Below are 144179 nucleotides of genomic sequence, written 5' to 3'. Positions count from 1 at the left end.
CAGAGATAGAGAGAGAGAGAGTGAGATATTAGTTGTGTTTGTAAGCCTACGACAGATAATGGACAGAGGCCATTAGATTAGAAGATCAGGCCAAGGAGAGACAGAGAGGCTCATTTTGTAATTTTTTGTTGATATACATATACACAGAGGTTCAATTTCCTATTGGCATAAGTGTGTGATCGAATATTAAATAGGTGAAAGAATGAATTAATATACTCTGCGCAATACAGAGTTGCAGGTGGAGTTCGTCGATTACACAGAGGAAGACACGAAGAGGAGGACCATAATGGAGTATTGAATCCATTACAATGATCAAATTCAAGCTTAGGAGGGAGTGTGCAGTTAAAAACATTGAGAGACCAGAGCTTTGAAGAAAGCCGGAACCCACAGGAACGTTAAAGAATGGAGCAATTCATAAGAAAACATAATAGCAGAGAATTGAAGTAATGATGCACAGTAGCCATCAAATCTTGGAGATCAATGGCCAAGATTGAATCATGTTGGTGAACCAGTCAGGATCGCATTGCAACTTTTCATGCAATATGTAGCCAGACACGAAAACTTATCAAAGATAATGCAGAACCCTATCAAGTCTGTAAGCAATATCAAATCGAAACTTTTAAGTGGTAGAGTTAAATACAATGGTCCAGCGATTGTGATCATGCGATTAATCGTCAACTGTCGGATGATGAACTTGATCGACGGTCATGATTAAATTGACCATCGCATATCAGGGAGGCAGAGATCGAAGATTATAGAGGGAAGGCTCAAGGAACTAGACCCGATGAAGTTACAGATGTGGGTATATATATTTTGAGATCCATCTGTGTGGTTTGGAGCGGACTTTTGACATATTTCCTTTATATTTCGATACATTCTTGTGCTGAGAGGTTTAATGCAAAGGGTGTGATTTAACGTTTCGATAGTCAAATATCAGAGTTGGGAGGGGTGATGGAGCATACATGCGGTATGACCACTGTAACAGTGATGAGCTGATGGTGATAAAGGTGATTCTCGATAACTGTGACAATGGCCGAGAATCAGCGGAAAAAGGTATGTTTGTGCATGTTTTGCATGTATTCTCTTATAAGGGAATTATAATGGGTTTAAGCGCCGATAGAAGAGTTTTTAAGCTTATAATCCAAAGATATAAGTTGGTTTTATATGTATGTGACCATAAGGATTTATAGAGGTTTGTAAGGGTTAACCAGTCCTAATAATGAAGGTTTAGACTTTGGTTAGTCTATTTATGTGTTTCTGCATGAGTTCTAAAGAAAGGGACCTTAACCATCACTATGGATGAGGTTTTGACCTGGTAGGTCATATCTATTCCTGGGAAAATGTTTTATGGATAGGTCAAAAATGCATACTATGGGTTAAGCAGGGGTAACCCTGTGTCAGAAGTGCAGGAATCCCATAATTAATTCTTAAAATCTGAATGACTAGTTGGGGATCCTGGATCACTAATGGCCTCCTCTGCCTCCATGGAAGAATAGTCCTCATTTAATAAAGCATTGCACTAGTCCACCTCTTTTTTGGATCTCTTCGAAATCATTTTTCTAGGAAATCTCTGATTTGAGTTGAAATCCATGTAGGTATCTTAGGCAGCTCCTCCGTGCATCCATGATCTCAAGCTCTTGATAGTTATTATTAAATGAATAACTGTCCATCTGGGTAAACTATGTAACCTTTGTCAATTAAACCTGAGAAACGAATCAAATTTGGATGAATAATATGGTATTCATACCGAATTCAAGAATTTTCATATTTTTTTGCGTGATTCGGGCGAATTTGGTAACTATGTTTCAAACCATAAAATTTAAATGGGTAGGTGGGAGAGCTATTCCATGGATAGTTGAACAATATTAAAACAGAATAAGAAAATTTGAATTCCAAGGCCGAGATGTCGAGTAGATCTGTGATTGTAGAATCGAGAAGGGAGTTGAATTCACTATTATCAAGCCGAAATGTGGTCTAGGTTTCTGTGATTGTAGAATCGAGAAGGGAGTTGAATTCACTATTCTCAAGCCGAATGTGGTTTGGTTTCTGTGATTGTAGAATTAAGAAGGGAGTTGAATTCACTATTCTCAAGCCGAATGTAGTTTGGGTTTGCTTTAGCTTTTCATGTAGTTTGTCGATCGCCTTAATCCACGGATTTACAATCTCTTCAACCAAGCCTTATTTTTGCATGTAGCCCCCAAGTGGAAGGGCCCCACTTTACCCATGGTTGTAGTTTTATGATAAGACATTTTCTAGGAGTAGTTTAAAGAAACTAAAGATTAGTTTCAATAATAATAGAAGTTTTGGTAAGATTATGTGGTAGAAATTATTGAAAATTTAGGGTACGACTGTCAAATTTAATATTTTAGATGCTCATGTTTTTTTTGGTGTTGAATAAAAAAAAATTCAAACACTCCAATATTTTTATTTTTTAAATTTTTGACCGGATTCTACAAAAAATCAACCATCCAGAATAAGTTCTTCACGTGGCCTTGGTAGTCAATGCCCTTTTATTATTAAACACGAATAACTGGAGGTTGCAATGCCTAGGGATTCTCCTGATTTAAAAAATAAAAAATTGGAGGCTGCAATCTACGTGTCACATGCCCTGCTTCTAATCCTTTATCTCTTTGTCTTATAGCTTAAAGGAAAAGGAAGTGTGTGTATATATATATATATATATATCTATATATATGTATATATATATATATATATATATATATATATATATATATATATATATATATATATATATATATATATATATATATAGTGCAATTATATCTACCCACTTTGGCCTAGTTATGTCATGGCTAAGCATCCAATTCTATTTCTATGTTTCTGTGATGATATTCCTAAGACCAAACCTATGGTCATGTAATGCTCTTACGCATAATAAGAAATACTCCTCTTGTTGAATACCATCATTGTGTGCTCCATAAACCTGAGGCTCACTCATTGGGCGATCTTTAAGAATAAAGTCAGGCCTAGATCCATTATACCAATTGGCCCCTTACCTTAGGGGGTCTCCTAACCGCTCAAAGTTCGATTCCCTAATTTGTGCTAACATTTTATGCTAAATTAATATATGGGTTTTATTTCTTAGTTTAATTTTTTCACACTACCCCACTTGGCTTGGTACATTGATCATGTCACTCCCATGTGACTGTCGCTTCAATAGCTAAGGTTTGAATGATACCACGCCCTTTCCATTTTCTAGGCACATGTCGGCTTAGGTCAAAATGAATGGCAGCGATCTATGGCACAAAATGTATGGCGATGCCTCAAACATGTAAGCCCTAAGATGGTTTACCTTTCCATCTTCGAGATTCTTGTCATTTTTTCTCATAGGAAGCATGACTGCCACTGCCATGGTCTTGCGCCTTTGCGCGTGGCAACCTGCTCTTTTCGTGAATGACGGTTTCATTCTAAGCCAAGCTCATGCATTTTACCATTGGTTCGACTACAAGAATATCAACCAAGGAAGATATACGCAGATTTGGAAACTCTGTGAGATGGAAAGGCCTATATTCAGCTAAATATATTATTTAATTCCTTCTTTGTAGCCAGGAATTGCAATAAGCATTAAGACACAGTTTGCATTTAAAGTTTAAATCGATTTTAATTCTCCAGGTATTGTTCTCGATGCCATGCGTATGGCTTCTGGTTGAGAGATGAATGTGTTTGATGGTTTTTCTCCAACTTTTCGCGTAAAATATTCCCTACGAGACTTTGTCATTTCCTCCCAATCGACATTCCTAATTCCGTAGTGTTTTGTAGTTACATTTCTTTACCTCTTTTCTTACATATTTAGACGCAACCCTTTACACCCTAAGTACCTCCAGGGAAGATTGGCATTACATCCTCACCTAATTTTTCGTCATCCCTATGCATGTCGGTGTCTTCCTCCAATGCATTGCCAGATCAAAGAAGTGTTTCTTTCATAGATGTATTATGTATGAAGTCTGAATTGCTAGAAATTATACTTAAAGTTTATCGGTAATGTGTTCATTGTAATAGCTATGCTCAGTCGATAGTATAAGAATAGTGTTACCTTTATAAGGATTATTATTACTGCATTCACTATTGGACTTCTCCTTTACGTTTTGAGTCTTAATTAAGACAATTAATTCTCCAAAATCCCTAATTGAACTAGAAGTATTGCGGCTTCAAGGAAGGAGCCTATAAAATTTTGTTATTCCGATCTTGTAACCTTAACGATACTTCTAGTTCTTTTGTTATCGTTATTTACTATTAATTTTTTGGGGTTTGAGACAGCACCGTTGCTCTCATCTATATTCAAATGTTTCCATTTAAATTACACTGGTATTATTGATTATAATTGTTTACATTGAATTGGACGTCCATCTGCTACAATACTGATTCCACTTCTTGGATTTCACTTATCATCTTTCTACTTTCTGTGTGTATTATGTTTTCTCGGTTGTTTAAACAAAAAAAATATACCCCTTAATGAGTCGCTGCCTCCTCCTTTAATAAGTTGATCCTAGGTACTCCCTTTTGTTTTTCTCTGTGGTTAGTTAATCACAATGTTATTTGGTTGTACAATATTTTACCACCAAACTCCATCCACGCATAAACGTTTTGTTGGAAATAATACTGAGAGGGGGGGGGGGGGGTGAATCAGTATTAACAAATCAATAATCTTTTCATTTCCATTATTAGATTTATATACGCTACTTCAGTTAAGGAAACCCGCGTGTATACGTAATTGTGTTTAATGCAACTAGCGTATATCTAGTAAACTTATGATTCAGTTAGTTGATCTTTAATGAGTGCGTCAAAACATTATTAACCATATAACCAGTAAACAGGTGCAGTAAAACAGAACAGATCATCACACATAAGAAGCACACATGAACACCATGATATAAGGTGGAAACCCAATGTGGGTGAAAAGCACCTGCTGCAATTCGTCTTTATCTTCTTTTAATAAGAAACTTCTTTTTATAATATTTCTGTACTGGTGCAGTCTTATACCAGTACATAGGCTTCTACCTGCAGAAGGCTACAACCTTCTTTGGTTCTCCAGCTTCTACTGGAAGGGAGCTACAAACCCCTAGCTCTTGTACTAGCTGATGAACTAGTATGTAGGTGCTGACCTAGGGAAGGCTACAACCTTCTCTTTTCTTCCAGGGACCACGTTTCATAAATTTTCAGACTGGATCCATCAGTACAAAACAATCACTACTTCAATATAACCATCAACTCTGAATCACCTTACAACTGAATCATTGAAACCCTATCGTCAAAACATAGTCACCATAACACAGAGCAGAGCACAGAACTCTACAACAACCACTAGAACCAACAACAACCTCAAATATCAAATATCATAGAGTATATGCTACTTGACTGTGTCAGACCAGTGTGTATACACTCTTTCACCAAAGGGAACCTATGTACAGATCTGAAAATAATTACTTATACCTTCGTTGCAATTTTCAACTTTAGATATACCCAGAACATAAGATATAAAGGACAAGACATGCGTCAGTATTCAGATCTATTCATGATCATACCATATAAATAATGCATCTTAGTCTTCATGATCCCGATCCATCAACCTTCATCAACCACATAGGTACACCTTAGTTCAGATCAAGCAAAGCATCACAAACCCATAACCAACATACTAGGTCTCACACTTCATCAGATATTCATTCCTTGAATACTTGCACATTGGCCTAATGATCTTCTTCTCCTTATATAGGTTTAGGCCTCTCTCAATACCATGGTCCAAAACCACGTAGGACCAATACCTAGGGTCGATTCCTCGGTCCAAATACCATGGACCAAATACCATAGACCAAAACTTAGTTTTCCAACATGTACACACCTTTCCTTTTGTGAAAGTACATGTGTACGTTATACGTGCCTTTGTATATAGTGAACATGCGTGTATACACTACTTGGTATATAGTGAACTTGTGTATATACGTGACTTGGTATATAGTGAACCTGCGTGTGTACATGACTTGGTATATAAGCTGCGTCTGTACACTACTTGGTATATAGTGAAGCTGCGCATACCTTTCTTTCTTCATTCTACAAGTCTGAACTGTGATCTGTCATCTGAGTGAGTTGCCATCAAGGACAACACTTGAGTCATACCTGTATCATAATGCCAACAATATCCCCCTTTGGACTTGATGGCAACAACCAAACCAAGTCACTCTTCCCCTTTGACATCAAGGGCAAAGGGAGGACAACAATATTTTCTCCCTTGATATACATTTTGTTGTCTATACTCCCCCTGAGTACATGCTAAAATCTCTGATTGAGCTCCCCCTTTATATATGCTAAGATGTATCAATCCGTCCATGCTCCCCCTGAACACATGCCGAGTCTAAACAAGACCATGATAGTCATCAACAACTATCATACACCATATGATCTGCACTATAAGCATCTCTCATCAACATCAGCAACTTATAACCTGCAATATCATGCTCTTGACCAACCAACAGCAAGTAGCAAGTTGATTCATTTAGCCACATAAGCATTATCACCAAATTCTTCTAACCACAATGCCAACAATGCCAACAATTATTCGAAGCATATTCTCCCCCTGAACTTGTGCCAACCAACACATACCATGACTAAACCATATCAGACTTCTTTCCCTGAGTTTGTCATGTTGCTTTTTCTTCAGAGCTCCATATACGCGACTCTGTCGCCTCTAAGTCACGTATATACACGATTTCTCTTTATAATATATGTGTATGTAAATTGGAATACCGAAGGTCTAGATTTTCAGTTTCCTCTGTGTCTGTTATGTCTACAAACTCAGTTATGCCACATCTTTCTGATTCTAATTCTGTCTTCTTCAATACCTGGAATTGCGACGATGTATGATCGTTTTTCTTTGGTGTCCAAATTTTGCTCCTGCATTCCTTTACTTTATGTCCAAACATGTTACATGCATATCATATTACATGTTTCATATTCCTTTTATTGCAATCAATAGCTTTGTGACCAAACATATTGCAAGAAAAACAATATCCCTTAAAGTACCTGGAACGTGATGATATTTCTGTGTGATGGTCTTGAACCATTCTTCTTCTACATCTGGCTGCAATATGTCCAAAATTATGACATACATAACATTCAACATTATTCATTTGAGGAAATAACCAACTATCACTTCCATAGTTAGGAGCAAAAGATCTTCTTTGAAGAATTTCTTTCCTTGGTTGTTGCTGGGGTTGACCACTTATCTCTTTGTTGATCATTTCAGATTTTGCATTAGAATTCCTTTCCTCACCCTGTGAGCTAGATTCACCTTCGACAGTTTCATAAAAGCCAATACCAGTTTTGATAGTAGGGGATCTTTGACTACTAAGAATATCATCCAAAATCTTAGTACTGTCTTGAAATCGTAACAATTTATCCTTTTCTTCTAATTTACCTTTTAAGATATTTACCTCAACCTGATGTTGTTCTTCCTTTTCCAGATATTGCTTCTTTATGTTTTCTTTAGCTTTTCTTCCTTCTTCCACTTGTTGCCTTAATTCGAGCACTTCATGTTCTTGTTCTTCAAGAGCTTCTTTATTCTGCTTCTTTGATTCTTTAAGATCTTCTTTTAGAGAGAGGATCTTAGATTCAAGTCTCTGAATTGTTATGCTCTGATCTTTTACTACATCCTGCAGCTGCTCCCTTACTCTGGTTACTGTCTCCAGCTAATCTTTTAATCTGGTAACTTCTTCTATTTCTACATCCTTATTTTCATATGCCATGAGAAGTCTAATGTCTTCATCACTATTGGATGAGTCATTACTTTTATCATGAGTATAATAACTTCTATTACCTTCTTCAGACATCTTTCCTTTGTTATGAGGGCATCTAGCAGCGTAGTGACCAACTCTACCACAAGAAAAACATTTGAAAGGTAGCTTACCTTCAAACCTTCTAGATCCCCATTGAAGATTCTTGACAAAATTTACCTCATATTCTTCTTCTGAAATGTATCTTGATTCACTGAGTTTTTATTTTCCCTTTGCTGATACTTTAAATGCGGCTTCTCTCATATCTGATGGTCCTCCTTTTCTCATTTCAAAAGTAGTTAGGATTCCGTGAAGCTGCATCATAGTGATTTTTTGCAGATCCTCCTTTTCTTCTATGGCAGACACTTTGGATTCAAATTTAGCAGACAAGGATCTCAAAACTTTCTCAACTAAGACAACTTCCTTAATTTCTTCACCCAGATTCTTCATATAATTGACAATCTCATCTATCAGTAGGAAGCAATTAGCTATGCTTTCATTACTATGCATCTTAAGAGTTTCATACCATATTCTGATAGTTTGAAGCTTAGCACATTTAACCTGATCATCTCCGTCATAGCTTAGAATGATTTTGTCCCATATTTCTTTGGCTGATTTGAGCTACATGACCTTGACAAACTCTGATTTTGACAAACTTCCGAATAAGATAGTAAGAACTTTCGCATTGAGTTTATATTGCTTTCTATCTGCCATATCTGTAGGAATTGTTGATGGATATGTATATCCTCTTTCCACGATTCCCTGAACATCTGTTCCAAGCGATTGTAGATATGTTGTGGTTCTTATCTTCCAGTAGACAAAATTGCTCCCATCGAAGATTGGTGGTCTGATGGATCCCTCTCTTTCTTGATTACTCATCCTGATGGATCTTCCTTCAAGTGATCAAGCTTCTTCTGAAGGACTTGCTCTAATACCAATTGTTGGAAATAATACTGAGAGGGGGGGGTGAATCAGTATTAGCAAATAAGTAATCTTTTCATTTCCATTATCAGATTCATATACGCTACTTCAGTTAAGGAAACCCACGTGTATACGCAACTGTGTTTAATGCAACTAGCATATATCCAGTAAACATATGATTCAGCTAGTTGATCTTTAATGAGTGCATCAGAAAATTATTAACCATATAAATAGTAAATAGGTGCAGTAAAACAAAATAGATCATCACACATAAGAAGCACACATGAACACCATGATATAAGGTGGAAACCCAATGTGGGTGTAAACCACCTGCTGCAATTTGTCTTTATCTTCTTTTAATAAGAAACTTCTTTTTATAACATTTATGTACTAGTGCAGTCTTATACTAGTACGCATGCTTCTACCTGCAGAAGGCTACAACCTTCTCTCGTTCTCCAGCTTCTACTGGAAGGGAGCTACAATCCCCTAGCTCATGTACTAGTTGATGTACTAGTACGTAGGCGCTGACCTAGAGAAGGCTACAACCTTCTCTTTTCTTCCATCGACCACATTTCATAAATTTTCAGACTAGATCCATAAATACAAAACAATCACTACTGCAATATAACCATCAACTCTGAATCACCCAACTGAATCACTGAAACCCTGTCATCAAAACGCAGTCACCATAACACAAAGCAGAGCACAGAACTCTGCAACAACCACTAGAACCAATAGTAACCTCAAATATCAAATCTTATAAAGTATACGCTACTTGACTGTGTCGGACCAGTGTGTATACACTCTTTCACCAAAGGGAACCCGCGTACAGATCTGAAAATAATTACTTATACCTTCGCTTCAATTTTTAACTTCAGATATACCTAGAACATAAGATATAAAGGATAAGACATGCGTCAGTATTTAGATCTATTCATGATCATACCATATAATGATAATGCATCTTAGTCTTCATGATCCCTGTCCATCAACCTTCATCAACCGCATAGGTGCACCCTTGGTTCAGATCAAGCAAAGCATCACAAACCCATAACCAACATACTAGATCTCACACTTCATCAAATATTCATTCCTTGAATAGTTGCACATTGGCCTAATGATCTTCTTCTCCTTATATAGGTTTAGGCCTCTCTCAATACCATGGTCCAAAACCACGTAGGACCAATACCTTGGACCCAATACCTGGGGTCAATACCTTGGTCCAAATACCACGGACCAAAACTTAGTTTTCAGACATGTACACACCTTTCCTTCCGTGAAAGTGCGTGTGTACATTATACGTGCCTTTGTATATAGTGAACATGCATGTATACACTACTTGGTATATAGTGAAACTACGTATATATGTGACTTGATATATAGTGAACCTGTGTGTGTACATGACTTGGTATATAGTGAACCTGTGTGTGTACACTACTTGGTATATACTGAACCTGCATATACCTTTCTTTCTTCATTCTATGAGTCTAAACTGTGATCTGTCATCTGAGTGAGTTGCCATCAAGGAAAACATTTGAGTCATACCTGTATCATAATGTCAATACATTCCACATGCACAAAAGGCTCGATGATTCTGATAGATGGAGATTATGGATTCCTAGAGATGAATTAAGGCCTTAAAGTAATGTAACATATAACACGAAACTTGTAATACGGCCCCTCACCTTGCCAGGGGGATTGTCCAGTTTCTCTTATCCGCAACGGTATCAGGCGTAGCATATGTCGCGTCAATTGATTATGGAAAGATGATCCTTTTCCGAACTATCAAATGCTTGTTCTATAGTATGCGGGTGAAGATAGGACACTATCTTCTTACACCCAACTATGATCTCTTCCTTTGCTTCGTTACCGAATACAATGGAAAATACCATGATTTTGACTCTACATTTTCTAGGCTTTCTTTGCCTAGGGTAATTCATGAGTTGTTTCATGGAGACCAACCCATAGCCAGGTAAATCCCTACTTGTTTAATCCCCAAATATGAGAATTGAACTCATTGTATTTACATCTATTTAGAGTGATAGTAGTTATCGCACGACCATCTCCAACTTTCAACTAGAGCGTAGCTGTGTAGCGAATGCTTCCCCGTTTATCATTTAATGTTTTTTTTTCTTAAACGCCCTCTGTAATAGAATCTAACAGTATATATATATTGTATCTAGTTCATCTATGTTGAATACATATAACAACAACTCAATTGGTAACTCGTACATATCGGTGCCATTTTCCTCCCATATGCAGATGCAGATTTTTCGATCTAGATTCCCCATTCATGTTTTATAAATCACACTTCGTTGATGCTCTAATTTATGCTACCCATACCTATGTCCCTTGTTACTTAATTTCTAGCCTCTGATGATCTTTATAATAAATTCACGAGTATATGGCATCAAATTATCATCACCTTGGACAATAACCTATAACCCATGGAACACCATTGAAAATGAAAAAATGATTTTTATTCTTAAGTTACTAAATAATCTTTAACGGTTCTCAGTGTAGCTTACTGAGCTATCTATATCTTTCTTACCTTGTCTCCCCATCTCGGTATAGACATGATTCCTCTATTCGGCTGGCAATGATTTGTTAATTCACTCAATCTGTTAACTACTCTTAAGTTTGTATCAATCACCATTTACTTTTAAACATGCATATCTTGGTTCCTACAAAGATTTGCTATGATGGTTTTTCCTTTAGTGGATCTCCTCCTTTCAATGGTCGACCATCCTCGAGCCTAGGGTCTCTTTTATTTTAGTATTCCTTTTAAATTGTCTTTTTTGTAGTTTTGGTGAATAAATAAATAAATATATAGATACATACGTGCATGATTATTACTGATTTTTTTTTTCTTTTCGACATTATATAGAGCTTTTACCATCATTACCTGATCAGGTTTACCCCAAATCTTTAACCTTTTCTTTTTTTTTAACATAATTTTATTATATAATTCAATTATTTTTCAGCTTGATTTTATTATATAATTCAATTTTTTTTATCATATTAGGTCCTTTACCCAAGAATATTATATTTTGTTCCTGGACATTAGTATTATTTGAATTGATTAATTCATTGATTTTTTTAATATTATTACCTTAAAAATAATAATAGTAATAATAAAAATTAACCAATATTATTTTATAAATTATTTTTTCATTATAACGGCTAGTTTTCCTCCCCGTAGGCCATACCTGACCATTGACATTTATTAATTTAATAATACTATTAATATTATTATTTACTTTATCATAGTAATGACTAGTTTTCTTCCTTTTTCACATTGTCTAGGTCTACCCTAGATTATTATAATATTTTTCTTAGATTATATTATTTTTTAAAATTAATTTATCTTGACAATTGCGATAATAAATAAATAATTATTACATAATGGCTAGTTTCTGACTAAATACTAGCTAATCTCGCCTAAATAATTTTACTTCACCAACGACTAATTCTGAAGAGCTAACAGTAAACATTGATGCATCCATACTATTTATTCTCTCAGATCGTCTGACTTCTCCCCTTGTCCTGAGGATGAACCACATTAGTTGGTTCAAAACGCCGACCCAATCCTTACAGTGTGATTAATCCGAAAGACTGTTGTCTAAATTATGGATCACAAAAGTCTTAGATCTAACAGAATTAATACACCTAAAATATTCTAGATTATACAGAATTATCAGAACTAAACCCCTATTTTATACCTACCATACAATTTTAGAAATTCAAAATCTCAAACTATTTTTAGACTATATTTTAGAAATGATCATGCACAAATGATCTAACTAGGATCGTTGAGGTCAGATAGTACTTAATAAACACACTCACCACCCGACCATGAACTGTGATTCGTGTTCTCCCCAAGGCGAGACTACTTTCTTAGAAATCAACAACCTCTTGTTGATCCCTTCAATGGGTATTTAATTCTGTTCTTTCATGATAAGGTTTCCTTTAGCGGCATCCCACTTTCGTGGATCTTTTCATTCACTTGCCTAGGATTTTCCCATAAAATCATGTATTTCTCTTCCGCGATGCTTTTATGTTTTTTTTTCCAAGCTTAGCATCTTTCTCCAGCTAAGCATCCTAATGGATTTTTCTCTTCCATCCATCAAGCTTATCTAGAATTCTATCATGAAAGAATTTTCCAATCTCATTTACAACTGAAATTTTGTTTTTTTTTCTTTGACAAGTATCTCGTATTCGAGTGTTTCTTCCCAAGTACTTCCGATCCCCTCTGCTTATTTATTAATTCAAATTATGTATTTACATAAACATATCCATGTTTTTCATGACCTTTTCCACTATGCCTACTAGTACAATTTAAAATTAAAAAGAAAACAATCACTTCAATGGAGGGGTATTGCATTCTTCCCCCCTTTAATTTACACCCTCCTTGCTGTGCATTTCCTGGTCACTTCTCTCATACTTAGTGTGGGGGACACATTTTGTAATTTACCTTCTCATTCCAAGGTAACCACTTCGATAGTACAATGTTTCCAAATCTAGGATACAAAGGAGTTCTGCCAGCAACTCTCCTTGGACAGCTAAATTTGTTCCAATCAATTATGTGAGAGCGATTACATACATATTTATGAAAAGCATTATGAAGTTTTAGTATAATGGGATAGTGTTAGTTAACAACCTACGGGTTCAAGTTTTTCCTCAATGGGTCCATGTTTCCCCCACCTAAATTTTCTTGCTTTGCTAGTAACAGAAAATAAAATGCTTCCTTTTCTAGTATGTATGTATGTATGCCAAGCACTTTGTCCCTATAGTTCTCGTGTAACCATACTTTTATCCACATGCATTCAAATAATGTTAGTAACTTTAATATAGTCTCACAATGCTGCCATGAAATCTTTTCTTTTTGTTCTTTGTTATTTATAGCGATATCCAATGTCACGAATATGATCTATTATGGAATTGAGATTATAAATTTCCAACCTTCACTTTCATAGTATTTACATAGAAGTGTAGTAATTACTAGTCTATTTTCAATAGTTCATTTTATGTTGTGGGTTTAATACCTTTGTCTCCACCCGCATATATTATGTGGATTCCATTGTAAGACAACTTACTTTCACCAGTACTATTCTCAAAATGGACTCAACCAACTTCATTGTAGTTATTTTGTTGCATATCTCCATACCATTCTATATCACGATGAAGCTATAAGGACACTATTAACCGAGATACTTAATGGGTATCTGGATATACTTAATCTTCATGGTTAATTATAACAATTATTTTCTTTTTTTATGACCATGAAACTTCCGCTTTTTCGAAGTACATTCACACCATTGTTGTTATCAATTCCAACCATCATCATTCTTATTAATTCTTATGTATATATATATTTTCATTCACCAACGAAAGTTATGTTTAAAATTTTCCTACCATTACTGGGACGTACCATTTTGCCTAGTTGAATAGGCTACTCCAGTGCTTCCCTATCCACTTTCGTCATTCATCATTACATTTAATCACTTCGTAGTCTTTTTTTTTTTTAATTTCACAATCTTTGTTTAGTCAATTTAGTGTACTAAATTGCTCTACATAAATTATCAATCCGGGTATCGTAAACTGATGAAGTGTGGTGCAATATATGTGCTTAGTTAACCTTTCTCTTACTTCGTTGTTTTATAGTTTATGTTGTTTTTGGGGGTTTTGTTTCTCATGCTTAAGGAAATTAGTCTAAGAAAGAAAAGTTATGCTTCTAGATTAAAATCTCTAAATGTTAATGGACAACTAAATCTAATGACTTTTAATGTTAAAATATAATTTCTAATGAAGGGAGAAAAGGAAATGAACATTAGATAAAAACAAATCAAATCTTTGAATAGCTAGATTAATATAAGCCGGAAAAATGTCTATGAAATGAAAGCAAAAATGATAATAGCTAAATGAAGTGTTTTATCACTTTGCTATACAATTTTGGGAGAGCTACCTCCTTGTGATACAATTTTGAGGGACTCCATACTTCATTGTTGTAAAACTCAAAATGAAATTCAAATGAAAGACTAAAACTGAAAGTGAAATTGCAACTAATCTACTATAACAGCTAAATGAAGTGTTTTATCACTGCTATACAATTTTGGGAGAACTACCTCCTTGTGATAGCATTTTGAGGGACTCCATATTTCATTGTTCTAAAACTGAAAATGAAATTTAAATGAAAGACTATGACTGAAAGTGAAAGTGCAACTAATCTACTATAACAGCTAAATGAAGTGTTTTATCAATGCTATACAATTTTGGGAGAACTACCTCCTTGTGATAGCATTTGGAGGGATTCAATACTTCATTGTTCTAAAATTGAAAATGAAATTGCAACAAAATTAAATACAAAACATGTAAAGGAAAACTAATCTACTCTATGCTCTAATGCTCCAAGCACCAATTGGAAATTTAATACTTTCTTGGACTATTTTGCTAAGCATAGATTACAAAGTTAGATAAATCTACAATCAACCGGTTGAACACACTTGCATGAATGGAAAATCTAAACTTGAAAGCTTGAAAACAATAAAAAGACATACTTGAATGAAATCAAAGCAAAGCTACAAAATAAAATCTATTCTACCTTACATTCTAATATGCTCCATGACATCTACTTCACATCTCCTTTCATGTTGGGAACATCAAAGCTTTATTCAAATTCTTCAAAATTACTAATTGCAAAAAGATTGAGCTAACAAAAGCCTACAAAGCTCTCCAAAAGCTTTCAAAAAACTACTAAATGAAGGAGAGAGATCTCCTATTTATACAAAAAGATGAGAAGTCATCTCATTAATGAGAGTCCATGAATCTCTCCCTATACCTCTAGAGTTCTAATCAATATAGGAAATGATAAGACACGTCTTCTTAGAGTTTCAATACAAATAGGAAATGTGACACATATCCTCATGATCCCATGATCCTCTACACTCAAATTCGAATTTGGCCTTAGTATGCCACATAAAGGTCATCTAGAAGCTTCCTTTTGACCTACACATGCCAACAATCTCATCCGACTCGTTAGGTATAAGCATATGCACATTATTTTCTAATTTTTAACTACAAATTCACTTAAAAATGCTAAGAATTAATAAAGTTTGGAAAAACATAAATGTGACCCAATGATAATGAAAGTGAGATGAATGTAGTGACATGGTACTGAAATGAAGGTGAAATGGAGGTGATATATCAGACATAATAGTGCATGTGTAATGGAAATGAATGACAATTTCAAGACCCAACAATCTTCGAATCCTCGAAGTTTGAAATGGATTCCCAATAATGAGTTTTAATCCCACAAAATTTTTGTGGCCAGTTTCCTAAATTTGACTTCCAAACGAGGATTCTTTCATAATTTGTGCGTTGGTAAATTTTTTCGAATATTTGGTTTATAATTTATGTATTTCTTCCATATTATTTCCCAGTATTTTCATACTTTCTTAGTTTCTTTGGTATCAGTATTACAATTTTAGCATATATATTGTGTATCCATTAAGTGTTTCACATATGTCATCATTCACATTACTCAATCCATTTTCATGGTTATCATATTTCATATACACTTCTTGAAGGAAAACATTTTTCCACAATCCTTTATTAGATAACTTAGATCCCAACCTCTATTACTTACGACTCTTTTTACTACTCTTTTTGAATACAAACTGAAAATGACTATTGCTTAATAAACCATGACCTTCCTAGTTGTATATTTTACAGTTTTTTGAAGGAAATTCAATTTGGTATTTTAGCTATCAGACAAGATTAAACCTGAATGAATCCCTCCTTAATCCTTAGTCATGTATCCAACTCTATTTTCCATCTGTGATCCTTCCTTATTAAAGCTTGTCTGCCGGTGTGTTAAGTACCAAAGAACATATGTTCCATGCATTTCATCTATTTTAGACTAAGGTGTAGGTATATGTTTCATATCCCTTTTATCTACCTAAAATAGATCTCCCTTCTAATCAAAATCATAATCATTTTACAACAATAACAAGATGGGGACTACATGGGCACAACAATAACAATAAGGGGGCTACACTAATAAAAATGAGGGAATACACTAGTATTATAGGGACCTAACATGCTCCTCTCCTTCAAAAAAGTGTTGTCCTGAGCACGTGAGTAGTTTCTAATGCTTTTGTATAAAATTCTCATCCATCCATGCGGAATGTTTTGTGGGTAAGCTCTTATATTTGATGAGATACTATGAAATTGATCAATTTCGTAGTTGTCAAGTCCTTGTTTCCGTGACTTCTTTAGGTTCCAATATGATTTTTCGTTCATCGTCAAATTTTGGAAATATTGTTTGAACTGGGAGCTTGTCACCTATAACCTTCTTTAAACATGAATCATAGAAAATTGGGTGCACTCGGGAAGATGTAGGAAGCTCCAATTTGTATGACATAGTACCAATCTTTTGAAAGACCTTGTAAGGACCATAATACTTTGGTGATAGTTTATTATCCTTCTTAGCTTGCTTGAGGGACATTTGTTTGTATGGTTGTAGTCGTAAAATATAGAGTCACCTACATCAAAACTTCTTTCGATGCGATGTTGATTTTCCTGTTGTTTCATTCTATTCTCCGCCAAAGTGAGGTTATCCTTTAAGAGTTGGAGAACTTGTTGTTGATGCTCGATGTGATCTTCCACTACTTGAACCCTAAAATTTTCTCTTAAACACGATATGATGGATGGTGGATGATATTCATAAAGTTCCATAAATGGGATCATTTTTGCTGCAGTATGGAAGGAAGTATTATACAACCATTCTCCCAGAGGTAATCACTTGACCCATTGTGTATGTTTATCAGATACAAAGCAATATCCTTCCAAAATTTTTTCCCCTATATCAGTTTGCCTATCTGATTGAGGATGATAAGGTGAGCTATGAGCTAATTGAGTACCCAGAGAAGAAAATAATTCTATCCAAAAATTTCTAGTGAAAATAGGATCTCTGTCACTTACAATAATCTCTAGGTTTCCATGTAGATTTTGAACTCTTTCCATAAATGCAGTAGCAACTATACTGGATTTAAATGGATGAGATAATGCACAAAGTGTGCATACTTGGTAAGTCTATTAACTACCACCATGATGACACTCTTTCCTTCAGACTTGGGTAAACCTATGATAAAATCCATTGAAACCTCCTAGCAACATTGACTTGGAATGGATAAACAATGTAACAAGCCCGGGGTATTAACTGTCTCAAATTTATTTTGTTGGAAAACAAAACATTCCGCCACAAACATTTGAATATAAGATTTAAGGCCATCCCAAAAAATTACTTCTTAACCATGTGGTAAGCTTTTAAAAATCATGAGTGCCCTCCTAAGGGAGAGGTGTGCAATTCCAGAAGAATGTTTTGTTTGAGTTGGGCATTATTACAAAGGTATAAGTAATCTTTGTACCATAATGAATCATTATTCCAGTTAAATGTATCAAATGTATTAGGACCTTGCTACGACTTTTGAATGAGTGCCCACACTTCTTCGTCATTCATCCCTTGCTTTGGTTATCCAATATGGTTGGATAATAGAAATGGCACAAAGTGATGCTTGCACATCCTCATCCTTTCTTGAGAGTGCATCTGCAATAACATTTTGTTTCCCTTTTTTTAGATGATTTCAAATTCATAACCCAACATCTTTGTGACTAATATTTGCTACCCTTCTGAAGATAATCTTTGTTCTAAAAAGTATTTTAGGCTATCATGATCTATTTTTCACTTGAAGTGCCTTCCCATTATGTAAGGTTTCCATTTATTAAGTGCACGTAGTATTGACAACATTTTTTTCTCATAAATAGCTTTGTGTAAATAGTTTCCTTTCATTGGACAACTTTCAAAAGAAATGGTTCTTCCTTCTTGCATTAAAACAACACCAATTCCATTTCCTGAGGCATCACATTCCACAATAAAGGTTTTTGTTAAGTCTAGTGTTGCTAAGACTAGTGCTTGGCACATTGCGTCTTTAATATCCTCAAAGGATTTACTTGCTTCTGGAGTCCCAGAAAATGCATCTCTTTTCAGTAATGTTGTTAGAAGTGTTGTTATTGTCCCATAATTCTTAACAAACTTGCGATAATACCCCATCAACCCAAGAAATCCTTGCAGATGCTCTATGGATGTGCGGATTTTCCATTCCTTAACGAATTTTATTTTGTTAGGGTCTACCTTAACACCCTCATGAGATACAATATGACCAAGGTATTCCACCTCCTATACTCTATATAAACATTCGAAGGTTTTTGTATATAGTTGTTTCTTGCCCAATAGCTTGAGCACCCTGTCAACATGTTGAACATGATCCTTCTAAGACTTTGTGTAGATCAGTATATCATCCAAACGGGAAGATTATCTGCACTTGGTAGAATTTTCCTATAACAATGACTATCATACATCTTTTCAAATGAGCCTGTTTGAAGTTCTATATGGATGCAAGTGTCAAACTCCTTCCAGTTGGGGAGGACCAAAAGATAAATTGATGATGAGACTTGAGATGCTAAAATAAATGGAGGAAATGGTCAAGAAGGTTCACTCCAATTTAAAATCCACTCAATATCATGGGGGCTTCATTCAATGAACCTCTAACCTATCATGTGTGTTCATGGCATATTAAACAATACCATTAGTTTGACTACATATTGGAAAATACCCCTAAAAATCAAATTATTTAACCCCCTACCAATATAAATCCAATACACCTTCCCAATTTTAAAAACCCCTACTTCCACTAGATATTATAGGTATCCATTTTTTTGTTACCATATTCTATACCCCTTTATATTTTTTCATTAACTTTGAGCTCCATTTTTTACACCTGCCAATATAAAAACCCTTTTCCCCCGGTATATCCCCTAATATATTATGCCATTTTTTCCTTAATATATATCCCCCAATATGAACCCACATGGTATGGTATTGCTCCCCCAGTGAAGCCCCCGTGCTCAAGATTGACAAAAGAACTTTGTTGATCGAAAGAGGAGCTTCATGGAATTCCAAATTGGAGATCACGTCTATGTAAGGGTACCAGTGGCCTACCAGCTTGCCTTACCCAGCTATATTCACATGCATAACATCTTTCATGTTTTGGTTTTAGAAAAATATGTTTATGATCCTAAACATATAACTAATTGGCAAGACATACAGCTAAGTGATTTTACAATCTGCCAAAAATAAAATATTAATAGCTAAAGGAACTGACTAACATATTTCCTTTTTGTAGGTCGAATTGGAAGGCGACTTCCTGTTCGAACCTCTAGTTATTCTCGATCAGAGAGAAGTAATGTTGCAGAAACGAGTTATCACCCAGGTTAAAGTGCAATGGTAGCACTTTAGGCCGGAAGAGGCCACCTAGGAAGATGAGCAGGTCATGAGGGAAGCTTTTCTGGGTCTGTTTGCAATAGGACAACATCGGGATGATGTTTGATTTCAGGAGGGGGAGATGTTATGTCCCCAGAAAAACTGTAATAATTTTATTTACTTCAAAGTAAACACAAAATACTAGATTTTATTATTTTATAACATTTGAATTATTTATCAAATTTTGTTAATTGAGAATGAAAATTCATTGGGAGTGTTGACAAATCTTGTAACTCTCTTTGATATAAAGAAGTTGGGGAATAGGTAGTTACCTAACCCTAACTACTTTCTTAATTATGAATTCTCCAAGAAATAATCAAGAGGGTAATGTGAATGTACTTGAGAGAACAACAAATTGGAGAGGAAAAGGAGATTCAGCCGTGCTTGAAGGACAGACGGAAAGGGAGCTAAGTCTGGTGATGACCAGATAGCTTGGATGCTGTGACTGTTAAGTGTTGCAAGAAAGCATCAGTCTTGTGAGCAAGAGTTCGGGTGCAGACTTGGCCTGAAGGCAAGTCTCATGGTTGGGAGGATAAATCTGTGAAGTAAAGTAGAGACTTCCATAGCTTGCTGATTTAAGTCTGTATACAGGTAAGTACTGAGTCTTTTGTTACCTTAAGCATTTAACAATGTATATAGTAACCCTTAAATTAGAGATATTGGTATATGGGTGGGACTGGGGTAAATAGAGAAAAGAATCAATAAAAGAAAGCTAGTTGTATTCTAGTTGTTAGGAAGAGGAAACCGTAGAAGCTTTTATCCAGGAAGAAACAATACTATGAGAACTACAAAGCTAAATTGAAAAATACATTACTATGAGTTTTTACAGTAGGAAAACCTGTCGCTGTATTAAATATATCCAGCTACTGTGACAATGAATAAAGGATATAGCAATTGCTAAATATTTAATCAGTGAAAGAGTAATTTATTAAAACATACTGCAATAAGGAACTTCATATGACAAAAATAGACAGTTGTTACAATTACAGGTCAGGATTTCTGGAAAATATTAGAAAAACATGTAGTATCTTCGCTAATGAATACAACAGACGGAAAAGATTATTTAGAATCAGATTGACCAATAGCAAAAGAAAAACCCTCACGGCTAAGCCCGGGGTTACAACATTTCCAAAGCATGAAAATGACAACCAAATTATATAACTGAATTATAAAACCATTCTTGAAGGGTCGTTTCAACATTTCTGGAGGTAAAGGAATGCGGCCAAAGAATTCCTGGTAGATATCAATGAAATGGAGGTGTCGGGCAGAGATTTCCCCAAATGGCATTTCCCCTTTCGCCTCAACCCGTTTTCAAACAACCAGCAAGCTCCCAGAACACAGAGGAAGCACCACCACCTTTTCGTGGGTCAAGACCTCGTTAAACAGAGATACTCTAGTACAAAATGATATAGGCTAAATCTAATTATGAAAGTAAGAAATAAAATTTTTCCATTATGCTAGCTAAGATTTAAAAAGCAACCACTAAACCGAGAGGATTGAAACCCTCAGGGGTAACAACCCTCATCAAATAATTTACGAACAGAGCCCTTCATAAAGGCAGAAACATCAGAAGTATGAAATAAATTTAATTACAAGATTAAATATTTAACCACAAGCAACCGGACCAAACAAGTTGAAAACCAGAGATGCAGAACATAGGTATTTGCATATTTGCTCAAAATTTAAATACATATGTATAACTGCCAAAATAGAGGAAAACCCTCTACTTCAAAATTACAGTAATCTTTACATTAGAGTGGAGCCTCCACTTGGGAATCGACTTCATAAGTACACCTGAAGTCTAATAGTGTTTAATGCTCATGTAGAACCAAAATAAACTAAAACATAACCCTCTTTGGATTATAACATTTATAAAGAAATTTGACCTCTGCCAGAACCCTTAGTGTCGAAAAACAGCAAGCACATTCCTGGAACCGCTACACATAGTAGGAAATAGCACCGTGACAGTGCATCGGAGGCAGTGCTTCGCTTCATAGCCCGGAGCACCAAAAAACCCCTGAAGGCACCTGCAATCAAAACCATAAACACAATCTTTTAGAAACTATGAATAAGGATACAAAACCCAACAGTAATAGATTTCAATCAAATAACATATGGGTACCTGTCAGGGACGCACTGCGGACCAGGTTCTCTGCTAGAATCAAACCAAGGTTCACCTCCAGTTGTAAAGGAGTTGCTCCGAGAAGCCTGTAAGGGTTTCATAAGACAAGCTTGACTGCTTAAACCCACCACCAAGCAATGGCACACCAAAAATTCAACAGGCGAAATCATAAACTCACCCCCTAGCTTAACCCAAGCTGCAAAGAGGAGTTTCCACCGTCGGATGCATACAAGACAACCTGACCGTTGATGAAGCGAGGATGCCGAGAAGGAACGACCAACTAGCAAGCGGATAACAGATATATCGAAGACTGCTACACCAAGGCTTGAGAGTACCAAATAATTAAAGTTAAAATTAATGAAAGCTCTGGCAGTTTATCAATGTCAATATGTCAATATACGAAGTACCAAGATAATCAAATGTTGAATAATGTGACAGAAATGATAATTTGGACCATAATTATTAAAATTATAAGGTTTGGAATGATTTCGGGTAATTTATATATAAGTGCAATTAGATATATAACCTTTGGAATGATTTCTATTATTTTATATATAAAGCGCATTTGAATATATGTAACTATATTGGTTCCATATATTTATGGGATTTACTATATATCAGTGTAGTTAAAGTGAATTTTTTTAAGTGGATACGTGGCAAGACTAGAGTTATTGTTGTCACTTTAACACATATTGAAGAGATGCGAAATATGCATTGCTACAAGTGAGCCATTTTCTTCCTCTATACTTGTGTGACGAGGAGTAATTCAAAAACAAGTTAAAAGATGGATGTCAGTAATGAATTAATTCAATTATTTTTATTATTTCTCAACCTAAGGAAATAGTCATGGATTGGGCAAAAGTTTACGATGAAGATGAGAAGATTTATATGTTTTATTTAATTTTTAAATGAAAATAATGTTTGGTTTATTTTTCAGATTATTATAATTTAGTTGATTTAAAAGTTTAAAGAAATTTGTTATTGTGATAATTAAATAAAAGATTAACCATTTAAAAAAAAACATTTTTAACTCTCCAAAATAGTACAAGTGATAAAAGTTTTTCATTTTTTATTTAGAAAATTCACCTACCCCAATTTTACTATAGAACTTATCAAAATTAAAAACATTATATTTCAGTATAAAACTCATGAAAATTAAAATTTTTATATTATGCATTCAATGCAAAAGAGAATCGATATACCGTTGCAAATTGGTGACGGATAGTTAAGGGTTCGCATTAAAATCTCACCGGAAAATTGTAGAGTCATGATTTTGGCTATGCATGCTTTGTTACAAACTTATCCGTGGTTCACGGTCAGATCCTTAAATATTGAAGAATGCCTGTTTTCAAATGTTTATTTTAATGATTTAATCTAAAATAACATATTTGACTAATACTTAAAATTTGTCAAAATATAAAAAGCATACTTGTTTTACTGTTGAATCCCACTACTTGTACGGTAATCTATAGTATTCTACTACTGTTGCATCCCACTACTTGTATGGTAATCTATAGTATTCTATGTTTATCCATGCTCTCCTTGTCTCAACCGTTCGCGAAATCGAAATCACATCATTAAACAATAAGCGAACTTTCGCTCCAAAATTCCAAGCCACTAAACACATGGTGCAAGTAGTTATAAAATACAAAGTCACAAACACCAAAAAGTTCAACCACTATGTTTCTGTGCACTGTATTTGTGTAAGGCAAAATCTCATCATAACAACGTCACTCCCGAGAAAAGACTTTATGACATTCTATAAAATAAAATCTCCTCGCAACAATGTCCCTGCGGAATGCAATAAATTAAAGCACCAGAACTCAGGAATCATGAATATTCCCAAAGATCATGACAACATGAACAGAAAAGAAACCATTAATTTTTGGTTACTCTGATGCTACTTCTCATGTTTCATACGATCAATACAAACAGATCGCATCAATTTTGCCCACTTGGAAGTTGTTTGGGGTCAGAACCTTTATGTCTCCTGCTCGTGGTTTGCCCAGTTAGGAACTCCTTTGAAATGTATGACATGAATTTCTTCTAACTCCCACCAAAAATATATAATAACTAGAAAACGCCCCAGATGATTTTCGCCCACAGTCTCTCTTAGATTGGAGGTGGTTGCTGAGGATAAGATGGACACAAACCTAATCGTGATTTGCTTCAGAAATTTTAATTCACAGTAGTGTGGGGACTACGGGTGGTCCTTGGAAAAAGGGAATGTTTGGGTCATTTGACGCAAAGAACCTAATCTGCAGAGGAATCGGAGATGGTTCAATTCTGCATTCCTTAATTATGTCACCTTTGCAGCATTGTTGCCTTCCATATTGTCGGCAAAGTGATTTAGTCAGGACACATAACGGAGAGTGTGGCATTTCTCTTGATTAAAAATTATATTTTAAGGAGGCGGTCACCTTTGGTTTCATGAGATCGGTAGGTTGCCCTGTGTTATCATTTGTGTAAAACATATATATGTAAATCTCGCCAAGTAGAGTTAGCATATTGTACGTGATTCTGAACTCGCCGAGATCAAATCAAGCATATCTTCCTCAATCATGTCAATTAGGAAAAACACATAAATGTCTTCCACAGACTGATCATTCCAAATTTATGTTGCATTACTCTATATATATATATTTTGTTTGGTTGGTGCATTGATGCTACATCTTGTATTATGGGTTTTTTATATATGAATTTATTTTAATAATATTTACTAAATGGTAAGAAATTTAAATGTCTTTTTATCTACTGTATGAGAAGTTGATTTGCAAAATGATATATTAAAAAAAAAATTAGAATTGTTTTATAGATGTTTTTTTATAGGATATAATTTTTAATTTTATTGTAATTTTTTATTATTTAAATTATATTTTTAAATATATAATTTTTTTTGAAAACTATTTTAAAATATTTAAATTGCATAAATTATATCATTCAAATTTACATTTTCAAGTCTGTTTAGGGTAGGTCGAATCTTGTACTACCCTCCCCAGGTATTGGGTTCGAATCTTATATTACTCTCTTCAAATCATGGGTTTGAATCTTATACTACCCTCTCAAGATCTTGAATTCAAATCTTGTACTACCCTCCCCAGTTGTGGGGTGAATAATGGACATGTAAAATTTTAGCCCTACCAAACTTACAAAAAAAAAACATTTTCAAGAAATATTTATTAAATTTCAATAAAATTATCCAAATAAATATAACAAAATTAATATTAAATAAAATGTAATAACTGATCCATCAAACAAAATAATAAAATAGTTTAAATGTATGAAAGTTACATTTATATTTGTGAAATATAAAAATAAAATTGAACATAAGAATGAGCCCATAATGCATAATGATCATTATTATTTAAATTGATTTTAGGTAATGAATAAAATTTTAATAATAAAATAAATTAAAACTAAAAATAGTTATTAATATCAATTTATTTAAATTGGAAGTATAATAAGTTAAAACATATATATAATTTATATATTTAAAATCTATAAATTTTCATAGTATATGGTAATGCAATAACAAAATATTTAAAAGTCATAATTTTATGATAAATGTTAGTTATTTAATAGGATATTTAAAATGGATATCTTTGACTAAATGGAGGTGAATGATATGATTGATATATTTAATTTAATGGTTTTTAATATATATATATATATATATATATATATATATATATATGTATATATATATATATATATATATATATTCAGAAGAAAAAGCGTAATATATTCATATAAGAAGATTACATAGAGCAAATGCATAAAACAAATGCAGAAACGTGGACCGAACCACTTGCAAATCTGCACAAATCTATTAAAACAGATCCCAAATAAAGCCCCGAAGGGCTAATATTACCCCCCAGACAAGGCAACCCATCTATAAGGTGCAGAAGAGGCACAAGAAAACCAAGCAGACAAGTATCTGAAGAAAGAGCAACAAGATCTGTCCGCCCAATATGGAAGGAGAGGCACGAAATGAGGAAGAGAGCAGCAAGAGAAGCCACTCCTTCCTCGCCCCCTCAAACTCTCCACCCGAATCGGATGAGAAACAGAGGAAGAACGCTGCCACAAACATCCGCATCTGCCTGCAAAAAAGACCAACGGAGACCTCCATAGAAGCGGCATGAAATAGGGCAGAAGCATCGTTGTTCCCTCAATGCTCCAAAGGATATGTCGTGGCCAGAAAAAACCTAACTGCCGCCGAGAAGGAGAAGACCCACTGGAGCAGAGGCGTCACTGGGGGCAGAGGCAGCAAGGGGAGCCACCTCGCCCCCACTAAGAGAAAACTAAAAGACCAGAAGATGAAGCCAGAACAAAACTAACTACGCTCCTCCCCTGGTCGCCGCTCCTGCTCTCACTCCTCCCTTGCATGCCGTTGTTGTACGCCCTCCTGTCCTCAAACCCCTGCTTGCCCTCCTGCTCGTACTCTTGCTCCACCCCTTCCGCTTCTACACTCCTCCCCCGTTAGCTGCTGCTCGCCGCTCCTCTCCTACTCGCCACTGCTTGCCGCTGCTCGCCGCGAGGGTTCTCTCCACACTGCTCGCCGCTCCTCCCCTACTCGCCACTACTTGCGCGAGGGTTCACTCCATGCTGCTCTCCGCTCCTCCCCTGCTCGCCGCTACTACCCTGCTTGCCGCTACCTGTGGAGCATCAATCACCCATCTCCCCTACTCGCCGCTGCTTGTCGTTGCTCGCCGCTCCCTTCCCGGGTCTCAAATGCTATGGGCCGCTGCTAATAAGATTCACCAGCCCCGCATGGCAATATAACTTTGCTCAAAAAATGGTGGTGCTCGCCTGCGACTCTGTCATGCTTATCGACTAGAGGCAGGGCCTAAGAACGCGGTATACGCTACAGCCCTTTTGCAGGAACTCCAGATCACTCAGAGACTTCGCCTGCCCCGTTTCCTCGCACCTGACTCATATATATATATATATATATATTATATATATATATATATATATATATATATAATTTTAAAATTTAAAATTTCATTGATTAGCTTAGAAAACAAAGTACATCTAGATAATTTCTTTCATTTTTTTATTTAGGATTCTAATGTATTGCCTATTCTCTCCAAGTTATTATCTTGCTATTATTTCATTGGTAAGACATACAAAAAGATCCACACAGCAGTGACCAAAATATTTTTATTATCAAAATTATATATAAAAATCTAAAAGTGGAAAAAGAATAATGCATTATTGAGGAAATATGGGTCTTCCTCAAACACCCTAGAAAGGTCCTCAAAGTTGGTAATAACCACCGTAAAGAAATCATTAGCACTAATTTGCAACTAAACGTGGCCGTTAAGATGCCATTTACTTTTAATCCACATGAACAAGTCTTTTTCAGGAGGCTAGACTCCCTGAAATTTACAACTGAGAGTGTGACATTATAGGTGCAAACACATTTTACCTCGTAACATGGATTTTGGGCAGCTTGAGGGAGACACATATTTGGACGGTGTCATTCACTTGGCCTCCTTGGGTTGCCGATCCAGAGTGTTGAGGCCACAAAAGTTGGAAGCGCAACCACGATGTCTAGTTCAGGTATCACTGATGACTACAATGCAGCATAGAAGGGGTTTGAGACCCCTCACCCTTGAGGCAAAAGCCATGCTGAAATTAGATAACATAGTGAAAGGATGGATAAAGCTGCAAGGGGAGAAAAAATTGATCTGCAAAGCTACTAGAGATCCCGCGAAAAACCCTCACATTACTTTCCATTATTCTAACTCACCCTTTATTTTATCTATATTAAAACTAAATATATTATATTTTTTACTTTAATGATATAACTTTTAGTGAAATATTTTATTATTATTTAAAATATATATTTTTAAATATTTATGGCCTATCCATTTAATAATTTAAATATGTTATTTTCAATTATTTCGAATCAAATTTAGTATAATATTCATTAAATATATGTATATGAAAAATGGAAAAAATTAAATATTTAGATTAAGCTATCAAATGTTATAATATTTAAAAACATGTGCGTTCCTCAATTTCATAGAGAGGATCTAATCAATGATCTAAAAACCGCTTATTAAATTTACTAAATCACAAGACTCGAAGCTACTCTATTGATCCACGGAAGTTAATTTACCATATAGAAAACACATTATAGACATAAAAAGGGATACCTCACACATGCACATATATTTATCTAGTGGAAAGAAACTACTTAAAACCCCTTCCTATCTTTATTGCATTAATGAAGGAATAGAGAAGAAATACATATTCTTTCCTTGTGTCGTTCCTCTATGAAATTGGCCCCTATTATTTAGGATTTTCCCACTATTGAATTGCGCAATTCCAATTGCTTAGGTCCTTCCTCTATTTGCATGCATCACATTTACACATTGGAATATGTTACAAACGATAGTGCATTGCCTTGTAATATCCATCTCAACTTGGTAACTCGAATTCTCTGCATTCAACAATTATTTTGGGCTGATTAATCAGTTAACTAGTTGATCATTGATTGTGGTTGAAGTTCTACTCCCACAACTTGACCCCGACTAGTTCTTCTGACAATTAGAACAAGTTTAACTCACAATAACGGAAATTAACTTAAATAAACTGCTAAAAATTAGCAATCAATCACATTGAACTGAACTCAACCTCTCCAATTCGAATTAAATAATTTAATTGAGTGAAAACTGTCTTGTCACCTTAGTTAACTACCTCCAAGATTTCTGCTGAAATAGAAATTCATTTTGTTCTCTAGTTTGACCAAGGCAAAGTCAAATTAAGATTTTCTTGTTGAATTTTCAACACTCTTTCTTAGCAAGAAAGGGATTATCAACCACCCCTATCATGTATATGTGGAACTCAAACTTCCCTCTTGGTAAGGCCTTTGTCAAAATATCAGCATCTTGTTCCTCTGTTGGAATGTACTACAACAACATAATCTGCCTTTGGACACAATCTCACAGATGGAGATATTAGATATTAATATGCTTGGATTGATCATGAAAAACAATATTTTTAAAGAGTTTGATGCAACTCTGATTATCACAATAGATCATAATTGGATCCATCATCTGACTAATCTAGCCAACAAGTATCTTTCTCATCCATATCACCTCACGTGTTGCTTGAATTGCATCCATGTATTTTGCTTCTACCAAGCTGAGTGCCATAAATATTTTCTTCCTATTGTACCAAGAAATTATTGCGGACACAACACTGAAAATTCCACCTGACGTACTCTTTCAGACTCATGGACTTCCTGCCCAATCTACATTTGTGAAGCCGCAAAGCTTCACTCCCTTTGTTCATTTTTTCATTAGTCCAAACTAGGTGGTGCCTCTGAGGTACCTTAGAACATGATTAGTTACACTCAAAAATAGTTTGGCTGGCCTAACCATGGCTTGGCTCAATTGGTTGACGAAAAAACACATATCCAGTTTTGTCTTCACAAGGTACATGAGTGAACCCACCAACTGTCGTTAAATAATACCATCCAGTTCCTCACCTGAAGTGGCATCCTCTTTCCTCTTGTTGGTTGCTAGAAGAGTCTCCATGGGCTTGCACCTATCCATGCGAAACTTCTAAAGTATCTCGTTGTCATACTTGCTCTGAGAGACAAATAGTTCCCCATCACCTTGCCATACTTCCAATCTGAGGAAGTAGTGTATCTGACCCATGTCTTTCATCTCAAACTCTCTTGCAAGGTCCTCCTTGTAGGATTTGATCAACTGCTCGTCACCAATCAAAATAATGTCATCAACATATAAGATAATAATCAACAATTTACCTTCTACCAAAATATGATAAAGGTTGGCATCCGCTTCACTTTTGGTGAAGCCCAAATCGGTGAGATAGCTATCCATCTTGGTGTACCAAGCACAAAGCTCTTTCTTGAGAGCATACAATACTCGCTTGCGTCTGCATACTTTAGACTCTCGATCCAAATTCTCAAAGCCTTCTAGTTTCTCAATATACACCTCCTCCTCAATAACTCGATTGAGGGATGTTGTTTTTCACATCCATTTGGTGGATCTTCCACCCCATCTATGAAGACATAGCAAGGATTCATCTGATGAATGATTACCTTGCTACATGAGAGAAGGTATTCTCATAGTCAACCCCTCCACCTAAGAGTACGCCTTTTGACTAAAAAACACATATCCAGTTTTGTCTTCACAAGGTACATGAGTGAACCCACCAACTGTCGTTAAATAATACCATCCAGTTCCTCACCTGAAGTGGCATCCTCTTTCCTCCTGTTGGTTGCTAGAAGAGTCTCCATGGGCTTGCACCTATCCATGCGAAACTTCTAAAGTATCTCGTTGTCATACTTACTCTGAGAGACAAATAGTTCCCCGTCACCTTGTCATACTTCCAATCTGAGGAAGTAGTGTATCTGACCCATGTCTTTCATCTCAAACTCTCTTGCAAGGTCCTCCTTGTAGGGTTTGATCAACTGCTCGTCACCAATCAAAATAATGTCATCAACATATAAGATAATAATCAACAATTTACCTTCTACCAAAATATGATAAAGCTTGGCATTCGCTTCACTTTTGGTGAAGCCCAAATCGGTGAGATAGCTATCCATCTTGGTGTATCAAGCACAAAGCTCTTTCTTGAGAGCATACAATACTCGCTTGCGTCTGCATACTTTAGACTCTCGATCCAAATTCTCAAAGCCTTCTAGTTTCTCAATATACACCTCCTCCTCAATAACTCCATTGAGGGATGTTGTTTTTCACATCCATTTGGTGGATCTTCCACCCCATCTATGAAGACATAGCAAGGATTCATCTGATGAATGATTACCTTGCTACATGAGAGAAGGTATTCTCATAGTCAACCCCTCCACCTAAGAGTATGCCTTGGCCACAAATTTGGCCTTGTACTTTTCTATGCTTCCGTCTAATGAATGCTTCACCTTGAAGGTCCATCTTGAACCCACAACTGATTTATTTACTACTCTTGGGATCATCTTTCAAACACTATTGTTTACGATGGATTCATACTACTCCATCATTTCATCAACCCATACAGAATTCTCTAATGCTTCCTCAAAATAAGATGACTCAGTCTCTACTAGCTCAGTCATTATAGCCATGTAGTTGATGTATTGATCTGGTGACCTTCTCTACTTGCGTTGATTTGAAGGAGCACCCACATTCTCCATTGCATCCTACACAAGTATCTGAACTTCCCTAGTTCTCTTCCTCCCTTCTCTAGATTGTTCTGCTTGAGTGGTTGTCTCCACTCTCTACTCCTTCTGGCTTCTCCACAATATCTAGAGGCTCCTCCTTTGGAGCTAAAAGCTCCTCCTTTGGTGGGATATGAAGCTCCCTCTCAAGAGATCACCACATGGATTTGTCTTCATCAAATTTTAGATACCTTCATACAAATATCATTATGAGGGATGGAAAATAAACAGGGTAGTTGTGAGGAGTTTTTATGTAAGCTAAAAATATCACCAAATTGCAATTAGATGTAGCTTCTTGCTTGATTCTTTGGAGACATGGTAGTAAACATAGGCTCTAAAAATCTTGAAGTACAACGCGTCTGACTTCCTCTCTAATAAAGTCTCCTCTAGTGTAACCATGCCAAGAATCTAATAAGGACTCTTGTTCCGAAATAGACCTTTGTGTCACGTGCTTCAGCCCACAAGTGCACATGTAGGCTTTCGTGATGTAACATCACCCTCGTTGGTCACACAATGTTGCGATTATTCCTCTCAGCCAACCCATTCTACTTTGGGTTCTGAGGTGTTGTTAACTCTCATTGAACGCCTTATTTTTCACATAATTTTTTCAACTCATTTGGCACATACTCACCTCCATTACCGCTCTTTAGAGCCTTCATATTCTTTCTCATTTCTTTCTCTACCGAGAATTTGAACTCCAAGAACTTAGAGAAAGTCTCATCCTTCTTCTACATGAACAAGATCCAACACTTTTGTGAGAAGTCATCAATAAAGATGACAAAATATTTGTGCTTGGCAGTGGAGGCTATCGATAAAGGTCCAAAAAATCAAAGTGGACCCTTTCAATGACTACATGTGCTCTATTGTCCCTATCGTGGAAAGTGGCTTTTATATACTTCGCCAAGGTACACCCTTTGGATGTGTCCTATTGCCCAAGTGCTCCTTTGGGGAGGCATGTGGTTATCCATTTCATGATCTTCAAAGTGCCATGACACAAATGGCCAAGTATTTTATAACAAAATTCACTAAAATTGTGGCTCTACACCTTCTTCGCCTTTGTGCTTAATGTAGCAAAATCCTCCACATATAGCTTATAGAGGTTCTTCACGTGAACCCCTATCTTCTTCACCTATCCCCTGACTATGTGACTCAAGAATTCCTTTCCTTTGTTGAAGATCACATCCTAACCACGTTCTTCCAAAACTGAAATGAAGACAAGATTCCTCTTTAAACCCAGAACAAACATCACATCCTTGAGTCTAAGAGATGAGATCAACTCCATCTGAAAGGTTATTGTACCAATCCTGGCCTTATTATACCTTCCATCATCCCCCATCTCAATGTTCATATGAAGATATTTCTCCTCCAAATCACTAAAAGTGTCTCTATTCCCTGTCATATGGAAAGAGACACCACTATCCAGGTACCACAAACTTCCCATCACTATGTTGGCCATGAATGCAATGAGAATAAAATCAAGCTCGAATTGTGAGACCAAAGATTCACCTACCTCTCCTCCTAAGGTTTTCTTGCTCGTCTTCTTGTGTGGAAACTTTATGGCATAGTGCCCAAATTCATAATAGTGAAAGTACTTAATTCTCGATAAGTCTTTCTTCTTGCCCCCTTGACTAGATTCTATTTTGGATTGTTATTTCTTCCCTTTCCCCTTCCTTTCCTTTCCATCCAAGGCACATTTTTGCTCATCCTTTCCTTTGGATGAAGTCTTGTCTGTGGTATTCTGCTCTATTTCCTCCTATGCTAGGTCATACCATAAGTGCTACCAACTTGGTATATTCTCTCTACTATTTACTGAAACTTGATAGCTATGCAAGCTCTTGGGAAGGCCGATAAGGGCTAGAGATATGAAGTATTCTTCAGGAACATTAACACCAAACCTGCCAAGTTCATTAAACTTTCTCAGATACTGTGGAATTGTGTCATTCTTCTACATCTTGATACTTTGAAGTTTAACCTTGAGTTCTAGCTTCTTGTGGTCATTGTTATTCTCAAAAAATTATGTCAATGCTTTCCACATCAAGAACGAAGTCATTTTTCTGTAGAGATTCGAGACAGTATGATCCCCTACTCCCTCCAATATGATTATCCTCACCTTCGCCACATCTTTCTTCCACTGAGAAAGATTTTGGGCATCAGATGCTTGGGGTTTCGCAACATCTGTCTTAATGTATTATGGTAGCCCATTGTCATCCAATTCTACATCCATGTGGTCCTTCCATGCAGCAAATTCTAAGGTGACTTTCAAGACATACTGTAGCCTGAGTTCATTGAAACCCATCTTCTGAGTCTTGAAGAAAACCTGTAACATTGATCTTCAAATTCGAACCTCCTATAATGAAAACTTTGAAATATCTTCTCTACAGTGAATCCTACTAAGAAACCTTGTAAAAATGAATGTTTAGATTCAAAATTTTTCATAAAATCAAAAGACATGAAGCTACTCTATTGATATGCAGAAGTTAATATAACATATTGAACATAAATTGTAGACATGCAAAAGGAAACATCACACATGCACAAAAATCTATCTAGGGGGAAAAATAGCTCAAAATCCCTTCTTATTTGTATTTCATTAATCAGAGAATAGAGATTTTAGATATGCTTTCTCAAGCTTAAGCATACCCTACAAGTGTATAATCTATCTCTCTTCCTAACTAGTTGTCTCTGGCCAACACTTATCCAATTTTCAATCCCTCCAAGCTCCTAGTGTTGTTCCTCCAGGAAATTGGCCCCTATTATTTAGGAATTTCCCACTATTAAATTGTGCAATTTCTTAGGTCCTTCCTCTGACCACATGCACTACCTGTACACATCGAAATATGCTACAACTAACAGTACACTGCCTTGGAATATCCATCTCAACTGGGCAACTCGAATTCTATGCATGCAAAAATTATTTTGGGTTGATTGATCAGTTAATTGGTTGATCACTGAGTGTGGTTGAAGTTCCACTTCCACAACTTGACCTCAACTAGTTCTTTTGACAATTAAAACTAGATTGACTGAAAATATTCAAATTAACTAAAATAGATTACCCTAAATTAGAAAACAATCATATTGAACTAAACTCAAGCTTCCCAAAATCGAATTAACTAGCTTAACTGAGTGGCAAGTGCCATGTCACCTTAGTTAACTACCTCTAAGGTTTCTTCTGAAATAGAAATTCAAACTTTTGTCTAGTTTGACCAAGGAAAAGCCATACTAAGATTTTCTTGCTGCATTTTCAACAATAAATTGCACATTCCCTTAGTTATGGAAAGTGAAAATATAATTTTTTTAATTTAAATTACTTTATTGTTCTCTAGATATAAATTATGTTATTTGATATGGACATTGAAATAATTTACTTATGGTTGATAGTGAAATATTTTTTGTTGTTAGTATATTTTTGTTGTAAATATCACATGTAAACTGAACTTTGAACGAAGTGCACGTCATGTAATATCAGTAATACTATTTTTTATCATCTTCATATTAAGTAGTGAAGAAATTACATTTCTTCTTCATTTTTTGTATTACTTTATATCTCTATATAAAGTTATGTAAAATTAAGTTGCAAATTGAAGTATTTTAATTATGACCGACATTAGCTTCTTTTGTTATTATTATCTTTTTATTTTAAAGTACTATTTTCTATTTTTAAATGTAACATTGTGTTTTTATTTTTATTTTTTATTTTTATTTGAAGTATTATTTTTCTAGTAGAGTTTAGGCTTCTGTGATCCATATCAAGTTTACAAAAAATATTTTTTGGCGAAGATCACATGAGACATCATTTGTCGACGCGTTTCGAACCAACCAGTGTGGTTCATCGTCAGGACAAGTTGAAGAAACAGATCTAGCTTAGCATGTTAAATAGACCGAGTAGAGCCTCCAACGGCTAATTTGACCAACCGCTAATATTGACTATTGGACCAGGATCAAAACTTTTTAATAATAAAAAAAGAGATAAGTTATACACGGGACCAATCCCTTAATAAATAAATAAAATAATTTAAATTAGTGATAATAGTTAGTTAAAAGTTATTAATAAATAGTTAAAAATTATAGGTTAATTATTATTTAAAAGGAAATTAGTTGTAAAGAACCTCGCCTATGAACAAATTAAATGTGAATACAAGTTAATATATATATATATATATATATATATATATAAATAATAATAATAATAAGAATAATAAAATAAAATAAAATAAAATAAATAAAATAAAATAAATAAAATAAATAAATAATAATAATAATAATAATAATAATAATTAAAAATAAATAACAATAAAAATAAACAATAAATAGATAGATAGATAGATAAATAAATAAATAAAGAAAGAAAGAATTATTTTTATTTTTATTTTAATTAATTATTTATTTATATTGTTATTTATTTTATTATTATTATTAAAAATGAGTAAAAAATTTTAAATAAATAAATAATTAATTAAATTAAATAAATACATAAATAAATAAAATTAAATAAATAAAAAAAAAACGAGGATTAGGACGAGAGTGCTGGGACCCAACATCGACTGATTTTCCAGCCATCATCTCTATTGAGATTACTCGGTCTCTTTTCAATCTCAAGCGCCTCCCTAAATTTCCGATGATGGAAGTGCGAAACCTTAGCAATAACACTAGCTTTCTCAATACAAACATGATGATTGGCTTTCTGGGCGTGCTCAGCCAAAGCGGAAGACTTAGTACGCCTATGCTTAAGATCAGCAGCATGCTCACTAATCCTCTGGTTAATGGAGCGACCAGTTTCCCCAATGTAGGGGGTCCCACAAGAACAGGGGATCAAGTACACACCTTTCATATCTTTAGGGTTGATAGGATCCTTTGCTGATCTGAGGGACATGCGAATGGTTTTCAGGGGCCTAAAGGTCACAGGAACATCATGCGACCTGAGAATCCTACATGATAACATCTCCCATACTGGGCTCTAGATCTATTGACATATATTCAAATCAAATCAAGTTAGCAGTATTCACTAAAATCCATACAATCAATTAATTCAATCGCACTTAAACTAACACAATCCAATATTATTAACTAAAATCAATGCAATCAATTGTTTCAATCACACTAAAACTAATGCAATCCAATATTATTCCCTAAAATCAATGCACTTAAATAATTCAATCACAGTTAAACTAATGCAATCCAATAACATTCACTGAAATCAATGCAACAAATTAATTTAATCACATTTGCATGCAATAATACTCACTAAAATTAATGCAATCAATGATTTATTTTACATAATTTATAATGCATTATTTATAAGGTATAAATTAATGAGTTTAAATAGATTTATTTTTTATTATATTTTAAACATATGCTTAGTAAAGCAACTCATGTACATGAACTAAATATTGACATCCATTTCTGTGTGGTCAGTGTTTATCAAGTGTTGCATACCCAAATTATATTAATTAATATAATTTAACTTTTAATTTAAAATTTATATATTATAAAACATTTTAAATTTTCATCCAAACTCTTTTAAAAAAATATAATAGTATTTGAAATACAACAATTCAATAACTAAATATGTAGCCTACAAAATTCAATTCAGTGCATTTTTATTCGATCACACTTAAACTCATACATCCAATAGCATTCACTAAAATAAATGTAACCAATTGATGAAATCACACTTAAACTAATGCAATCCAATATTTTTCATTAAAACGAATGCAATCAATTAATTCAATCACACGCTCATGCATTAATATTCACTAAAATCAATGCAATCAATAACTTAGTTTCCATTACATTTGAAATATTTCATTTGACTAATAACCTATATGCATACCGAAAATATAATTTTTATGTGATAAGTTAATGATTAAATCTCAGATAATTAAAACTTATCCATCATTTTTTAATTTTCACAATAATTATGTAAATTGATTCCTCTATATTTATATTTTTTTTTCACAATAATTATGTAAATTGATTCCTCTAGATTTATATTTTTTAATTTTCACAATAATTTATATTGATGATGTAGTTGTACCTCTCATCTATTTTTCCCTTTGGAAACTTAAATAATGATCAAACCCACAACTCAATCCCAACGAAAAAAGAGCATGAAGTCACGTGTGAATTAATCCTTGTTGTTCACTTATTTATAAATTACCATAAAAGTTAGTGAAAAATATCTCTCGAAATGTGGTTTGAAGGTGATTGTTTTACTCTGTTGGAATGGTCGAGATGTGTAGATGTTTTGGATTGTTGAGGCAAAAAGGAAGCCCTAGTTGTAGTGAAGCCTACAAAATAGATGAAATTCGATCACTTATGTTAAAAAGGGAAAGAAATATAAAAATGAATGATATTTTTTATATTACTTTTACGTTTTCATTTTCAACATTAAGTTGGAAATTGTAATTCCGCTTAATCAAAATTACAATTTGGTTAATTTCACTTTGCAACTCAGAGAATTTTAATATACCTCAAGTCATAGAAAGTTCATTTAATTAATAACTGATATCAACTAAGTAAGCTAAATATTTCACATTAAAGTACGTTCGACGCACTTCTCAATTTTTAGACAATGCCACAAAATGACTCTTCTTCATAGGAGCCTACCAATGCTTGTAGGGTCACTACTTACACTTTTGGCACAAAGGAGTTCTCCATATTGTCAGGAATTGGAATCTACAATATTGTTAACTATTAATCCGAGTTCCAATTCATAGACTCAATGGACAATCAAATCGATTACGCTTTGTGTCCACGGATTACATGTCAATCAATAGTTAAGATGGAGAAATTTAGTTAGTAGATGAGGGATATTTCTATTCATTTAGTTTTCCTGTGTAGAGAACATCATTGTACTCACTGTATTCAACATATAGAGCTCTAATATCCATTTTTACTTATAGACAATGGAAAACTGCTTTTGATACTGATTGGTTTAATGTTCCACACCTCCTAACTTGTTATGAAGCTTTCCAACCATTATTTGGAATCTTGAACTACTAAAAACTTTATACAAATTTCTACCCAAAAGTGTATACATTTTCTATGTTTTAAATTATAACAGAATTCTCCAAAACTAAAAGTTAATGGGCTAAATGAAAAGTAAGTTGAGTTTCAAAATTGAATGGAAACCTAAAACCTAGAAACTTGGAAAAATGTAAACTTACATGGTTATTACAAAGTTTGTGCAGTTGAGTCAAAATGCACTTTGTTATCCCCACCTTCCCTTTATTTAGCGAATCTAATACCTAATATTCTTTTCGTTTGGATCAATAAGAGAATCTAATATCCAATATTATTTGATATTTTGACAATGTATACACGTGTTTTTCTTTCCATTATTAGCTGACACATATTTATTAATTTTTTTATTTAATTCTAAAGTAATGTTATGCACAACATATCCCTCATATTCATATATATATATATATATATATATATATATATATATATATATATATATATATATATATATATATATATATATATATATATATATATATATATATATATATATATATATATATATATATAATTGTTTTAATGTTACAATACATGACAACATCTTTGTCATGTACCAAGGAAAGGGTAGTTAAATGTGGACCTTCCATGGTGTCCCTACATGTTATGAAACCAGCTCACAAAAAGATAGAAAAGATATATACGACTTAAAAATTAGCCTCTTCAAGGGGACAACCTCCTTTACATTACACATGAACAATTCTTGGATGTTACAAATGACAAGACCTCCTTTCTATATATAGGAGTCTAAGGGGTCATAATATAATTAGAGATTATAATCAATTTTTGCAGGATTACAACATCATATCGGTGTCCTTCATAATCCTCAATCTGCGTTTGAGAGGTGGAGCCGCGGTTTCCTATAAAACAAAAGGTGCTGGAGGAGGCTTTGGAAGAAGTACAGCTAAAGGCACAAAATCAAAACAAGAACACATAAATGGAAGACTCTCCTACAAGAACATTTTACATGGAAAAAATGTAGCCAAAACACCTTCAGATCAAGCATGCACCTCCCCCAATCCTTACATAGTGGACCAACTGAATTACATTCCAGAATTGAAGATAGACACTCCAGAAATAGTTGGTCATTGTTCTACATATGAATCAAAAGACATTATATGCTGATTCAATAGTTTTTGGCCAAAACTAGTGGAGCTCTTTCGGATTTCTTCAAACTAGACATTACACTATGAAATACATATTTTCTCCAAAGGGTTTTTATTGTAAAATTCCCATCATTGGTGACAAGAGATTATATAGTTTAGGAAGGACCATGGTTCTGGGGATCAAAGGGCTTCTTTGTTACCCCATTATTTCAAGAATTTTATGCAAATACCATGATAGTATCCAGAATGTTGGTATGGGTTAGGCTGCATAATCTCCCTCTACATTTATGGCACAATCAAGTCCTAGAAGGTATTTGGAATATCATAGGGCAGTACATCAAAATAGATACATGAATATTGGAAGAAAGAATCTATATTCTCACGTGAATTTGTGTGGAAGTAGATCTCAGCAAAGGCTTACTGGATCGCATACAACTGATTAACAACCAGCAAAATTAAACACAACTCTTAGATTATGAGAACACAACTTTCAGAGACATAATTTGCCGGCAAACAGGACACCTACAAAACACGTTCCATGAAACCAAGAAAGACACTCAAATAAAGAAAAAGGTTGGAAAATAACCTAAAGGATGGCAATTCCCGCCAAATGAGCCTGATGAGGAAGAGGACAAAGCAGGTGTCGAACCCATAACTAATGAGAATAACCAAACTTAAAATGAATCAGAAGCATAGTGGAAAGCCTCACAAGATCCATTTGAATTAAAGAATACCTTGGTTCAGCTAGCAAAGGTACCAGAAGTAAAGGATACTAGCAGAAATAAATGTCAACATATATTAGACAACTCAGATTCAGACGAGGGCAGTGCAAGATTAGAAGTAGGAAATCAACTCATTGTTGTCTCTTCTACACCATCTCAAGGTGAATTGCCCAAGGCTGAGAAACAGAAATGGGGAAAGCCTAAATTTTCTCTCCATTTGTATTTTTAGTTGTTTTTTGTATGAGCTTATGATCATTAGTCATTGACTAGATGATGGAATTCTTTTAGGCATCTGAAACATGTAATTTTGTTTTCATTAATAAAATTATGATTTTTCCTTGGGAAAAAAATTGCATTCATGCCTATGTTGCCCTGTGCACTAAAGGGATGTGAAAATTTGAACACTAAAGGTGAGATGTGCCCCATTCTTTATTACTAAGAATTGATGTATATATTATATTTAAAGCACCACCATGTATTGTAATCATGTACATCATAATATTTTGAAATGATAAAAATAATTATACATTATATCATACACTTTAAAGTAACAATTCCTTTTCACGATATTTACAACTAGAGCACTAATATAATGAATAATAACTTATATACATTAGTAACAATGCCTTTTCACAATTTTTAGCACCAATGCACTAATATAATGAATAGGAATTGATGCACATGGATGATAAAAACGTACCAACATCTATTTTATGTTATTGTGGCACACACAGTTTAATGAATTAAGAACAAAATCAATGCATTGATATGTCTATTATTTAGTTAATTATTTATTTACAAATTACAATTAATAATTTGAAAATGAAATATTTTAAAAATATTATTTATTTTTATATTTAAATTATTGCGTTTAGATATAATAATTGCATTAATTCGTTATCCAATGGATTACACCTATGTTATTTGTTACATTGTAAATCATACATATATTAACTAATCGACATCGCAACATATAACAACAATGGACAATGCAATAAAAATAAGAAACATTTTATACCAAATCAATGTGATATCGATTGTAATACAAAATGTGACAATGTAAAGGTCTGGAATAATAAAAAAGCAACCAATATGTAAATGCTACATTTTTTAGTAACCTATCAACATCCAAATAGGACTTTATGTCCGGTACATTAAACAAAATGTTAATATGTAATCGTTGTACTTATTGGCAATACGTCCTCATGCAATTGGGACAATATGTCAAGTACATTAAATATAATCACAAATTTTCATAAATGAATATTTGAAAACATACAACTTACAATAAGCTTAAATTATATTTATTCGCATTCAACACTTAAACTATTATCATTTCTCATGTTATATCTATCATCACTTATAGGTGATATTGTACTTGTGTTATTTAACATAATGTTTTTTTGATTCATTTGTTTTTTTTAATCTCTTCAAGTTCCATCTACTAACATATAAATAGAGTGTACTAAAGTATATATAAATTTATATAGTGAAATATAAATGGTTATGCAAATAAAAAGAAATGTACAATAGTAGCAAGTGTTTTATAAATAATACACATTCTTTCAGATCCTTGTGCCATGTTGTCTCTTAAAATCTCTTTTGATGGCTCTCCTCCATAATTTGTTTCCTACAAATTTAATATTCCATGACAAAGCATATATATAAACAATATAAATGGTTGTTTTCATTCCATTAAGTATAAAATAAGGGAAGTTACGCAACATAGCTACTTACAAATTGTTCAATTAACCCTTGATACTTTAGCATATACTCACAACTCACAACTCATACTTAATCTAATATGGATAAATATTTGATTGGATCTTCCTTGTATGCTAACACCGCTTAGAAGATATCCATGGACAAGTGTAAATTGAATAATTAAATATGAATATTACAATGAATATGAAATTTATGTAAGATTGAAAACCTAAGTACTTGCAAACTTTGTGATCAACCATTTTCTTTCTATTCATTTTGTGTTATGTATTGAATGGGTTGCATTTGTATTTAATTATTGTAATAGAACACTTGAAAAATAATATTTCATTCCATAATTATATTCAATGTAGAAAAAAGAATAAATCAATGATTACATGCCTTTGATACATCAATGGGATGGATCGTCTTTTGATGCAATTATGTTCATTGGTTTTACTATCTCCCCGTGCACCTTTTTGGACATCTATTTTTGCATGACATTTATTGGTTTTCCATCCACTTTTTTATGTGGGTATGCATGACATTCTTGAAAAATGGAAAACACATTTTTTTTTTGAATGAGATGAAAGTAAATATAGCAAAAAAAATGTTCTGGTAATTTTTGAGACATATTATAGATAAAAACATGTTTATGAATAATAATTTTTAAATCATTCATATTTTGTTACTTTAAGTTTTATTATTGAAAGCCTCATAGGTCTCATTGGGCATTGCAGTGCTTCCCATAATTTATATAGAACCTAATTTTTGAAGCCATTGGATTAATTTTTGTAATGTAAGTGGAAAGTGCCTATATAAGTTCTTTCCACTATATCCCTCATAACTTTGTAGAAATCAGCGCCTCACTATCTTTTTGTTAACTTCCATCACCGCTTAAGATGAACTGATGACTAGGTCGTTATCTCTTACATCCTTCATAATTTTTATCTTCCGAAATTCTATTTCCTAGCTATCAACCCCTGCACAACATTTAAAAAATGTGAAATCAAGTGTTTAGAACTTATCATAAATTAATGTTAAGTAAATCATTTTCAGTAAGAAGTAAGAAAAAACTCCATATTGATGATTAAATTGAATATTTTATTTTCAATATTTTCGTAAATATTTTACACCTTTTGCGCTTAAATTGTGAAAAATCTTATAGAGTTTCTTGAATTTCCTATGACATTAAATAAGCATAGCACCTCATTAATCTAAACCTAAGGATAATTCAAATATATTGAATTTTTAATAAAAATGAAAGAAATCTCCTTCTGAAACTCCTAGATTCCTTCTGAAACTTAACAAACCTCCAAACTAGTAACCTTCTGAAACTTAACAAACCTCCAAACTATTAACCTTCGAGCCTCCTCCCATTTACGGATGCTCCCAGATTCCTTCGACAACTTAGTGAACCTCCAAACTATTTACTTGTTCCACTATTCCCATTTGCAGACGCTCCAGTATGGAAACATTGGTATCTTTGGAGTTGTTCAAAGAAGGTGGTTATGTGAAGTTGGAGACAATATAGGTTATTTCATTAGAGAGGTTTAGAGGAGGAGTTTATTGCATTGTAAAAAACTGTGGGAGCTATATATTTATGAAAATATTAATGGTCTAGTGGAGATTGGAGTGTTTCCAGCAACATGGCTAACTTTGAACTTGATAGGTTGTGGTGCACCGAGGAAAGTAGGAGCACTTTTGGGTCTCTCAAAAATATAAACGCTCGACATTAGCGGTTGCATGGAATTGGAGGAGATTCCAAGTGTTAAGACACTGGTATCTTTGGAGAGGTAGACGACATAAGGTTGTGTGGAGCTAGACATAATACCTGTAGATGGCTTTGGGAGGTACGTGTTGGTTACTATTATGGATTAGAAGAGGTGGAAGGTGTTCAACATTGTACGTGGTTGACACACTTTTATGCCTTTGGATGTCACAAATTACAGTTTCCAACATGGTAGATTTGGGAGATCGCAGAGATGATCTAAAGATTCATTGATCTCAATGTAGTCAAATTTTTCTTAAATATTGAAATGATTTTTTGGTGACCACTTTCACCATCAATGTGACCCATGTAATATTTTATTAAGCTTGACACAAAGATATTGAAATTCGCTCACCCTTAGTACTATTGATTGAAATATATATATATATATATATATATATATATATATATATATATATATATATATATATTAATCTTGCTTTAGTGAGATTATTCATTTTTAAGAACATAATAAAGAATTGTGTATTGATATGGTGGTCAGATCTTTGAGAAGCATTTTTTTATTTCGGTAATATATGGTGGACGTGATAACCATTGCTGCTTATTTGAGTGAGTGTTCATGTATTTTTATTTTTGCGGATGAAAAGTTGCAGTAAAATCAAATAATTATTGCTAAAAGTTTTCATTATAACAAATGTGGAATGAAGAAGGGGCATCAATCGTGGATGTGCAAAATGATATCTTGGAAATGGATGAAATGTTTAGGTTTATTTTTAATATTTTTACACTTTCACCGAGAGTGGTTTGGAGATGTAACCTGGTAAAGTGGATTTGCATTGGCTAGGGAATTAATGAAGTGAATCAACTATACATTGGATCACAAAGTAGTATTTATAGACCTCTGAATTGTATAAATTTTATCCTCATGATGTTAAAATTATCATGGTCCATTGAAAGGTTAGTCCTTTCTCTTATAATGTTTGGTATATAATATTTATATGTAATAATTGGTTTTTAATTCACTTTTTGTTTGGTTAAATGTTTTTTAAGTTTATGCAATTAATTGCATTTGACATAGACATAAAAATTTTAAAGACAAATTTTAAATTTTACCTTCATGTTGTTGAACGTATCATGTTCCATTGAAACATTTATTCATTTCTCTTATAATGCTTTGGTATATAATTGTAATCATTATGAATTGGTTTTTTTAATTTTTGTTCACTGAAATGTGTTTTAAGTTTATGTAAGTAATTTGGTTAATTTATATAATTAGAGTTATGGATAAGGATTGAAGCAACACTCTAAGGATAAAACTCTGAGAGTGTTATGGGAAAATTTAGTTTTTCTTCAAACGACTAACCCCTAGACCTAGTAGCAAGTCTAGAACAACAGTTAAAGTAATTCCATTTCTTTTCCTATAGCTAATAGATAAGAGAAAGAGGATCAAAAGAACAAATCTGTATCTCTCGCTGGATGCCTCTTCCCTTTGACCGCTTTCGCCAGTCCCTTCTGTTCTTAGCTCGGTTGAAATGTACCTGCACACAAGCCAAGACAAAAAACCATCAAAGCATGCATATCGATCTGTTAACTAAACACATTATAGAATCAAAAGTACAATATACATCACATAACACATGAATGGGAAAAAACATAGAACTCTTTATTCATAGAAGGAAAGATTACAACCCATGTAGATGCATGTTCGATTCAGTGTCATCCTTCTAGCTTCAAACCCTTCTCTCCTCATGAAACAACAATTTGACATGATAACATAACTCTCTCTACTAATGTCTTTTCCAAGAACATTTCCTTAGCTCAAGAAATTTCAACCTAGACCAACCTTTGAATGCTTGGTCCTTTTATAGTTGAATGGAGGAGGTTAATCCATTAATGGCCCTCATGAATGCTTTGCCAAAATTGGGAAGTGGTTCTATGGAGGAAGGGATAATGGATTAAGGTTCATTCATCTCCTTCCCCATCCAAAAACGAGCTCTATACTTTTAGAAACCTCCAGAATCATTCATTGTATGAGGAATCCAATGGATTCATTTCAAAAATTCGATGGATCTAGCTCATCGCAGGCAGAACAAAGGCTAGTTGTGATGCATAGCACCCAAACATTGCAGTTCTTGCAATGCATTGCAGCCTGATAAAGAGCCATCTGCGCTGATCTCTTTAGGGGCAGTTTTTGGATGAATGGTGTCATGAAACTCTTGGGAGGCAAGCATGATGTAGGTTAAATTCATTAGGGAAAGAAAACAACTAAATTAGGGGTTGATGGACCCTAGTAATACAGATCTAGAAGTCGGGGTTGATGTGCCAAATTTTCCTGTAACAGTTAACCCCTAAAGCATGAAATCGAAAATAAACATGTCGAGTGAGATTCCTTACCACATAGAGAGAAGGTTTCGAAGCGGAAGGTGACCTGCATCAGTTACAATACATAATCATGATACTTTGATTTTTTCTCATAATCTAGCTGAGGGAAGGCATACCCATGCTCAGCTTATAAACTTTCATTACATGTACAAATATAGTCATCTACAGATGTAGACCCATGAATGGATGACCATGAATGTAAGGCCATTGTACATTTGATATAGTACTCTTGAATATATCGTTACATGTACAAATATAGTCATCTACAGATGTAGACCCATGAATGGATGACCATGAATGTAAGGCCATTGTACATTTGATATAGTACTCTTGAATATATCGTAGCCCGGATGGATGAAACTAGACCTAGGGTCTTCAATCTCATCCAATCTTTCACTCGAGTACAAGTCTAACCATGTGAATAGATGATCTGAAGTCAAACATGGAGAGACATCATCTGATTACCAGCCAATGATGTAAGTCGTTAATAGATGCGAGAGGAATCATCGATAATGATAGTGACCTCAAGGTACTACAGTACATTTCGCATGGTGTGAATAAATTATTTGATGTCGAACACCAAACGAAGTCTTTCGGTCGAAGGCCAGTGATGTCAATCGATCGCCGGAAGCGAGAAACTTGCCATTGATGTATGCAAGCCTCAAGGTATTGAAGGGGTGTTTCTAAGTCAACTTCTTGGATAATAAGCTGATGTTGATAAGAAGCGACTCATAGCAGGAGGGCCTTGATGTATCCCACATCAACGACACGAAATAAGGTAAAGGATTTTTTAGATGAAACATCAACTAACGACACAAGGTTCAGGAATGGCGGGCATGAAAATAAAGGTTTGTTGTATTGTAAAGGATGAAGTTTTGAATTGAATGACTTCTCTTGAACATATCGGTGACACTGAAGTGAATTGGTAGTATTGACCCAGAACAAAGTAATCAATGTTATGATAGACCAACGGTGTGATAACCATCAAGATGAATGACCCAACCCACATAGTCAGGGTAATGAGGTGAAAGTGTCATGTTCAAGAGCGACCTGCTACCATAAAGTGTTCCCAACTTTTTCCAATTTTCCCCAGTCATTTTTAACCAGTACCTCTTTATTTTTAATCATGCTTGAGGAGGATAACATATTCTTGTTGTATAATTCCACCCTTCGGGTGAATCCATCATTATCTTATGTTTTAACGAGTCTAGCGAAGGTGAAACTTAGTCTTGTCTAGATGGACAAGTTTGTCGCTATTTAATTTTTTTAACGAGTTTAACGACAAAGATAACTTAGTCCTTTTCACATTTAGAGATTCTGAAAAGGGACTAAAAGAAAACTCCATAAGTTCTTTTTCATGCATTTGTCTCTCAAGCCCGAAAAAGCATAAAACAATACAAGAGAAAACCTATTGATCATGTTTAACCAATGAGTACCTTTTTTGTAGTTAATCTATCTCAGTCCGAAGAGGGGGTAAAACTATACTGAGTAGATATCGATTCTAATCCATCAACGAGCTAGAAATGACAAGTGCTCGGCAATATTTTCATGTTTAGAGAGTTTGAAAAGAGCTTAAAGAGGACTCCAAGGGGGTTCCTTTTTCATTTCTAACAAAGCTTGAAAAATAGATAAAAGTTTGCTTTGTGGTCAAAGATGTTCAATTTACTCGTAAGCACATCATAACTGCTTGCCAGTTGCTAATCCTACTCAAGAAACAATCAAAAGATTTAAAAAATACATGTTCATGGATAAAATAAATAAAAGCCAATGTTTACTCAATTAATGTGCAAGAAATAAACATAAAAACTGGTTCTTACCATTCATTCTCACCATCTCATTTTTACCTTTTGATCTCTAGAGCAATTTTTTCCTAAGTTCACTAGTTGATTATGGAGGATTGAAGAGATCATTCCTTGTGCTATTTGGACCATGTAGGAACTAACTCGGTTCTCTCTCATTTCATTTATGTTTTATTTTAGTCAAGAAAATTTTAGGGTTTTGAGGCCCCCTAGGGTTTCTTTCTCCAAATCAGGACTTTGAAATGGTACTCATATGGAGAGAATGAGAACATGAAGAACAAGATAGAATAGCCTTGAGTAATCAGGGAACAGTCGAGGCCCTAAGAAATTGTGGATTACTCAAGTACTTTAAACTATCCAACCTACGATAGCAAATGGATCTTCTATGGTTTCTTATTCAATCATGGGATCCAATCGATCAAACTTTTCACATTCGATACAAAGAAATCCCTTTTACCATTGATGATATCTACTTCCTAACTGGACTGTCGAGGTGAGGTGCCCCCATTTCACTGACAGGTCTTTCCCGTGGAGGTAGACAGGTGAAAGATTATGTGTGATAGTTCTGTAGGCAAGGTGCCTAGCCTAGCAGAGATGGAAAGATAGTTATCAAGGATGCTAGTGATTTACCACTAAGGACAATCCTTTTTACCATTGCCAAATTATTTGGAAGTTTTGCAGTTCATTTAACCACCAAGTATACATGCAGTATGCCTCAGAATGTTTAGAGCCAAAAGTATTCAATTGGTGCGGGGCTGTCCTTTCATCTGTGAAAGAGAAACTGACCAAGGTGAAACAAGGAAAGCTCATAAATTTCGGCTATGGATCAATCATGATCTCCTTCGCCTTGGAGAGAATACCTCTCTTGCAGCCACAACTCATTTCAATGGGTGTATCTGGACCAAGAGACCCACAGTTGCGGAGGTGGACAGATTTGATGGCTAGGCATGGTGCCTACTCTACGATTGTTTTTACCTCTACATTCATTGAATGGTTCAGTCAATAAGAGATGAATTTCACAGAATATCCATATTCAAGAATGGATTTCTGTGGTGATCCAGATTTACCACTACCAGCTGGAGCAATGTGGGGTGCTATTGGTAAACTATTTTGACCAAGTGTTTTTAATTTTTTAAAGTTTTTTCATTTTTTGTGTTTTTGATTAACTCCAAGACTTAAACAAAATCAATTTTTTATGTATACAGATATTGGACCTGTTCAACTTGTGGGAGACTCATGAGATGTAGCTGGACCAACAAAGAGATCTAGAGGGAGAGCGATTCTTCGACACTTGGATTTGGTCGAGACTTTGGCTAAATTGCAAAATCACATAGAGAGTTTAACCTTGGGTATTCCAGATATCCAGATCAAAGAGATATCTATGCAATTGCAACGCCACACCATCGGTGTGCCAGATCGTTGGATGAGACTCTTGTGCATGATAGCATACGCAGTGACCTACTATCATGAGCACCACTAGTTTACTGAGATAATTTCTGCATACATTTAGTTTTTGGGTTAGATGACCAATTTTTGTCTTGGACACAAAATGTTTGTAAAAACTTTTTACAATTATCTTTCAGGGTTTTATTATGATTGAGTGATGCAATGCTATTCAATTGATGATGTTAATTGAAAATATTTACTTTACATGTGTCGCAAATGTCTATTTAACACATAATTTTCTAGAGAATCGGTTAATGAGTTTAGACTTATGGAAATATGTTGATATTGAATAAACTCGAAATACCTTTCGAAAATACGAACTCTAAGGAACATACAATGAATTGCTGGGTTTTGGATAGTATAAACACCAGTAACTTGTAGCACAATGAGCTGCGAGTCTAGCCTAATGATAATTTAGTGAATTCCAAGTGAAATGGCATCAGAGAGAAGTTCAATCAACGTGCTATACTCAACGATATTTTTTGTTGATCAACCAATACAAATCCCTCTAAAACTCATTAACTCGCCGCTCAGAGTGAAAATGGCCCATGTTGCAGAAGATAGGTTCTGCGTACTACGACTAGCACCATCGGCGTAACCAACCCATGGTTCCGAAAAGTTCGACATCTGCAATAAATGCGAAGTGGATTACTTAACCAAATAAAAACCCTTAAAGAAACACACTCACACATGCAATCCAAGCATATATACATGAGTTTTACCATACTCAATTAAGCATAGTAACATTTTAAATACAACCCATTTCTGGGCTTAGACAATGGAACTCCATCATAATCTACTAACTCATAGGCACCTTTCGTCAAAATGCGTTTAACAATATAAGGGCCCATCCAAAGTGGTTCAAATTTTCCTGCACCAATTTTATCTGACTCCTGATCATACAGCAAGACCAGGTCACCTTCTGAGAAGACTCGAGGATTGACATTTTGATCATATTGCACCTTTACTTGTTTCTTATATGCTTCGTTAGCCAATGCAGCATCACGACGGGTTTCATCTAGATGGATTAATTCCAAGTAACGTGCTTCTTCCTCAAAAGTGTCAGGTAGTAGGTCAATTGCGAGTTTGAGTGATGAAATTTCACATTGAATCGACAAGACTACTTCCAAACCATACACCAACTAAAAGGGTGTGAATGCAATAGCATTTCTCACTAAGGTTCGATATGCCCACAAGGTCGAGTACATGATTAAGTGTCAATTTATTTTGTGAACTCCAATCATTCGTTGTAGCATGCGCTTAAGGACCTTGTTGATAGCCTCAACTTGTCCATTAGCTTGTGGATTATATGGAGTAGAACTGTCATGTGAAAGTCCTAATTTGGCAGCTAACTCAACCATCATGTGATTGTGAAATTGCGACCCATGATCTGTAATTATGGCCTATGGTACACCAAACTTGGCAACCACATGGTTGAAGAAAAATAATACAGCTGTTTCACCGTTGTTGTTTAATGTAGGCATCACCTTGGCCCATTTGGTAAAATAGTCAACATCGACTATAATATACCCATGCCCCCCGGTCGAGGTGGGGTTACATGTCATGAAATAAATGCCCCATTTAGTGAATGGTCCAACAACAACTATTGGATGCAAAGGTGCAGGTGGTAATCTAGTTTTCCGATAAAATATTTGACATGCATGACATCTTTTGAGAGCAATTATGCATTCCTTGAATATTGTTGGCCAAAAGTATCCAACACGGAGAATTCTTTGTGTTGTTTCATATCCGGATAGATTTCCACCACAAGCACTCGAATGACAATCATTCAAATATTTCTCAGCCTCCTCATGAGTGAGGCACCTACGTAAAATCATATCAATACCACGGCGATAAAGCGTATCACCAATAATCAGATAATTTTTGGCTTGGTATTTGATACGTCGCTGTTTAGAGTGAGAGGTATCGAGCCGGAAAGCTTGGGTCTGGAGATAGATCAATATATCTCCATACCACGAATCACTTGATGAGATGAGAAACAGAGGCTCATCCATGATTGATGATTCTGATGTTGAATCGTTGGAGGATGAGGGAAGATTAGAAGTAGTTCAGCAAATACGAGAGATTTCTTTGACTTAGATTTAACGAATTCCAAATCAAATTCCTACAATATAACTATCCACTTCGAATACTTTCCCCCCAGCAATTGATGTGACAAAATGCAAGTCATAGGGTTGCAATATGAGATAATTGTAGTTTTACGTAGGAGAATATAGTGACGAAACCTCTGCACAGCTTGAACGGTAGCCAAAGCTAACTTTTCCACGTAAGAATACTTTCTTTCCATATCATTGAGATTATGACTCAAATAATATATAGGATGTTCTATTCCATCTACTTATCGGACTAAAACGATTCCGATGGTTGTATCTGCAGCGACGAGATACAGGTAATAGCCATGTTGATAGGTTGGGCATACATTAATGTTGCTCTAATCAAGGAATCTTTAAGAGAAATAAAGGAAGCTTGCGCAACCTAATCCTAATGAAAGGGTACCTCTTTCTTCAACAGATGTGTAAAACCTTTATCCAACTCAACATAGTTTGGTATGAACCTCCTCAAAAAGTTTTCCTTCCCTTGAAGTTTCTGTAACTCTAATAAATTTGAAGGTGGAGGCAAGTCAAGTATTGCCTGAACCTTAGTTGGATCGAGTTGAATTCCATCTTTTGAGACTACGAATCCAAGCAATAGACTAGATCCAACACAAAACACACACTTGTGTGGATTGAGTCTTATTTTGTAGTGTCGGCACCGTAAGAATATTTCTCTAAGATGCTGCGAGTGATCAGTCCACTTTCGTGAATGAGTAGGAAAATCATCAAGATATGGTTGTACAATGTTCTTAATTTCATGGAAGGCATAATTCATTGCCCTCTATGTAGCCCTTGCATTCTTCTAACCAAAAGGTAACTTCCTATATGTGAATGTGCCCCAGGGATGAATAAATGTAGTTTTTTATTGATCCTCTGGGCAGATATTGATTTGATTGTAACCGAAAAGTCCATCCATGAATGAAAAGATTTCACATCTGCAAATTCATCAATAATCTGGTCAATAAAGGGTGTAGGATAATTGCCTTTCAGACATGCTTTATTTACATCCTGGTAATCAACACACACTTGGATTGTCCCTTGTTATTTCATCACGGGAACAATATTTGATACCCAATCAGTAAGAGGCACATGGTAAATGAAACCAGCACGCAAAAGTTTTACAACCTCTGTCTTAATGGTAGCAGCTTTCTTTGGATGTATAGGTTGAAGCCGCTAGCGTACTCATTTGACATCAGGATGTTATACTCCTATAGTAATAGGTGCCATATTTCATGATTGACTAGTTGAGCTTTGTAATATGTTCATCCTTTCGTTGCTGAAAAGGTTTCCATATTATGAAAAATAAAAATAAAAATTTAAAAATGTAAAGAGGGTATACCGTAAAACAAAAATCAAAGGGTGAAAAAATAAATGGTCAAAAAGAAAAAATGAAAAGAAATGAACCCCGAATAAAATAGACCAGGAAAGTGTGCGAGTCCAAATGCCACTACTACTTCATTTTTTGTAAAGAAAGCATTGTGTGCAACTTTTCATAATCATGCCACAATTGATGAATGGCCAAACATCTTAATCTTGGCCAGTTCATGTTTCAATTTCATGTTTTAGAGGTAGAGAATAAATTTTTTCCAAACTGTTTAATCTTGGCAGATAGGTAGATAGGTAGAGAAGTAAAGGAGCTCAACTGTTTAATCTGAGCCCTTGGAAGAAATAACTGTAGACTTGGGTAGGCTTACCAAACAAAGAAATGGAAATTGATGAGGGTTTGCTAGTCTAAGTGCACCCAAAGAAAAGAAGAAAATATGTTAGGAAAAATAGGCTGGGTAGGCAGTTTTGATGTTGCGGAATGAGACTTGTGATAAATTTTGTCTCTCAAAATGTTAATCTTACCTCTATCATAGGTACCATGGCAAATATATATCTTGGAGCAGCTCAAACGAGGCATGACTAACTCCCCTTCACTTCTCCCCAAGTCGTTTACTAATTTCCCGTAGAGGTATTGAGATTCGCTTAATATCACTAAAGCCACTCATTCCATTTCATCATCACCTAAGTAAATTCCCATTTTACTTATCAAAATAGCGATCTTTCTTATATAAACCCCTTTTCTTCCCTTTGGTCTAAGTTTTTATGTGAAAATGCCAAAAAATCATGTTAACTTAGCGCTTTCCTTTCAAGATCTCATATTAACACTAATTTGTATTAATATAAATCCCTTATAATTATTCCACTTCCCCATATTATGTATATATAATATAATCCCCAAATGCTAAATATCCCGCCCCTGGTTAATTATGTAACCATAAAACATGATTTTGGGAATTAATTGGTTGATTTGGAACCCATTAATAACCCTCCCCATGCGCATCCGGAATTAATTAACATTTGGTTAATTAATAACCTAACCCAAACCCTGCCAACCAATTGTAATAGCCCCGATGCATTATAAAACTTTAATTTATTATGTGTCAGTCCTACGCCTTAAACATCCACCATCTTTGTGCTCCGTCCACTGTCCGATCAGGACTTGTCCATCCAATGATCCACATTGATATCGCAACCTGCCTATCCACTAAAAGTTAAGTCCCGAGGAGCTGGTGGTATTTGCGCCGTACCTGGGACATGCGTCGTTATCCCATGTTGATCGTTGCTCCCTAGCCCTAAAGCGCCCAAGCCCGAAAGTAGTGCGGGGAAAACCACTTACCACCCACCCGTTGACCCTTCACTGACGTCACTGCCACGTCACCATGCCATGTCACCATCTGTACTACCATGTCACCTGCCACATCATCTATCCCATACCCCCATACTTGATGCTGATGTCACCTGTCCGAAAAATCAGATTTTCCTGCCAAAAATTATATTTGTCAATTAAAGGGGAAAAGGTCATTTTGTTGTATTTTTTTTGCGAGCAACTCTTTGGGCTTGAAATCGACCAACTCAATTCCAATGTTTCGACTGCCTGTAGACCACAAAGGCTCCATCAATGAGCACTACCATTCAACCCATTAGTTGCAGTGCAGTCTTTCTCTTTAACACAGTTTTGAAGCAAAACAAAGCGATTTCTAAGTTCGCAGAAGAGGAAAACAGAAAGAAACAGGGATATTTTGTTACTGTGGAAAGCGGAAACCTGCAGAAAAATGATTTACCAGAGAAAAATGGTGATAAGACACCTTAGCAGACAACGGTGGGTAGAAATCAAATCAGAATTGAAGAATGTCAGATTAAAGTCAAAGAGTATCAGTGGAGAAGTAAAGGCAAATCAAATCAGAAATAAAGAGCATCAGAGCCGACTAAAAGAAGCAAATGAGAAGTTTAATGCAGCAGTTATTACAAAAAGTCAGCACACATCTACTTCAGACACCTGCAAGCCAAACCATAAAAAGCCTACATCCAGCGCAACATCAGATATCTTTTTCGAGTCGTTTCTATCTTCTCTTGTAAAGTATTTTAGGTTAACCTTAGATATTGTCTCATAGCTTTGATGAGACATTCTGTTACACATATTTTTATTGTGTAAATACCCTCTTCGTCAGAGTTTGGAAGAGGTTGGGTATGTGTAGATTTCTCTAGACTTTGCTGTAACTCTGAACTTTGGAATAAAAGGTTGTTGGGATCAAACTGTTGTCTGGTTTACTTGAAGAAGAATTGATGCAGAAGACCTGTTACAGAATTCTTGAATCAACCCATGGATCAATGAGTACTTTCTACCTTGTGTTTTACAGTTTCTTATCTGTTATATCACCTATGTTTCATAATCTGAATAGTAAAGAAAAAGATTAATTCAGAATTTGCTTAGCTACACTCTGTTTTCAGTTTTTATTATTCTCTGTGTTTTCTTCAGAATTAGTATAAAAAGTGAATTCTTAATTGCTCCTGTTTCCCCTGATTCTTTCACGTTGAGTATTTGCTAAGGAATTCTTAATTGCTCCTTAACAGTAATCATCCACTTTCCCTCTTTCAATATGATGAAGGATTCTTAACTGCCCTTCACCCATTTGAGTCCATTCCATCTGATTCCAGCCTTTAATTGTTCCATTGTTTGACTACCTTGCTCTGTGATGCCATCCTCTGCTAGAAACCAAATCCAGGAAACCATCCTTCTTTGACTCCATCATGCCCAATGGACTGAACTCTTCAGTTTTACCTCACTGTTCTATTGAATCTCATCACCCAAACTCAAAACAAAACCCTTGAACTTCATAACTAGCCTAAAACCTTCCAAAACAAAGCTAAATAAAAAAGAGAGAGCCCTCTCTAGATGCAGACTGGCTAGAATCTGTATCTAAAAGATTGGTCTGTGGTTACCTCAGCTGTATTCCCTTTCTTACAACTTTTGGGAACAACCTGAGTGATAACATCATTGACTACTCCACTGTGGAACTAAATAAATTGTTTGTTACTATTGTTCGTCTCATAAGCTACAGATGGAGCCTGCAGTTAGCCAGGTACCCTTTGAAACTACTTTTGCTTTGCAACTTCAGAAGTAAATAAATGCTGCTTCAGTCTATCTCCAGTCTAGTTTATGTTTTGAACAGTTATTTCAAATTCTTGATCAGTTCCTCCTTTCAAATAAATCTTTAGGAAAGTTCAAAATTCCTACATCCAGAAAACTTCCTAGAAGAAACTGTTTAAAGTTGTATTGTCAAAAAGTATTACAAGAAAAAACAAAAAATATACCTATAAACTGGCTCCAAAAATGATTCATTACACCAGATCAAATCTTGATCCAAATCCTCCACCTTTATTTGAAAATCCTAATCTGATTTCTAGGATCCGTAGAAGCCAAGAGAGCCAAGAAAATTCTGCTAGTTCACACCTTAACAAAAATCTGCAGAATTCCATTCAATTTGAGCTTACCTCTAAAATAACACCAAACCTTTCTGTTATTGCTGCAGCTTCTTCAAGTTCCCCATCAGCGCCTCAAGCCACCCTTTCCACTCCTCCATCTGCAACTCTCATTCCCACTGCTACCCCTGCTCTTACAGCTGTTACATTTATCTCTGCAATCATGGCAAACCGATAAATGCTCCCTTGAACTTACCTGCAAATCCAGGGGTTATGCCTCAAGATTATCAAAACAAAATCACCTATTTTGATAGTACTGGCACCGACACAGCTCAACAACACACCAAGAAAATGACCGACTATTTTGAAAACTATGAGATTGATGATGATGATGTCAGAATGAAAGTGTTTGTTCAAAGTTTAACTGGAGATGTTAGAACCTGGTTTAGAGCCCTCCTTGCAAACAGTATCAATGACCCAAAATCTTTTTACCAAACCTTCTTGAACAGATGGGAAAAGAAGAAAGATCCTCTGCACATTTTATCAGACTATGAAAACCTAAGAAGAGGCACACAAGAAACTGTCCAAGACTACTATACCAGATTCAATAATGTTTACAATTCTATCCCTCAGAATGTCAGACCTCCTCCAGATTTGGCCTTGATCAAATTACCTGATGGAATTGACTCTGATATGGCATATCAACTTAAGGAAAGAGCCCCTATAAACTTAGAAGAAATGCAGAGTATAGCTGAAGTGTTGAGGCCAATCTGATATCCAAACGATCTAGAGCCAACGCTGAAAGAAGAATACCTTTCAAAGAAGAACCTTCTCCCTTTGAACAGAAATTAGATTCAATTATCAAAGGAATGGATAGACTTGGAGATAGAGTGGAAACAATTGAGAGAAAATCCCCATGGGATGGTCAACCAAGCAATACAGTGAGAAACCCAAATTTCAGGAAAAACCAAAATGATATCACTGGAAAGACAGGGCCTGACCAAAACATCAGGCCCCCATTTCAAGAAAATTATGTTGAAGCCTCAACTTCTGATGAACCAACAGAAGACACTCAAATTAATCTGATGGGACTTAACAAAGAACAAGAAGTTTTCTTGACCCAGCAGGATCAAGACGCTAACATTCTTGAGAAATTCAAAACTCAGTCAGGTGAATCATTTGACTTTAGGGAGGGATATGATACAGCCATTTATGAAGTCCACAAACTATACAATCTGAGGAGCAGAAGAATAGATCTCTCTGAAATCAGCAAACAAAAAGAAAACAAGAAGCCTAACAAAGGTAAGATCAGTAACACCCCTGTACATATTCTTTCTAAAACAAACCCTAACCCCGATAGTCCAATTTTGGAAGACATATCAGACAATCAACCACCTAACAGACAGTCTTCCATTGCTATCCTTGATGAAGAAAAAGAAGAACAACCTCTAGAACATGATTTGGAAAACATTTCAGCACATAATCCCACTCCTGGAGAAGAGAAAAACACAGAAAATTCAGCTGTCTGAAATACAAAAACTCAGACCCAGAAACTTTTTAATTTTGAGACAGAAGTAGGCAAACTAAAGATAGTTGTTCCCTTATCATAATCAGCTAAACATGATGTCTACAGAAGTCAAATCAGCAGATCACTCAGAATTTCTATCAATGAAGATTCAGTAAACGTTTTTGATGACCAACCTGAATTGATTTTTGGCCCAGAAGTAAATGGAAAAACAGTTGCGGGACAAGTTCCTCCATTTTATGTGGCTTTAAACATACATGATAAAATACTCCACAACGCCATGTTCGATTCTGGTGCTTCCCATAACTTAATGCCTAAATCTGTAATGGAAAAACGTGACCTTAACGTCACCAGGCCATATAAAGATATTTTCTCTTTTGATTCAAGTCAGGTCAAATGTTTAGGTTTAATGAAAGATTTATGTGTCTCACTTCTCCAATATCCTGCCAAAACTATCTTGATGGACATAGTAGTAGCTGATATTCCTCCAAAATATGGTATGTTATTGTCTCGATCTTGGGGTGCAAAGCTCCAAGGATCTCTGCAGTTAGACATGTCTTATGCTACCATTTCAGTGTTTGGTCAAGCCAAGAGACTATACAGAGAAACCCTTATCAAGTATGTAGTAAGTAGTCAAGAGAAACCTCAAAATTTCCCTATCTACTCAGTACATTCAAACATGGATTCTTTTATCCTGTATAATGCTGAAATTGATCCCCCACATGCAATGAAAGGTTTAACAGATGAAACAGAAAAAACAGCAAATGAAAAGTCTAGTGCCCGAATCCAAGAAATTGCTGAAAATCATGAAACATTGGATAAACCAAAACAGTCTGAAAAACCAAATCTCCCTGCTGAAAAGATCCAAGGCGAAGGCGGTCAAGATAGAACCATACCCAAAGTTCTTCAACCGCCCATTCTTCACCTTGTTCAACTGTTCTTTCATCACCAGGAGCACTATGTCGCACCAGTTGAACACCTTCGGTTGAAGGCATTCCAAGGCATACTGCATATAAGATCAGTTGGCTACATGAAGAGCCGCACCACTAGCCATCCTACCAAAAGTGAACAGAATAGTCCTAAGGGACCTGTCAGTGACATCACAGATGATGATCTTACCATATTTACTCGGCTGAGATCCCTCTCTGCAATACCGGCGAACATAATCTCTCACAGATTCACCTCCTCGGGTCGAACCTGATAAAGAGATGGGGGCACCCCGCCTCGACAAACCAGTCAAGAAATAGATGTCCACTACAGTCAAGGGGATGGATTTGCCCCTAATCTGGAACACCTGGTTGGTAGGATCCCAAGCATCGAGCAAATACTTCAGCAAGTTGATTTTTTGTCTCATGCTAGAAATGCGGAAAAACTTCAGCAATCCATAGTTCCGCAGTGCGTTTACTGTAACCGGATCATGTAAAGAAAGCATGTCCTCTTCTTCATGCTCACGTTCTCGCCATGTAATAGTCATCTTGCTCCAAAATCTTTGAAAACAAATAAGAGAAGAGTTAGATCCTAATTTTGGTGAGAAACAGGCAAAATTTCCATCAAAAACTGTGCATAAATTTCCTTCCGTGCGCCCATCGCACCTACAGTAGTGTTCTGGGTGCATTGCATGTCAGTTGGCCATTAGACAGACTAACATCCAATGCACCTTTCGATACACAAGGGGTGCGCTGAAGCCAGGGCGAGTGTTTCAAACCCCAGAGGCTCAGAAAAACCAGGAATCAAGCTCAGAATGCAAAATGGAAAGCATGAAATGAAAGAGCTCAGGTTTAGCTCCTACCTAGTCCAGACAACACCGAGAATTGTCAACGAAATCTTCCGGAATCAGCAGATGAAAATTAAGGGGGAAAAGCACCTCCAAAGCTCCAACAAACCAAAGTTCAAATGAAATGGTAAAATGAGAAGTAAAAGCACTTTTAAATTACTTTTTACGTAATTCGAGTAAAATATTAGTGTTCTAACTCATTTTTCAAGCATATATTGTTCATTTCTAACTAGTTTGATGAAGCGATTGAAAATGCAGTACAATCTTTGAAAGAACGAAGCTATTTATGGTAAACTCAAGAAATGACCATTGTATCGAGCAGTTTTAGGACATAGTTCAAGCTCGTTAAAAAATAAACATAAGTCATGAGCACATGTTCCTTCAGAGTTTAAGCTCAATAAAAAATGAACCAATTTCCGGTAAATAACCATCGTGAATGTAATACCTCAGCCTTTAAAGCCTTGCTTGTGTTCTCATCATCACTTCCACTTTGTATTGGCCGATCATTCACCTCCATTTGATTGTTTACCCCTTTTGAGGAACAACTGCGAACCGTTTCTAAAATATTCAAAACCTAAAATCGAGTGTATTAAAAAATAATAACTGTTATCGAATTTACATTAACATAAATTTAAAATTCCAACCTTCTTCGAGTGATCGAATTGTGCATTATGTTTCCTCTTACCGTCGTCGTCCCATCTTGGATGAAACGAAAAGCCCTGCATGATATCATTCAACTATTCACTGATTAGATTTGTCTATTTGATACTTGGTGTAACTATCGTTAAAGAAGCAAAACAATCCACAACGCCTGTAAAATATTATCCGGAAGAGACTTTTTCAAGCACCGTTATGATAGTATGATCGTCCTGTGTAGCACCCACATGAATTGATGTCAGCTAGCTTCTTTGCCGAAAGCATGAGAAATGGTGCACAAATAAAAAAAAGGGCTTCATCTGTGCTTGAGGGAGGCCATTCGCTTACGACAGGGACTAACTCAAATCAAAATGCAAAATATAAAATATGGTACATTTCCGTTTCACTCATTAAAATAAAATATTAATTACAAAGTAATGATAAAGAGAAGAGAGCCAAATAATATAAATCACTACAATAACATTAAGATTCAAAGTAATACAATGAAAAGACTATATAGTTTCACATTTATGTCTTGACTATGTGCTAAGAGGAAATATTAATGATGACACGTGCTATGAATTACCAAAATAGCCAATTAGTAGAAAGCAAAAGTAAGCAGTGAATTGCAAAAAAACAAATATCAAAGTAGAGATGTAGGATGCACAGGAAACCATTATAATGACACGAAAATCCAAAATATAAAATATGGTACATTTCCATTTCACTCATTAAAGTATAATATTAATTACAAAGTAATGATAAAGAGAAGAAAGCCAAATAATATAAATCACTACAATAATGTTAAGATGCAAAGTAATACAATGAAAGGACTATATAGTTTCACATTTATGTCTTGACTATGTGCTAACAGGAATGATTAACGATGACACGTGGTATGAATTACCAAAATTATTCTAAACCATATGACAATGAGAATTTAAGTTGCAAAGCCATTTTATTTATTTTGCAGACAAATTAAATTAATGAATTCTATTAACAATAAATAAATCTCATTAGCTATTTTAATGGTAAATGTGACAAAAGTATTTGAAAGGGGTGTAACACCAAATTGAAAAAAGTGACTGAAAAAGGAACTTCCAGCACAATAGCCCAGATTAAAGGATAAGGTATTTAATAAAAACTATACCATACATCTTGTGTAAGTAGGGCATCAAACATGTTGTGGAACTAGGCATCATAGATGAAAATTGACAGCAGTTTTTCACATTCTTCGAAAGCTTCGCATGTAAGCTTCACTTGTAAGTAATTCGTTGAGAAGGCAGAAAATGTCCACTGGCTTGGATTCCAGAAGTTCATGGTGAATATTTTCAAAAGCATATGTGGTAAGAGGACAGGGAACATTTCAAAGCATATGCGGTAAGAGGAAGGGGGAACGTTTACCATCATTTACCATGAAAGCAAAGGAATGGAGAACTTTTCTTCCATCAGACATCTCAATGTTTCCCAACCAACTCCAAAGGGGAAAGAAGCAGCAAAGACTAAATACCACCCCTCAATGATTACTGGATTTGTCGCCATTACAGTAATTAAATACAAACAGAAAAGTCCAGCGCCCACAAAACCACCTGCAAAGTGGATACCAGTGCTATCAAAATTGATAGTAGGAGGAGGGTACTAAGGTAAAAGTAGTTCTCAATGAGGAAAGAAGCAACAAAGACAAAAGAACATCCCCAACAATATGCCACCATTACATAAATCAAATACAAATAGTGTTATCAATATTAATGATAGAGGGACGACGATATCAATGTAACATGGGATCCCAACGAAGGATAAAATTTTCTGCCCAATAAATTTTTATCCAAAGTTTGTGTTTCCACCTCTTATTGCCGGCTGCACGGTATACTTTTCTGAAAACTTAGGATAAAGAGTTTGGAGTTGCCTGTATACTTTTCTGAAAACTTAGGCTAAAGAGTTTCGACTCGCCTGTGTACTTTTTTTAAAAGTAGGCAGTTTGGCACTATTGTCGCTACATGTACACAGCTGCCACGACTTCTTCTACCACTGCCACAGCTTATTCCAAGTGTCCTAATGCATTGAAGTTCTATTAACTATAATCTTGAGAAACAAGCAATACATATAGATCTTGCTAGCTAGTTCTAGAGTCTTGGGTCAGGGGAATTATCGTCGCCTATCCCTGGGCTATGGCCGGAATGGCATCACTGTAATGTCCTTCTTCTTTGCTGGTGATTCACTGACTTCTTACGATGCCATGAAAATATTTGAGCTCCATCGTCGTTGCTGGCCAGCGTTTCAGGCCCCTTGATTCGAACTTCAAAGCCTATGTTAAATTCTCAGAATCTTCACTTTACGAGGCTCAACATGACGGTCTCCTTGCATTTCCATTGCAATTTCTTTGATCTTTAATTTCTGGTGTAATTTTAGTGTCAGTATGTTTATAAGTTAAATATAAATGTTTGGATTTAGCTTTGTCAGTGTTTATAAGTTAAATTTAAGTGTTCGGATTTAGCTTTGTGTCTGTTTATGCTGTAATATCGTTCACAGAAGTCGCTGGTTCAATTCACTGGGATCATTTCAGGCCCTGTGTTATTTTCTTTTTTTCACTTTTGCATTCGCGTTGCTATATTTAGTCAGTTGTGTGAAAACTTAGGTGACATGATGCCTTTACCAGAAAGGATTGCATGGAAAACAATAGCTAGTCAGATGGAAGGCTACAAAACACACCTGAGTTTCATTTCTTGCGACTGGATTGAGAGCTTGCCGGACTAGTTTATCTGACTCTGAATGGCTGAAGAGTAATGTTTACAATATCTACTTACTTTAAATTTTCAATAATAATTCATTTCAAATCACATAGATGATACTGTATACTACAAATCGCCACAGAATTTAGACAATTGACAGGTCTGATAGTAGTTTGTTGTGAAATCATATTAGGAAAAACAAAAAATGCGTGTTGCTTCTTTTTGTGCCTTTTACGGGAGGGTTGTGGTTTAGTATTTGGGATTGGGTGTTGTTATGCAAAGAGCCCAAGTTTAAACCCTAGTGGCTGTAGAGTCGTTGCGTGTTGCATCTGTCACCTGACAATGACAAAGAACATTTTTCATTTTATATTGAATGAGCCAAGGATTTCATATTTCTGAATCAAACTTCAAAGTCATAAAAATAATGTAAAATATCTTGAGATCAGAGCAACAGTAGACATGCTTGCCCGCCTTAATGATGGAAGGAGGGTGCCAGTGTGACCACCCTTTTATCTTGAGATCAGGAAAATCAGTCATGCTTGCTCTCCTTGTTTATAGAGAAGAGGGGGACCAGTGTGGCAACCATTTTATCTTAAATAAAAGAGCCAAAGAAGATATACTTGCCCTTCCTCGCTTATGCGAGGCGGGGGATCTGTGTGGTCACTCACTCTTTTGATAATAATGTATTGTTCTTGAGGTATATTTTTATTATTTAATATTGAAATATCGTCTCAATTCAACGCATGCAACTCGCAACAACAATAATACAACAATACAAAATTATACAACAACAATACAAAATTGTAACTATAATTGAATTTCTGGTTTTTGAATTGTCATTACCACGTATTCTTATCTGCATGGACCACCTTTCATTTTTGCCACGGAGCTTGCATTTATCGCCAGCTGGCCCTCCTAGCCCTCCTAGCCTTGGTACTTGATCTTCATCTACGGATACTATTCTTGTTCATCATTGGACAGGTGAGGTTGTTTCAGGTTTTCTGATGTCTCCAATGCATGTCTATCTCCTCGGCATACACTATACTGGGTTATCGTTGCCCTTCATGGTGAGAATGGTTTTCTGCTCTTCAAAACCTAAAAAAAAAAATAATCACTGTTATCGAATTTACATTAACATAAGTTTAAAATTCCAACCTTCTTCGAGTGATCGACTTGTGCATTATGTTTCCTCTTACCGTCGCCATCCCATCTTGGATGAAACGAAAAGTCCTGCATGATATCATTCAACTATTCACTAATTAGATTTGTCTATTTGATACTTGGTGTAACTATCGTTAAAGAAGCAAAACAATCCACAGCGCCTGTAAAATATTATCCGGAAAAGACTTTTTCAAGCACCGTTATGATAGTATGATCGTCCTGCGCAGCACCCACATGAATTGATGTCAGCTAGCTTCTTTGCTGAAAGCACGAGAAATGGTGCACAAATCAAAAAAGGGCTTCATTTGTGCTTGAGGGAGGCCATTCGCTTACGGCAGGGACTACCGGCTGCATGCAACACTTGTTTCATTTTGTTTGTAATGGCTACATTGTGTATGGATATCTTAGTTGATGATATGCTTTTATCTTCAAATATGACTCAGTTCCTTTCCAACCATATACTCCAAGTCACTATTAAACGAAATGATTTGTGATGTGATTTATGTTGTTTTGATAGTTAGAGCGATAAACACTCAAATATTTAGATTGTTGTAGTCATATGAATTTCCTTCAATTTGAAAAATATCATCGCGCAAGCATAGGTTATAAAAAGATTATTTATAGATTTGGAATCCATTGAAAATACAATTAATATACTATGGCCTTCGAAAAAAAACCTTTTTGAAGATTGTCCTAACTAGCAACCTTATTCTGGTGGAAAAGCCGCAATAATGTCTTTTCTATAAGAGGACGTTTAAGTCTCCATAGGGTTTTTCTCCACTAAACTGAACCATTGTTTATGGCTACCAAATTCATACTCAATTACCTAAATTTTTGTATGTAATCACCATGAGGATTGGGGGACTAGATCAAATAGGGTGTCATGTGATTGTTTAAGAGCACTGATGTATCGGTCCAAAATATTTGCAAAATACCCATCCATACTCTGGCTGCACATGATAATCAATCTCGGTAATCCCTCATAGAGTTATAATATAAATGTGATTTACTGTGATGAGGCCATCACCAATTAGCTTTTGTGCTAGAGGAAGACGAAAAAAAATAGCCTTGTTGGCATTTATTATACAGATCTAACCCAATTTGAATCTAGTAACCTTTTCCATCCTTTCAGTTGAGGTAATGGCTAATAAGAGGGGAAATATTTTATGAATTCATTTGAGATGATGATCCTTAGTTGAACAACATATAATGAGATCTGCTTTGGTATAGTAAGGTAATAAGGTTTATATATTTTGGGTAGGTGACTCAAGCCTATAAGTATTTTCCCTCAATGAGTTTTTAAACCCATTTGGATATAAGAGTCTTTGAAAATTAATGGATAATTTTTAGTACCCATATTCATGGTGTTTTTTGAAATGGGAATTTTGTGCTCGGATATGAGAGAAAACATTATTTTTCCTTCCTAGCCCATATAAATGAAAAAGATAGTTGTAGAATTTTAAGAGGCTCCCAATAAGAAACCATGAAAAAGAAGCCTAGTAGAATAATATGGCTTCCACTACTCACTTAGCTAAAAATAATTGCCAACCCTAGATAGTCACTTATTTGACTAGACTCAAATTCAATTTTTATCATTTGAGGTAATGAGTGCCATGTAAATAGCTCTATCTTTACCTTTTTTACCTAATTGAAAAATCATGACTAAAATAAGAGCATGGAGGCATAGTTGGCTAAGGAAATAGAATTTCAAACTCAAAATTTAATGTAATTTTAAATATTGCAATGAACGAGTAGACAACATGGATTCATTCTGTAAAGGAGGAGGTAAGAGTGTTTGAAAGCACATGGTACAACTGAAGAGTTATTATTGAAGATGTTTATGACTCAATAAAAAAACCACTAGGAGTTATGAGATTATACTAGAGGAGTGGGGATGAGGACAGTGCCAATTCCTCTCAAAGGAGGGAGAGACTATGCAAGGATGAATAATAAAAAATAGAATATTCATCCAAAATAAAGGAGAAAATGATTTTATGAAAATGAAGGGATATAGAGGAAGTATAGACCTTTATAGTAGAAAAGGGTGATCTGTTCTTCTGCTTATTTTTCTTAATTTTTCTTTCACAATTGAATGTAAATCCTTGAATGGAGAAGACTAGTATGAATAGTGTCAAGTTTTAGAAAAAAATAATACTGGGTCAAGGAAATCATGGGAAAACCCTATGCTCTATGAAGTTTGGGTGTTATTTCCTAAGAGTTTTTCTTGAGGTGACTAGATCATGTGTTTATTCATAATAAATTAGTGGGAAGATCAGTGGATGATGAAATCACTGTGTTGCTCACTATATGATGTTTAAACCACTTGAATAGAAAAATCTCATCCATTTTACTATTTGTTGGAAGAGTGGTTAAACCACTTATAGATTGGATTACAAAACCCTGTTTTGATTTCAATAAAATTGTAGTTGTGAAGCCACCTAAGTAGGTGCTTAAACCTACTAGAACTAGATAATAGGCCATTCTGAACTTAGGCCAAGCCCTCACCAAAATTGGAGGGTAGACAAGATATTATAGTTCTAACTTCTAGAGAGAATTTTTTAAACCATCACCATAATGAACTCTACCTAGTGGGTGTTTTCAAAGATTTGGTTTCCTTTCTTTGTTATGTTAATGATTGTAAAAATGAACTTGTATACAAGAAACAATTTAAGAATGAACATTTATCTTAAAGTTTAGAATCCTTAGCTCAATCTTACATGTCTTTAATATCCAAACTATAAAAAATTTTAAAATATATTTGTAAAAATATTAAAAATTCTAATTACTTTATATAGTATCTATAAATTTTTTGTGATTTTTAAAATAAAATAATTTTATATTGTAAAATTTGGAACAACATTAAAAAAAAATGAAAATTGATAAATCTTTAAAAAAAAAAAAAAAAAAAAAAAAACCTCGAGAATTTATCCCACTTACCAATACTATCCCCTAAATTTTTTCATGCTTCTATATTCATGTGAATTCGTAAAGATCATTATTACATTCAATACTAGTTATCTTGCATGTTTATGATTTCAATGACTAGTAGAACCATCAAGTTGCTACCATGTTCATGAATTATATGTTATTTTATATGTCGAGATTTGAGTGAGTCTCTAAACACTTTGTTTCTATGATTTCGGTTGCAGTCTATTGAAACAGATAAAATTTCATGATGTTGTCAAATGAAGAATAAAACAACTTAAGAATGGGTTGCAAAATTTGATTTGGACTCAAGACATAGCTTTGTTGGAGTACATTCTCATAGAGGAGCAGGATGCAGATATTTTGAAAAATGCTTTTTCAAGATGGAAATTCGAGTTTCACAGAGGCATGATCGAGGTAGCAAATAATCCATTTCTTGCTAAGAGTGAGTGTTAAAAATAACACCCATAAATCCTAATTTAATTTGTCCTTGAATTAAATTAGGAATTAAATCTAAATTCTATTTTCATGGCAACATGTAATAGTTAAATAAATTAATTTGACTTATTTGGCTTAGGAAATTTGAGTTAGAGTTATCTCTAGAGTCATGTAGAGTGATCCCTAAATTTTAGGGGCTCAGGTTGAGTTCTTTTGAGTTGTAATTAATTAACTCAGTCTAACTGAGTTATACTTAGTTAAACTAGTTCCAATTGTTAGAGGAACTAGTAGGAGGTCTAGTAGTGGAGATGGGCACCAGTGCAGCTTCACTACTCCACTAGTTAACTCAATATTCACACATAAATAACTCAAGCATTTCAGTTCAGAGGAAGGCCCAATTGAGATTAGAGTTTAGGGACAGTGTACTGTCAGTTGTATAATTTTCCGAGTTGTACAAATGGTGCTTACAATCAATAGAAGGCTTAATGATGGATTGCGCAATTACGGGTGAGGAATTTCCCAATTAAATATGGGCTAATTCTTTGAGGAATTGCGTAAGGAAGTAGGGGATTGGAAGGCAACAAATTTGGCTAAGTGTTGGCTTGAGATGATTTGTGAAGAAGAGTGATAGATTGTACTTGTGTCATGCAATATTAAATAAAGAAACAAGAAGTGAAGGGACTTGTTCGAGAGCCCTGCACATGCTACATTTCATTCCTATCTATCATTTTGAATCTTTTGGTGTAATAAATCCAAACTCAAATGGGATAACAACATAATTTGTGCTTAGGCATGGAATATTGTTATTGATGGTCGACTATGGGCTTGCAAGCCTTTTTAGTAATTACTTATTTCTATCTCTAATATGCACTTTGGAGTTCTTATTTAGTGCAAAAGGTTTAGATGGTGTTGTGGTGCTCTATTGATGTTGTGTTATAGAATGTTGTTGTTTTTGTGATGTTTAGGGTTCTACGTGTTTTTGATATAGAGTTGGCGGTGCTACTTGATGCATGGCACTAGAATTTCATCTCTCACCCACCCTAACCCCCTTGGGGGATTTCTTATAACCTAAGATAAATGTTGCATTATGTAACTTGCAGTTTTGGGGACTTTATCATTCTCTTTTGATGGGGTATTAGTGCACCAACATAGACTATAAAGAGGCTCTAGAATTTCATAGAATGCTTCTTGGTCATGAGAATCTTATCAATAACAATAAAACAAATTTTTTTTCAATAGTTAACAAAGTTCTTGAAAATGAACATTAGTGCATGTCTCAAAATGTTTTGGTAATGAATACCTTGATTGAGTAGAAGAAACAAAAACAAATGCTGGAATAAAAATGGCCTAAGCCTAAAAACATAGTTACTAATCGTAGTAAACACTCATACGCAGTTAGAAAATACCAATCAAGTCCCCTTTGAATAAGATCAAGGAAAATGACACTATACATCAAACTATGGAAGACATGAATATGAGCAATAAAACTACCCCTTATTAATATTGAATAAAATAAAACCAACTACAAATATATTTTCCTTTACTTTTTATCTTTCATAATTTTTTTTTTTTAAATATATATTAGTAAGCATTTAAAATCAATTCTCAACTTAGAATGATCTATAAAGTTCATCTTCATGGTAACTCTCTTTATACATTTTTAATATTCAATTTCACTCATACCTTTTTAATAAAAAAAAACAATAAAATTAATATGTCATTATTGTATTCAAAATATTCATTAAATTACTTATATCCAATATCTCATTTTTCATGTTCAATTTAATTCTCACCCCTTTTAATATAATAAAAAATAAATTTAATACGTCATCATTGTATTCAAATTATTCATTAAATTATTTATATCTAGTATGGAAAAATACATTGAGTTGAGTTTTCTTCTGACGTAAGAAAACATGTTATACCTAAGACGTAGAGGCATCTAGCAGGAGTGAAAGCCTACCTTTTAATGGACCACCAATGAGGTCATTCTGGGCAGTGTAGTTATCCTTGAATAATAGTAATAGCAGACATACATGAATGTCCTCATGGCTACTTCAAAAGCTGAGTTATAATAGGTTTTCCACTTTGGAAAAAAAGAAAAATGGTACATTGGGCTGAGGCATATTCAAAGCAGATGGTCTTGAGTGTGTGAAACTTTTTTTACTAAACTATCAATATTCTATGATTACATATCTATTTGGAAAATAAATTTGGTCATATATTTATTAGACCTCGCGTAAGTTTTTGAAGAAGAGCCTTTTTGTCTTACACAACAATGCATGCTCGAAATATGATTCTATTATTTTGAAGAAGTTACAAGGGAAATATGAGGGCAAGCCATATGAAAATGGCATCTGCCTCTCACTTCTCTCTGAATCCATATATCTACATGTTTTCACTCCATTCATTCCTTGAGATTTCTCCAGATATACGAACTGATTTTTCTCATTACATATCTATGAAACATTAACGTACATAGGCTTGATCTTCTACACACACCTTTGAACAATCTCCTTGGCTCTCTTCTTATCCCTATCCATGTTTTTACATTGTCCTCCATCATCAGAATCCTCTGATTTCTTCACAACCAATTTATCCCATCTCTCTTAGCACCCTTAAAATTACCACCAGCAGTACTTCCACCACATTTAATTGACAAAGAATGAACATTAATGTGGAGCAGAGGATTTCTCTACTAAATATTACAAATCAGTTAAATAAGATTACATTGGAGACATGAGTAATAAATTACTACAGTGAGACTAAATTGAACTCAATAGAATTGGACTAAACTACAATAGATTGTGACACTTAGATGGACAATTGTGACATCTAGCAGGTGGCTGGAATTAGATTATCCAACACTCCCCATTAATTTCAACAACAACAAAAAATTAAAGTAAGATGCATGTTGTTCTATGTCTCTGCTAGGCTTACAATTTAAAAAAAAAATGATTTCAAGTAGATTTACTTTTCTTCTTCTCTTCTTCTAAATCTTGTAGCCTCTAAATTGTTTGAATATTTTCTTTGTGTTGTATACTTCAAACCTAAATTTCTTCATTTGTTGGTGTAGGTCTTCCATTGTTCCAAGTTGTCTAAGAATGTCCTAGACTTCTTCAAAAGACGAGTTGTATGTGGACCGCTACCACATGTCATCTCTTGTACTGTGTTATTCATCTTCAATCTACTGCCACATAAGTTTATAACAAAAAATCATTTCTTCAAGACTCCAATACCTAAAAATTTCATTAATGTTTTCATCATCAAAGTTTTCTTCAAGGTTCATTGTTGCAAACTCTACACATACCTAATCTAGACATGCTGTTGCAAGCCATGCCTCAAGGAAATTTAACTCATCTTCATAATCTTCATGTTTACCTGAAAATTACCAATATCCTTCAACCAATCTATGACAACTCTAGAATCTCCAAAGATCTAGGGAGTTGACACTTCCAGAAAGGCAACAAAATACAAAAGCACCCACACCCCAATGATTTATGCTTTGGTATTCATAGTGGAACCTGCAAACATCGATAAATGAACACTTATATCCCCAATCATCAAGTCCAGGCTTCCACTTCCACGGGTACCTCGTTGTTGAGCCCCATAAAAATATCCTTTGCATTCACATAAAGGGAGAGCCATGGAATAGATATATCGACATCTAGAAGCCGACAAAGGTTTCATATAGTCCTGGAAAAATCCAACAACTTATGAAAGGATCCAGGTATAACGAAATTGTGGACCATCAAAACATCTCTTATTTTGAACCTTTCAAATACCCATGCAACAAAAGGCGGAAGAAATCTAAAAAGACTTGACTGATGAATCCACCAAGTAACACAATTCTCAAGAAATCTCATCGAACCCAACATAGGAAGATTGAGGATCTGGCCCATCTCAAATTAGAGATCTCTGGAAAATTACAGTAGAAAAAGAGATGTGTTGTTGACTCAAAGTCCCACATACATAAAATGCAGCAATTTGGGCCAGAGAAACCACGTCGCACCATATTTTCTCAAGTCAATATTTTGTTGTCCGTACCAAGCCAGAGAAAGTATTTAATTTTAGGCAGGATGTTCCAACCCCAAATCTTCCTCTTCCACCATTTGATCTCAAAGGGAGTAGAATTTTCACTAATCATATGATAAGCCAGGTTAGTTATGAATTGGCCATATGCTAGATTACCCCTCCATATAGTCTGATATGGTCTGTTAGTCAACAAGATACCACTACATGATAGATTTTTTATGGAGCCCTCCCATTGGAAAATTCATAAGAGCCACTGAGCCCCAGGTTGGTAGAGGTGCACCATCCAGGCTGAGTATTGGTATTGTCCTGTTTAAAATAGATCTATTGTAAACAATGTTACCCCACACAGATAATTATGTGACCATTGCAGAGGGAAATTTGTAGAAGGATTCCACACCAATAAAAGGTTCTTTGCCCAGATGAATAAGATCACCCCTACCCACACTCCAAGCAATGAATTTCTGAATCTAATGTCAACAGTCCAAAAGTCCAAGCCAAATATTTGATCCTCCCTCTCACGGTGGAGTGCTTCCAAACAAAAACCAATCATTCTAGGATTTGTTTTTCAGGTATTTATCGACAACAATACTGCTCCAAAGACCCACACCCTACATAAGCCTCCAGATTCTTTTCATTGGAAGTGCATTTGCAAAGTGGAAGAGGTTCTTAAAACCCCATCCACCAGAACTCTTGGGTCTAGTGAGTACCTCCCAACTTAATAGGTTAAAGCCTCACCACATTTTCTTGCCATCCTATAAAAATTTGAAGAAAATTTGCCTCATCCGCTTAAGAATCAATTTTGCTACCTCAATAAAGTGAAACAGTATATAGGAAGCACCTCTAGGACAACCTTTACTAGGGTCATCCTACCACCTATAGAAAGCCACATGTTACACCATAGGTTGATGTGTTTATTGATACGATCCAAGAGTCGTGATTTCCAATCACACACTTGATAGCAGTTTGGCTTTAAATGGTAACCCAAATAGGTAAAACCATAATCAAGAGGAGCCACTGCAAAAGGGAGAAAAGTATAAATAGTCAACCAAATATCATCAAGAACATTGTGTTGTAGAAAAAAATACTTCTCTTGACTGATTGACATGCCAGAAGTAAGGAAAAAAGTCTTCAAAATATTACAAAAAGTCCTCCATTCCTCCACAGTGCCATCACCAAGGAGCAATACATCATCCACAAATAATAGATGGAGACATAAATATATTTTGACACCTTAATACCCTGAATGTCTCTTGCTACTTTTGCAGTGATAATCATATAGTTGAGGCCCTCTATAACCAGTAAAAATAATAGGGGCAAAAGAGGTCATCCCTATCTCAATCCACATGATATTGTGAAGAAATATGAAGGAGAGTCATTTATGAGAACAATAAATTTCGTTGAGATAATGTAAGCCATGATCCAATTAGTCACACTTAAATATAAACCTAAATGAATAAGCAACAAGTGGAGATAGTCCCAGTTAACACGATCATATTCCTTCACCAAATCTAGTGTTAAAATTAAGGCACATATGTTTTTGGCTTTTATAAAGTGTATGGCTTCTTTGAAATACCAACCACATCATGAATGAGCATGTCAAGTAAAAACCCAAATTGTTCAGAGGAGATTGCAATCGAGAGAAAAGGGTGAATCATGTTCACAATGATCTTAGAAATAACTTTATATATTGAATTATAGAGTGAGATCGGGCGAGATCCTAGGCCAAAACCACACACAACAGGTCTAGTACCCCAGACAATCGGTCAGAAGTCCGACCAAACTTGAGGAATAAAAGGAAAAGGAATGTTGACACCAAGCCTCAGATGGGTAAGTCCACAACACGAATTAAGATAGCAAAAGATGAAAAATCTGCAGCTCCCTATGTGCCCCCATGTGGTCATCTATTGCTTTAGGCTCCATATCATTTGGCCCTGCCTTAATTTAGTAACTTCAACATGAACCTCCTTCCTCTCATTCTCTTGTTAGCAAAACTAACCTTCTTGCTCTTCTATGAGGCTTTCAAGATGGGAAATCTGGATGCATAATACAAAGTTTTGTATATTCACTTATCTACAAAAAGCATGGCCATTCTAGAGTGGAATGCTTCTTAGCTTATCTCAAACATTGCATACAGATTTGTTGCGGTGCATTTCTTTTCGTAGTTGTCTTATCTATGGGGAAGGCTTATCTCTGACCAAAGCTAAGCAAAGTGACAAATCTCTTCATCCTTACCTAAATTAAGTGGGAAAATCTCTTTATTCTAGTCAAAATATGTTGAAATATTCTCAGTAATATTCATAGATCAAGAGTTAAGATTTATCTCCAAGTTAGTTATTCCCTTTTAGTTAATTCTTTTAAGATTAATTAATTAAAGAAAATGTCATATCCCAAGTATTTTTTGTTTTTTTTGTAAGCTAGAGGACCTAGCAGCTCCTCCAACACATAACTACTAGTAAGTAAACCTCTCGGGGGCCTACTACTAAACTACTAGTAAGTAACCTCTCGGGGGCCTACTACTATCTTCCCAACTCCTTGTATGCCTAGGCTTTCTCCTGGGGGATTACACAAGATTTGAACCCAATACTTCCAGTTAGGTGACACTTCATTTTCACGGTCATTGCCAATTGCATTAACCCCAACGGAACCCATATCACACATATTATATTAGGCATGTGGTATTAATAACCCACGATATTGACCCATAGTATTGTAGAAAAGACTATTTACAAATTCAAAATTTTCATGGTAAAGTGGGGTGAATCTCCATGATTAAGAATATTATAAATATTTTTTAAAATGTATATATGTTTAACTCATATACTAATTTTCTTTTAATTAATAATTTAAAATAAATTTATAATTTACTTAATTTTTATGATTTTTGTTTAATATTAGTAATATGAGATGTATGCTAGAGTAAATGGTTTTTTGTTAATTGAGTTTGGATTGGGTGGTTGGGTGGAATAATTGCTATTTTCCCCACCCAACTTCAAGTTTCTTAAGATATTTTTTTATAAATTCAAGCATATAAACATTTACCAACCATTTGTTTTCTAGACGAAAATGTACCTTGTATAAATTACACTTTTAATTTATATAAAAACTATAAAAAAAAAAAATTATAACAAAAACCCCTCTCTTACAATGAGGTATTGTTTTCATTCAAAATATGATATATATAATACATAAAATAAATCCAAGTATAATATATATAGTAAATATTTTGATATTTTTCATAAATTTATACATATCAACATTTACCAGCCATTTATTTTCTGAATAAAATTATAACCAGTATAAATTACTTTTTCAATTCTATAACTTTGCTAATATTTAAACGATGAGAAAATAAAATAAAAAAATTATAACAAAAGCCTCTATTACATTGAGGTATCGTTTTCATTCCCAATATGATATATATAATATATAAAATAAATATTTTGATATTTTTTATAACTTCATACCTATCCATATTTACCCATCATTTTATTTTCGAGTGAATATAAACTACTCGTTTAATTTATATATTTTGCTAATATTTAAATGATGAGAAAAACCTAAAATAAAAATTATAACCAACCGAGTTAAAAGGACTAAGGTAAAAAGTTGAGTTTAGGGTTTATAATCAGATTTCATTGCTCTCTGGCGGCTGTTGTATTTGGAATGAGAAAGACGATAGATACATCAGGATCCACGGACTGACTGTTGGTACGCGGTAAATTAAGTTCCTAAGGGGACCATACCTGAAAAAGCTGGGAGCACATCTAATCATGAACCAACCATGGAGGTTCCGGTGACAGTGACCTAGAGGTTCTGTGGACTGCAATAGCTTTTACTTTTGACCCAGTTTATTTCCATATGTTTGGCGAAACTAGCCTCCAGTTTATTAGCCAGTTTATTTCCATATGTTTGACGGCTCTAGCTTTTAGTTTATTTATATGTATGGTGTGTGTTCCTATAGATAAACACCTGCAAGAACTGAGAGACCTGTATTTCCCACAAAATCATTATGATGGCCAAATCCACCCTGCAATCCAGATACTTGTACCAAGAACCACGGAGGATGACCATTCTGCAAAAAGGATTCCTCCGTTTTGTTCTTCAAATGTTCAGTGGGTGGATAGTTGTGTCCAGCGTTTTTACAACCGTTTCAGGCAAAGTCGGTGATTGTTCGAGTCAGGATATGCAATCTCTTCTGGCTTCTGGATAAGTTGGTTCGTAACTTGTAGCGTAGTTTTATCACACATCCAACCTAATGGATATGGCTTTTTATGAGGTTTTGTTTCTACACCCAACTTATTTACAATTGCTTCGGAAATCAAATTAACTTGTGACCCACTATCAAATAAAGTATCAATTTTAGTATGCTTGGAAATGACTCTAATGTGAAATAGCTCATTTCTTTTCCTCGTACGTGTAGATGCTTTAGACCATCTATGGGCGGCTCTAGTTTTTACTTTTGACCCAATTTATTTCCATATATGTTTGACGGCTCTAGCTTTTAGTTTATTTATATGTATGGTGTGTGTTCCTATAGATAAACACCTGCAAATACTGAGAGACCTGTATTTCCCACAAAATCATTGTGATGGCCAAATCCACCCTGCAATCCAGATACTTGTACCAAGAACCACGGAGGATGACCATTCTGCAAAATGGATTCCTCCGTTTTGTTATTCAAATGTTCAGTGGGTGGATAGTTGTGTCCAGCATTTTTACAACCGTTTCAGGCAAAGTCGGTGATTGTTCGAGTCAGGAGATGCAATCTCTCTTGGCTTTTAAAAACGGTTTGCATGATCCTGCGGGACGTTTGGCTTCTTGGAATGTTTCCTTCAGCTGTTGCCAGTGGAAAGGTGTCTCCTGCGACAGCCGGACCGGCGCTGTCGTTGCGGTGGATTTGCATAATTGCAGTTTGAGTGGCATCTTGCGCCCTGCTGCACTGTTTAACTTGACGGCTTTGGAGCGTTTGGATGTCAGCTTCAATAATTTTACTGGCCTACCTATTCCTACAGAGATGGGTCTTTTGAAAAACTTGAAATACCTCAACCTGTCCACAGCAGGATTTGCAGGTACCATTCCATGGCAGCTCGGAAATCTGAATAACTTGACAGGACTCGATCTCTCTTCCCCTGTTTCTGAGTTGAAAAGTCCGGACCTCTCATGGCTTGCAAATCTCACGGCCTTGACAAATCTTTCTCTCAACGGAGTCGATCTCTCCGCAACGTCGTCCTCATGGGGACAATCAGTAAGTCGTCTTTCCCACCTCTTAAATGTTACAATGTCAAACTGTGGACTGACGGGTTCCATTCCCCCTTCCCTGCAGAAACTTAGATACCTAGAAACTCTCCATCTGGATAGAAACACTTTTCAGTCCGAATTCCCTACTTGGTTAGTGAATATGACTAGTTTGATAGATCTGCAGATGAGCAATGCAAATCTCAGTGGATCTCTTCCGTTTGAGCTCTCTCAGATGCCTCAGATACGATGGATTTCCTTGGCAAATAATAAATTATCTGGCAACGTTTCCGAGATTTTTCAGGGCCAATGGAAGAGCCTGACCTTTTTCCAGATGCCAAACAACAGTTTATATGGCTCCATACCGTCTTCTATAAGAATTTGTCATCTCTGACAGTGCTACAACTGGAGAAGAACAATCTGAGGGGAATGATACCAGAGTCGTTGGGCTCCCTCCACTTTCTTACTGTACTAGACCTAAGTTACAACAAATTGACAGGACCTCTCCCATTATCTCTAGGATCGTTGTCTAAACTGTGTTGAAATTGTAATTTCAACTGAAACTTCATTTTATTTGCGATGCGATCCATCGCAGATCGCAGATCGCAAATTCAAACTTCTGTGCGTTAAGTCCTCCGGAATGATGCGATGCGATCCGATCGCATATCGCAGATCGCATCATATGTGTGTGCCCCAAATTTTGTGTTCCGACCAAATGGGATTTTGCGATGCGATCTAATTAAAGTCAATGGGTGAAGTATGGGCCAGCATTAAATGAAATTTTACGTGAAGTAAAAGTTTTACTTTACCGCCAGTAAGTGTCAGTAAAACAGTAAATGCTATTTACTGTGGGTTGGTAAGTTTTGATGAAGTTTTTAATTTTGTTTCAGCGGGAGTATGGGCACAAGTAAAGGCTGGTAAAAACATTTAATTTTATTGTTTTTTTTATTTTACGGAAGCATGGCAAGTGGAAATGTATGTAAGTCCTTTTGTTTTATTGCCATATATATATATATATATATGTAATGTTTTTTCGTGTATTGTAGAAGAGGAAGGTAATGCACAGCAGTGCGAAGTAATGAAATTGAAGAGTGAGGCACAACAGTGCGATGTATTTGTAACCCACGCAGCAGCGTGAAGAAAATTCGTGTAGTAGAAGTCTGTTTTTACAGCAGTAAATGTAGAAGAGATCCTTACACACAGCAGTGTAAAATCTCAGGAGAAGACAGAGTAATTTTTTGTTAAATGTTCTCGGTGAATCCCTCTGAGTGAGAGGAAGAAGGTTGTAACAACAGTTGCTTTTATTAATGAATAGAAATTTGTGGTGTGTGTGAAAACTCTGTCTGTTGCAAATAATTTTTAAAGTTTCCGCTGTGTTAAGATCCTGTGTGTTTGAAACAGAGCATTGTCTCTGTGTCCAGTTTATTTTGTTTTTGGGATTTTGACAGAAAAATCCCCAACAGTGGTATCAGAGCTGGTCTAGGCTCTTTGAAGGGTTCAAAGAAGCTGAAGGAAGGATTCTTATTGCAGCAACTTCTCCAGCAGTGTGAAGACTCAGGCAAAAGAATCCAAGGTATTTCTCAAGTTTTCTTTGTGTTGCTGTTGAAGACAGTTTGTTATTTTAAATACACAGTGAAGTATTTGAAGCATAGATCAGAATGCAAGGAATGGCCAGCACAAGCACTGGTATGGGTATGTTTAACACCCAGCTCCCACAGTTTAATGGGAAAAACTATGACTATTGGGCAATAACCATGACAGCTCTGTTTGCCTCTCAAGATTTATGGGAAATAGTTGAAGATGGTTTTGAAGAACCAGCAGATGAAACTGAGTTCAATGCATTAACTCAGGGAGAGAGAGATCTACTGAAGAGCAATAGGAAGAAGGATTCAAAAGCCTGTGTGTTGTTGTATCTAGCAATAGACCAGAGTGTGTTTCCAAGGTTAGCAGCAGCTAAGACAGCCAATGAAGCATGGCAAACCCTCAAGACAGCCTATCAAGGCATGGAGAGAGCGAAGACAGCAAAACTACAATTGCTGAGGAAGGATTTTGAGAATCTGTGCATGAAGGAGTCAGACAACATTGACTCATTCTTCACACATGTAATTGGTTTGGTCACACAGATAAGGACTCATGGAGAAACCCTTGAAGATAGGAGGATTGTGGAGAAAATATTGAGGGTCTTAACCTCAAAGTTTGATGCGATTGTCACCACCATAGAAGAGACAAAGGATCTCTCAAACTTTTCAGTTGATGAGCTTCATGCATCACTGATCACACATGAGCAGAGGTTGAGTAGAAATGAAAACTCATCTCTAGAGCAAGCCTTCAAGACCCAGATGTCCTTTGGAAGAGAAAGAGGTCAAGGCAGAGGAAACAAGAGAGGAAGAGGTAGAAGCCAGAACAGAGGAGGAAGGAACAATCCAGCGAATGCTCAAGGAAGAGGCAGCAATCCAAATCAGAACCAAGGTCAAGGCAGCAGCCAACAAGGAGGACAACATCATGCTCAAGGACAAAGGTATGAAAAATCCAATGTCCAATGTTATTATTGTAAAAAATATGGGCATTATGCCAGTGAATGTAGGAAGAAGCAGCATGATGTGAATAATAGATCTAGTGCAAATATTACTAGAGAAAATGTCAGCCAAGGTAATGTGCTGTTAGCTTGTAATATGGCTGAAACAAATAGTGAAGATATATGGTTTCTAGACTCCGGTTGCAGTAACCATATGACAGGAAACATAGCTTTGTTTTCTGCTTTAGATCAAAGTGTGAAGTCACAAGTCACACTTGGGACTGATAGCAAAATTTCTGTTATGGGTAAAGGAGAAGTTAAAATATTTACAAAGCAAGGTGAAAGGAAAACCATAGCAGATGTCTATTATGTTCCTGGAATGAGATGTAACCTCTTGAGTATTGGACAGCTTGTCCAAAAAGGTTACAATGTTTTCTTTGAAAATGATGTATGCACCATCATGGATATTCCACCCAGCAAAAGATGTATTGCTGAAGTGAAGATGACAAGGAACAAAATGTTCCCTCTCAGAATAAGGGCAGATTTGAAAAACAAAGATGCAATGGCAGCAGTTACCCAAGAGGCTTTCCAAAGCCAACCAAAGGATGAAAATTGGTTGTGGCATTTGAGATTTGGACATCTCAACTTTGGAGGTCTTAACTTGTTGAGCAGAAAAGGAATGGTAAAAGGATTACCATTGATAGAGAAACTGGACAGCCTTTGTGAAGGCTGCATATTGGGAAAACAACACAGAGAAAGTTTTCCTTCAGGGAAAAGCATAAGGGCAAAAGCACCCTTAGAGATTGTCCACTCAGATTTATGTGGACCAATGCAAACCCCATCTTTAGCAGGCAGCCAATATTTTCTAACATTCATTGATGATTTTACAAGAAAGACTTGGGTTTATTTCTTGAAGAACAAATCAGAAGTGTTTGAAAAATTCCGAAATTTCAAAGCACTTGTGGAAAATCAAAGTGGGCTGTGCATCAAAGTTTTGAGAACTGACAGAGGAGGTGAGTATATCTCCAAAGAATTCTTATGTTTTTGCAGAGAAAATGGAGTTCATAAGCAGTTTACAGCAAGGTACACCCCACAGCAAAATGGAGTTGTTGAAAGGAAGAACATAACCATTATGGATATGGCGAGGAGCATGTTGAAGGCAAAACATTTGCCAAATGATTATTGGGCTGAAGCCGTAAACTGTGCAGTATATATCTTGAACAGGTGTCCTACAAAAGCAGTGTTGAACAAAGTGCCGGAAGAGGCATGGAGTGGGAGAAAGCAAGGAGTCACCCACATGAGAGTTTTTGGATGTGTGGCCTATGCACACATTCCAGATCAGCTAAGGAGGAAGTTGGACAGCAAAGGGGAGAAATGTATCTTCATTGGATACAGTGAAGAATCCAAAGCTTATAGGTTGTATATCCCATCTACCAAGAAGTTCTTTGTGAGCAGAGATGTTCAGTTCATTGAGGAGGAAGCTTGGGATGGAAGCATAGAGAAAACAGTTAATGTTAAAAACTGTTTGTCTCATGATGAAGATGATGAGGAGATGGCAGAAATACATCCCCAAATAGCAGCGTCAACACAAGGACAGCAAGGAACACCCTTGAGGAGAAATGAGAGTGCTTCTCCAAGCACTCCACAAGGAGGAAATTCAAGTGCATCCTCAAGCACTTGCACACCGAATGAACGAGGTAAGAAGTTCAGAAATTTAAGTGACATTTATAATGAAGGAATGAATTCCTTATTTGCCTTGTATTGTCATGTTGATGATCCTATTCATTTCGAAGATGCTATTAAAGATAAGAAATGGATAGAAGCTATGGATGAGGATATTAATGCCATAGAAAGAAACAAGACATGGGATTTGGTTGAGCTACCAAAAGGTAAAGAAGTCATTGGAGTCAAATGGGTTTACAAGACCAAAAGCAATGCTGAAGGCAAGATAGAAAGGCACAAGGCAAGACTTGTTGTCAAGGGATACAAGCAACAATATGGGAGAGACTATGAGGAAACTTTCGCACCGGTTGCAAGAATGGAAACCGTGAGAGCAGTGCTGTCCATAGCAGCACAAAACAAATGGAAAGTCTACCAAATGGACGTGAAGTCAGCATTCCTAAATGGAGTGTTAAAGGAAGAGGTTTACATTGAACAACCTCTAGGCTATGAGAAGAAAGGCCAAGAGCACAAAGTGTGCAGATTGAAGAAAGCTCTTTATGGGCTGAAGCAAGCGCCAAGAGCGTGGTACAGTAGGATAGATTCCTATCTACTGGAAAATAAATTTGACAAATGTGAGGGAGAACCCACCGTCTACATCAAAGAAAAGGATGGCAAGATTTTAATTGTTGTATTATATGTTGATGATGTTATTTTTACAGGTAATGATGACTACCTCATTGAAAACTTCAAATCAGTCATGAAAGAGGAATTTGAGATGACTGACATGGGTTTGCTGAGATACTTCTTAGGAATAGAAGTAGATCAAAATGAAAATGGAATTTTTATCTCTCAAGCAAGATATGTAAATGAAGTGTTGAGCAGGTTTAATATGCAAGAGTGCAAAGCAGCAATCACTCCCACGGTAATGGGATTAAAACTCAGCAAAGAGGACAGCAGCAAGGATTTTGATCCTAGCTTATACAAGAGCATAGTTGGCAGCCTTATGTATTTAACTGCAACTAGGCCTGACATAATGTTTGTTGTTAGTTTGATTTCCAGATTCATGGAGAGGCCAAAAGAGGCACATTGGCAAGCAGCAAAAAGAATTCTGAGGTATGTCAAAGGTACAAAAAGATTTGGCATTTTGTATACTTTTTCAGAAAGTTCAGATTTAGTTGGCTACACCGATAGCGATTGGGCTAGAAGTGTGGATGATCGGAAAAGCACTTCTGGTTATGTTTTTCACATGGGTTCAGGAGCCATTTCATGGGCTTCCAAGAAACAACCAATTGTGGTGTTGTCTACAGCAGAAGCAGAGTACGTGGCAGCTACAGCAGCAACATGTCAAGCAGTTTGGATGAGAAGAATGTTGAGGAGCTTAGGCCAAGAGCAGGCAAAAGCAACAGTTATTTTTTGTGACAATAGCTCAGCTATTGCGTTGTCCAAGAATTCTGTGTTTCACAAGCGAACGAAACACATTGATACAAGGTTCCATTACATCAGAGAATTGGTGAACAATGGAGAAATTGTTTTACAACATTGCAGCACTCAGGAACAGGTTGCGGATATTCTGACCAAGCCACTGGATCAGAAGAGCTTTGAATTTTTGAGGAAATGTCTGGGTATGATTGAATGCCCAGCAGTTGAAATTAAAGGGGAGTGTTGAAATTGTAATTTCAACTGAAACTTCATTTTATTTGCGATGCGATCCATCGCAGATCGCAGATCGCAAATTCAAACTTCTGTGCGTTAAGTCCTCCGGAATGATGCGATGCGATCCGATCGCATATCGTAGATCACATCATATGTGTGTGCCCCAAATTTTGTGTTCCGACCAAATGGGATTTTGCGATGCGATCTAATTAAAGTCAATGGGTGAAGTATGGGCCAGCATTAAATGAAATTTTACGTGAAGTAAAAGTTTTACTTTACCGCTAGTAAGTGTCAGTAAAACAGTAAATGATATTTACTGTGGGTTGGTAAGTTTTGATGAAGTTTTTAATTTTGTTTCAGTGGGAGTATGGGCACAAGTAAAGGCTGGTAAAAACATTTAATTTTATTGTTTTTTTTATTTTACGGAAGCATGGCAAGTGGAAACGTATGTAAGTCCTTTTGTTTTATTGCCATATATATATATATATATATATATATATATATATATATATATATATATATAATGTTTTTTTTTCGTGTAATGTAGAAGAGGAAGGTAATGCACAGCAGTGCGAAGTAATGAAATTGAAGAGTGAGGCACAGCAGTGCGATGTATTTGTAACCCACGCAGCAGCGTGAAGAAAATTCGTGTAATTTCCACACAGCAGTGAAAGTAATTTTTCTGTAGTAGAAGTCTGTTTTTACAGCAGTAAATGTAGAAGAGATTCTTACACACAACAGTGTAAAATCTCAGGAGAAGACAGAGTAATTTTTTGTTAAATGTTCTCGGTGAATCCCTCTGAGTGAGAGGAAGAAGGTTGTAACAGCAGTTGCTTTTATTAATGAATAGAAATTTGTGGTGTGTGTGAAAACTCTGTCTGTTGCAAATAATTTTTAAAGTTTCCGCTGTGTTAAGATCTTGTGTGTTTGAAACAGAGCATTGTATCTGTGTCCAGTTTATTTTGTTTTTGGGATTTTGACAGAAAAATCCCCAACAAACTGACCTATATCAGTGTTACTCACAACACTTTGAGCAGAGCAATCTCAGAGTCACATTTCCGAAGTCTGAACAATCTGAAATATCTTGACCTGTCCAGTAACAAATTAAGCTTGAATGTCACGTCCAACTGGACTCCGCCGTTTGATTTAGATACATTGAGATTATCTGTTTGTCAAATAAAGGGGGGTTTACCCCCTTTTATGAAGACTCAACGTTCTATGACGACACTTGACCTGTCCCGTAACACTGTCACAGGACAAATCCCTTCATGGCTCTGGAATCTCCCCAAACTTAAGAGCTTATACCTTGCACACAATCAGTTGAAAGGGCCAATACCATCACAGCTGTATAACTCGTCGACTTCTTTGAAAGTGGTGGACTTACGAGAGAATCTATTTCATGGAAGCCTTCCCCGTCCACGAAGTTCTGTCTCAGGCTTCCCGTCAGTACTTGATCTATCAGTGAATAACCTTACAGGTCCAGTGCCTTCAGAAATCTGCATGATGTTGCATAGTTCAATTTTCTTATCTTTAGCAGCAAACAAACTCGGGGGCCGGATACCTCTTTGCATCTGTGAGCAAACAGAGTATCTAGAGGCTCTGGATCTTTCAGCCAATAATCTTAGCAGGCAGTTGCTTTCGAGTTTCAGTAATTGCTCTTCTCTCAAGGTATTGAATGTAGCAAAAAACAATTTGGAAGGGCAGATACCGGTGGAACTCGGAAAATTGAAGAAACTTCAGGTATTGCACATCAATAACAACAGGTTAAGTGGAAATGTTCCCTCGTCCCTACGAAATTGCAAGATGTTGGAAATTTTGGATTTGAGTGGCAACAGCTTATCAGGCAAAGTGCCTGAATGGATTGCGGATCTTTCAAAGCTCCGCATACTTGTTCTCAGATCAAATAATTTAGAAGGTGAGATACCTATCCAGATTCGCTACCTTCAAAAACTCCAAATTCTTGATCTGGCAATGAACCATCTGTCAGGTTCGATACCACCATGTATCTCAAACTTTCGCAAGATCACCGCCAAGTCCGCTTGTCTACGCAAATTACTATAAAGAAGAACTTTACTTGATGGTCAAGGGTCAGGAAATGTTGTATAAATACATCCTCTCCACTGTGACTCTTCTGGACCTCTCCGCAAACAATCTCCGCGGTCACATCCCCGACGGCATGAGCGATCTTAAGGGTTTACAGTCTCTGAATCTATCACATAATCACTTTACAGGACACATTCCCCTCCAATTAGCGGAACTGGTGAATTTAGAAGCTTTAGATATCTCATCCAACCATTTATCGGGAGGAATACCCGAAAATTTGGAAACTCTGTACTCATTGGGCTATTTAAACCTATTGAATAACAATTTGTCAGGGAGGATTCTAGATGGACTAAACTTTGACGCGTCTTCATTCTGGGGGAATTCGAAGCTTTGTGGGCATCAAATTCAGCGAAACTGCAGCCATCGTACTTCTTATTCTGGTGCAGGAGAGGACGAGGACGAGGACGGTGAGCAAACAATGCATTGGTGGGAATCGTGGAAAGCTGGAATGGGAATGGGTGCTGCAATTGGGTTTGGAACTGTCATCGGAGTGCTAGCTCTGAGCAGGCGATTGTACAGGCGGTACTGCCAGTTTGTCGATGGCATTCTGGGCTTCTGAAGCTTTGACCATAGTGTATCATTTCCGGCGGCTGCCCGCACAGGGTTCTATCTATGAACTTGGCTGGAATGCCACGCAGACCAGAGGTATTTTCAATATAATAAAGGGTTTATATCATGTAAATTAAAACAAATTTCGATGCACGTCGAGGTTTCGACAGGTTTTTTTTTTAAGTTTGTCATTTGTGTTAAATTAAATTATTATTATTATTACTTATTGTACAAATTCCGACGCCTGCCCGTCCAGGTTTCGACAGATTGAACTTTGCTGGACTGGACTAAACTCTATGACTGTCGTGTTTTCAGTGTAATTAAGGATTTGATGTCATGCAAATTAGATTTTTTCATCTTAAATTTATCTTTTATATTAAATTAAAGTTACTTTCTAAAATTTATGAAAGCTTTGATTATCGGGTATAAATTCCTGCGGCGTTGGACATGTGAATCTATGAATGTAACACAAACTGCAAATAGTTTTTTATTTTTCAAAGGAGAAAGCAATTTTTAAAGTGAGTTGTTTTTATTTTTATTTTTTGGAGTTCAGCAAGAATTTATTAAAATCACAAGTTTGATGAGTAATTTTTGCGTAATAGTAGTGTCTTAAGGGTTTTTCAAGGTGCTGAATCCATACATACATTCAAAAAACTAGTTTAAATAACACAAATCAAGATTCCACCACTTAAAAAAAAACACTACGAATTTAAACGTTAAAATCTCCAAAAAAAAATACACTAAAAACAACTTTTTTAAAATCTATTTAAATCAAAATTTGAAATTAATAAAATAATTAAATTACAAGATATGTAAGATTTTTTTTTATTTTAATTACAATTTTATTATACGGAAAGGTGGTTTACAAATTTTTTTATTATACGGAAAGGTGGTTTACAAATTTTATGTCTGTATAAGATTTGAAATAGTTTATGTTAGTATAAAATTTGAAATAGTTTAAATGTTTTATATTTTTTATTTTTTTAAATATGGTTTTGATAATTTTATTTTAAATTTTAATTAAAATTAATAAAATTTTAAATTCAAATTTATATGGTTAAATTTATATAATTTAAATATATTTGATTTAAAAAATTATGATGTTTTAATTTTTTCTAAATTATTAAAACTATCTATACATCAAAAAGTCATATAATACATTTTTAAATATAAAATATTTAAACTATAATTTTAATAATAAAAATGATTTAAACGTTTTAAAAATTCTAAAAATATTTATACATATAAAATACAATTTAGATAATAAAAAACTAAAATTTCGAAATTATATCATTAAATTAAACTCAAGATGTTTAAACTATTTAAAAATTTAATATATAAAAACTTAAATTGATGTTATCACGAAAGTTCTTTTGGGTTGGGCATACTGGACATGGAAGGTTTTAACAAAGCTTTATTGAGAATTTTTGGAGTTTTAAACAGGAGTGGTCGCAGTGAATCAAAAGTGAGAAATATATGAATAATAAAAATATGGAACTATTGAGAGCAACATAAAAGAAGTGTGCATTTTATATATGGTGAAATATGTTTAAATATTATTTAGGGCAGGAAGCAAATTAGTTGGTCATACATAATATAATCTTCACTTGGGAGAATCTCTTGAAAAGAGGCCATGTGGGTTTAGGAAGATGTATCTTATGCTTGAATGGCATTGAAGATGTGGGTGACCTATTCCTCACATGTCCCTTTGCTACCTCAGCGTGGGTGGAGTCATTCAGTCACTAAATTTAGATGCAATATGGATTCAAAGCTCGAGAGAGACATATCTCATGCACTGGTTTAGCACATACAAGGAACATAATTCTTTGCCATTTTATATCTTTGGGGGCATTTGGAGATGTTGTAGCTCCAGGATCTTTGAGAAAAAAGTGGTAAATGTGAGAGGAACTATTATAAAGATAGTTTCTTATTTTTAGGAGATTGGCCCTAGAAAGAAGCCATGGATTTTGAGATCATTTCAACATAAGGAGGTGTGGCAGAGCTTCCATGTTAGATTTTTTGATGGGACGTGCACTCGAAGGAAATGTGGATGTGGTGTATTCATTGTGTTAAGGCTTGGTAGATGTTATCACTTTTGGTGGGTCGATTGCGTCGATACCAATAACTGTACAAAACTAATGGCCTTGTGGGGAATTCTTATCAGTGCCAAATGAATGGGTATAGAAGAGCTTAATGTTTTTGGTGATTCTAAAGGAATCATAGATTGAGTATTGGGTCTTTCTCTTTTCCATCCACCTTCCCTCACAAATTGGATGAGGCCCATTAGGACCTTAGAGGAGATTTTTCAGAGAATCACATTTGCCCACATATATAGAAAACATAATGAGGTTGCAGATTTTCTATCAAAGGAAAGAGTAATGGAAGCTTCGAGCGTGATTAAAATTTCTATTTTTGAAAGTACCTCTTTGCAAAAATTTGGGAGTATCAATTTCACAAAAACATTGATGAGTGCCTTTTGGATTTTTGATGACATGTTTTTTGGTATTATGCTAGTACAAGTACAGGTTTTATAGGAGGTGAATAGTTAGTTATGTTTATTGCTGATATGAAAGGAATGTAATGTGAACAGATTATAACAAATATTAGATAGTAAAGTAGAAAATAAGGTATTCTAAAATGAAGTGATAATGGTTTTTTAAATGAGATTTTTGTAAAAAAGACCGAGGGTTTTGTTTTCATTCTTGCCCCTAAAAAGGTTAGGGTATAGGGAGGTGGTCTTTGAACTAACAAAGATTGTTGAAGACTTCCTTTCCTAACCGAAGTCGTTTCCCAGGGTAGGTAAAAGGAATGATCACAAACCAAGAGATCCTATCAAGATACTTCTCAAGGAAGCCTTGAGTGACAAAGAAACAAGATGATGGATAATTTCACCAAATAATTCAAAAGTTCCAAAAAGTAATTGAGGCACCTTTGAATAATCATTTTAGAGGTATGATGTCGCTCAAGGTAAAAGTTAAATTTGGCATCCCTTTAATTGAAGGAAAGATAGACACCTACGCTCTAGGGAAGTGGTTAAGTCCGTTAGATAGTTTTACGTAATTCAAAAAATTTCCAATAGTGAGAAGATCATCTTTGAACTCCTTAAGTTCCTTCGCGATGTTAAATATCAATAGAGCACTTAGCTTTTGCAACATAATAAATATGAGTCTCAAATATTTGAGACAAAACCACTTAATTTTTTTTTTTTTATTCCACCAAGGAGAAATTCTACCATGTTAGAAACTACAATGGTTCCTTCACAAGATGGACAACTTTGCATTAGGAAAAAGACTAGTTGGCCTCAAAATACAAAAATACCTTCCATACCTTCCATTCAATAGTTGTATCAAGGATAGTGAGTGTCACTTTGCTTTAAAATACCACAATGTCCTACACAAGTACATCCATAGTTTTCAAAACCAGCCTATGTAAACTAGAAATTGGTCAAATCGGCTGGTTCATTAGACCCGACTACCAAATCGGTTGAAAAACCTGGTTTTTTGAGTGGCACGCCGGCTTTTTGCTATGACCGACCATACATCGACCAAATTTCGAAGGAACCGGTCGATTTTCCCATAAATCGGACAATTTTCCTATAAACTGATTTGTTCCTTCATAAACTGACCAATTTATTGCTAGGCTAGCTATAGACCCCACATAATGTAGTTATGTGAGTTTTGATGCCGTTTTGAGGTAAATTTTGGGTTTCCCTCCAAAAACAACCTCTCTAAGAAAATCATGACTCCCCTCTCATTTACCTTACACATATCAGTCTTAGCAAAACTAGAAATCAATGGTAATGTTAAATTTTTAAAGTAAAAGTGACATTTCCTTTATTTTTCATTATTATCCTTTGACTTAAATTTTTAACATTACCATGAAATGGCTCAGGGTTTTTTAGAGTGGTTTCGACTTCATTGGATTTCATATGGAGAAACTAGAATTTTAGAGTTCATTCAAATTCAGCAGACTTAATGGTTTTCAAGATTTCATGGTTTGGGGGTTTGCAATGTTTCCATTTGATTCTATCATGCATGAGGGCATGAGATTGGCATTTGATCAATAGCATAAAGTCCTTTAATAACCTTGATGTTGGTGGCATTAATTTTTTAACTTTCTTGATGTTGGTGGTATTGATAGTTGAACTCCTCTACCATGGCCTTAACAAGACTGTACCCTTCACTCAAAGGAAAATAATTGGTTAGGGATGATAAGATTTTTCTACTACATTATAAGGTTGAGGAGACTAACCCTTCCTGCAAACCAAAATCACTAGTTAGGCATGTTAACATTTTTCAATTTCTATCATGCTATAAAGTTGAGAAATCCATGTTTGAAGAATTTGAGCAAGATGATGTTTATGTATCTCTTGCTGATGATCCCATTTTTAGTAGCGGTGAATCAATGATGAGTTTCATGAGTGATCATGTCGATCAATGATTTGTAGTTTTTATGTCTCTTTCTACTACTACTACTACCACTACGGGTAAGGTTGCAGAGGAGTTTTAGGAGTCCTCAAACACATAGCCAGATTATTTATGTAGCTCATGTTGATGATCCATTGTCTGGTAGTAGTGATGAGTTTGATCATGATGAGGAGTGTTGATCACTGATATGTAGACTTGCAGTGGGCAAGTGACCCCATAGCTTATAGCAATTTTTTGGGACTCTAGAGACCATTTAGAGCCTCGTTGATTATGTATTATGTCGCTGATATGTATTTCACTTGGTGCCAATTTGATATATTAACCTTAACCTTCACTTTGCATATTTTATCTCTATTGGATTGAAATCATAGTTTTAAATTTTAAAATAGTTTCTTTCATTAAAAACCAATTATTTCATGTATTTTTTTTAAAAACTAACTGGTTCATTGAGATCTAACAAGTCTTTGTTTGACCAATTCAAGTTTAAAACCTAGTTTGATAATTGAACCGGTCCGATTACCAATTCTAATTTTTAAAACTATGAGTAGATATAAATGAAATTGTAATTTATGGACATCTTTTGAAAAATAAATTGTATGCTTATAAACTCTCCATTTCACTAACACAAATTCCTTATTCATGAAAAGAGTTCACAAAAATGTTTATACACATACTTTCAAGGATATAATATTATGGTTTAAGAAATTAGTTTTGTTGTTTATGTTTATGATCTATTCAACTACAAATGAATCCCTTTATACCTTCAAATGTGTAAACCGATGTTCATTGATTAACGTCTCAGGGTAGATCATAGGCCCACTTGTGAGACATTTTGACCTAATTCTCTCTTTGACCATGATTAATATACACATTATTTTTGCAATTTATTGATGAAAGCAATGTGTTGAATTATGAAGTGTGTTGGGATATCCGTTAGCTTAAAGGCTTTATTGTAAATACATGTATATAAGTTTAGTTTGGATTTAGTGTGCTATATTAAAGAGACAAACAAATATTTAATTATAATAATTCACTGATAATTGTAATATTGTATTTATGTTTTATTTTATGAATATAAGAAAAATGAGAAATTAATTGTTGAAGCACAAATTGTTGAAAGAGTAAAAAAGACTAGATGGTTGAAAGAGGAAAAAAACTGTATTTATTATATAAATTATTTTATCCATTAGCAAGTTCTAAATTTTTATCTATTAACAAGTCCTAGACATCTAATCTAAGTGATTAGATTTAATTCTGAAAATTATGTATTGGACAATTTAATGTTTCTTAAAAAATAAGAAGTTGTTTCCGGAAATGAGAAACAAGAGCTCATAAGTGAGCACTTAACCACCTACTACCTACCACTTGTTGATTAGGTGGGGAAAGTTAATAACCACCTAAAATTGATATATGGATAAAAATCTCTCATTTTATGGCTTTTGTGCCATAATTTTCTGAGAAAAAATTAGAAAGACTGAAAAGAACCGAAAAAAAAACAAAAACAAAAATACTTAAAAAATTTATTGTACGCAAAGATTGTGTCCGGTTAGAAGGGTTAGAAGGAGCCAAAGTAGTCAACCTGTAGTTTCAGAAAGAATATTACAGTGGATGTTTCTAACACTATTATTTTATAAGCAAAATGTTTATTTTGTTTACCCTGTTCATAATGGAATTATTTAGGTAGCATGGAAATAGCTAAAATCACTATTATTTTATATGAAAAATATTTATTTTGTTTACCGTGTTCAGAATGGAATTATTTAGGTAGCATGAAAATAGCTAAAATCAAACATATGTCTATGTCAAAGTACATTTTATTTTTTGTATTTATATCGAAAGAAATTAAGAGAAAAAGTGTTTGGAAGAAATCCAGTAAATACCATTGCAGAGATTATAGCTTGATTTGCTGAATGCAAAATTTTGAAGTACCAATTTCAGAAATGTCTCATGTAAATCGTGTCAGATACCATAAGAATTAGAACGAAAAAGTTTCAAATATACGAAATTGTTATTCTATAATAACCATACATTATTCTACTTGTGAGAGAAGAAAAATTGTTATTCTATAATAACCATACATTATTCTACTTGTGAGAGAAGAAAATTAACCTGAATGGTTGGAAAATAAAGTAATTTCGTATTTCAACTAAACAAATGGTACTCTGACCTTTCAAGGATAGAAAGAAATTAGGTGTTTGTGTGTATAGAGAAGTCATGTACATATAATATGCTTTGGTATTGTAAGCAACAAAATTCATAAAATATTTAAGCATATACTAAAAAAAGGAAGAAGAGGAACCATGTAGTAACAAAGAAACTATACGTTTGAAAACTTCTGAACATAATAATAATTAAGCAAGCATAATTGATCTGCATATATAGAAGAAAAACAACTCTACAACGAGAATTTTGTAACAATACAAAACAAGAGTGAATGTCCAATTGGAAACTATAATAACATAACAGGCAGAAGAAATTTTATGTGTAGACAGAGAAATATACTTCTATTGAATGTCATGCAGATCTAATAATAAAATGAACATAAGATATAGATTAGTTTAATTTATAAGTTTCTTGAACCGAAAAGAAAAGTCGACAAATACAATGATTCTTATGGAGTTAAATTCTTCAAAGAAAAAGTAGGAATATAATTGTATATAATTAAAAACAAAAATAGTCTAGACAATGGGAACTTAAACAAGTCTCCCTTTTAAACAGTTATATACAACTATATTAATTTGGATGCGGCGTTAAGCCTAGTTTAACGTGAAGAAAAATTAAATGGGAATTCTTAAAATACCACGACTAAGGAAATATGCTAAGAAAAATCTCTAATGCAATAAATATTGTTTGTGTAGGACAAATATCTCCATATAACGAGAAGCCAGAAAAATTGTGAAGTAAATCCAACCTGGATAAGAAAACAAAATGAATATGTGAGTTTAGTAACGAGAGTTTTCTAGAAGATAACTCTAGAGGTTGTGCGAGTTTTGAGATATGATGTACCTGGAAAGAAAGAAAATCAACCTATCAACAATCAATATGAGAACCTAAAGTATAAAAATCGATAAATCCAAGAACCAATAATAGTAGGACAAACTACAGAGTGCGGTTTTACTTTGTCAAGTTTACTTTCATGCTCAACTCCCATCTCGAAAAAAGGAAATTAACACATAAGAATCCCAGATAGCCAACAGGGAAAAGATTCAAAACAAGAGGAATTTTCTTACAAGGAAAGGAAAATCGTTTAAACCCTAAGTAAATAAGAGAAAAAATTTGGACACTGTTTAAATAAGTATAATATAAACTTCAAAAAATTTGGACACTGTTTAAATAAGTATAATATAAACTTCAATCCTGAGACAAATAAGGACTAATTATCTGGTGCGAGAGCAACCCTAGCCAAAGGGTAAAAATTGTCTAATAGACAGTTTAAAACACTGAATGGTCTTTGGAGGGTTCTGCTCGTGTGTAAGAACCTTCTCAATGAAAAATGTGATAACAGAAACAAAAACCAAATATTTTGGTGAAGAAAAAAACCCTATTGGAATCCTTGAAACATCATTTGAAGATAATGTACAAATTAATCAAGCTGAAACTTGTACATGATTGATTGATTAAGAAATTCACAGTCGTGACAATACTTAACACATGTAAATTGCAAAGAAAGAAAATAATCGTAAGTCATTCCTCTAAACCTTAAATCGATGAAACCCTGGGTCGAGGAAAAAGGACAGCCCTCCCAAACGGCTCTTAAGTAAAACAAGGGTTTGAATATATATATATATGAATGAGAGAGACAGAGAAATGATAGAACCAAAAACCTTTGAAGAACAAGGTAACGTTAAACTCTTGTCTGGAGGTAATTACATTTTTAAATCCTTTAACAAACTTAAAAAGGCCAGTTTGGCTCCTTCGAAAAAAGGAAGAACAACCAAATTGCAGGGCACCTCACGGTTTTAAACTAACAACCTGTAAAAACAATTAACAATGCGAAAATTATCATTAGTTGAATAGATGGAGTATAATAAAAGGAAGAACTGAAGAACCTTAATTATGGTTGGCATTTAAAGAAGAGGTTTACCTTTATGGAGAAGTATTCGAGTAGTTATGTCAACAAGCCTTCCTTTTTCTTTGACAAATTACAAAAGTCTATTACCACCATTCAACATATGTAGACAAAATTAATTCAGAATAAAAATGCATACACGTGTAGCTTCCCATTGTCGAAAAATGACAAGTGCTATAGGAAGCCAAGCGAAACCCTAACCGCAACAGGTGGCACAACCAAAAACAAAAAGGGAAAAATGAATGATCGAGAGACTGCGTTAGGTAGACATTAAACCCCATAGAACCCTAAAAAGATTAAGAACCTTTGATTCAACCGAACAAGATCTTAACTGTCAACCAAGTCCTTACGAAACTAAAGACATGGGAGCTGGATATGGTTCTCTGTGTCAAGCGGGAAAAATCTAGAAGCCGCCGAGAAAACTCATATTAATAACAAGAAATGGTAACCATAGAATAGAAGTGTAGTTCTAATATAGGAATAAATAAAAATAGATACAATGTTAAAAGACAATGTTTGAACTATATTTGAAGGAAGCATTTTGACTATAGAGATATGATATTTACCTTTTCACAACATATGTATACAACCTCATGAGGTGGACCATGCCCAATACCATATATAAATAAGAATTTTGGATTTTAATCCAAACCAGTGAGGAGATAGATGTACATGCCATTAAGTTGGTAGCCGACAATAAAAAGATGTGTTTATAGCATCAGGGTAATAGAGTCATATGGAAATTGTGGAGTGCTACATTGTTTTGATAAGCAAACTTATAAATGATTCGCATCGATTTTTATAAATAATTTTAAAACCATACCTCTATATAAAAGTCCAAAGCTGAAGCTAATACCAAATACAATGAGAGCTCCAGCTAGGGAATGTAAACATCATAAATAGCACAATTTATTCTTACAGGTTATAATGCTTGTCTTATTTCTATTTAAAAATGTTTATCATGACTAAGTTGTTATTGTCTACACATGTATAGATATAGAAAGTGGTCTTAATTCTAATTAAAAATGTTTATCAGGACTAAGTTGTTATTGCCTACACATGTATAGATATAGCGAGTGGCATTGATGAAAGCTATATTAAACATTTAATTGGGAAATATATTTTCCACACATATTTATTAAAAATATAGTAGGTATTCTAAGGGTCATTATATGTGTTGTGTCTTATTTCTTCTATTATTTCCATGATTTTATGGATGTCTACATGCTACGCTAACCCATATTTCAAATAGATCAAATCAAGGGAGGATTCCTACTCCAACATGGCACGAGGAAAAAGGGGTATTATGTCCTCTCATCCACCTCCAAAGGGTTTCAAACCTTCAACACACCAAGCCAACATGATCTAGTCAAATTGCTAACTAAAGGGAGGTAATCTATCAAGGGATTTGATCCCTAGAATTGGGGGCACTAATTTAAGGGAGCTTGGAAATACAAGCCCTTCAATCAATCAATGATTTAAGGGATGATTGATGTAACATCTTAGTATAAGTGGAAGATGGGGGTATCCCTAAAAAGTTAGCCATTGTTGTCAAGTAATCAATATTCTTAGAGAAATTGAACTCCCTTGATACATATTTTTGCTTTTAGATAGTCTGCTAGTGAAGAGCATGTACTTTTATATTTCTTGTACATGGTGTTTTTTTAGGTTCCCTAAAAAATCCTTGAGTAACGTCCACTCAAGACTAATAAAGGGAACTCCATAGTTGTTTCATTTCCTTTACCTTCATCTTGTTTAGTTAATTTTTCTTACATTACATGGTTTGCATGAATGAAACATGCACATATCTAAGCCTAGTCATATCACGGTAAAAATCAATCTTTGATATCAATTGAGCTTACCCGAATTGTAGGGTACATTAGGAGCTCATGATCTTGAACTAATTTACAGGCTCTAACATGATTTTCATGAATAAATAAACATGTAGCAGGAAGGGAACACATGAAAACCATTAAGAATTTATGTATTATCCAAGGAACACATGATTCATCACACATTGTATAACATTAGTATATATATTTAGCAATAAATAGTAAGAAAAGGAAAAGTAAATAGAGAATGAATATAATTAATAGAGTTCTAACACTTATCTTTCTCAACAAATTTCATCAAATAGCTACAAACATCAAATATTCCACTTGAACATAAACTTTACTACTCCAAATATCTTAGTAGTAGGTCAAGCCTGAGCTGAGACTATGAATCCATAAGGACAAGAGGCTACACAGACTCTACTCCCACCCAAGAAATAATCAATCTCATGTTATCATAATTAACATAGTCACACAACAATCCCATGCTATCATAGTTTACTCAAATAGTCACATAGTGATCTCAACTTCTAGATATATTTCCCCTTTAGCCTTCACAACCTAAGGAAAGGAATCCCCTTCTCTAGAATGAAATACCTCAGCCTACTCCATTTCCCTCCAAGGGTCCTGTGCTATTGGTAAGAAAATATTAATGTTGAAATTTGTGGATATTCTCAGCCATCAAAAAATTTCCCAATAATGCCAATGCGTCTATGCACTTAGGTATCCTCACATGATCGATAATAACTAGTCTTAACACACAACCAACTAGCAATGGCTCTATATTATAGAAATATTCTCTCCCAAAAGAAATACCAAGAATGGATGAGGAATTCCCCTAACGATCCAAAATAGGGTTAATATATATGTATATGCACAATGTGCCATTTGGCATCCTAAAGAAGAACTTCATATAACTCATTTTCTCAACTAATTCAAATATGATATCAATGGAATATGATAAAATTTGGTCTAGCCTCTTTAATTACCCCCTCTCTCATGGAATCATAGCCCCCTACAAATCTTGTCCTTATATGTCTATAGTGGGTGATGTATAAGTTTATTAATAATATCCACAAACTATTACATTGCTAGGCTCTCTACCTTTTATCATGTACAAATACACATTATTCATTCAAGGTTCAAAAGTGAGGTATTACATTCTTCTTTCCCTTGTTTTCTTGTTTTCTTAAGTGCACGTCACCATGCATGTCTAGAAGATTTTATTAAAATTCAAAAACAACAATGGATATTCCTCCCACAATGCATCTTGCATCTTCGATGTTACTTCTTCAAGGCCATAGATATGCCATTAGGCTTCCACCTGCATAATCGTTTTATTTTATAACACCATAAATTCATGTCCAATATACACATAGGTTGTATGAGAACATTGTAAGATACCCAACCACTCAAGTCATGTTGGAGGAATGGGGTAATTTTTATTTTTTTTTTGAATTCTCCTTCTGGCTTAGCTACTTCACATAGGCTTCTCAACTCATCCTCTAAACCTTACAACCAGAGCCATTACCCTGCGTGCAAACACACATACCTAAGATATATATATATATATATATATATATATATATATATATATATATATATATATATATATAGATATAGATATAGATATATATTCCCTTTATTGGACCCCATCGAAGGCAATGACCCCCGTTCTCTACATCAACATGTTACTCTACTTACTCTCTCATGACAATTCCTAAGCGATTTCCTTGTTATCTGCCGGGATCTTACTTCCGAGCTTATGAGGATGGTGGGACCAAATAGCATTCTTCCTATTGGCCTCCATTAAATTGACTACTAACCGCTACTACAACTTTCCCATATCACCCTCACCTTGGCATCCTGACACTTTTCTTGTTGCACTTTTCAATAATTTTGCGGTTAATCCATTGTTCTGACCTATCATGTGGGGCCATCTCCTACCAATGGTTTGTCAACCTCAAAGCAGGCCTTGCCATGCACCCATCTTACATCTATCTTCCATCCCGGTTATTTCCCCATCACTTTTCTTCACTAACTGTAGGGATCCCCTCGTTGGGCTTGCGTGCATGGCGAGTCCTCCTCTCTGCCTATGGGGTACAAGCTAACAAGCTAGGTAGGAATCTTCTGGACACATCATCCCGACACGTCTATAGCAGCATTTTCTTCCGTTGCACTCCTTCACATAGGCTTCTCAACTCATCCTCTAAACCTTACAACTAGAGCCATTGCCCTGCGTGCAAACACACATACCTAAGATATATATATATATAGATATATATATATATATATATATATATATATATATATATATATATATATATATATATATATATATATATATATTCCCTTTATTGGACCCCATCGAAGGCAATGACCCCCGTTCTCTACATCAACATGTCACTCTACTTACTCTCTCATGACAATTCCTAAGCGATTTCCTTATTATCTGCCGGGATCTTACTTCCGAGCTTATGAGGATGGTGGGACCGCATAGCCTTCTTCCTATTGGCCTCCATTAAATTGACTACTGACCGCTACTACAACTTTCCCATATCACCCTCACCTTGGCATCCCGACGCTTTTCTTGTTGCACCTTTCGATACTTTTGGGGTTAATCCATTGTTCTGACCTATCATGTGGGGCCATCTCCTACCAATGGGTTGTCAACCTCAAAGCAGGCCTTGCCATGCACCCATCTTACATCTATCTTCTATCCCGGTTATTTCCCCATCACTTTTCTTCACTAACTGTAGGGATCCCCTTGTTGGGATTGCGTGCATGGCGAGTCCTCCTCTCTGCCTATGGGGTACAAGCTAACAAGCTAGGTAGGACTCTTCTGGACACATCATCCTGACGCGTCTATCGCAGCGTTTTCTTCCGTTGCACTCCTTCATACCTTCGAGTGGGGACCACCAGATGGACATGGCAGTAGGGCCTCCTCTTGATTAATTGTGTTCTTGTCGGGCTACTATGGCAGTTGGCATCACTCCACCTGCTCTTGGCACTGTCAAGCAAGTGCTTCCGGGATGATTTTTGTGGTGGGAACCACCTCCCACTAATGGTATACTTGTCAGCCATACATGTCAACCAACTCATCCGAGCTGATGTCATCTCGGTAAATCATTTTGCAGCACAATATAAGTCTCCAGGTTAATCCTTCCAAGTTCGGGGTTCCGAGCATATCATCGTTTACTCATCCAATCATGGTAGGGAGAATCTGGGTGCACCGATACCAAGCGTCCATGACTAGGGTTCCTCAACGTTAAGGGATAATGTTTTCTTGGTTGAGGTATTGATCTGGACTTATGTAGGAATGCAACAGCATAAACATAAACACAAAGATGCAGTAGAAATAAAACTTCATTTCATTAATATCAAAGAATTGAAATATGCTTACATACAGAATGGAAATAAACTAGCTCGCGCGATGGTAACTTATCTCCGAGAAGAGATGTGGTGGCTACATGCCTCTTAATCGTATTACAATGAGGCTCAAAGGCCTATTTTGTTGAGAAACGACAACAAGAATTACAGTTTAATTTGTCCTTGAATTAAACTATGAATTAAAATAGAATTATTTTCTCATAGCAATTTGAAAATAATTAATTAAGTTTAATTAACTTAATTAATTTAGGAAATTCGAATTGGAAGTCTTTTAGAAGACATGTATATGTTCTCCCTAACTTATAGGAGTTCAGGATGAGTTATGAATGAGTTGTAATTAGTTAACTCAGTTTATTGAGTTAAGTCCAGTTAAATTAGTTCCAATCAATTTCAGGAACTAATAGTGTGTAAATAGTCAGTTGGGACACTAGTGACCTAATTAGTGCTACTCTAGTTAACTGAAGATTCCGCCATCAGAAACTCATGCATTTTGATTCTGAGAAAGACCCAGTTGAGACTAGAGTGTAGGGACAATGTACTAATTGTTTTAGATTTTTTTGAGTTGCACTGATAGTGCATGCATTTAGGAACTGATCCTTGAGGGATTGTGATATTTTTAGAGGATTTACTTCCCTTTAAATACAAGCTATCCTTCATAGGAATTACACATCGGAATAGAGACATGGAGAGCTTGTGAATTGGCTAAGATTTGGCCTTGATCTTTCTTATGAGTTGGAGATTGAATTTGCTGAGTGTTGGGATTGTTCTAGAGAAAACAGGCATTGCAATTTCATCTTGATTTTCCAGATTAATGTAGGTTTTAACCCTGTACGGAAATTACCTGCATACGAATTCTTAAACAAAGAAAATAAACAATGCGAGAGCATAACCCATAAAACACATATGCACAGAGATTTTTCCCTGGATCCCAAAACCGGGACTACCAGCTTGATTTTTCATTATGTTCCTTTCAATGTTACAATAAAAATTTATACATGCCGAAGCGTCCAATACCATGGACCGAAAACCATCGCGTCTAATACCATGGACCGAAAACCATCGCGTCCAAAAAACATGTGCGAAAATCATGCACAAAACCATAGGTGGGTCCGCCCAACCTAACATATGGTCCAAAACCAAAATTTTCTGGGGCGCTGCCCCGGACCCCATAAAGTGGGGTTACGGGTGCCCTTCAAACCCCCTATTAACTACGTGGAAAGAATATAACACAACCCAACAATCTCCCACTTGTTGTTTTCTTTCCACAAGGAGCCACATGAGAGCTTAGTCATTTTTTCAGCCCTGAGATTCCCATTGCTTCTCTACACCAAGAGAACTTCTCAGAGCTCACAGATTTTGTCAATGCATCTGCAGTATTCTTCAAAGTGTCCACCTTTACCAGCAACACCTTTCTGTCTTCTATCATATCCCTCACAAAGTGATACTAAACATTAATGTGCTTTGTCTTTGAATGATAAGCAGGATTCTTTGCCAAGAAAATTGCACTTTGGCTATCACAGTCTATTCTTATAGCTCCCTGTACTAACCCCATACTTGAACACAATCTCTGCAACCAAACTGCTTCCTTGACTGCATGAGTGGCTGCCATGTATTCTGCCTCTGTAGTTGATAGTGCCACTACAGATTGTTTCTTACTCATCCAACTGACTACACCTCCAAATAGGTTAAACACATACCCACTTGTAGATCTTCTCTGATCTAGATCTCCAGCCCAGTCTGCATCAACAAAGCCATGAATATCCAACACTCTGTCCAATCCTGGTATTCCTTGGTAGCACAAACCATAATCACTAGTGCCACGCAGATACCTGAAAACCCGCTTCACTGCTGTCCAGTGCTCCTTCCCAGGTTTTGACATAAACCTGCTCAATACTCCCACTACATGTGCAATGTCTGGTCTAGTACAGACCATTGCATACATCAGGCTACCCACTGCACTTGCATATGGAACACGAGACATGTCCTCTTCCTCTTCTTGTGTCTTGGGACACTGTTCAGCAGATAACCTCACACCTATAGGAATAGGAACCTTCACCAGTTTACTATCCTGCATATTAAACCTCTGGAGTATTGTCTCGACATACTTCCTCTGGTTTAACCAGAGCTTCCTCTTTGACCAATCTCTTTTAATTTCCATGCCCAAAATATAGTTTGCAGCACCAAGATCTTTCATGTCGAATTTGGAGGACAATTGGGTCTTCAAATCCTGGATAATTTCTTTGTCATTTCCAACCAGCAACATATCATCCACATACAAGACCAGATAAATAATACGGTCACCAATTAATTTAAAATACACACAATGATCTGCTTTGCTTCTGGTGAAGCCAAGTCCCCGTATAAATGTATCAAATTTTTGATACCACATCCTTGGTGACTGTTTTAACCCATACAGAGACTTCTTTAACTTGCATACCAGTTCTTTCTTACCCTTCACAGAAAAGCCTTCAGGTTGCTTCATGTAGATTTCCTCTTCCAAATCCCCGTGAAGAAATGTTGTCTTCACATCCATCTGTTCTACCTCAAAATCAAAAGCAGCAGCAACAGATAAAAGTAATCTAATAGAAGTTACCTTGGCAACAGGAGAAAAAATATCACCAAAATCAATTCCCGGCACCTGGGAATAACCTTTTTCTACCAACTGAGCTTTGTATTTCTCCACCTTTCCTTCTGCATTTGTCTTCTTCTTGAACACCCATTTGCTACCAATGGGTTTCCTTCTAGCCGGCAACTCCACCAGATCCCAAGCCTCATTTTTGTGCAAAGATGCCATTTCATTGACCATGGCCTCTTTCCAGAGTTTTCCATCCTTTGAATCCACTGCTTCCTTCACAGTTCTGGGATCATTATCAGTAACAGACAAAGCAAAATTTGAACTGAAAGTAGATGGACTATACCTTTCTGGCTGCCTTCTTTCTCGAACCGATCTTCTCACAGCCGGAGTTTGTGGCTCTTCATCTTCTGATTCCTCCTCTGCTGCAGAGTCTGATTCTTCCTCCTTTGGCTCAAACTCTATTTTCTCAAGTTCCATTGGTTGGACTTCATGTTGAATAACATCTTTTACCTCTCTGAACAACATATCTCGGCTGTACACAACCTTCCGTGTGACTGGGTTCCCAGGCTTATAACCCTTTAAACCATCCTTATACCCAATAAAGATGCACTTTTCAGATTTACTATCCAACTTGGTTCGTTTCTCCTTTGGAACATGTACATATGCATCATATCCAAATACCCTTAGATGTGAAAGAGAGGGTTTCTTACCAGTCCATACTTCTTGTGGAGTCTTATCCTCCAACGTTGATGAAGGTGATCTGTTGATCAGGTAACATGCAGTATCCACCGCCTCTGCCCAGAATTCCTGTCCTAATCTGGCACCACTGAGCATGCTTCTTGCCCTTTCCATCAACGTCTTGTTCATTCTTTCTGCGACTCCATTTTGCTGAGGTGTATATGGAGTAGTCTTCTGCCGTGCTATACCACACTTCTTACAAAATTATTCAAATTCCTTGCTGCAAAATTCTCCACCATTATCTGTCCTCAACACCTTTATCTTCTTCTCTGTCTTATTTTCCACCATAGCCTTAAATTCTTTAAACCTGTCAAAGACTTCAAATTTCTTCTTAAGAAAATATATCCATGTATTCCTTGAGAAGTCATCTATGAATGATACATAGTACACAGACTTACCCAGTGATGGAACCTTCACAGGCCCAAACACATCACTGTGCACAAGCTCTAATATCTGTTTCGTCCTCTTACCACCAGAGGGGAAACTCACCCGATTCTGCTTCCCATATACACAATTTTCACAGAAATCAAAATCCAGAGAGCTATTATTCATACCTTCTACCATACCTTTACCATGAAGTATTCGAAGGCCCTTCTCTCCAATATGTCCAAGCCTTTGATGCCACAACATGGTCTTCTCTCTAGAGACCACTAGATTCTCTACTCCATTTTCAGGAACCATAGAACTATTGCACCCATCAACAACAGTGCTACCTTGCAGCTTGTACAGAGTTCCAATCCGAACTCCCCGCATTAATATCAGTGCTCCTCGAACCATCTTGCAGGTATCTTTCTCAAACACCGTCTTTACACCTACATCATCCAACTTTCTTACAGAAATCAGATTTCTGGCCAATGCAGGAATATGTAGAACACTCGGAAGTGTTCTAACCCTTCCACCTTGCAACTTCAACTTTACTTTTCCCCGACCAATGATTCTAGCCTTCCTATCATCTCCTAAAAAGACATCACCACCATCGTATTTCTCATACTCGCAGAACCACTCTCTATGGGAAGTGAAGTGAAAGGATGCACCTGAGTCAATCAACCATGCCTCATGATCTACATCTGTACTTGAAGAAGCTAGGTACACATCCCCACGTTCATCTGAGGTGGTTTTCGCCTCTGCAGAAGGAGCATCATCAGATCCCTTTCCTTTATCAGGAGCTTTAGATTTACAATCCCTTCTGAAGTGCCCTTCCTTTCCGCATTTCCAGCACACCACCTTTTTAGGTTTTCCTAGAGATTTAGATCTCCCTCTAGATTTAGATCTCCCACTCAATGACTTATTTTTGTTTCTGTTCTGGGACCGTCCTCGTATAGACAAGGCATCACCATTCTGGTTGTCCATATTTTTCCATCTCATCTCCTCCGTCAGCAAGGCTGAGACTATTTCATCAAACTGCAAAGTAGTTGCATTGCTACCTATTGCAATAACCAGACTATCCCACGAATCTGGTAGAGAACACAACAGACTGATGCACTTATCTTCATCTGAAATTTTAATATCAACAGATAATAACTGACTTACCACAGTATTAAACGCATTCAGATGCTCTGTCACTGAGTCTCCATCTTTCATCCTCAGGTTATATAGCTTTTTCCGCAGGAATAGTTTATTCACCAGAGACTTAGATTGGTACAAAGTCCCTAACTTGACCCACAAAGACTTTGCCGTAGCTTCCCCTAATACATTCAACAATACTGAATCTGAGACACACAATCGTATTGTGCTCTTTGCCTTGCGATCCAACTTCTTCCATTCTTCATCGGTCACTCCCGATGGTTTAGTACCCGAATCTACCGCGATCCACTGATCTTTATCCACCAACAGATCCTCCATCTTTAGTTTCCACAACTCAAAATTCTGACCATTGAACTTCTCAATCTCTATCTTTCCACTGCTCGCCATCTTCTTTCACCACTAGAATCGATCTCGCAGATCTCCCACTGAACAGGGTCTACCACAGGCCCGAGCGAAACCCCTCATCAACAAAGGCGTCCCCTTGAAGCCAAAATACCTCTGATACCAAATGTAGGTTTTAACCCTGTACAGGAATTACCTGCATACGAATTCTTAAACGAAGAAAATAAACAATGCGAGAGCATAACCCATAAAACACATATGCACAGAGATTTTTCCCTGGATCCCAAAACCGGGACTACCAGCTTGATTTTTCATTATGTTCCTTTCAATGTTACAATACATATTTATACATGCCGAAGCATCCAATACCATGGACCGAAAACCATCGCGTCCAAAAAACATGTGCGAAAATCATGCACAAAACCATAGGTGGGTCCGCCCAACCTAACATATGGTCCAAAACCAAAATTTTCTGGGGCGCTGCCCCGGACCCCATAAAGTGGGGTTACGGGTGCCCTTCAAACCCCCTATTAACTACGTGGAAAGAATATAACAAAACCCAACAATTAATACAAAACAGATGGTGGGGTTTTGAGCTGCAGCTTTCCCCGGATATTTATTGTGTTATGTGCCTTTGATTCTCTTCCTATATTGATTATTGTTTGATCAATGTTTATGGGCTTCTGCTATAAAGAGTAGAAATAGATTCTTTTCTCTTGTTTTAGTAGATTACATGAGCTTGTGAATGTTTCTACATATTTATTATTGAGAATCAATGGGAAACCATAAACATCCAAAAATCTAACCTTAGGAGATGAAGCGCCAAAACTATGGGCCTCGTTGGGGCAAATTGGTACATCAACTTCCCGGGGTGGTAACTTTGGCATACGATCTGCGTTTGACGTGCACGATACTTTCTTATAAAGATCTATTCGAGGTCTATAAATTTCAACTAGAAATGTTAGTTAAAACTCATGTTTTCACATTTTGCAAAAAAAAAGTCATTTAAGGGCTCAAAACGGCTTCGAAAGGTCAGGACCCGAAAAAATACCAAAAATAGTAAACTATGCTACAATTACAGAAACTGAAAGAAATAATAGTACAATGGTGGGGATCCAAGTGGAATAGGAGCGTGGCCACCAATATATACCTGGATCAATCCTCCCCCCTTAGGAAGCAATGGACCCCATTGCTTGAGTGCCTCCCTGAGATGGGTAAACTTCTGCTAAACTTGCTCCCTCGTGAGCCACTTGCCTTGGTGGAGGAGCTAGCCAAATTTCACAACCCGATATAGTTGGATCTTCTTATAACGAGTGTTTTTTACATATGTGTCCATGATCCAATCAGTTGTGCCCTGTTCCATGAAGTATGGGTTTAGCATTGTTGGCGTGAGTTGTTTTGTAATGTTTGATGTGTCTAGTAATGGTGGAAAGTATGGTCGAAGGCAGTCCACATTGAACATTTGGTGCAAGCTAAGGAATTGTGAGCTCAAAATCATTGTATCCCACAACCTTGGTAATGGTGTAATGCCCATATCGAATTGGTCTGAGCTTCCAATGGGCTCTAGTAAGGCATTCTTTATGTAAATGCAACCAAACTTTGTCGCCCACCAGAAACTTGTGCGGCACCCATTGTTGATAATGTCATTGCTTGTACTTGGAATTGAACTTCTCCAACATGTCATGAACCTGCTGGCAGATGTGCTAGATGCATTCAATAAATATGGTTGCTTTATCAGCCTCAGACAATACATGTGTGGATTATGTTTATGTAGTCGCATGAGGCATGACAACATTAATTAGACACAATGGTTGACATCCTAGACCCACTCGAAAGGGACTGCGACCAGTCAAACTATGGAGAGCTCTATTATAATTGTGTTGCACATAGGGAAGGCTCTCATCCTAGGTTCGTGGATGCTTGAAGTTGTACATGCAGAGTATGTGTACTATCATCCTATTGACGACCTCCTTCTGGCCATCGGTCTAGGGATGGAATGCAATTGACTTGCTGAGCTTGCTGTCCAATAGTTTCAAGAGGCTTGACTAAAATTTGCTAAGGGACCTATTGTCATGATCTGATATGATGGTGTGCAGGATCCCAAAATGCACCCACAGTCATTCAAAGAAAAGTTTGGCAGTGTCCTATGTTGTGATACTCTTGGACACTTAGAGTTTGGCAGTGTCTTGTGTTGGCAGTGTCCTATGTGTGTATGTGTGTGATGCACACTATATGTATGTGTAGGTGGTTAAAGAGAAGGCATTGGGTGTCTGTCGAGTGTGACAATTGATCCAGTGTGAGTATGAAAAGGAAAAAGGTAGAAGCTAAGGACCTATTGAAGGATAAGTATCAATATTTTATTTTAGATTTTATTATGCATGTAATATATAACTCTAGTTTATGATAGTTACATGTGATCTATGATTTTGAGTATGATGGTTGTGTTTTGAGCTAACTAGATGTGATATGTTTATACATGATGATTTGATTAAACAACTAGTTATGTAGAAAATTTTGAAATTGCTCATGAAGTAGTGTGTGAACTAACAACAACTGAGTATGGTATAAATAAAGCTACCATTAGAGAAGAAAGTAGTTTGGTCAATCCAACAATTGAAATTAGTCAAATTTGATGAAGAACCATTTATTGGTGATGAATGGTTGAACATGATGCAACATAACCACATTGATATGTTGTTATTTGGTGAGAGAAGCCCAATTGTGTCTGGATGCCAAGTTGAAGACAATATGTTTGCAACATCATAGGTTTGTAAGAAAGAGAAGCTAGAGAAGGAAGAGGAAGAGGAGAAATCTCTCACTGCAGAGCATAATTAAGATTCTTTTAACATTAATTTTGAGTGTGCAGGTAAATAGGACAACAGACCAATTACAATTACAACTGAAAGAGAATATGAAGAAAAGGATATAAGAAAGGACAGGAAATTTTATAAAGACAAAGAAGAAAGTATTGAAACTATATTTCAGCAATGGAGTCAATAAGAGATAAGATTTTTCTATCAAGAAATATGGAAGAAAGAAGATGAGGGCTATGAAGCACAAGAAGAAAAGCAAAGAACATAGTTTGAAGATGAAGAGTTGTGGTATAATTCCATGGTTGAAAGAATATTTGCAGAGGAAGATGTAGAAGACAAACTTGAAAAAAATACAAGAGAAGTCAAAAAAACTATTTTAGTTGAATCAAGTGAAGAAATGTGGAGCCTACAACAAGAAAGTATAGTAGAGAATGAAGTAGTTTTGAGGGTATAGAATTTGGAAGAAATGAAAAAGAAAATCCAACATTGTAAAAGTTTTGAGTCATTGTAAGTCTAGCTAAGACTTACATCAGTAGGCATGTTTAAGTGATAGTTGATTCATTTTTTATTGTAAGCCTAACAAAAACAATTGAGTCATGTTGAGTCATGATTAAGTTATGTTGAGTCATACGATCATAATTAAAGGGGAGTATCGGACATAGTGAAATACTCCCATATGAATGTAATGCATGGAGAGAAGAGTTGAGTTAAGTCGACTCTGTTGATATTGGTAGCATGGGAGGTCCTCCAAAACCTAGGGTACAAGGTTGTGGAGGGCTAAGAACCACAAAAGCGCTTTCTCAACTAAGTACCCAAGAGGCGGGCTTTGTACCCAAGATTGTGGGTGTGAAACTAAGCATTTTTTTAATGACTTGGCACTTGGAGATGATTGAGAACCATTAATGGAGTAAGGGGTTTCCAAGAGCAGCAAGAGAAGCCTTGTAGTTTGGGAGAAATGAATTTATTTGTGTGTCAAGTGTGGGCTTGTGACAAAGACTACAAGTCAGTTAGGCTTGTAGAGGTTCCCTTCAAAGACTATTCATTACACCCATAGAGACATACAAATAGAGAGGAGTAAAATCTTCATTTCACCATCCTAAGAGAAAACATATAAGGATTCTAATAGTTGTAAGAATGGTAGACTTGGTGAAGCCAAATGGATTATTCTTGAAGGAATAAAGATAGCCAAGTTGGCTTATGAACAAGCCCTAAGTTGACTGTTGGAGAAGGACTTTTGACAGTGATAGTGGGAAACCTCCATGCCCTAAGTCTTTCTTCATATAGTAGTAGAGGAAGGAAGAAGTGGGAAGAAGTCCCAAAGTGTTTCAATATTGACGGAATAAGGAGAAGTAAGTGGGAAGTTGATGAAGACCCTATGTGTTGACTCATTGATGGAATAATGATCAGCTATATGACAAATTGGAGCCATATTTAGTGGCCAAAAGGAGCAGGATTCATTGCTAGAGGAAAATTGTTGTTGCTACACATTGCGAGCAAAAGTACCAATAAATGTGTTCAGGGTACGTGGACCAAATGGAGTTGTGAAGTGCACTACATCATCTAGTAGGTTAGTTGGTATCTTGTTCAGGGTATATTAGTGGTCATAGTTGTTGACACCCAATACTAGTTTGTATTCTTGTATCAGTGATTGTATGAGGGCCCTAATGAATTTGAGTGTGAGTTTGTCAAGTATAAGTTAGCTAGAGAAAAAGGACATTCAAGTTAGAGTTTTTCATGATTCCGTATTTAGTAAATTAGGTCCTATTGTAGCCTCGAAAATCGCTGCAACAACATCGGGGATAACCAATCGGTCCAGACCTTAGTACAACTCCTTTTCTGTTTGGAATAGTGGCTCCGACTGGGGATAATGGGACCAGTTTCCCAAAAGTGGATAAACGGGATGAATGGGTGATGTATAAACTGAGCTTGCGATGAGAAAATAACTAAATCTATTGACAAGAATACAAAAACTATGAACTATCCCGGGAATCTATTGAGCTTTAAAGTGTAGCGTTTGATGGTCTGTGTCTAAAGACAGGCATATAGATGACTCCATCTAACAGACATAGATATTAATTCATTCAAGATTGCTGTGCCTAAATAGTTAAGCAAAGCGATTAAAGCGATATTACCACACTCATCATTTATATTATCGACATATACATGATTAAAAGGAAAGCATATCATAAAACATCCAATAGTGGAAAGAATGTAGAATTGTTGTTAAAGCGCATGCATATAATCAACAATAGCAAGGATAATCAAATAACAATTCACATAACAGGAATGAATTCAGACATAGATAGAAATACCATATGAGCTACTTTGACACTCCCGATATCAATCGCTACTTGTAATTCTTCCTTCAACGCAGAAACATTCTCAACAAAGACAATAGTGCACAATTGCATAAAAAGCCTCCTTGTTGAATTAAGAACAACTGGTCCAGTTTCATAAAAGAATATTGACTGAAGCACAATAGTGCAAACTTCAGTCTTTAAGTCTGGTACAAAACTTTACGACCCTTTCCAAAACAATGAAAGGGTCTATAAATACTAAATTAATCTAAATATCTAATAAAACAGAAATCCTATTTAATTGGTATCAATAAATCTTGATATGATTTTCTTCAGCGATCTGGCAGTCGGTGGCATGATTCATCAGGTAGGTTGCTTGCCTTTAAATCTGAGCTGACTTATCGCAAGCATTGGCTCTACTTCAGGAGGTTTGTTGAGGCGCGAACTGAGCTGGGTGGCATAGGTGGCATCCTGAATATCGGGAATTATATACCCGATCGCATCTGTTAGGCACTTAAGGGCGGCTCTCTATGTATGTAGCTTTACCAGGAAGAGCCAATATGCTTCCATAGTTAAACTATTAATCCCAGCGATTAATCTCCCCTTTTCCTCTAAATCAGGATAACATGATTGCTCCAATGCGTTTGTTGTTGTCAACTTTCTTGGTGTACATTGGGAAATCATATTTGATAAGTAGAGAGTGTTGTTAACTAGTTCAACCAGATTGCTGGAAGTTGATTTACATCTTGAAGCTGCCCTCTCTGCTTTCATCATCTGAGATTGCCATTCTGTGAAAAGTATATCTTTATGTGTTTCTAAGATTCTGGGCAAATTTGCTGCTCTTCCTTGTTCAGAGTCTTGCCAGTCAAGAAATGCAGTTATGATTTCTTCGGCTTGATCCAATTCATTCCTGGCCTTCTCTACCTGCTGATTTATGGATGTCGTTAATTCATAGAGTGGCTCTGCCTGAGCGATTTGTTGACACAGAAGCCTAATTTGAGATATTAATGCAGTGTTTATTTGTAATGCTTCTGCTCTGAATTCAGCCACTTGTGGAGCACCCTTTATTATTTCGAGCTGCGATGACAATTGAGCGATTTTCTCATCCTTTGTTTTCATCATTTGCTCGTTTGCCACCCTTAATTGTCCCAATGCCTCTGATAATTCCTTCTGTTTCTGGATCGCGTTTTGGTCGATCCTTTGCTTTTCTGCCTGCAATTGCTGAGTTAATTGACTGTTCACTTGCTGTTGTGTCAACAATTGCTGCTCTGCCTGCTCTGCCTTCTGCTTTGTCTCAGCCAATTCTGCCTGTAATGCGAAAATTTCTTGATCCTTGGTTTTCAGTAGAAGACTTACCTCCAATGCCTTATCAATTGTCGTTGCCGAATAGGCTCCCGCATACTGTGACAGTTTTGTCAGTTCATCGGTGGGGTCGAATTCCTCCTTCCAAACCACGCTGCCCGTAATAGTTTGCTCTGGGAAAAGGGGAGGTTGATCAATCTTCATTCTTTTCCTTTGTCGTTTTACCACTGCTTTATGCCTTGGGCTATAGAAAACATCCAGGGGAGGAATATCTTCTACCTGGAGAATGATTTGGTCGGAGGGGTCCTTTGGTATTACCTCAACATCATTAGAAATGGGTGGGCTGCTGGTTCCACTTAGAACCTGAGGTGAAGTGATGTCCTGTGTATCGTTTGTCTTGGAAGTGTCTGTATCCTTGGAACATTCCAACCCACTGATGATAGAGTCAAATTGCTTCCATTCCTGGAGCAATTTAGGGTCAATACAAGTATCTATATTGACATCAATGGTGGTTTGTTTTTGCTTTTCGGCTTGGGACTCCTTCCGCACTTCTTCCTGCTCTTTCTTCTGTTGCTCCTCTTGTTCCTTCTTTTGTCTTTCCTCCTGCTCTTTCATTTGTTGTTCCTCTTTCTCTTTCCTCTGTTTCTCCTCCTGTGCTCTCTTCTGCCTTTCTTCTTTTTCTTTTCTCTACCTTTCCTCCTGTTCCTTCTTATGATCCTTTGTTATAACCAAAGGTTCCTTTGACTGTTGCCGACCAGGCTCGCTTGATGATGTCGCCGGGGTTGTTGCTAGTAAATCTAGAGGCAGAGTTTGCAACCTCTGTTCTCTAAGTTTATTAAACTCAGTCAACCCTTCATCATTATATTTCATTCTAGCGAATTCTTTAGCCTGACCTATTGATTCGGCTGAAACGAAAAGGTTGTCAAACATATCTTCTTTATGCTCAAATTTTGTCAATTTGGCCTGTTCTAGTGCATTATAGGCAACTTTCTTTGGATCAAATGGCCTATTTGGGATAGTCGCCAGAGTTAAGGATTGAATCTTTGTGGCTTCCTTTTCTGCATGTTTGAGATCATGCAGAGTATAGACACCACACCTCAAGGGAAAAGCGGGCCAACCCCTCTTCTTTTCTTTCTTGAGAGTCTGTGTAACACTCTAAGCCGTAATCTGATAAGCGATTTCTCTTGCTAGCAGTTTATCTGGTATGTACAAAGGGAGAACATGTGGGTTGGCTTGGCTGCCAAAAACTCTTATGTAGGTAAATCTCTCCTCTCTAAACCAACTCCCTACCACTGTTAAATCAAACGAAGCTTGATAGGAAATCTTGGGAATGGGCTTATCAAAAATAGAATAATAAATAGGCACCATAAAGCCATTGCAGATTTGGTACAGATGGTGCTTGTAGGAGGACTTCCATAATTTCTGATGGTATATGTGGATAGCCGTGGGATCTTGTGGCATCCACCTCCAACCGAGCACGGGAAATTTAGAATTGAAACATAATGTATCTAAAATATATGCACTGTAATAGAATGGGGGAATTCTCCTTTCAAAGATGACAGTCTGATTTCTAAAATCAAGAATAGCTTTGGCTAGTTTATCTGAGAGAATAGTGGCCCAATCCATTATTTGACTGTTCACTGCAGCTTCCATTAAAGGAACCATCTCTATGGTGAAATTAGATGAGTCATGCAATCCCCACAATCTACACATCATTATTCCAACGTAGCAATAAGGAGAAGCCAGGGAATCAACTGAGTACTTACCGGAAGATTCGTGTTTGTGCTTGGCCAGATTTTGTCTCCAATCCCGGATGGGTTCGGATTCAACTTCATTTTCATTTGCGAATTTCTCCAGGAACGCCTTATTGTATATCTTCTCTGGCTTAGGAAAATGGTACATTTGCCTCAAGTCCTCAGCTTTGAACGACCCGAAAATCCTCCCATCCCTGGTGCTGAAGGTTCTGTCCATGATTGGGATTTCTTCAATTGTCCAACGTACTACATCTGTGTATGGGAGGATTTGCTCCCTGGCTGCTATCCTGTGAAGGAAGGAGTCAGCTAAATCCTTAAGAGTGCACTCAGATTTCGGAGTGGAATCAGCGGTGGCTTCTACTATTGTCACCGTAGGTTCCTCAATTTCGATTAAGTTGTAGGTACCCTGCCAAGTAGTTCTGCCGAGACCTGAACATGTTTTATCCGAAATTAATCCTTTCTTCTTGTCAGTGAGAACCTGTCCTGCAGCTGGTGTAGTGGAAGCGCCTGTGGTCTTCTTGGATTTCTTCCCCATTTTGTTTGAGCTTTCTCCTTTGGATGAATTCTGCACAGAGGCGCAAATATACGTAATACAGAGAAATAACAATGAAAACTTGCAAGTGATGAGAAATATTGACAGATGCGTAATAAGGGATTAGCTTTTAAAATGGGCGCAGACACAATCCATGGGAGGATTTTAGGACTTACGATCATATTAAATGGCCGTTTAAAACCTGCCAATCTTAAATGCCCATTATATCGTTAATCGGCCGAATGATTCATTTAAGCGTGCTGTGGGCATTTTGGCGGTTGTGCGCAGGCGAATCATTGTTGGACGGATCAAGCCTTTAATATGAAACAAATCATGATATCCCTTCATTTAACAACTTTTTCGAAAACTGTGCTTTATCGCAATCGGACATCGAGGCAACCTTAAACCTTTTGTATTGACACTATTCAAAACCTCTGATCGCCGATAGCGATATCGCATCGCATCGGGAGAATGAGGATTATATATAATATTGACAGCCTGCCACCAATTTGCCGATTGTGATATCGCATCGCTTCGGAATACATTACTCGGGCGCCTTAACAATGTGGATGAAATACTGCCGATTGCCGATTGCGATATCGCATCGCATCGGGGTATTGGCATCACATAAGATATGTATTATATATCGCCGATCACCGATCGCCGATTGCGCATCGCATCGGGGCTAATGGCATGGCGACGCTTTAAAATGTGCATGAAGTATCGCCGATAGCCGATAGCCGATAGTGATATCGCATCGGCGGAGACCAATGTGCCACTTACTTATGCTCCCTTATGTCATTGCGATATGCGATCTTGCGATCGCTTTATCGCAATGAAAAAGGATTGTTTTATTTAATCACATGGGTTTTTCAAAAGGTTTTTATATAATGTATTCATTTGGTTTTCGGACCATTTTGAAAGATACAATGTTGATACCAATTAAACTCTAAGGGACCCATTTCATATGATAATTTTGGGAATAACAATGTTATGAAATGGGGGGTTGTTGTGGAGCACAACAGGTCCTTATATACCCATAGTTAGTTCTTTGTAATGTGAGTGTGTGACAGCCAAGAGCCACAAAATCTATGTATAGTTGTGTATGAGAGAATTTTCATGAATAAAATTATTGTTTTGTGTGCATATTTTCTTTCCTCCTATTGCTTTCCATCAACCCTCACAACATCTCAATCTAACAAAATGAATGATGTATTCACATTCAGGATTTAACAGGGCTACAAGATTGGCGAAGGAAATACTTGTGGTGTAGTTGTTAAGGTCACCGTAGCTACAAGGACTGGAGGTGTCATGAGATATAACTGTGTAAGTCATATAATTCCATGCGTTGGTTGCTAGTATATGCTTAAAGGGGGACCTAATCTAGATATCTCTCCAAAATCAACCACATTATATTTTGAGAGCCTGAATATGGGAACAGAAATATGTCTGGATACTGTATCTTTTTAGCCATTCATTCTAGACTAGTGGCAATGGGAACGTGAAACCAATATTGAAAAGAATCGCTAGGTAATTTACATCATACATATTATCAATAATGTTGAACTTATATCGATTAGAGATTCTCGGAATATCCTGGAATCCAACAGATAGTGTCAAGGTCAAAGAATTGACTTCGTTGTTGTTGGTCGAATTCTAGGATATTCCAAAAAATTGTGACCGAGATAAATATGCTCTATCAATAATAAGGGTACCTCCTGAAAGAATATAGGCTTTATATCAAGCAAACTAGGTGAGACTTCGCGAGGATTTATATCAATCAGATTGGGTGAGACTTCCCCATAGGATCCATTGCAGCGAAGACCATATTGGGAAATGATTCTTATCAGAGATGGTTCGTGGAATGTTTCAATGTAGCAACATTTGAGAATGACTCAAGCAATTTTTTAAGGATTTAATATTTTTCCTATATATAGTATTGTAGGCGACTATTTTAGTTTTAAAATTGATACATATAGAATGTAGGTGAATATTCAATAAAAAAATGTAATTTAACATTAAAATTTGTCAATTTTTAGGGCATATCATCCATTTTTGGGGAATATCACCTTTCTTCCAAGAGAAGCGGATACATCACACAGACCCTTGGGAAATTCATTGCGCCTTCAACTCCGACTACTCGATGACTTCAACCTTCGGCCTTCCTAACACGTGTAAAGGTACACAATATTGAAGGAGGTTTTGAGGTTGCACCCATCGGCTGCTCTTTTGTCCAATAGAGTAGACACCCCTTGCCAAATTGCCAGCTTATTTGTACTAAAACACACCCAAACGATCATTAATCTCTGGGCGATGGGACATGATCCCAATGTATGGAGCCAGCCTCTTGAATTTCTTCCAAACTGATTCTTACAGACCCTCCAGCTCCAAATGAATGCCACAGCTCCAACATTGGGCAAATTATCATCGCTCGACCTCCAGTTGCACTGTCGGCTTGACCTCCGCTGCACCGCCGGCTCGACCTCTGCTGCACACACGAGGAGAAGCTTTTCACCTCGACGATCTACATGACCTCCTACGCTTCACCACACACCTGACATATCAACACACGTAAGATCGACAATCCTTCGCTATCAGTGCAGCTCGCATATTTCAAGCACTCGATTCCTTCGCTCTAATCACACCGACTGTAATCCATTGACTGCTCGGCACACACCGATGGCTTAACTACTCAACAATCATAGGATCTGAGCAATCCAAGCAATTCGATCTCTCTCGATCTCACGAGATCTATGAATGATTATGTTGATCTCGACTTCCACATGTCTCCACAGGTTGGATCCCACCTCAGGCAACTCTCCACAATCGTCAACGGGCCAACTTAGTCTATGTCAACTCAAAGTAGCACCCTTTCTCTGGTCAAATCCATGCTGATGGCCCACATTGAGGCGAATTGCGTAAAGGGTGATAAGCACGACTTCCAGCTATAAATCCCGCACTGCTCCAAAGCTTGGGCAACGCGACTTCCAGCTATAAATCCAGCACTGCTTCAATTATCCAAAAAAAAAATAAAAAAATCTCGTGCTATACTTCAACACTTTGCCTCCTCGCCACAAGGCCTCCTTTCTATCACTAAGGGCCACAATCCTGTCACTTAGGCACTCACCTAATCACCAAAGCACTATGGTTTTGACTCACTCAACCTTGAAGCTCTAATACCATGTTAAAAATGTAAGATAAAAATATATTCATCAAACTGAATAGCTCACAAGTGAGGAGCTTCACCTCGTGACTGCCTCTCACAGAACACTCTACAACTTTCTCATTAAGCATCAAGAATATATAGTTTACAAGAAAATAAGGAAGTTAGAACAACCTCCTCAAATATAGGAACTAAATCATAATCTAAGGCTCACACATTACCAAATAGCATCAAAGGCTAACTGGACCAAAGCATTTAATGACATTTATAATCAACATGGAACTTAATTTAATCAACCAAAATGTTCAATTGATTCAATGCGTACAATAGTTGTAGTTTTTCCTTATTATGGTGGATGGAAGAGTTAGGGGGTTGGGCAAGGATATACGGATATATGTGGTGCATTCTTGACCCCCGAATTGGATATATGGGATTGCGCTCTTGACCAATCCAAGCAATTTGATCTCTCTCGATCTCACTAGATCTGCGAGCGATTATGTAAATCTCGACTTCCACAGGTTGGATCCCACCTCAGGGAGCTCTCCACGGCCACCACGCAGTCAACAGGCCCACACTGAGGCGAAGTGCGTAGAGTAAAGAGTGATAAGCGCGACTTGCAGCTATAAATCTCGCGCTGATGCAAATCTAGGGCAGCGCGACTTCCAGCTATAAATCCAACGCTTCAATTATCAGTTTGTTGTCCCAACCACTGGCTCGCACCTTCATAGATGTTTATTTTACAAATATTTAATTCATAATGGAATAATTTTTAAATTCAAAAGTAAATTTTTTATAATGCTATGAATATGTGAAAATTTTCCATATGTGAATAAAGCAATTAAGTGAAAAAAATTCTTCACTCAATTTTAAAACATGAAGAAATTTTCCAAAGCATTAATTAAATAACTAAACCACAAGATTCAAAAGAATGTCACTTAAGTAAAATAAAATACAAATTTAATTACCACATAGCACAGTAAAATAAAATACAAATTTAATTACCACTTAACACAAAGGCTAACTAGACCAAAGCATTTAACGACACTTATAATCGACATGGAACTTAATTTAATCAGCCAAAATGTTCAATTGATTCAATCCGTAGAATAGTTGTAGTTGTTCCTTATTATGGTGCATGGAAGAGTTAGGATATATGGATATATGTGGTGAGCTCTTGACCCCCGAATGAATGCATAAACGAAGCAAGGATTACTCAATTGCTATCTACTTGTGCATATAGAGAGAGAATTATTGAATGTAAAAAATTGTTACTGTTGTGCAGCTGCAATACGACTCACATTTGATGCGAAGAGGGTAACACTGTTCCGAAGATCTTGTCCCTTCACAATGCGGGTTATTTCTTGCTTTGGCTGCAGCGCTGACAGCCAACGCTGCGACCCAAACCCCAACCTGGAGTTGACCACAGGACGATACAGGCTGTGCACACCTCTATCGTCATAGTCGCCGTGCTCTACCCAAGTAACCTGTTATATATATATATATATATATATATATATATATACAATTAATCAGTCAGTCTGTTCTGTAGGAAAGGAATTAGCAGGCATATTAATGTATGCTAGCCTGGAGTTCTTGAATTAGTGTATGAGCTGCAAGCAATTACAGTTGAACAATTGCTAGGTAATTCTTGAATTGATAATCCCGATGAATGCCTCTGGCAATTCACGGCCGGAATTGAGTTGTCCACTAAACTGTCCGCAGAAACATCTACGATGGCCCAAACGCGTGCACGAAGCTGCTGGCAGAACCTTGAGAAATAGAATTCTCTAACTGAACCGAGCGGTGAGAGAACATGGAGCTCCATATGCATCTGTTACCAACATTCCAGAGTTGGTAAGCTTTAGAAAAGTAAAATTCCTTCAAAAATTTCTGATTCAAAACTAAAATATTGCAAATCTAAATGCCTGAAATTAGATAATGCGCGTTAGATATTTTAGAGCATGCACTTCATTTTCCTCTGTTTCATTTTCCTCTGTATCATTCTAATTAGATATTTTAGAGCATGCACTTCATTTCCCTCTGAAATTAGATAATGCGCGTTAGATATTTTAGAGCATGCACTTCAAATATCAATCTAATTAGATATTTTAGAGCATGCATGCACTTCATTTCCCTTTGTATCAAATCAATACGCTAACATACCAATTGGAGTTGGCCGTTCCTCGTACCCTCCGCACCATTGCGTAAGACCTCCAATGTCGTGGCTGTGGAAACAATGGATGGGAACATTTCTGCATAACGTTTCTGAGTACAAAATTTCAGTAATTAATTAATTGTGTACAGCACCAGTAATTACAAATCAGTCAAATGGCAGTGGATTACATACCGAGTCCACCAGATTCATGGTTTTCATGAGCACGGTGACGGTTTTGGGCCCAGAAGTTGGGAGCAGAATACATGTAGGAAAGAGGACAAGACCCTATGGTAAGGAGGTAAACTTGGTCTTTGAAATTTATTTATGCAAGTCTTGAAGCTTGAAGTGGGAGCAGAGTTTAGGGTTTTGTTAATCGATTGAATAGTGTCTGAAATGAAACTATACACTCATCGCAGAGCTCCCATAGTTTAGGGTTTAGGGTTTTGTTAATCGATTGAATAGAGTCTGAAATGAAACTATACACCCATCGCAGAGCTCCCAGAGTTTAGGGTTTAGGGTTTTGTTAATCGATTAAATAGAGTCTGAAATGAAACTATACACCCATCGAGGTAATATTATGAATTATGGGAGTAATCTCTCTGTGATTGGAGAATTAAGGGACAGAAGAAGAAGAAAACGACGTTAGAAAGGGACAGTTAGAAAGGGACAGAAGAGGAGGAAGAAAACAGGAAAAAAGAGTGTCAAAAAAATGAAAGTAAAGAACACCTGTCAAATTATTTACAAATAAATTCTAAACACCAAAACTCCAGAAACCAGAGTCTATAAAATAAAAACTTTTCATAAACTTAACACCTCTCTCCTCCTTCATATTCATAAACTTCTATTTAAAAAACTAAAAAAGAATCATAAACTTCTTTTATTAAAAAGATTAAAGGTCAGAGTATTAAACTCAAGTTGAAAAATCTTTTTAAATTTGGTTTTTGTTCTTGAGCAAAAAATAGTTTTAAGGATACCTGGAGATCAATAATGTTTTCACGTATTTAGAGATTTATTGGTGTTTATTTGAATATATTAGTTTTGAGTTTTCAATTACATTGATCGAGATCAATAATGTTTTTATGTATTTAGATATTTGCAATGGCTTCAGTTGAGCAGGTATTTAGAGATTTACAATGGGTTCACTTGAATATATTGGTTTTGAGTTTTTAACTAAATTGATTGTTAATGTATTAGAGATTTAAAATGCGTTCACTTGAATATATTGGTTTTGAGTTTTAAACTATATTGATCGAGATCAATAATTATTTTACGTATTTAGAGATTGAATCTATTGGTTTTAAGTTTTTAACTATATTGATCGAGATCAATAATTATTTCACATATTTAGAGATTGAATATATTGGTTTTGAGTTTTTAACTATATTGATCGAGATCAATAATTATTTCACGTATATAGAGATTTACAATGTGTTCACTTGAATATATTGGTTTTGAGTTTTTAACTATATTGATCGAGATCAATAATGATTTCATATTTAGAGATTTACAATGCGTTCGCTTGAATATATTGGATTTGAGTTTTTAACTATATTGATCGAGATCAATAATGATTTCACGTATTTAGAGACTTACAATGCCTTCACTTGAATACGTATTTAGAGATAGGTATTTAGAGATTTACAATGCGTTCACTTGAATACGTATTTAGAGATTTACAATGCGTTCACTTGAATATATACAAACACTCAACCTTGAAGTATTTGGTCAATAAGCCTATGTTGGAAGGGATAAATTGCAGATGGTTGCTGTTGTTCCAAGAATTTGCTTTTGAAGTGATTGTCAATCTTGGTTTGGTTTTGAGTTTTTAACCATATATTGATTTTAGGTATTTAGAGGTTTACAACGTATTCACTTGATTATTTGGTTTTGAATTTTCAGCTATGTTGATCAAGACTAATAATGTTTTCATGTATTTTTTACAATGCGGTCACTTCACTATATTGGTTTTCAGTTTTCAACTATGTTGATCATGATAACACGATTGTTTTCATGTACTTTTTACAATGCGTTCACTTCAGTATATTGGAATAATGGGTATAATGGTTCATGATTTCCGCACATAAATTTTTGGAGGGAACACCACTTGGAACTACGGTGCTGTTGCAATGTTTACTTCAAAATGCTTGTTACTTGCATGAACTGGACAATTGGCAGTTAAGAAGGAAAAGTGGCCTTTTTATTATCCAAAGTGTACCGGCTATTCCTCTTTGATGTTTCAGGGAGATCTTGAGAATCTAGTCAAATATTTTTTATTTTTTTTAAATCTAGTAATGATATTCCAGGACAAGCATATTTTCATATGCATGTAATTCTTGTTTGTAACATAGTTATTTTTTTCTTTTTAATCGTAAGGCCACCGGGGTACTTGAATGCATGTAAATTTCTTTTATAAATCAATCACTTTTGATGGTTGATTATCCTCTTTGTTGTCAACTGGGTTTGTTGATGGTTTAACGATGCTAATTGGTGTAATTCTGAACTTCGATTCACATAGTATCACATTTAACATTCTACCGTGTACTCTTTTGTATGGTCCGCAGGTAGTATGCTACTGACCTGGGTGTGCAAAACATTACCTCTTTACATTATGCAGTAGAAACATAAGTGCATTGTTGATCATTTTATATGTTCATACATTAAGAGGTCGATTCCGAATGGAAGTATGTTCAAACATGCAATATCTTTTCCTTATTTATTTGGTTGTTATGTTTCTCGCTTGTATAAAACTTATTCCACTACACTTGTAAAATTAATTTTGGAGGTTATGCATCAACATTTTATGTTTTGGTTTGCACTAACACGACTATCATGCTCAGAATAGGTTTGGAACCATTATGAAGATTGTTTATCAGCATTTTTGTATAGTTAGTACAATTCTAAAAAGTTATTCCCAGAGAGGAAAGTGAAGGGGTGGTTCCTCCGAATATCTTGTAAGCAATTTCAACCTCTAAATATTATTTGCCACCGGCTGCTAGCTTTAGTTATCAGCAATATACACTTTAGCAGGGCCAGCGTTGAAGCGCACACAGCAACGAACAATAGTCATTATACTATTATCCAGCGTAGTTTCAATTCTTCTTTTTAATATATATTTTATTCTAAAATATCATGTCTGCAAAGTCGAAATGTTTTGCACATATCTTCTCCCACACTTGTTTCTCAACCCCGTTGTTTCTCAACCCCAGCAGGGACTACCGCTACGACAGTGGCTCCCTTGCATTCTAAAATATGCCAACAGATTTTATACCTGTCTTACAGGCAAATATATTGTAATCAAATTCATCACTAGCAAACTTGGAAGTCTGATTTGTTGCGACAATTCATGTATTCCAATAGGTATTAGCGACCCAATTCCTTGGTTCCATTCCAGATCCGTTGTAGCAAACTTGGAAGTCTGATTTGTTGCAACAATTCATGTGTTGCAACAAGAAGTAGTGGCCCAATTCCTGCACTAAATTTTGACGATGAAACTGCATGTGGCTTCTGATGGGTTTGCTAGGATTTCATACCTTCCTCTTCAAGCCATATTTCCAATTCCCTTCAAATCATGTTTCTGGTTCCCTTCAAATCATGTTTCTGGTTCGAAATGTTCTGGTTATAAATTTATAAACGTTCAAAGTTCAGTTCATCAACTGCAAATGACAGTGTTGATGTTTCCACCGGCTGTCAACCTCAACCACATTAACCTTGGTGAATTGATTAAGTAGAATAACATAGGAAATGGCGAGTGGGATTAAGAGTTTATTTTTTATGATAGGTGTCCAATTTCTAAGAGGTGGTGGCAGCAAGTAGCGCAGAGGTGGCAGCAAGGAGGTGACACAATTGCATGGCAAGGCCGTGAGTGAACTTTGGATAAAATGTGTTTTGATGCCTATTAAATTTACATAAAATGTTATGAATTAATGTTGGGATCTTCCGAAATCTTCGGGTTTAATTTGGCTCAAAGCCCTGCAATGTCTAATTTGTCTCAAAACCATATTAATTGATTATATCAAACATATCTTCAGTGTCATGTAGAGCACGATAGCACACAATGGCTAGAGTGGCATACTTTTTCACTAATTATCAAAATTTCCTCCATTATTGTAGTGTTGAATTCTTTCTATCCTACTACAGACTAGTTATGTATTTTCTTAAATTTTATTTCTTCGTATGAATAGGGTTTACATGTAGTGAAACCCTAACACTAAATTAATGTTGGTTTCCATTTTAACCTTTATAAATTAGGATCATTCAATTTTTATGTTTTTCTTATGTAGAGAGAGGGATCTTAAGTTATAATTTAGTTTACTAATCTTATTTTTTTTAGTTTACTAATGTTATTTTGTTTATGCGTACATGAATGGGCCAATTTATTTCGTTCCCATGGTTTTACATTCAAATATTACTCTTCTTATTTTATATTACTAATGTTTTTATCTTGATATCCCCAGGTTGAGGAGGAAGGAAATTTATGTGCTCTTTATTAGATATTATTCTATGTTGCAAGTCTTTTTTTTTTTGGTTTCCATAAATAGCCTCTTTTGAATCTTTACCTCGTACCTAAACATACTAATCCCCTATATTATTTTCAATCGTTACAGGAACGACTTGAGGAAATAAAAGAATTTTGCTTCCGTTGTACCAAAGACATTCAACTTAATTCCTAAATTGACTTTCTCTTAGTTTACACGTCATACATTTCTCAATTCACCCCAAACTTTGTGTGAAGTTATCCTAACGTGAAAATAAAAGTGATTTGTTCATGATATCCTGAAATAGGGTTTTTGCTAGACTTCTAACCCTCCCATGGATACCATGTGTATAAAATGATTATGAGCCTTAAAAAATGGCATATTATATTGTTGTATACTTTTCTGAAAACTTAGGCTAAAGAGTTTGGAGTCGCGTGTATTTATGTAAATTTAATAGGCATCAAAACACATTTTATCCAAAGTTCAATCACGACCTTGCATGCAATTGTGTCACCTACTCGCTGCCACCTCTGAGCTACTCGCTGCCACCACCTCTCAGAAATTGGACACCTATCATAAAAAATGAACTCTTAATCTCACTCACCATTTCCTATGTTATTCTGCTTAATCAATTCACCAAGGTTAATGTGGTTGAGGTTGACAGCCGGTGGAAACATCAACACTGTCATTTGCAGTTGAAGAACTGAACTTTGAACGTTTATAAATTTATAACCAGAACATTTCGAACCAGAAACATGATTTGAAGGGAACCAGAAACATGATTTGAAGGGAATTGGAAATATGGCTTGAAGAGGAAGGTATGAAATCCTAGCAAACCCATCAGAAGCCACGTTTTCCACTGGAATGTTTAGCACTCTTGTAATATTTCATAAGCATCCTATCTTGTTATATTCCACAGTTCGTATTTCGGAATTTTGTGTTATATCCAAATTATAACACTATTTAGCTTGGCTGCAATTTTTGTGTTTTGCTGATATCTATCTATTACAAGATTCCCGACAGCTTCTAGATGGGGTTTTGAATTTACAGTTCTCTGTGCTGATTGTAGGCTTTAGATAGGTGCGATATTTTTTTGGTTGGAGTTTTCCAGAGTAACTACGTGCAAGATATCAAGAAGAATTCTGGTTCAAAGATGTCAAGTAAAATTCTGGCTTCAATATTATTTATGCTCGCTGCTAGTAAGTTACAGACTTTTTAGCAATTAAGACATTGTTCAACATTGGGTTCAGACTTTATCTGCAAATATTGCCTTATGTATGTTAATGTTCTGTCTTCTTAGTGCAGAGGCCTACGCTTCCACAATAGAATTGGGTCCGAGGTTCTTATCCTAGCATCTGAAGTTTGGCATGGTTTATCCCATTTCTCTACAGGTGAGTTTTCTATTGTCCACAGGTTTATAATTTTTCCCAGGAAAAGTTCGTGACTACTTTTCCTTCTTTTGTGTATTATTGTAGGATAAATTCATGGAGCAAGGTTTCTTCTCACTCCATATTCTCACGCAGGTGACTATGTGCATGACTATTCCACCATTAACTACTCTCGAGACTCAAAATGTTGTTTGGATTTCACTAATACAGGTGCCTATTCGTTTATACAAGCATTCAAGATTTCTTCTGGAGCGTTAGTGCTCGAGAATATTGATCCTCTGTCGTGATTTAACAAGGTTTCTTTTCTTTTTTACAATTTCCTAGGTGTGTGGCTCCCTTTATTTCATTTTTGAGCTTTAAAAAGGCTTGATGATTCTTTCTAGTGAGTGGTTTCACAATGGCCTGAACCTCTTTGGCCTTTAGTGCTTGAGTCAACACAAGTTGCATCCTTTTCCTTATTTCCATTTATGCTTACGATGGTAAAGGGTTGTATGTCGTTATAAGGCATTTTTGTCTTAATATGATTAAGAGTCGGTCAGTGGACCTAGACTTTCGTGGAAAGGTTGTTGCTGAATCTATGTCATCTTTTGTTGGTTTTTTGCAAAGATTGTTTATAGTGCGACGGTAATTATGTAAAGAAGACCTCTCTAGTTTTGGAACTACATGAAACCTACTCGTTTCGAGTTCAATTTATATAGACGATGGCCCATCTCTTTGTTTTGGGATTATATACAAAATATCCATTGCATATTCTTCTTTATCCACTATGTAATATCAGAACACTATTTGAATGGAAAGGATGCTGATATTGTTTGTATGCTCTTCCCAGTTTCAGAATATATTTAGGTTTTTTATAATAGTATTTTACTTGTAAGATTCTTATCATGTTATCCCAATTTGTTAAGATGAAAATTGGCCGCTTAAATATCTATTTGAAAAATTTGTTCTTTATTACGTTTCCATCTGAGTTTGGGGGGACTGCAACAGGTTTGCTAGCCTCCTAGAACCACCTGGAGCTAACTCGCTCTACTGGGTATTGCTCAGTGTTCAGCACTCGTGTAATATTTCATAAGCATTCTATCTTCTTATATTCCACATTTCGTATTTTTGAATTTTGTGTTATATCCAAATTATAACACTATTTAGCTTGGCTGCAATTTTTGTGTTTTGCTGATATCTATCTATTGCAAGATTCCCGGTGACTTCTAGATGGGGTTTTGAATTTACAGTTCTCTGTGCTGATTCTAGGTTTTAGATAGGTGCGAATATTTTTTTGGTCAGAGTTTTCCGGAGTAACTGCATGCAAGATATCAAGAAGAATTCTGGTTCAAAGATATCAAGTAGAATTCCGGCTTTAGTATTATTTAAGCTCGTTGCTAGTAAGTTACAGACTTTTTAGCAATTTACTTTCACACCTGGTCAATTTTCGATCTGTATTCATATATTTCGAAATGGGAGAATTTTGTTCTCCCTCTAAACAGTTTTAAGTGTTTTCTGTCTACACTGTATAATTTAGTTGCTATAGTCCCAATTACTTACCGCAGTCTGATTCAAAAGCATAAAATTTGAGCCTTTACTCTAGCAATAGGTCCTATTTGAATCATGATTGTTATAAATTTTCCCACAATTAGTATAATAGGTATCTCAGGGATTAAGAGTTTATTTTTTATGATAGGTGTCCAATTTCTGAGAGGTGGTGGCAGCGAGTAGCTCAGAGGTGGCAGCAAGGTGGTGACACAACTGCATGGCAAGGCCGTGAGTCAACTTTGGACAAAATGTGTTTTGATGCCTATTAAATTTACATAAAATGTTATGAATTAATGCTGGGATCTTCCAGAATCTTCGGGTTTAATTTGGATCAAAGCCCTGCAATGCCTAATTTGTCTCAAAACCATATTAATGGATTATATCAAACATATCTTCAGTGTCATGTAGAGCACGATAGCACACAATGGCTAGAGTGGCATACTTTTTCACTAATTATCAAAATTTCTTCCATTATTGTAGTGTTGAATTATTTATATCCTACTACAGACTAGTTATGTATTTTCTTCAACTTTATTTCTTCGCACGAATAGGGTTTACATGTAGTGAAACCCTAACACTAAATTAATGTTGGTTTCCATTTTAACCTTTATAAATTAGGATCATTCAATTTTTATGTTTTTCTTATGTAGAGAGAGGCATCTTAAGTTATAATTTAGTTTACTAATCTTATTTTGTTTATGCGTACTTGAATGGGCCAATTTACCCGGAGATATGGTTGTCTTCAACATGTATCTAAACAATTTATTTCTCAATATTTCCACATATTTCGCTTCCATGGTTTTACATTCAAATATTACTCTTCTTATTTTATATTACTAGTGTTTTTATCTTGATATCCCCACGTTGAGGAGGAAGGAAATTTATGTGCTCTTTATTAGATATTATTCTCTGTTGCAAGTCTTCTTTTTTTTTGGTTTCCATAAATAGCCTCTTTTGACTCTTTACCTCGTACCTAAACATACTAATCCCCTATATTATTTTCAATCGTTACAAGTACGACTTGAGGAAATAAAAGAATTTTGCTTCCGTTGTACCAAAGTCATTCAACTTAATTCCTAAATTAACTTTCTCTTCCTTAGTTTACACGTCATACATTTCTCAATTCACCCCAAACTTTGTGTGAAGTTATCCTAACGTGAAGATAAAAGTGATTTGTTCATGATATCCTAAAATAGGGTTTTTGCTAGACTTCTAACCCTCCCATGGATACCATGTGTATAAAACAGTTATGAGCCTTAACAAATGGCATATTATATTGTTAGGCAGGGACTACCGGCTGCATGCAACACTTGTTATATCTATTGTCTGCCACTAAGAGAAAATAAGAATAAGTGAGGACAATTGAGTAGACCTTCGCTCCGATTTCTCTCCTTGTTGTGTGCTTCTTCGCCTTCCAAATTCTCATTTCAAACATCATGACAATGAAGACCTAGTTTCTCTTTACTTTCTTTTCTCCTCTTCCTATTTTCTATCACTTTGTTTTTAATTTAATGAAAGTATATTATAAACCAAATGACTGGTTATTATTATTTTATAATGTAAAATAATTATATAATATAGATCATTATTATATGAATATGAAAAAATTATTAAAATAATTGAGTCATATTAACAAAATTAAATATTATTTTTATAGGTGAGAAGAAAGTATTTTACTAAAAAAAAATTAAATCAATATTTATGAATTTTAGTATAATTTTTGTTTTTTAAATTTAAAATATAAAATAATTATAAAAAATATAAAATGCTTATCGAAGGCTTTTTTTTTTACCAATGTAAAAAAATGTTGAAGTAATTGAGATTAAATTAAGATAAAGTTGAACATCAATTTTATAGATAAGAGAGGAAATTATATTATGAAAAAGACCAATTAGTATGGGCTTCATAATCTGTTTAATTACTTTTTTGGCAATTTAGAGAATGATAAAATTAAATTTTTGAGATCCTTCAATAGCTTGATCTAGAGATGAAATTTTTTATAAGGTCTAGGTTGAAATATGATAAGAATTTTATGGTGATTATGATTGAAAAATAGTAAAATCAACACACATAAACCTTCTAATTGATGCATGAATGTATTTGAAAAAGTCCAAAATGTTCTTAGGAAGGATGACGAATTCTTTTCACACTGGAAAACATGGATGTGTAAATTGGCTTAAGGAGAAAGTTCTTGGATCACTTAGCTTTTCTAATAAATTCAACAATCATAAGATATAATGAAAATAGAGTGTACTTCGCTCTGATTGCTCTCCTTGTTGTGCTCTTCTTCGCCTTCCAAATTCTCATTTCAAACATCATGACAATGAAGACCTAGTTTCTCTTTACTTTCTTTTCTCCTCTTCCTATTTTCTATCACTTTGTTTTCAATTTAATGAAAGTATCTTATAAACTAAATGACTGGTTATTATAAAATCTCCTCTTCCTATTTTCTATCACTTTGTTTTCAATTTAATGAAAGTATCTTATAAATTAAATGACTGGTTATTATTATTTTATAATGTAAAATAATTATATAATATAAATCATAATTATATGAATATGAAAAAATTATTAAAATAATTGAGTCATATTAACAAAATTAAATATTATTTTTATAGGTGAGAAGAAAGTATTTTACTAAAAAAAAATTAAGTCAATATTTATGAATTTTAGTATAATTTTTGTTTTTTAAATTTAAAATATAAAATAATTATAAAAAATATAAAATGCTTATCAAAGGTTTTTTTTTTTACCAATGTAATGTTGAAGTAATTGAGATTAAATTAAGATAAAGTTGAACATCAATTTTATAGATAAGAGAGGCAATTATATTATGAAAAAGACCAATTAGTATGGGCTTCATAATCTATTTAATTACTTTGTTGGCAATTTAGAGAATGATAAAATTAAATTTTTGAGATCCTTCAATAGCTTGATCTATAGATGAAATTTTTTATAGGGTCTAGGTTGAAATATGATAAGAATTTTATGGTGATTATGATTGAAAAATGGTAAGATCAACACACATAAACCTTCTAATTGATGCATGAATGTATTTGAAAAAGTCCAAAATGTTCTTAGGAAGGATGACGAATTCTTTCCACACTGGAAAACATGGATGTGTAAATTGTCTTAAGGGGGAAGTTCTTGGATCACTTAGCTTTTCTAATAAATTCAACAATCATAAGATATAATGAAAATAGAGTGTAATTCTTCCTGTAATTCTTCTAAAAATGAGAAAACTATGAAGGGTGGGGTCACTTAGGTATTCTAAATCCAACTAGCTTTTCTAATAAATCCAACAATCATAATGTATAATGAAAATAGAGTATAATTTGTCATGTCCCCAGTGAATGTAAATATTTTATTGTTGCAATTTAACAAAACGACAGTTATGATGATGATAGTTATGAAATTCTCACATGTCAGGTAGTTAGGATAGGCGGTTGCCTATCCCTAACCATTTTTCCTTGAAGAAGTATTCTCAAGGAAAAAAATCAAGAGGGTGTTGGTACTTGAGATCAAGAAAGAGGGAAAATGATATCGTATTGATATGTTAGGACCAGTTAGTTGTGACATACTAAGACAGTGAGTCTTAAGGTAAACATCATGCATGTGAGCAAATGGCTCAGGGGGAGACTTAGGCTTGAAAGCTAGTCTCAAGGTTGGGAGAAAAATCGACAAATTACAGTCATTTGCACCTAAGTAGTTGACAGTAAATGTGGCAAACTAGATAAGTATTTGCTTCTTCTAAAGTTGAATTTATTGTTGAAAATAAGACATGAATTATGTTAAAAGAATTAATGGACCTAAATCTGTACAATCCTAATTGCTTTTAGAAAAGTATACATTCAGCATGATATTTAAGTAACAAAAAAATTAACTATAATAGGAATGCCAAGAAAGGACATCGTTAAACTGTAGAAGCAGTATTTCAGAAAAGAAATTATAATTCTTAAGGCTACTTAGTATTATTAGAATTGACTAGGAACTTCAAACGAAGGGGGGGTCATTAGCCTAGAAATGCTTAATACATCGCTTTTAGATCCCCAAATACAGAAAGGCCCTAGGGGACCTTTAATACCTAGCTAGTTGGAAAACAACGTTAGTAAATAACTTTAAACAAAATACTATGGCCAATTCACAACTGAAAAATAAATATGAAGCGAAATTGTAAGGATTCTGCCCTAAACAAAGGAAAACATAATTGATACAAGGGAAAAATAAGCAATTCTATTTACCATTAAACGATATTGGAAATGCGACTAAAACCGAACCTAGAAATTAACCCTAATGATCATGGATCTTCTGGATTGTAGTGGCAAGAAAGGAATCATAGTGTAATGATGAGAACAATTTATAAATCGAAATGCAAGTCAAAACCCCAAATAATACCTGCAACTTTGGAAATGATTGACATAATATCTAACACCAAATGCAAGACCATAAATATTAGAACCGGATTTGAACGAATAAAACCTTTGAAATATGAAGGAAGCTAGTTCGGTCGAATGGCATCAGCGTCGATGCAAAATACAAATAGTGTCAGGTAAAACCCATATTCATTGAAATGTGCAAACCCCAAATATGAGGTACAAAAAATATGTAGAAATTTAACTGTGAAAACACAATTGAAATAAGCTAGGTAAAGTGTAATATATATATGTGTGTGTGTGTATATATGACACATAAGTCCTTTAATGATCCGAACTTAAACAGGAATGCAACAACTTACAGATATACTCGTAAACACAAAGATGCAACAGAAAAACACTTCATTTCATTAATAGAAAAATATTGAACTATGCTTACAAACAGAGTGGAAATAAGATAGCTTAGGGAATGGTAGATTATCTCTGAGAAGAGATGTGGCGGCTACATGCCTCTGAACTGAGTTACAATGAGGCTCAAGGGCCTTTTTATTATTCAACAATAAGAAAACCCTAACCCGAGGAGATGTAACACCAAGAATTTATGGGCCCCGTTGGAGTTAGTTAGGCAGTAAACTTCCCAAGGTCATAACTTGGTCATATTATCTCCATTTGACGCGTATGATATCTCGTTGGAAAGATCTCTCTGAAAAATAAAACTACCGATGCAACTATTCAAGTGATCAATAAATGAATTTTGCCAAAAAAAACATCGTTGAGGGCCTCAAAACGACTCTGAAAGTTTAAGACCTGAAAAACTGCCAAAAATAGTAAACTGTGTTATAATTAAGGAAACTGAAAAACTAAGAAACAATGGTGAGGGTCCAAGTGGAATAGGTGGGTGGCCACCAATATCCACCTAGATCAGTCATCCCCCCTTAAGAAGAAATGGTCCCCATTGCGTTGAGTTCCTCCATGAGATGAGGAAACTTTTGCTAAACTTGGTCCCTGGTGAGCCCTTTGCCTTGGTGAAGGAGTTAGCCTACTTTGACAACTCGATATAGATATATCCACTATTGCCGAGTGTTCTTGATCTGTGTGTCCATGATCTAATTAGTTGTGGCCTGTTCTATGCAGTCTGGGTTGAGCTCTGTTGGTGTGAGTTGTTGTGCAATGTCAGATGTGTCCAACAATGGTGGAAAGTATGGTCGAAGCCAATTTACATTGAACACTGCGTGCAAACCAAAGAACGATGGGATGTTGGGCTTGAAGGCATTGTCCCCAATGGCCTTGGTGATGGTGTATGGCTCATATCGGAGCGGATGAAGCTTGTGGTGGGGTCTAGAAAGGTGCTCCTTTTACAAATGTAGCCAAATTTTGTCGCCCACCTTGAATTTATGCGGCACTCGATGCTAACCATGGTGCTCCTTGTACTTAACATTGGATCTGTCCAATATATCATGGACCTATTGGCGGATGTATTGAATGTGCTCAATGAAGCCGTTAGCCCTTTCAGCTTCGGACTCACGTGAGCCGAATCTACTTGAGTGGCTGCAAATGGTATGGCGACATCAATGGGGCATAATGGTTGAAATCCCAGCCCTACCTGAAAGGGGTTGTGGCCTGTTGAGCTGTGGAGAGCTTTGTTTTAGCTATGATGGACATAGGGGAGACTTTCATCCCATGCACGTAGGTGCTTCAAGTTGTACAAGCATAGAATGTGTACAATCATCCTGTTGACAACCTCTGTTTGGCCATCAGTTTGGGGATGGAAAGTCGTGGACTTAATGAGTTTTGTATCCAGCATTAAAAAGAGACTTGACCAAAATGCACTCAGGAATCTGCTGTCCCAATCTAAGATAATGGACTGTGGGATCCCAAAGTGTAGCCGCACTCGCTTAAAGAAGAGTTTAGCAATGGCCTCTGTTGTGATACTCTTCTTGCAGGCCACCATGATGGCCATCTTAGAGAATCTATCGATGACCATGAAAATGAAATCATTGTCGTGCTTACTAGAAGGAAGGCCTGACATATAATCCATGGAGACAGATTCCCAAGGCCATCTAGGAGTAGGTAGAGGAGTATACAGGCCTTCGTTCTTGATGGTTGGTTCGGCAATGGCGTAGGTGGTGCAGGATCTAATGTACTTCCCAACATCCTGACGAAGTTTCGGCCAATAAAAACACTTCTGCAATACCACCACGGTATTCTCTACTCCAAAATGTCCAGCGACCCAAAGTAAATCCTAAATTATTAGAGCACAAGACCAAGTTGAAAAGTCATGAATAGATCTTATATAGCTCATCAAAAATTAGCTCACTAAGCACAAATATATCACAAAGTGGTATTTGAACCTAGATCCAGGGATGTTAACAACTTTTCCTCACAATCATTTGATATACACCCAAATGAAATCTCCTCCTTTATGCATTTCCTTAAACATATGCATAGTTCATCTAGGGTGTATTTTATGGGTACATGATTCTATATATCCCTCTAATTCATGTTGTCTATAATTTCTTGGCCCATCTAATATATAATTTGACTCTCGCCTCCTATGAGGGTCATGATGTTTTCATTTTTGTTCCATTTTCTCCAAATAATTTTTGGGAATTTTTTTCAGTTATGTTCAAACTTATATGTATGTAGGATTAATTCAATGTAACTCAGAGTTCCTTAGCTCTAATTGCTTTATTCAACTGTGACTTACATCCTTTATTTTTTTCTATGATTATGTTATTTTAACGGAGCCATATCTCCCCTTCACATGATGTTCTTTATAGCTTGCCCTGATTGGTCTACTATAACATCATGCCCTTTGAACATGTGTGAATATGATCCTGCGCAACATCCTTTTAGGATTTTTGGAGTTGTTATTTGACTATGATGTTCATTGCAACTTGGCCCTTCTAATTTGTTGTAGTTGTGATCATTTAAAGCACATGTGAATCTTAGCTCATGCACCATCTTTCAGAGGGTTCGTAGCAAGGAAAATTTTAAGAACCCCCCCTAAATTTACATGTATAATAAATGGGCGAATCTCTATGGTACATAGGAAAAATGGAAGGCGATTTTATCAATAATATGATATGTATATATCATTTTTTGGCGAATCTCTCACCAAGCATGGCGAATATTTTTTACTCAATTATAAAATCTTGTGTTTATTGCATACACAAATGAAATCATTGCATTTCTTTAAAATATCTTTTGAAATCAAAATACCGAAATTACATATCAATAACCTAGTAGGTGTAGGACAAAATTCACCCATGCCATTCACAGAAAGCATGAGAAAAAACCTAATACTATATATAAAACCAAGAAAAATTCAAATTCGTCACTTCTAGGGACCTCGTAACCACCCTGGCAATACACAAGTATGTTCCTGTTTGAAATTAGAAAAATTACCCAAATTACAATCTGTTTACTCCAGCATATGTTGGAAAGTTATAGAAGGATCACTAGTGCAATCAATCCATTCCTTTTAGCCCTAGATTTGTTTCAGTTTAAAACAAAAGTATACAAATATACTTGTCCAATGTCTATGCTTTAACCATTCACCTTAAGATGTTTTTACAATATAATTTCCTAGGTCTATTTAATATCTTCATTATCATAAAAACCAACCTATATCCATTTTAACTCCACATCTACCACTCTTAGAGGGATGAAATCTATTTATCCCTCTGAGCACTTGGTAGACCCAGAATTAAGATGGATCTAAAATGATAGAATTTCCCCTTTAAATAGTCTATGCTCACATGAATACCATGGTATTACCATGGGTCAATACCATGGGTTATCCTAAACGTGGAGCTTAAACATTACTATTAGTAATTTATAAAAATTAATAAAATTAATAGTTTATTTTTATTTTAACCAAGCTAAATTGTTTAACATACATTAAATTACAACATCCATTTTTACTCTTGATCGGATCAAATATTTTTCACTCTATGCTAGTTTTCATATCACGATATTTGATACCTCTCGGGGGTTAGTAGATCCAGAGTAAAGATGGATCTATGCTGGTTTAATTCCCCCATTTAAATAGGCTACATTCCAGGTGAATACCATGGGTCAATACCATGTGCCATTTTGGTGAATACCATGGGTCAATACCATGTGCCATTTTTATTTTTATTAATACTAATATTAGGGTTAATAATGTTTTTTTGCATGGTATTAATAACAATCTAGTCCATGGTATTTGTCCCATAGTATTTTGCCCATAGGTTTAACCTAAATATAATGCATTTTTTGAGTGTTTGTAAATATAAGGTGACTTATAGAGTAAATATAAAATAATGTTTTATTTGTTTACCATACCTCTCGTTTATTTATATTTTTATTAATTTACCATACCTCTTTTACAAATATGGCATTTGGCCCATAGGATTCACTTGAATAAAACCTCTTTCTTGAGCCTTCATAAATAGAACGAGGGTTATGGACTAAATATAAAAAGAGGTTTTATTTATTTACCATGCGTCTAGTTTATTTATATTTTTATTTATTTATCATACCTTTTGAGTAAGTATAAAAAGACGTTTAATTTATTTACCATACCTGCACTTTACTTATATTTTTATTTGTTTACACCCTTGCATGTATATAAGGTGACTTATGGAGTAAATATAAAAAATGTTTTATTTATTTACCATACCTCTCATTTATTTATATTTTTATTAATTTAGCATACCTCTTTTATAAATATGGTATTTGGGCCTTTGGCCCATACGATTCACTTAAATAAGTCCTATTCTTGAAAATGAGCGAATGGAGAATATTTGCAACTCTACCCCTTTAATTTGTTGTAACGTCATGCCTTTTGAACATACACACCTTTGAGATTTTGTGATAACTTTCAAGAAATTTTGTAGTGGTTTTCTGTATATCAATTTTCCTTAGTTATAATAGTTATAATGTTGATTGTTGTGATTTTGATTTTTTCAAGTTAGTTCACATGCTATCCTCACAAGAATTCAATATAAATATTCATGTATTCCATAACTATTTCTACATGTCATGCACCTTCATGCTACATTAACATTTGGGCACTAATCTCTCACAATTAATATGTTTCTCCACACCTTGATAAAGGTATGAATATATATAACCGAACAAAATTTATATGCGGCAGGATTTTTTTTAATTTTATTTTTAGTGACAAAGTGTTGTCTACTTACAATTTCGAAACAAATCATAAAAATAAGAGAGTTTAAAACTTATGAGTGTGAATTTATTTAATGAAATGAAAAATGAAAAAAAGAGATATTTTAGGGAGAGAAATTGTATTTATATTATTTAAAAATGAAAAAGTCCATTTTAAGGAAAATAAGTGCATTTATATTATTTATGAAATTTGATGTTTTTTTAGCCCTTTCAACATTGTGTTACCTGTGTGTTTCACTTTAGATGTACTTCATTTTCTTCGTTAAATTTGATTGGGAATTTTTACAAACAAGGGTAAGGGGTATTAATGAAATGATCATTTACATTAATAAGTTCACATATGGAATTATTTATTTTTATTTGTATTTATATTTGACAAATTTATAGTATTAATATTATTATTTATTATGAATATTGCAGAAGCCCTTTGTGGAGAGAAGGTTTCTATATCCACTTGTCCTATTGATTTCATTAGTGGCAAATGCTTGGTTTAATTCGGGGTTAAAATACAAAAGAAATTGAATTTGTTATTTGCTTCTATCAGTCATCAAGCGAGCAAGCAGTAGGGCATCCTATGACCTATTTCAATCTCAAGTATGGTGTTCATCTCAGCCTTTTATTCTCTATTTGTTTAGATTCATGGTAGCAAGAAAATAGTATTGGGGTCTCTGTTGTCAAGTGATTACATACGAGTAAGCGCTATGATAGTATGATTGTCCTGCGCAGCACCCATTGCAGTTGGCTTTTAGGAGAATACATTAATCTTTTGAAAACGCCTATAATTGATTGGAAAATACAGTAATCGTAGATAGTTATCATAATTTTTGACATAATACACGCTGTTTGTACTGAGTGCTTGAATTGGTGCCCTCACAAACCGGAGAAACATCTAACTAAGCATCATTTATAACGATATTAATTTTATTTAAGAAATAAATAAATCCACATTCTCCATTGCAGTTGGCTTTTAGGAGAATACATTAATCTTTTGAAAATGCCTATAATTGATCGCAAAATACAATAATCATAGACAGTTATCATAATTTTTGACATAATACACACTGTTTGTACTGAGTGCTTGAATTGGGATGCAGTGGTTGAAAATTATACAAAATGCATTGACGCCACTCACCTTCAGCTCAAGGAGAGCGTGTTGAATGACCATCATAATATCAGTACCACTGTTCTGCACGCGGCTTCCACAGAGGTGATTTATCATTAATTTCCGGCAGCACTACAGTAGGTTAGCATTCTAGCAATTTGATTAGGGAAATTTATTTTTTTGTTACTGACTACTTGTAATCACTTTTATAATGAAAACAATTTTGAAGAAGCATAACCAAATTCTCTGATAACACTTCAGGAAATTAAAAGAAGAAAGATCAAGAAATCAAATACCTTTTGAAACTGCTTCACAGAGGTGAAGCTCTGAAGCATCTGGGCACCTGCATCTATCAGGTGGGATCCCACGGTGCGTGGCTTCCCTGGCACATCTTGTGGGGTTGAAGCTATGTAACCAGAAGGTGGTCTCTCGCTCGATGTCATGTTGATGGCTTCGGTGTAGATCAAAAGAACTCACCAGAATTAGGAATGAGTACACAGAGGTGAAAGGCTCCTCGCAGGGTTTTCTGCTTGTGATATAAGCTTTGACAAAATAAAACAACATACCTCCTCGCCCAGGTGTTCTCGCACTAGAGTCAAAAACTTGGGAAACCGCGTCCGATGGAGAATGTTATCAATAAAGGCCACATACTGTGTAAAACTTCTAGATGCTGCTGGTCCTGTTCATATTGTAAGGTAAATCAAACAGAGTTTGATAATCCATGCATCTGAGTTTATAGAAATATTTTCGGAAAAATCAAAAATTCAAAAATCCATGCATCGATAAACCAGAATGAAAATTGAAACAAACTGCATTCAAGAGCTTACATACTGTTCATCTCTTACATCAAACTTGATACAACTAAAAAATTGAGGCAATCCAATACAAACCCATTTTCCCATGGAAAATTTAAATGGTACGCACCTTCTTCTTGTTCAATTTTGAAGGCCTGGACACAATTGTGTTGGATAAGAACAAGGAGGCAATTCTTCAACTGTGCAAGCGTCAGCTCGGTGAATCGAGTGATTTCTGGTAAAGTTAGAGTTCCTTTGTGAACAAGACAACTGCATACTTTCTGCAAATAACAAAACAAAAGCACAACTGTAGTCATCAAAATATTCATAAGCCCTACGCCTAATATCTGGCGAAAAGCTCCATATGTTTCGTTCGACATTCTTTCAAGCAATTCTGAGAAAAATTCTAAGACTTGCCCCAACGAGGTCGCCGAAATGGCTTGTAATGAGTTCACATGCGAGCTTCTGACCGTGCCGAGCAACCATTTTTAGCCTGCTCGAGCTCAATATGTTCTCAAATAAACGCTGGGATTTTTCCGCTGGGCCTAGGCAAACCTGGAAGTTAACCAGCAAAATAAAAGCTTCACTCAGACCGCAAATGTAATACTTTTTTGTCTTTGCCGCCCCTGTATTTTATGATATTTCTACTGTGAACGAGTTTTTGAACTGTAATATGAACACGCTAAACACGGGCTCTGACAGGTGGTCAACATGCAAATATTTCTATGAACAAATGTCTAAATTAGGTGTTGGCTTAATGTGGAACAGGCCCAGAAAGAAGTTAGGATAAGATGATATTGCAAACTTTGCCTCCACAGCCTACCACAACGTATTTTGGATAAGATAAGATTGCCTCAATATTTTTGCATCGGGCAACGTGAAGACTGCAATAAGACCTCAATTGTTTGCCGAACCAAAAACTTTAAGTAAAATTTACAACAAATTAAAACGAGAACAACAACATAGTAACGCTTTTAATTAAAAATTATGGCAAAGAAACTCTTGGTCCAAATATCCATGAAGTAATTCCACGACAAATACATACGAATGCAAACTTTTCATTCCAACGTGTAGGCTACATGCGGTATATTTTTCTCCTTTTTATTTTGTATTGGTTAAAATAATAAAGAATTGATCAAACTCTTCAAAACACGCAAACAACCACGCCATGCATAAGAGAAAATGATAAGGCACATTAAGGTTAAAAAATTATAAAATTTAAAGGGATTTAGTGAAACAGCGGTGGCGGTGTAATAGGTGATGAATCCTCGTGATTGGATGATTAATTTACGTTGATTGTTTTGATGAATTGGTATATAAAAGATTAAATTCGAAATTATATCTATCTATATATAATTTTATTTTATTTTATGTTAATCTTTTATATTGATTTTATGAAAATTGGGAGGTATATATAAAAAATTAAATTGAAAAGGTTTATATATATATCTATATATTATTTTATTTTATTTTATTTTAATTTGTTATATTGATTTGATGAAAATTAAAAGTTAGAAATAAACTTTAAAATAATATTACAGGTTGAAAATTATAGATTTGAGATTTCTGCGATCTGTATTTTGTATGGTGATATTTTCTGAAGATGTTGCATTCATGTTTTATTAGAATCGGCGCCAACCACTGTGGTCCATGATGAGGATCAGATGAGTGAGTAAGTCAAAACATCAAGGGATCAATAAATAGAGTAGAGGGTTGAATGCATGGAAAATTTTAGGGGTGAATTTTCGCCCTTGGACTAAATTAAGAGGTTTTATATTTTTATTGGGTGAATATTTTGTATCATAGTACATTGTTACTAATCACCTCAAATTTATTTTATAAAAAAGTTAGGAGTTACAATCTTCCATTTGCCCTCATTTTCAAGAAAATGTGTTTATGATAGTTATAAATATTAGCCCTTGAATTTAGGAGTTCCAATCTTCCATTCACCCTCGTTTTCAAGAAAATGTATTTATGATAGTTATAAATAAAAATATAAATACAATGCAGGTATCGTGAGTAAATAAAAGTTCTTTTTATACTTACTCCAAATGTATGGTAAATAAATAAAAATACAAAAAAACTAGAAATATGGTAAATAAATAAAACCTCTTTTTATATTTAGTCATAACCTCTTTCTATTTAAGAAGGCTGAAAAACAAGGTTTCATTTAAGTGAATCCTATGGGCCAAATACCATATTTATAAACGAGGTATGGTAAATTAATAAATAAATAAATAAACAAGAGGTATGGTAAATAAATAAAACATTTTTTATATTTACTCCATAAGCCACCTTATATTTAGGAACACTCAAAAAATGTGTTATATTTAGGTAAAGCCTATGGGCCAAATACCATGGGCCAAATTATTATTAATTCCATGAAAAAAAACATTATTAACCCTAATATTAGTATTAATAAAAATAAAGATGGAACATGGTATTGACCCATGGTATTCACATGGAATGTAGCCTATTTAAAGGGGGGAATTAAACTAGCATAGATCCATCTTTACTCTGAATCAAATATGGTGATATGCAAACTAACATAGAGTGAAAAAATATTTGATCCCTCTGGGGCTTGGTAGATCAAAAGTAAAAATGGATCTTGTAATTTAATGTCACTTAAACATTTTAACTTATTTAAAATAAAAAAAATAAAACAAAAATCAATTATTAATTTTATTAATTTTTATAAATTACTAATAGTAGTTTTTAAGCTCCAATTTTATGATAACCCATGGTATTGAACCATGGTAATACCATGGTATTCATGTGAGAAAAGACTATTTAAAGGGGAAATTCTATCTGCTTAGATCCATCTTAATTTCGGGTCTACCAAGTGCTGGGAGGGATAAATAGATTTCATCTCTATAAGAGTGGTAGATGTGGAGTTAAGATGGATATAGATTGTTTTTTATGATAATGAAGATATTAAATAGACTTAGGAAATTATATTGTAAAAAAAAACCTTAAGGTAAATGGTTAAAACTACATTTAGTCACTTCACAAAATTTAGTAAAAAATACCGATATATCCATTAATATTGGTTTTTCTGATTTAACAAAAAAAAATCAAAACAATGAAATCTTACCTCTTTCCGCATCACCCTCGCAGAAGAGAAATAGTCACTGCCCAGATTTCCCACCATTTTTCAAACATTCTCAATATGATATCTTCATGAAAAAGTTAAGGTACTGATCTTGGATTAGTTGTTTGAAAAATATGCTGGTTTGTACAACCTTTCATATTCTCTACTATTCTTAGTTTGTCATAACGATCTGTAGGGGTTGGGTCACTGCACCATATTGTCTTAAAAGGCGAAGATTGTGCACCAAAAAGGAAATTAATCCACATGTTACTATTTCATTGGTAAGACATACAAAAAGATCCACACAGCAGTGACCAAAAACTTTTAATTATCAAAATTATATCTAGAAATCTAAAAGTGGAAAAAGAATATTACATTATTTAGGAAATATGGGTCTCTCTCCAAAACCCTAGAAGGGTCCTCAAAGTTGGTAGTAACCACCCACAGAAATCCTTAGCACTAATTTGCAACTCAACGTGGCCCTTAATCTGCCATTTACTTTTAATCCACATGAACAAGTCTTTTTCAACAGGCTAGACTCCCTAAAATTTACAATTGAGAGTGTATGTGCAAACACATTTTACCTTGTAACATGGATTTTGAGCAGATTTAGGGAGACACTTATTTGGACGGTGTCATTCACTTGGCCTCCTTAGGTTGCGACTAAAGTTGGAAGCGCAACCACCACGTCTAGTTCAAGCATCACCGATGACTACAATGCAACATAAAAAGGGTTTGAGACCCCTCACCCTTGAGGCGAAAGCCATGTTGAAATTAGATAATATAGTGAAAGGATGGATAAAGTTTCAAGGGAAGAAAAAATTGATCTGCAAAGCTACAAGAGATCCCGCGAAAAAACCCTCACATTACTTTCCATTATTCCAACTCTCCCTTTATTTTATCTATATTAAAACTAAATATATTATATTTTTATTTTAATAATATATCTTTTAGTGAAATATTTTATTATTATTTAAAATATATACTTAAAATATTTATAGCCTATCCATTTAATAATTTAAATTTGTTATTTTCAATTATTTCGAATCAAATTTAGTATAATATTCATTAAATATATGTATATGAATAATCAAAAAAATTAAACATTTAGATTAAGCTATCAAATGTTATAATATTTAAAAACATGTGCGTTCCTCAATTTCATAGAGAGGATCTAATCACTGATCTACTTCAGCCTAGGTAGTAGTAGGACTCCATTTATACGTTGCATCTAGTCAAATGACCCATGTGTACCTAGGCATAATCCATTATGAAAAGACAAGGTCTTAACAAAACTGAGTTTCCGAGTTTGCCATATCGAAGCAAAATGCTCCAAATTGCGAACAAATTTTATTTTTTATTTTGAAAGCTGAAGTTAACTCAATTTTTTTTGTTATTTCGAAAGGTGACTTATCTTTGTTGGGTGCATGTGGCCTATCCTACGTAACTGTTCTTTTATGCTTTTTTGATCTTCCATTGTATATGGGACTCTCTATCTATTTCTATTGAAAGGGCAACCTATAACAAGTAATGAATAATCCTTTTAGATGAGCTACAAAATTACAATTAATAAGATCTACTAATTAACCTATACTACGATCTTATGCTACGAATCCGCTAGATTAAGCTTTTATGCTCCGAATCGGATCGAATTGAAGCCAATTGTTCAGTACTCGAACCGAATGGGCGACTTTCTGTAATTTTTATCCCGGTTCGGGCGAACTAACTATGAATATAACAAATAAAATTCAATGATTTTACTTCTCTCATTGTAATCTGCGAGTAATTTTAGAAGTCCACCCATTCGAGTTCAACCTCGTCAATCTTAATTGCGAGGACTTTGGCTTTTCATTTTATACGCACATGTTCAGGATTATCATGTGAACTTTTTGTTCCAGATTTATTGATGTGTATCCACCGTCAATATCGGCAATAAATTGACAATTTCATTGCCTGGACTGTTTCCAGGATTTCCTTTGAATTAAAAGCCCATTTCGCTTCTTGCTAAATACGTAGAGAATATAGAGCGAGTCCTAGGGACTTGCGATATATGCGTTTGCCCCTTAACTGGTACAAATTTGATCTGAAATTAGAAACTTTTTCAATTTTAACATGGAAAAAATGTTTCACATCAAATTTTAATTATGAATTTTATATAATTTTAAAATAAGTGATTTCATATCAATAACCTTCGATATATTTTAAAATTTTATATTTTTAAGCTTATCTTGATTGTTAATTAGTTAAATATTTATCAATTAGACCAATATAGGTACGGTCAAATAATTAACCCGTCTATGTTTCTATAGCTAAATATCTAGCGAATCAACGATCAATAGCCAAATATCTGGCCATCAACAATCAAGATAAAGATGCTACTGTGTACAACTTACAATAACTAATGTTATATTTGATAATAACAGCTAAAATCACACAATTACAGAAACTCAAATCATATATTATGGACAAATGGTGTATGTGCAAAGACACTCACACACAGATTACATTCAGATCACTCTATTAAATAGAGTTTTTGAGATCCAACTTATTCCTAATTTAGAGAGAGTGGTTGAGAGAATTTCTCAACCATCACAAACCAATTTCTCAAATATGGAATGTAAGCATTAACTCCAACATCCCCCCTTAATGATTACATTACATGAAAATAACAAAATAATCAAGCTTATCAGTAGATGTTCCATCAAGTTGCCTCATAACCCTCGGAAAGGTGTAGTTGGCAAGTTGGATTCCCGAATTCCCTTCCTCAACTCCCGAATCAAGGACCTCCCGAAGTCAATTACTGGACAACATCCCAATCTGTCGCATAACCTCATTAGGAAACCACCACATCTACCACTAATGAGGGATCCTTCCCTCGATCTGCAACTGCCATACTATCTGGACAACCATCCATATTGAGCCTTACTGCTACTTGATCTTCAAACACAACTGATTGTAATCACTGAAATTTTAACAATTAACCCTCACTTATTTTACAAACATTTTATAATAATGGAAATTAAACTAATATAATCACACATGTTTTTTTTTTTTAAAAACCGGTATAGTCATGGTAACAGTGACTATCGCAACGCATTTATCGCTGTCTCTCTATGTGAATATCAGACACGGCTCTCTGTCTCTCACATCTGGACTGGCTCGTTTGATCATATCTCTCTGCAACGCAGATTCTTACAGACAATTTCTATAGGGCCGTGGCATCGTCAATCTCCAGTGGGCAGCTGCGCGGTATTGATCAGTGGGCGAATGCGTTGAGAAGAGAATGGTGCTGCGCCCACAGCAATGAAGACAAACCGGGTAACTGCTATGTGACTAAAATCTCTGGTTCTAAATCCAGAGTCCAGGACATAACAAAACGTCAAAATGAATACCGTGAAACAATATTCATACTATTACAGCCGTACATTCCACCGAGCTTAATGCGATTGCATATTTGTTAGGCCTGTGCAAGTGGATAGAGGGGCCCTCCTCCGTCTCAGTTACTCACCGTTTACATAGGCAGAGACGTGATGCTCAAGTCAAAACGCTGTCTCTGCACTGTACTCTGGACACCGTGTATCGGGAGGGGCTCGAGACTCAATTGAAAAATTTCCTCCCACAGTCTTATCCCCAATTGCCCCACTATTATGTTCTTCCACTGATCGCCCTTCTCCCCAATTGGCCCATTCCCCACAACTTGTCTAATTTGCGCACAGAAATACCCAGCTCGCAGGAGGGCACCAGTCCTGCGATGGATCTGTGGATATCGGCCACCAAGCAACGATTATCAATTCAATACACAACTGTGCACATACAAGTGCCCAGCCATGAGAAGAGGAGCATAACGTGCACAACGCGGCACAGAACTCACACAACTGACCGATCTCGATCTGGAAGCACCGGTCTCGACCTTCCCTGCTCCTCTTTCGGCCCACGAAAACAGTCAATGAGACCAAAGGGAGGTCGACTTGCAGCTATCTCCTCCTGCAATCCAGCACCAGCTACGGAGCTCCACGCTCACCGCCTCACACACTCTGGCTACTCCTTATAATGTACCTGGCATATTTTCAATGCATCTCTGGATCTCATACAGCAGTCTTTAAGAGCTTCAATTATAGTTGTATCCAATCGAATTTTTGTACATGCGATAGAGACAATCAACAATTCATTAGGCAACACCAGTTCGCAACCAGAACCTACTTGACAAGCTACACGCAGTAGTGGATCCTC

Source organism: Pinus tabuliformis, chromosome J (assembly GCF_031772625.1).
Source record: "Pinus tabuliformis cultivar Carrire ecotype Pingquan chromosome J, CPIR1, whole genome shotgun sequence".
In the NCBI taxonomy this organism is placed as follows: domain Eukaryota; kingdom Viridiplantae; phylum Streptophyta; class Pinopsida; order Pinales; family Pinaceae; genus Pinus; species Pinus tabuliformis.
This window is presented reverse-complemented; position numbering follows the sequence as displayed.